At 44.3% G+C, this 144,179-nt stretch overlaps 2 protein-coding genes, 1 long non-coding RNA gene and 1 pseudogene across 29 annotated transcripts; 3 read left to right on the top strand and 1 right to left on the bottom strand.

Moving 5' to 3' along the window:
- The first annotated feature begins 46,098 nt into the window (after nucleotides 1–46,098).
- Nucleotides 46,099–58,793, top strand: LOC124971457 (uncharacterized). Its single transcript, XM_047535225.1, has 6 exons — nucleotides 46,099–46,106; nucleotides 47,631–48,164; nucleotides 48,555–48,722; nucleotides 50,921–51,005; nucleotides 51,252–51,391; nucleotides 58,711–58,793. Exons 1-4 carry the CDS (start codon nucleotides 46,099–46,101, stop codon nucleotides 50,922–50,924), a joined length of 714 nt encoding a protein of 237 aa, XP_047391181.1. The 3' UTR covers nucleotides 50,925–51,005; nucleotides 51,252–51,391; nucleotides 58,711–58,793.
- Nucleotides 58,794–58,795: 2 nt separating this feature from the next.
- On the top strand, nucleotides 58,796–59,503 carry LOC124971756 (protein FAM156A/FAM156B-like; annotated as a pseudogene).
- Nucleotides 59,504–77,094: 17,591 nt separating this feature from the next.
- Nucleotides 77,095–99,956, bottom strand: LOC124971757 (protein FAM156A/FAM156B-like). 14 transcript variants are annotated; one of them, XM_047535457.1, is made up of 6 exons: nucleotides 99,493–99,956; nucleotides 98,936–99,034; nucleotides 97,788–97,879; nucleotides 96,652–96,736; nucleotides 96,266–96,405; nucleotides 87,322–88,951 (listed from the first exon to the last, which is right to left on the bottom strand). In XM_047535457.1, the coding sequence occupies exon 6, from the start codon at nucleotides 88,829–88,831 to the stop codon at nucleotides 88,187–88,189; it is 645 nt and encodes a 214-aa protein (XP_047391413.1). In that variant the 5' UTR covers nucleotides 88,832–88,951; nucleotides 96,266–96,405; nucleotides 96,652–96,736; nucleotides 97,788–97,879; nucleotides 98,936–99,034; nucleotides 99,493–99,956; the 3' UTR covers nucleotides 87,322–88,186. The 14 variants fall into 14 exon arrangements, 13 of the variants coding, with proteins under 13 accessions (XP_047391413.1, XP_047391416.1, XP_047391412.1 ...); XM_047535460.1 differs by having other exon boundaries at nucleotides 99,710–99,956; XM_047535456.1 differs by lacking the exon at nucleotides 99,493–99,956 and adding exons at nucleotides 89,063–89,118; nucleotides 91,528–91,620 and having other exon boundaries at nucleotides 97,788–99,182.
- LOC124971758 (uncharacterized) lies at nucleotides 99,211–115,733 on the top strand. Of its 14 annotated transcripts, none has more exons than XR_007106359.1 (9): nucleotides 99,211–99,778; nucleotides 101,462–101,511; nucleotides 102,712–102,932; nucleotides 103,043–103,135; nucleotides 103,342–103,551; nucleotides 108,048–108,132; nucleotides 108,898–109,300; nucleotides 111,657–111,720; nucleotides 113,768–115,733. It is a non-coding gene; the product is annotated as an uncharacterized LOC124971758 (long non-coding RNA). The 14 variants fall into 14 exon arrangements; XR_007106356.1 differs by having other exon boundaries at nucleotides 113,395–115,733; XR_007106355.1 differs by having other exon boundaries at nucleotides 108,898–110,757.
- The last annotated feature ends 28,446 nt before the right edge of the window (nucleotides 115,734–144,179 follow it).

Here is a 144,179-nt window from a genome sequence, read left to right as displayed (position 1 = left end):
CAGTTGGAAAGCTGTTACCTCAAGGTAGAAATTCTCTGAGCTGGTTTGGGAGGGGGGACTGTGTCCTCAGGTGTGGGATCTTTGAGTTGTTTGGTGGTTGGTGTCTAGGGTGAGAAGTCTCTGAACTGTTGGGGGACTATCTTTTTAAAAATGTTTTTATTAGTGCATTGTTATACATAATAGTGGGGTTCATTTTGACATTATTCATAGATGCATGTAACATAATTTACTCCGTTTCAGTCCCCAGTGCTGATGGGGAAGATCTTTATCCAGAAAGTTAGGTCTCTGAGCTGTTCATTTATCTGAATCCCAGGATGTTTTCTTTTTCTATTTATTTATTTAGTAGGGCTGGGGATTGAACCCAGGGTCTTGCACCCAGGATATTTACTTGAGGAAGGCAAGATGGACCTTTCTTTTATAGGGCTTAGAACAAGGCCTGTGATGTCACACTTGATGTGATTTTATCTCATCCCTGCCCTTGTACTATGGAGATGAAAACACAAGCTCCTCATCCTCAGGAAGAGCAAGTCATCAGTCATATGCAGCATGTGAGAACCTCTAGTAATACTACTACTAATAACAATATCTGCTAACATCAGCCCTATCTATGCTCAGAACCAAGCCTGTGAAAAACCCATGTACACATATTAACTCAGTTTATCTGCCAAACACAGTATAAGGGGGTCACTATTTGCAAATTAAGAGGCTGAAGCCAAGTGAGGATTGGTGATATGCTCCAATCCTAGGTTCACTAGGCAGGGAAGAACTGGATATAAACTTGTACTCACTGGAGGTTCAAGCACAGCTGAGGTCACGTGAGAAATGACAATGAAAAGGGACAGGTAAATGTTTTCCTAGGACCCCAAGAACTCTGAAACTGAATCATTATCAGGATGTCTGTTTCTTGCCTCTCTCTCTCTCTCACACATATACCCTGGTTAGTACCTGATATGCAGGTTGCAATTCTCACAGTACCTGTGGAGGTAATAGTAGAGATACAGTATCTACACAGGTAGGGAAATGCCCAGATTCATCAGTTTTCACAAAGCCCCAGGACAAATGTAGAGATTCCTGCCTCCTCTTCCCATTTTAAAGAATTTTTGGCACCAAGAGTCATCAGGAGGTCAAAGTTTAAGAGGGTGCGTGACCCTTCCCTTAACTGGGACATGTTCTTGTCCTGCTGGATAAAGGGATCTGATATATGTCAAGGCAGTGGGAGAGTTTTCCCTCCTGACTGAGACCCAAGCTAATTTCAGTCCCTAGAAACAGTCATCCCTAGAAACAGTCACTGGGGAAGGGCTTTCTTTCCCCTGTAGAGACAGACTTAGCCTTCAATAGTATGTATGGGAGTGGTCAGAACTCTCCAGTTGCTAATTCAGTGGGGACAATGGGCTTCTAGAAATAGTTTCTCTGTCCTTGTCTGTCTCACACTCTTTTGCTCTGCCTTCTCTGTGTTACTTTGTCTCTCTAACATATGGGATGGGTGTGACCTCACACATTCCATGAGGTCCTTTGCTCAGTTTTTTTTCTGAGAGTATCATCCTTTGACAGCCATTTTCAAGGGAATCAGTTCTGGGGGGATCACCCTGAGTCTATTGTCCAGGGAAGGCATGGTCAGTTGAGAAGGGGTGGGGAAGGGGTCCTTTCTTGGGGAAAACCAGGACCTCCTCCCTGTGCATTGGTTAACCTGGGCCTCTGACTGTTGAAAGAGATATAGGGGCCTCTCTGCTAAAAATGAAAACAAAACAACAAAAAATTCACTCATGGCTCACTCAGGGTAAGTCAGAGTCCTCAGCATGGCTTAGAAGCCCCTATGTAATCTGACCCTCATTACATCTCTGACCTCATCTCCTGCCTCTATCTCCTTTGATCACATGCTGTTAGCCACACTGACCTCCTCATTGTTCCTCACACATGCTAGGTGGAGTTCCACCTTAGCACTTTTGCACTGGTTTTTACCTCTTAATTTTCCTTCCAGATATTCATTTCCCATAGGTTTCTGCTCCAATGTCACATTCTCTGAAAGATCTTCTTTGGCCACTCTCTCTAGAAATGCTCCTCCCATCTCTATTTCATTACACTGACTTAATTTTCAGTACAGCAGTTACTACCATGTGGAAAAGTACATGCTTACATTTTTGGGGTTGTATGATCCCATGAGTGCAAGTGTTTTTATCTGTTTTGTTGTTGTTGTTGTTTTTTTTCAGTCTCTTTCCATGTGGTTGTATTCCTATGACCCATAATAGTGTACAGCACATAATTTGGACAAAATGAATGAAGGAGTGAATAAACAAATGCAAAGTTATGGTGAGAAACATAACTAGACAAGTTGAAGATTTTGCCAAGGAACATCATCAGGTGTGATAGGATGATGACAGGATTTATTTGACCTGTTTACTGTCTTTGGGGACACAGGGAGGTGGTCTTTTCCTGAACAGAATTTGAAGGTCCTCCTGTCTCTCTCACCCATTAAAGACAGAGAAGGCCCACACCAGACCTTCTGACCCATCAAGAACTCCATCTCTCCTGCCTCTTGGGGTCTATGACTGGGTTCTCAGGCTGTTAGCTCCCCGCCCTCGTCTCCATTAGGCCTATTTTTGCATTACCCAGGGAGGCACAAATGACCACGATGTGCAGCACCCAGTAAGCATTTGATAACGCTCCGTATTATCACAGTGGACACTGCAAGGAGGTAAATATCAGCTTAGGAAGACTTTCTTCCATGTTCAAGACTGCAGCTAACCTGCAGTCAGGGTTTTTGTCTTGACTTTGACCTCTTACTCTTTTGGTAACCTGAAATGGTTCGTGGGCATTTACATCAACCAGCTATTCCTTGTTTGCACCACCAAGGGGCGCGCGGGACGTTACAGTTCTGGTACGTACCACTGAGGGGAGCAGAGGTAGGACTGTCGACTCTGGAAGGTACCACCGGGGAGGGGGCCTCCATTTGGGAATAATCCCTGTTGTGTGTGTGTGACAGCACTAAGGATCTCCTCAAACCCACGTGGGCATCAATCATCGTTCTCAACAGAGGCACTACTGATCCCATCCGGCCTGGCCCTACTCCGTCCTCGAGGCCCATTGGCGTCTGCAGCATTTTCACTTCTCTAACTTCACCCCTTCATTTCAAATTAGTTAAACCCAGCTGGGAACAGCAAAGTAGCACGCGATTGGCTTTGGGATGTGAAGGGTGGGGTCAAAGGCCATCCTGGGATATGATTGGTTACCGCTAGAGCGCCGAGTAAGCACTTCCGGGGTACAGAATGACTCCGGATGGACTCCCTGTCCCTGCCTCCCTTTTCACATACCTTGTTCCCATTGGCCATCTTTTAGGGGCTGGCCAGATAATTGCAGAACTGGAGTTCAGGCAGCTGGATGAGAGGTGTGTGTTGCTTTTCAATCTATAAAATTCTTTGAACTACCCATCAATTGTCCCAGCGGGGCTGAAGATGCTACCCCGGCAAGGTTCGCCCTAGTCACTTGCTTGTAACTAGTCTGGTGCTGGATGCATGGCGTGATGGGTGCTTTCTTCACGTGAGCTCTTTCAATCATGTTTATCCATAACTCAGTCACAAACGTGGTCTGGAGCTTTTAACACCGTATCATCAGTCCTACAGAGAATTCAGTTAATGTTCAGGGAGAGGTCTCTGACCTTGTTTGATGTCTCTGCCCAGTAAGTAAAGTAAGTAAGGTAGTTTGGGGAATGCGTATTGCTAGGTATGACATTTGAGATGCTGTTTGGGTATATTCTGAGTCGTTTTGAGTGGGATATTTTATGTGAATGGATTTTGTGTGCCTGTATATCTGGCTGTGAATTTTCTGTGCTTTTTGGGCATTCGTGTCCCTGAATGTGTGATCTCTCTGTAGGTGTCTGTACCCCAATGTGTGAAGTCTGAGCTATGTGTGATTCTGGGTCCCTAATTATGTTTCTGAGTTGCTGGTGGCACTTTATCTTAAGGGGTAAAGTGGCTGAGCGGTTTGGGGGGTCTTTGTCCAGGGTATAGATTTTCTGACTTGCCACAGACTTTAAATTCATGTGGTGTTTCTGAGCCATTTGAACTTATGCATTTCTGTTTTGGGGGCTTTATATTAGGTTGGGAAGTGTCTGAGTGGTGTGGGAGGTCTAAGGTATGTGTCTGAACAGTTTTGTTTCCCAGGGTTGAGAACTTTGGTCTGGTGTGAGGGGGGTATGGGGGGATGTCTTTGTTGCAGCGTGTATGGTCTGTGTTCTGTTTGGGGCTTTTTTGTCTCAAGTTGTGAGCTCTTTCTGCAGGGATTTTGGAGTCTGTATTAAATTGTGAGTTCAGTGGGCTGCTTTTGGGTATCTGAACTGTTTGGAGGTCTGTGTCTCAGGATTGAAATCTCTTCAGTTTTTGGTTGTGAGATCTCTATCCTGGAACTGTGGGTTTTGGAGCCTGGAAGATATGACTTTAAAGCCTGGAGCTCCCAAGTCCTGTTTGTATGATGTTGGGCAAGTTATTTGGTTCCTCAAGTCTCATTATGTGTGTATCATAATCAGTAAAATGGGACCAGTGCTTCTCTTGAAGATAAACTGTACATCTCAGCAATGTGTGTGATGGTCTCTCTTTCAGCTATCCTTCAACAATTTTCTGAGAACCTGTTGTGTGCCTGAGTAATGTCTAGGTTCTGGGTATATGAGAATAAAACTGACAACGTTCCTGATTTTATAGAGTTGGCTAGTAAATATGTAGCACATCCCAGGGTAGCAAGTGCTATATAAAATGTTAAGGTGGGCTGTATGTCATGGTGCATGCCTCTAATCCCAGCAACTCAGAAGGCTGAGGCAGAAGGATCACAAGTTCAAGGCCAACGTTGGCAACTTTGTGAGATCCTGTCTCAGAATAAAAATCAAGAAGGGGTTGGGAGTGGCAGAGCTCAGTGGCAGAGCACCCCTGTGTTCAATCTCCAGTGCTGCGCACAAAAAAAATGTTTTAGATGGGATCAGGAGAAAAGGGTAAGTGGGTAGGATGTTGTTTATTATTTAGGGTGTACAAGGAAGGTCTCCCTGAAAAGGAGCTAACAGAATAGAGACTTGGAGGAAGGGAAGAAGGAGGCCATGTGATTATGTTCAGGAAGAGCATTCCAGGCAGAAGGAACAGCATATCCAACAGACCTGAGGAAGGAAGCTTTTTGGTGGGTTCTTGGATATCAAGGAGTCCTGTGATACTGGTCAAGCTTCATCCCAGGTTTTGACATGTAGTACTCAGTGAAGGTGTCTGGTGTACTTTTCTTTATTTCTCCCACAACCTGTGAGGGCTTTGTGTTATTCCTCATGTTGCAGATGAAGAACTGGAGGCTCAAAGTGCCCTGAGCCTGGTCTTTTGTTCACACTTGGAATTCCTAAAGGTGGGGAGGGTGACCTTCTATTGCACCAGGAGATAAGATAGCCTTAGAGCTAGAGGTAGTATGCCATGCACACTGAAAATCAGCCAGTGTATCAGTATCATTATAATATGGTGACCATGACAACATGTCTTTTTTCCTTTTTATTGGTGCATTATAATTATACAAAACAGTGGTATTTGTTGTTTATATTTGTATATGCACATAATACAACAGTATAATTTGGTCAGTTTCATTCCTCAGTACCTCCCCTTTCTCTCTCTTCCTCTCTCCCTCAGTCCCCTTGTACTCTACAGTTCTCCCTTCTATTTTCATGAGATTCCTCACCTTTTTCTCTCTAGCTTCCACATATGAGAAAAAAAATGTATGACCCTTGACTTTCTGAGTTTGTCTTATTTCACTTAGGGTGATGCTCTCCAGTTCCATCCTTTTACCAGTAAATGAGGTAATTACATTCTTCTTTATGACTAAATAAAAACTCCATGGTGTATACATACATTTTTCTATCATAACATTTCTACTTTTGGGGCGGGAGTTACTGGGGATTGACCCCAAAGGTACTTTACCACTGAGCTATATCTCCAGTCCTTTTGATTTTTTATTTTGAGACAGGGTCTCACTAAATTGCTGAGGCTGGCCTTGAACTTATGATCCTTCTGCCTCAGCCCCCTGAGGCATGTACCACCACACGTGGCTAGGTTTCTACTTTTGATGGAGGGCGGGATTCCAGGTATGAGGAAGGAACTGGGATTTGGGAGAGAGGCAGAAAGGGGGAGATGAGGAACAGTGAGGTAAAACACACTGGTTTTATAATGTTGTCTAGATTTGGCCAATTTACCTTAATAAATCAATCATTTTAAAATATGCTCTTTCTTTCCCTTCCCCTCCATTTTGCACCTGAGCCGAATTGTCCTAAAGACATTCTCTGAGGTAGAGCAAGCAAATGTACATATGTAGGGGCATCCCAACTTGGGGAGTTACAGCTCAGGCACGGTGAAGACAACCTGGAGTGTGTGCCAGAGATTAAGGTTGTAAGGAGGATGTCCAGGGGATTAGGTGGGAAAAGGATGACTGGCTAAGGGTTGCAAACCTAAGTGGGGTGTGGAGGTCAATGGTGGGGAAGAGTTCAGCACAACAGTACAGAAAGACCGCTGTGTGGGAAACGAATGACTTACAGACATTGGATTTCATCAATGAAGTAAATGTATTAAGGATAACAGGAGCCAGGTCCCTCACTTTTGCCAAAGGGAGTTACAAATATGGAAAGCAAGAAAACTAGAACAAACTCTGAGATGATGTACTGGAATTGGAGGTCTGCACATGAACTCATGGTTTTCAATATAAATATGTATATGTGTGGATAGATTGATAGATTTGGATTTGTGTATGTACATGTGTGTCATGCATACATATATTTCAAAGTTCCTGGCAAAACAATACCCCAATAGTACTAAGCATATTTAACCCTCCGATCTTGGTTTCTAACTGCCATTTTCCACTGAAGGGAGCCAGGCCTTCTTGGAGAAATGATTGGTTCCATAGCTGGGAGAGGTAAAGGATAAGAAGAGTTTGGCTTCAATTGTGATGCCACTAATAAGAGAGTGTTCAAGGAATTATGAGAACTAAGACATGGAAACTGCCTGAAAGAACTCCTGATGATGAAACTGGGGACAATTTTAGCATCAAAATAAATAATGATAGTAATAGATTGTATCCCACTGAATAAAAAAGGGAACACTGAGTCCATACCAATACAAATAAATGAACAATTGAATTGCAAGTTTGATGCAAAATGGAATATTTAAATAATTTCAAAGGACTTTGTTATAAAATCTGAGTTAATCACAAATGGGAAAAGTGTAACTCTATAGACAGATACCACCTTCAAGAAGTGATGAAAGTGAGCATCATCAGAAATGGGACAAATTGGGCTGGGGATATAGCTCAGTTGGTAGAGTGCTTGCCTCTCAAGCATAAGGCCCTAGGTTCAATCCCCAGCACTACCAAAAAAAAAAAAAAAAGGGACAAATTGAAATCATGTGCAACATGATAGGAAACAATGTAAAGAAAAAGCAAATACATGAGATTTCTGCCAAAGATACATAACCAGAACTTAATAATGAGGAAGTAGGGGACAAACCCACCTGAGGGGCATTGTACAAAATAACTGGCCTATAGTTTCCCAAAGCACCAAAGCCTGAAAAGATAACAGAACTATTCCAGATCAAAGGACCCTAAAGAGATAGGATAAATAATTGCAACATGTGATTTTGAATTGGATTCTAGTACTATATATAAACTGCATTCTTGGAAAACCTGGCACAGTTTAATGAGTCTGTGTCCGTTAGCCCTCCATTACCATAACTAAATACCTAAAATAATAAGAAGGAAGAAAGGTTATTTTGGTTCACAGTTTGGAGGTTTCAACTCATTGTTTTTAGGTCAGTGGGCAAGGCAGTAAGTACATTATAGCAGAAGTACACGGCTTAGAAAAGCTGCTTACACTATGGCCTGATCAAGAAAGAAAGAAGGGCTGGGGGCCCACCATTCCCTTTAAGGGCATATCCCCAGTGGCTGGAAGACCTCTCACTAGGCCTCACCTCCTAAAATTTCTACCACTTCTCAATAGCTCCAAGCTGGGGACAAAGCTTTTAATACAAGAGCCCTTTGGTGACATTCCAGATCCAAAACAACAGAATCTGAGAATCAGATGACAGTACTGTGTCAATGCTAATTAATTTCCTTGTTTTGATGGTAGTATTGTGGTTATTTAGGAGAATGTCCTTGACTGTAGGAGTAACAGAATATCATATCTTGTTCCTGCCATTGGTTCAAGGGAGAGGAAAAGATTTTTGTAACTTTTTTTGTAAAAATTTCAAAATAAAAAATTATGGAAAAATGATGCATTGGATGATGTCTTATATGCTTTATAGTTGAATTTCTTTTAAAAAGGCAATAACTCAGGATGGGTATGGTGGCATATTGCCTATAATCCCAGTGACTCAAGAGGCTGAGGCAGGAGGATCACAAGTTTGAGGCTAACCTCAGCAACTTATCGAGGCCCTAAGCAACTTAGTGAGACCCTGTCTCAAAAATAAAAAGAGCTGAGTATATAGATCACTGGTAAAGCACTCCTGAGTTCAATCCCCAGTACCAAAAAAACAAAAAACAAAAAACAGAAGAGTTAGCTCCATAAAAATTTATTATCACTGAAATGTACTTTAAAACAGTAAAATATAAAACAAAATTACCCTCTTTTTCCTTAACATTCCCTCCCTGGGTTTTAGGGGGTTTTGTTTGTTTGTTTCGCAATTCTGGGGATTGTATCCAGGGTCTGATGCATGCTAGAGAAGTACTTCACAACTGAGCCACATACCACCAGCCCTTAGCACTCTCTCTAGGTGTTACTTGGACATTTTTGTTTTGTTTTGTGGTGGTAGGGATGGAACCCAGAGTTTTGTGCATGCTAGGAAAGCGCTCCACCACTGAGCTATGCCCCTACCCCCAGGTGTATCAACCTGGTCTACTAATCCCAGCTGAAAGAAGATAAGCTCCTGTCTGGGTCACTGCCCCATGTTTCCCCACAAGTACCAGCATTTCCTCTGCTCTGTGTCAGACATTTAGATTCCTTGTTTCCTTCAAACATTTGGCATTCATTCTCACTTTTTACATGGTATCTTAAGTAATGGTGTCACTGCGCACCATTTAATCCCCTGCGAGTCTGTGAGATGAAGTGGAGAAGGGAAATATGATTTGGAGATAGGCCCACCTTGTCTGAACTGTCAACTCTGCCTTTTTTCCAACTGTGTGACTTGGGTGGGTCACTTGTCCTTGCTGAGCCTCTGATCTTCATTCATAAGTGGGGGCTGATGCTCATCAGGCTGGGTAATTATGGGCATTTGGGAGAATATGTGTAAAAATCCCTTATGTGGGCTCACATTTAGCTGATCTGGTAGTTGATGCAGCATAGCAGGGCAGGCAAGAGCAGGGGCTAGAGTGACATAGTCCAAGACTGAAATGTCCCCATGTCAAGCAGTGGGCAAGTTACTTAGGCTATCTGTGCTTCCCTTGGCTCATCTGTTGTCAGAGTAGTACCTCTCCCTCTTTATAGAGTTATGTGAGGGTGAAATGAGGTGATTTGTCAGTCACTGATAGCAGCACCTAGCACAGAGCAAGAATGAGTGCATGCCTGCCATTGTTACCCCTTGCCAGTGTGGATTACTATAACAGTGGGTGATGTGCAGGGTGGGGGCTTCCCTGTGCTCCACATGCCTTCCTGGCCTGCTCCACTCATGAAGCACTGGGTCCTTCACACCCTTACCAGAGGACCTGAACATTCTTCAGTCTCCTCTGTCACTGAAGTTGGTAAGAGGACAGGGCCACCAACTCAGCATCCCAGTAACACCATCTGTAGGCTGCAGGGCTGGGTGTCTTTGACACAAATGGCCTGGGAGAGAGAGAGAGAGGAAGGAAGGGAAGGAGGGAGGAGAATGTATGTCTCACCTGAATTGTTTCTTGTTGCTGATGGAACAAATTCACAAACTTACTGACTCAAAACAACACAAATATATTCTCTTACAATTCTGGAGGTCAGAAGTCTCACAGGTTAGCAGACTGCATTCCTTCAGGAGATTCTGGGGGAGAATTCATGTCCTTGCTCTTCTACCTTTAGAGGCTGCCCACAGTTCTTAGCTGGTGTCCCTCCCCTCCATTTTCGGAGCCAGCAATGGTCGGTTGGGCAGGGTGCCCAGCATGTGGGAGATAAGAGCATGTCAATGTCAATTGCTGTAGAGTGATTTTAGTAATAATAATATTATCAGAATTTTCCTCACACTTAATCTGCGCTGGGCACCAGCTGACCACTTTACAAGAATCATGCTTTTCTTACACTAAGTCTGAGAGTGTGAATTCTATTTTTATCACCAGCTAACAGATGAGGAAACAAGCCTTGAATTTTTTTGTGTTCTTATCATCCCTGAGCTCAGTCCTTTTCAGGGGCCTTCTTCTTCCCTCTTCTTCCTTGTTAGTAGGCCCAGCATCTGAATTTCACAGTGGACTATGCTCTCTCTGGCCTCAGCCCCCAGTCAGCTGCACACATCCTACAGTCCCTTCCTGGGTGTCTGTTATACAGCATTGAAGTGATTCCAAACACTTACATAATTTGCTATAAAGATATTTTGGTTTCGAAGCTTATGTTTTGTCCTGTTTTGATGTTTAAGAGTGGATATCTTATTGGATACCATATGTGAGAATTTGGAATGAATTCCCCACCTCCTTTTAAGAGTGTAATCAAATTCACCCCTTCTCCTTAGGATCCGCTATATGTGAGTTACTGACCTCAACTATTGGACTTTGAAACATGTATAAACTCAAGAGTTTATATACCTTGAGAGCAGGGCTATACTTTGTTTGCTTTTTGGAAGAGAGTCACAGTGTCGCATCACTGTGACAGACCATACACTGTCAGCCACTTCTCTGCACAATGAGAGCTAAGGTTGCAACAGGCAAACACTGGAACCATGTTCTGACATCAAGGGATTTTCTGACATTGTGATCTCCACTGTAGTAGTCAAGCCAGCTTTTCCTAAGAATCACTTGCATAAAGATGTACATCTAACTTGGGTTAAACCTTACTTTTCACAGAGTAAAACTTTTCAATCCTGAATTCACATACTATGTAACTAATGTTCTTCATATATCAAGTATATTCCCGGTGAGTTTTGTTCATGTTGTTTTTTTCCATTTAAACATTGTGAAACCTGGGCTGGGGAGATAGCTCAGTTGGTAGAGTGCTTGCCTCGCAAGTACGAGGCCCTGGGTTCAATCCCCAGTACCGCAAAAAAAAAAAAAAACATTGTGAAACCTAAGAAAAATGTTTTTATGTCAGTGGATGGTGGGTGATTCATGAAATCATAGTATGATCATTTCCTCATTTCCATCATATGATACAGTACCTGTGGCTCAGGGTGAGCCCAGGTGTAAGCCTAAGCTCTCCTGTTAAGTTAAAATGACTTTTATTTTCATTCAGGGAAGCCTGACAGAAGCCTGTGGCCCTATGTTGACTGGTCACACATTGAAGTCTTGGTGTCACCTAGCACAACTCAGCCATGGATAGTCTTTGTTTCAGCAATATCCATCTTTGCCAGCAGAGGGCGTCACAGTTCCAAGACAGTGAAGGCCTCAAAGAAGACAAAGGAGTGAGTTTTAAACATTAACTCCTAGTGGGGTGACAGTCCCCTAAGTGCATAAGCCTCAGGTCAGGGTGTCCCTTAGAGCTGCCACCTCTGAATATAGACATGTGGAGGCAGCCCGGGGGGAGGGGGCACTGCCCCTTCTTGATGGTCCCAGGTTTTAGCGAGTGCTATTCTTGGTTTTCTGCATATGCCCTCCTCTTCCTCATTTTCTTCTTCTTCTACCAGGAGTTCATTTCCAAGGCTCTCATATTTTTAATCTTTTTCTCATCTAAAGTTTGCATTATAGACTTTTTTTCCCCATAAGATGTACTGGCTCTGAAACTGGAACCATGGGCAGCCGGTCAGGCTATAACTTGACCAGTCCTAAGGGCACAGGTTTAGATCCTAAAGACACTGGGGACAGTTCCAACAACCTGGGATTTAGAAGGCTACCAAACTCCCAGATACATCCTATGCAGCTGCCAGATCAGCCTCTGCCCAGTCCCCTCCCAGTGGCTGAATGTTGAGTCTAGAACCCCTCATTGGGACAGTTAGATGCCCCAGGTCTAGTGATCTGGGGGAGACACATGCCAGGAGGGCCCCTAAGGGGAGCAAGCAGCAGAAAACTCCACATGACTTGAAGAGATATACAACTGTGGGTTAAGGGACTGCCCACCCACTGCCTACTGTGCCCACCCACTGACCTGCTGTGCAGCTGCAGACCCAGTTCCTGCCCTCTATGGCTTCAGTCTCCTTACCTGCTCAGTGGGCATAATTATACTCTCAACATACAGGGGATGCTCGTGAGTGGAGGGAAGATGAAGCCATCAGAAAGCAGATTTGACCCAAGAAAAGTAGGAGAAAGTCAGACTCAGTGGGAAAGGACTGACATGGGCCACCTCACCCCCAGGGACTGCCTTCCTAGAAGTACTCAGGGTGATCAGGTAGGGGGATGCTCTAAGGCTGTGACCAGAGCCATGGGTCAGAGACCAAGCAAAGTTGGCTCCATAGTGATTTGTGGTAGGAAGCTACCTCTGTCACTGGCTCCTTCCTGTTTATCCTCATCTCTGCTCACCAAAGCCCTGAGATGAGCTCAGAGAGCTCACTGCCTCATTTGGTTACTGTGACCCACATGCTGTCATTAGAGCTGTAAGCCATCATCACAACAGCCACCAGGGGAACACTTGTGTAATTTATCCAGCTCACATAGTCTAAAATGATTCTTATGATATGACATTATTTATTATCATCATTGTTTATTCAGTCTTTCTATGGGAAGGTAAATAGTATTTGATTTACTTTTTTGCCATCACATAGTCTCTGGTGAATAATCTTACCCATATGTGTAAATCTAGGAAAGATACAGAGATGATTATGAGGTAATAATCTTATTTATAGTAGCACTAAACAATAAAACAATAACAACAACAAAGACCTGGAAACCACCCAATTATCCATTGATAGGAAGTGTACAAATAAATTGCACTATAGTGGAATACTATACCCTGAAGTACTATATAACTATGAGATGGAATGAACCAAGGAGTACACAGAGATAATGTTAAGTGAAAAAATCCAGATACAAAAGAGGACATACTATATGAGTCTCCTTATATATGGCTTAAAACCAAACAGAATTAGCGTTAATACCTACATATACCTGCATTAAAACATTTTATAGAGCATAATGATTCTCACTGCCTGGTTGGCAAGTTTTTAATTTTTAAATTTTCTTTCAGACTTTGCTTTGACTCATGGATTATTTAGAAGTGTATGACTTAATTCATACACAGTTGGAAACATTCCTGTTAAATTATTCTTATTTGTAGTTTTTTTTCTATTTTTGTTAGAGAAAATTCTCTAACAAAATTTCAACTATTTTAACTTGGTAAGATTCTAGGATATGATCTCTCTTGGTGAAACTTCCACATGCACTTGAAAAGAATATATAGTCTACTATTATGTGGAATATTCTGTACATGTCAATTAGATCCACTTGGTTCATGGTGTCATTAATTTCGTCTATGTATTGTTGATTTTTTTTCTATTCTGTCTGATTTGTTTATGTATTTTGAATCTTTGTGTTCATTTTTGTGCAGAAAAAAGTTAATATAGAAAGCCTGAGACTACTGTTCTTTGAAAGTTCGGTTTACAAGATTGGCCTTTGCCTGGCATCTGAGAACATGGATTTGGGGAGGTTTCCCATCATTATCTGCTTGATAAGAGTGATTAATTCCTAAACTCTTTGTTCAAGCAATATGATTTATGTTAAACCCAAGCTTTTCTCCTGGAAATCTGAAATCTTGGTACATGTTAGGCAGAGGGTGCCTATATTAGCAGCCACTAATAAAAACTTGGGCACCCAGGTTCTGATGTGTTTCCCTGGTAGAGAACACTTCACACATGTTGTCATAATTCATTAATAGAGGGAAAAATTGTGTGACTCTGCTGGGAAAGGACTCTTGGAAGTTTTACTAGTTTCTTCTAGACGTTGCCCGCTGCTGATTTTGCTTTGCATCCTTTGGCTATGACAAGTCTTAGCCATGAGGACAACTATATGTTGAGTTCTGTGAGTCCTCCCAGAGAATCATTGAAAGTAAGGATAGTCTTGGAGATCCCTGGCACAGTGGCAGCAGCCATAGGATTCCTTGGCAAGACCCTGACTCACTATAATTTGGTGAAAGCTTTGTCAAATAAAGGAGAGATGAAGGGGTATGGGTGATAACCCCTTGGTGTCTGAGGGACTGTGGATTTTTCCATACTATGAAACAGCAGTTGAGCTGTTGTCTATTTTGAGAAGTAAATGCTAATTATAGAATTTAAAAAATTATATATTCAACTGCAGGAGAGTTGGCTTATAGAATCCCTTGACTGCTTTTGCCTTTCTGGATGATATAAGGGGAAATAGGTGCAGTCAGGTACTGACTATGGTTTTTGTTCTCTCTCTAGGCAGGAGGAAAAAGGACCTAAATGTTACCAAAAGTGAGCTTTGGGTAGGACAAAAATGATAAATGTTTTGAGTTGCTCTCTCCTTCAAATGGGAAAGGAAAAATTAATCAATTCCCTAGGCTGGAGCAAAGGTTTAGATAAAGCAGAGGGGAAAACACTCTTCAGCTTGTCTTTCAGATTGGCTGCCGCAGGCCCCCTTCCAATGCTCCAGACAAGATCTCCCTTAGCTGCTATAATGGCAACCCTGTAAATACTAAATATACTGCTACAGGTTGGAAAAAAATTCAGCAAGATGAAAAAAGGGAGAATTTTTTAAATGACCTTGCATTTTGTGGCTATTACATCTGGATGTATGATAAAACCTATGTAACATATCAGACAGTTTGACTATTCAGTGCAGCTGTCCCCAGCAAGAGATTGCTGTTTTCCAGTGTTCTCACTGGATAAATGGTAGAGACAAAAGGGATGGGAGGCTATGGAAACATGTTTAATTTTTTAATTCAGGATTTCATCCTGACAGTTCCCAGATGTGATGTGTCTTTGTAGTTAAATTATATAAAATTACTTTCCTATGACAGTGTTTTTCATCATCTCGCATATAGTCCTTCCAGACAAAAGGACTGGAAGAGAGTATGGGATAATTAAAGAAATGTGAAGTTTAGATGACAGAATAGAACACACTGATTTCCTAACAATGGAGAAACCTCAAAACCTGCCACCTGGGGAGACACAGGGGAGGGAGAGGACATTAATGGTCTGTTTCTTTCAATGGTTCCAGAAAATTTCCCCTTTTCTTGAACAAATACTCCTCATGCTGCCTTTCTATCCAATGTGAGCACTTTGAAATCACACTGACTACTTTCCATAGGCACAACTGATAAGAAGAAAAGATTAAGAGGAAAAATGAAATCACCCTGCCTGCTGAGTCTCCAGTCACACCTGACAGAGACAGCAGGGGTGACCCCAGCGTGTGAACTTCTTGTGTAGAACACTCATCAATGTCATTCGCACTTGGAAAGGGGATGAACTATTGTCATGGACTAACAAAACTGAAACTGACTGCTTTCTGACAGTTCCTGTGAAACCAAAGACACAAGGACCAGGAATTGGATAGTGAAAGGTCCCACAGTGGGGTGGCCACAATGGGGATCCTGGTCAGCTGCCCTGTCTGACTGACATATGTCCTGCCTGAACAATTGTAAATGATTGGTTTCCAAGATTGTACTTGCTTGTGTACCTGCCTATCCTGAGCCTGCCTCAGCCCCTGGCAGGCATTCAGATCAGGTCAGAACTGGACTGAGCTTGAGTTGGTTACTTGGGCCAAGAAGAGAGATTAATACAAAAACTTAAGTAGTCGCCAGCCTTTCTAATATAGACCTTCCTGGTTAAGGGGATTTGTATTAGCTGGCCTATGATGGTTAGTTTTATGTGTTCACCTAGCTAGGCCGTGTACACATGTATTTTTTCAAACACCAGGCTTGAAGTCTCTGGAGGTACTTTTTAGATGAGACTAATATTTACTTTAGTAGACCTTACATAAAGTAGATGACCCTCCATAGTATAGTTGGGCCTAATCCATTCAGTTAAAGGCTTTGAGAGAAAAGAGACAGGGGTCCCTTCAGAAAAAAAATATTTTGTCTGCAAACAGGAATACCGTAACTGGCTAAAGGATATAAAAGATCAGTACTGCAGAATAATCACAAGTCTGCATGGTCCTAATACGGAGACCCATGGTTTTCTTTTAGCCTCCCACCCTCTGCACAATGACAGCCATATAGCTCATCATTAGGACACTGGGATTGGTCATCCAATCATTTAGCATGTAGGCCCTCTGTTCTCTCCTGAGGACTCAGGGATATACTGACTGTTTCCTGCCTGCCAGGAGGGAACAAGGAGACTGGTGAGGGGATGGTGGTGGAGAGAGGGAACCTTAGTGCAGTAAGAGCAAAAAGCATAGCTGGTTTTGTCAACCAAGTCATCAAAGATCAAAATATAAATATTTCCCATTTAATTTTCCCCATCTGTTCACAGGTTATCCTGGAAAAGATCCTTCTGGTCAGTAAGTTGCATTACCCTCATTCTGTTTCCCATGGGCATGCACAACTGCAAGGTAAACTGATACTGGTATGTTGAATCATATCAGAATGCAAGAATAGAATTGCCGGGCTGGGATCATGGCTCAGTGGTAGAGCACTTGCCTTGCACATGTGAGGCATTGGGTTTGATCCAATAAAGGTATTGTGTCCATCTACAACTAAAAAGTTTAAAAAAAAGAATAGAATTGCCTTCAGTGATGTGATTTTTGAAAGTGGTCAATAAGTCTTTGTGAGATTCCAGATGTAGCAAAATATGTTTCCCTAAATGTACAAAAAATTGCATGTGTGGAAAGTCCAGTATATTTATATCTCTGCAACATAGATTTGCACCCTGTAACCTTAAGCCTCCAAATAGCAGTAGTACCTTACAATCTTTCCAACACCAACTTGCCCCAAACTGAGTAATATACTGGTTATAAATCACAACTTTAGGATTTAAACAGTATACTCAAACTCTTATTCACATCAAAGGATAGCAATGTTTGTGTCAGTACCAGGATTTGGTTTACAGGAAATAACATGGCAGTGTGGAGGAGGACACAATAATTGCCAGGAAGGATTGTTGCTGCCTTCCTCTCTCTTGCTTCCTATGGTAAGAAAGTGGTTCAGGGATAGCTGTGGTGAGAAGTGAAGCTTCATTTCAAAAGTCAATGACTTTGCATGTTGATTTTGTATCCTGCTAATTTGCTTAATTTGTTTATTAGTTTTAAAAACTTTTTGTGTGGAGTCTTTAGGACCTTCTAAGTATAGGATTATGTCATCTTCAAACTGGGATAGTTTGACTTCTTCCTTTCCTATTTGTATCCCTTTTATTTTTTGACTGATTTATACACCAATAATTAACTTGTTGAGAAAAAAATATGGAAAGCAATCCCATTCACTACAGTCTCAAAAAAGAAAATACTAAGAATAGATCTAAAGAGGTGAATGGCCTCTACGATGAAAATTATAAAATATTGAATAAAGAAATCAAAGATATTAGAAGATGAAAAAGTCTTCCATGTTCATGGGTAGGCAGAATTAATATTGTTAAAATGGCAATATTGCCAAAAGGAATCTACAGGTTCAATGCAATCTCCATCAAAATATCCATGACATTGTTCACAAAACTAGAAAAAAATTCTAAAAGTTGTATGGAAGAACAAAAGACTATGAATAGTCAAGAAATCCTCAGTGAAAAGAGAGTTCTGGAGTCATCACAATACCTGAATTTGAAATATACTGCAGAGCCATAGTAACAAAAACAGCTTGGCGTTCACATAAAAACAAGCACATAGACCAATTGAAGAATAGAGGACTCAGAAATAAACCCTCAACCTCACATCTACAGCCAACTCATCCTTGACAACAGCTTATGTTGGAGAAAGGCAGCCTCTTCAACAAATGTACATCCACATATAGAAAATTTAAACTAAACATCCAATTTAAGATATCAGAAAAAGAACCACAGGATAATCATAAACGTATGATCAGAATTTAATAAAATAGAAAAAAAGTAATAGATTATTTTAATCATCTCAAAAACTGGTTCTTTGGAAAGACTAATAATAAATTTCTGGAAAAAAAGTGAATGACTGCCATGGGACGTTGATGTTCAGGATGGTTCTATAGTATCCATGACTCCTGGCTTCTGGAACTGGTGTCCTTCTCAACGGGTACCATACTCTCCAGGCTAGGACACCAGAGTAAGGGGTTGTGCTAGATCTCTAAGAAAGCAGGGGATGCTCTCTATTGTGTGATTGCAGAGGAAATTGGGGTAATTACAGATGAAAGGAGAAGAGGAGAGATGATCTCTGCACATGGGGAGCTGGTGTCTGTTAGGTGAAGGGAAAACATTTTCTCTAAATCCTGATACTGCTCCAGGCTTTTGTGGAATGTGTACAAGAAAGTATAGAGGGTGATGGGAGGTGGATACAATGATTGCCTCAAGTCACATCACATGTGTTAAATGGTCCCTGAGAAAATCTACATCCTTTGAGAATCTAAAAGTTCATTTCTTATTTGATCAATTTAGAATTTACTTTAGTGTAAGAGCACTCATCTTGATTTTTTTCCAATCTTTTCACTATTGATGCACAATTTCATTTTTCTCATATTCTAAGTTTTCTCGTTATTTGAATTATCTTTGGACTTTCTTTTTCATTGATGTATATCTCTCCTTGTAACCATGGTTGTAATTATTATATCTATTATCATTAACTATATTAAACAATATAATTATTAAAAAATAAAAAAGTTCATTTCTGTTGGCTGTGGTGGTGCACACCTGTAATCCCAACTATGTGGAAGACTGAGACAGGAGGGTGGTGAGTTCACAGCTGGCCTTGACAACTTAGTGAGACACTGTCTCAACATAAAAATGGGCTGAGGGTTCAGTGGTAGAGCACTCTTGGGATAAATCCCAAGAACCACAAAACAAACAAATAAAAGTCACTTAGTACTTGCTGTGATTTGGTCGTGGTCTGTTCCCACCAAAACTCATGTTGAAATTGAATTACCACTGTAATATACTGAGAGGTGGGAGAGCCTTTAAGAGGTGTTTGGGTCATGGTGGCCCCACTGCAGAAAAGGTTAAGGTAGTTGCTATGAGAGCAGGTTAGTTACTTTAGATTATAAGTCAACTTGCCCTTCCACTTTTCCTACCATGAGATAAAGTAGCACATGGCTCTCAGCAAAAGGAAGCCAAGCAGACACTGCTGCCATGCTCTTGGATTTCCCAGTCCTTGGAACCATGAGCTAAAATAAAACTCTTTTCTTTATAGGCTACCCAGTCTTAGTATTCTATTACAGCAACAGAAAATGGACTAAGATGGTACTCATTGCAATGCTATGAGGTGAGTATTAATGTAATCATCCCTTTTTACAGATGAGGAAACAAATTATGAGGTTAAGCAACTTGCCCCAAACTATTTAGTCAGCAAGGCTATTTACCCAGGCTTGAGAAACACAAAGAGACATATAATCCAATCCCAAAAGTTTACAATGCACTACAATGTCAGATGTCCTCTGGTTCAAAAGGCAGGTGAAAATGTCCATCAGCATTAATTGGATTATGTGTATCTGTGTATGGATTGAACATGATGTCTGTTGAGTGCATTAAATAATATAGAAGTAATGAGTCAATACATGGAAAGCACAAGGAATGTTTTCTGGTCCAAACAGAAAGTTTGATTGCAATCATCAAGGTCAGCAGCAATATCCTTGTTATTGTCATTATATAAAATAGGTTTGATATGATATTAAAGGAAAACCAACATATAGAACATTGTGAAGATGTTATCTTCCTTCCCAATGTCATAATTTTTAAAAATGTATGGAAAAATCCTGGGAGGGAATAAAAGCATGTATTAAGTGCTTTTGTCAAAGTGTGAAACTAGAAAATTTTCAAATATAACTTCTTTTCACTGTTTTGTTTATCCTTGTTGGTATTGCTCAGCCAGTGTTTCTACAATTCTAACATTTTTTTTTCTGGAGACTTGTTCTCTTAGGTATCTTGATGTTTCAGAATAAAACATTTGTTTTGATATCCTTTCAGGTGAAAAGCCAATCACTAAACAAAGGTAGCATTTAAAACAGGATGATTTGAGGCAGTAGAGAGGAGCAGTGGGGGAAGTAGAGTGGCCCAAATGGAAGTTTAGCTGAAGTCTAGAGGTGTTCTGAAAAATGTCACAGTCAATACAAGGAAAAACACAAAACACCCTGTATGTCCAAAAGAAGAGACAGTTGTATTGAGATAAATTAAGTCTCAGATCTTTTCTCTCTAACTCCAGTGACACCATCAGGTAGCACATGGTATCAACAAGACAGCACTGCTTGTGAGCTATTTTGAGGTTGAGTCCCAGCCTTACCTGCAGCCTCAATTCCTCTGTGAGTGATCTGGGGCGGGAAGCTATGGATTTAGAAAGGGAAAACATAAAACACATGGCAGAAAGTGAGATGCAGATACAGGTTGTTGTAGTAATAAATTCAGAATCGGCAGGACTGGGTTGGGTCACTCAAATAAGAAATGTGCAACTGTGATAAAATACATTAATAGTGGATGCACAGCTGAAGTTTAGTTTTCTGGGCCTGTTTTTCTTCTAAGAGGATAGAGTGCTCCATTATTGTGAGAACCTCCCTCGTGTGAGTGAGGGAATTAATTACACTTAGCAATGCACATTTTTAGGATTTGCCATGAGCTGTGACAAGTAGGCATTGAATGTCTGAAGGTATGAAACTTGCTGGCCCTCACCGGTGACAGACACAGAAAGCTTTTTAGCCTGATTGGTAATACTGTGGCACTTTTGTGGGAACTTCAAAGCCACCCTCTTGCAAAACTACCAGTGCTCCTTAACCTAATGCAGATCAGGGTCGCTGCCCAGAAATGGCTCATTGAGCTGAATAATATGATGATAGCTTGTGTGTGTTTGAACAAAGATGGAGGGGGAGAGATTTTATTCATCTAACAGTGATTTACCAAGCTCTGAATATGTTCTAGGCACTCTAGTTGCTTGGGGGGAGCAATAAAAAAAATCACACATCCCTACTCTCATGGAGTTTATTTGACAACAGCTTATCTAGAAATCCCACTCATAAATGTAAAAATTACTTCTGTGATTGGTAACTTCAGGATTTGGGGGAAAATCACTTTAGCAGAACCTTTAGAGAATTCTTCCCCAGAGGCAATGCTCGAGTTGAAATGTGAAGGATGCATAGAAGTTTTTAACTAATCAGGATCCTTTCAGGAAGAGGAACCAGTGTCAGTGGAGAAGTTTAAGAACTTGGAGAATGTGAAAGAAGCCCAACAAGTGGAAGCTCTTCTTTCCATATTACTGTAGAGGTAAGCAGGGCTACCCCACGCCTTGAAGACCTTGGCTAGGAATGTGATCTTTATATAAAAAGCAACAAACATCCCTGTTGTAGTTTCAAATAAAGTGTGTGTTGTGTTGTATGTAACTTCCATAGCTTAGTCATGCTAGGGCAGTGGGAGAGTTTGCCAAGAGACCAGAGAAGATGGGCTATGAGACATTTATTGAAAAATGCTTATGGGGAAGATTCATTGGCAACAGGCTGGACGGATAGCACTCTTGTCTCTCACAGTGCTGAGGCAAGTGTTGCTTCTGTCTCTCATGATGTTACTCCAGAAAATTGTCTTCATCTTTCTCAATGTTTTGTCCAGTGGTGGCTGGATGGATGAGTGGCACTTGTCATCTTCAAAGTGCCTTCAGTTTTGTGTCAGGAAGAGAGACCTTCCTTCCTTCCATCCTCCCTTCCTCCCTCATTCCTTCCTTTCCTTCCATACTGGGGATGGAACCCAAGGTCTCACCCATGCTAGGCAAGGGATCTACCACTGAACTACACCTCCAACCCTTTTTATTTTTTGGGACAGGGTCTCAATAAGTTGGATGGCTTCCTACTTTGATCCTCCTGCCTGAGCCTCCCCAATAACTGGGATTACAGGCATGTATCACCACACCTAACTAGGGAAAGGGACTTTATAAGTTAGTCTGTAGAAGTGGTGACATCATTAGCTTGGCATAGATAGAATAAAATGTGAATATTTATTTTCCTTTTCCTTAAAAAGTCAGGTTTGGAGATGTAATTTATATAATAAATAATTGTCCATCTTTTAAGGTATACAGGTTGTTGAATTTTGAGAGTATACAGTTGTTTAACTACAATAAAATACAGAAAATTTCCATCACTCTAAAATGTTCCCTTGTGTCCATTTGCAGTCAGATTCCTTCTTCCACTCCCACACTCTGGCAACCATGGATATTATTTCTGTTCCTATGGTTTTGCCTTTTCTAGAATGCCATTTAGTTGAAACCATATAATATGTAGTGTTTTATGTCTGCCCTCTTTAACATATTTTAGATAAATCCATTTTGCTACATCCATCAGTATTTTGTTTTTATTAAAGAGTACTATTCCTTTGTATGGATATACCTCAGGTTTTCTCTTTTAATCCATATATATGTGTTGTTGGATATTTGTGTTATTTTCTAGTTTGGTTATTATGAATAAAGGCATATAAATATGTGAATACAGGTCTTTACGTGGACATGTCATTTCATTTCTCTTGATTAGAATTCTCTAGTAGTACAACTGCTGGGTCAAATGGTAAATGCATGCATAACATTAAAAGAAAGTGCCCAATGTTAGGCTATCCACTGCAACTTTCTTATAGCTGTTTTTGTGATGTACCTTTTCCCTCCCTCCTTTAACTTGTATCAATCTACTTGTATCATTGATTCTAATTTGTCTCCTGTAGACCATATAGTTGGGTCTTGTTTTCCTATCCAATCTAATAATCTCTGCCTTTTAATCAGATCGTTTAATCCATTCACATTTGATGTTATTACAAGATAGTATGTTTGCCATTTTACTCTTTGTTTCATGTCATTTTTGTTCCTAAATTTCTCCTTTGCTGCTTTCTTTTGCATGAAATGAATATTGTCTAATGTTGCATTTTAATTTCCCTAATGATTTTTTTCACTACCTTTTTGAGTTATTTCCTGTGTTTGCTCTAGGTCATACTATATACAACTTATCAAAATTTTCTTCAGATTTATACTAATTTTAACACCAGGAGACTGCAGGAAAATCCCTTGGCAAGATCCTTCATCTAGAGTGGTGATGGGTGGCAGTGGCAGTGGCAGAAGCAGCAGTAACATTGGCTCCCACTGCACATGCAGGTGTAGGTGACTGCTGCAACTGTTGCCAGACAGAAAAGTGATACTGGTCATAGTCAAAGCCCTGCTTCTGGTCTGGTGAAGGACCTTCCCACACCCTGTGACAGCACCAGGCCCTGGATTGGGGCTCATGATCAACCTGCTGCATCTCCACGAGCCTATTTTGAGCCTACAAGGTGCTTACCCACACAGCCCACCTGCTTGGCCCAGCCTGGCAATCCCCACCCCACCTCCACCCCATCCCATGGCTGCTTGACTGCACTCTGGGATAGCAGCAGTTATCTGTAAATATAACCCATGTCTAAGCAAGCCTAGAAAAACAGCAAAAGATCCTTTGGGGAGGGTTTGGCCCCTCCTGTGCTACTTCATCTCCACCAGTCTCCTACCAGTTACCTTTCCCCACAACCTCCACTGTTTTGGAAAGTGCCATTAAGTTTGATCTTCTCAATACCTCATTGCAAATTCAGTGAGTTCCTTTGGAAGGAAATTCAGAGCTATCTGCTTCAAAATCTGAGTCACAGCTTTGTAGTTGGGGAGTGGGGACAAAATTGGCACACTTTTCTGGGTTTGGTGGTGGACACCTGTAATCCAAGTGACTCTGGAGGCTGAGACAGGAGGATCGAAAGTTCAAAGCCAGCCTCAGCAACTTAGCAAGGCCCTAAGCAACTCAGTGAAGCCCTGTCTCTAAATAAAATACCAAAAGGACTGGGGATGTGGCTCAGTGGTTAAGTGACCCTTGGTTCAATCCCCTGTACCAAATAAATAGTAATAAAAATGGCACATTTTTCTTTGAGTGATATACCCACTCGAGGAGCTGAGGTTTTGATGCAAGGGGAGGCAGTAGCCTCATGTTTTCTTGATTTGCCTTTCCCAGTTTGAAAACACTACTTTGTGATCTAGGACAAAACTTATGGGAGTCCTACTATTTTAAGCAGTGTTGCGCCCAGGGTAGAGCCTCTGTCCCACCACTGGAGGATTAGCTAAAGGAGAGAGCCTCTACCTCTTACCATCACTTGCCTGGAACTTAGAATAAATGAAGAAACATTTTCTCACAGAAATCTACTAAAGCTTGATAAGAACGTTAGAGTCTTGGTGTTTGAAGAATATCTTGGTGTTGATAAGACTATCTGACTTCCCCATCCCATTTGGCAAGAGAGGTAAGCTCTGCTACAGACTGGTGTATCCAAGAGCACCTTCCTTGAATAATTTCATTTGCTGTATGCTCACAGGACCATTTTTCAGAGATTTTAAGTAGTTGTTCTTTTATAACTTTTACAAGGGAGTGGGTATGTGGAGCTCCTCATGTTGGCATGCTGGAAGTAGAATTCCTTTATTATTGTAGCCTTAAAATAAATCTTAAAATAGGTAGTGTGCATCCCCCAACATTCTTTTTCCTTCACAAAATTATTAGGCCATTCAAGTTCCTTTACTTCCCCATATACATTTTTATGTTAACCAGCTGGTCAATTTCTAGCCCCTAACCCCACACCAAAAAAGGCAATCAGGCATGTTGGTGCATGCCTGTGATCCCAGACTCTGAGGAGACTGGGGCAGGAGAAGCACAAGCTTGAGGACATCCTGGGCAATTTAGGGAGACCCTATCTTAAAATAAAAAATTTAAAAGGGCTGGGAATAAATCTTTGTGATAGAATGCCTGCCTAGCATGTATTAGGCTATGGGTTCTAACACCAGTACTATAAAAAGTAAAATAAAATGGCTACAGCAATTTTGATTTGGATTGCATTGAATCTGGGGGACAATTAACATATCTACAATCCTGAGTTTTCCAAACCATTAATGTGGTATAACTTTCTATTTAAGACTGCTTCAGTTTCTTTCAACAGGGATTTGTAGGTTTCTGTGTACAAGTCTTGTATATATTTTGTTAAATTTACCACTAAATATTTTATGCTATAGTAAATGACATTTTTTTAAAATTTCATGTTTGTCTGTAGCTAGTATAAAAAATTTCAATTGACTTTTTTCATTGTGATCATGTATCATGTTACTTATTTAATTGGCTTTTTGTGGGTTCTTTTATATAGATTCACATGTTGTCTGTAAATAAAAACTGTTTTGCTTTTTTCTTGCCTTATTTTATTGGCCAGAACAGCCAGTGAAATATTGAACATAAGTGACAAATGTATGCAAATCCTTACATTATGCATTATTTTCTATCTTTTTTTGGTACTGAGGAACCTAGGGGTGCTCTACTACTCAACTACATTCCCTATCCTTTTTTGAAAAAATTTTTTAGTTGTTGTTTAATTATTTTTATGTGGTGCTGAGGATTGAACCCAGTGCCTCACAAATGCTAGGCAAGTGCTGTACCACTGAGCTACAACCCCAGCCCTTCCCCACCCTTTTATTTTAACACAGGATCTCACTAAATTGCAGAGGCTGACCTCAAACTTGTCACCCTCCTGCCTTATCCTCCCAAGTTGCTGGGATCACAGGTATGGTTTGCTATGCCCCACTAGCATTATTCCCACTCTTAAGAGGGAAAGCATTTCATTGTTTCACAATTAAGGCTTATGTTAACTTTTGATATTTTTGTAGACGCCAATCATCAGTGTAAGGCTATTCCTCTCCATTCCTAGTTTGCTGAGAATTTACACTATGTTGAATTTTATCAAATTTTATACATCTATTAAGATGCTTATATTTCTTTTAGTTTGTCATTATGGTGAATTATAAATTGATTTCCAAATGTTCAGCCAAACTTGGAGCTGTGAAGTAAACCCCATTTGGCTATAGCATTTTATCTTTTAATATATTGCTGGTTTCCGACTGCTAACATTTTATTTTGAACGGCTGCATCCATGTGCATGAGTTATATTGGTCTATAATTTTCTTAAAATGTTTTTGTCTGGGTTTAATATCAGGGTAATAATGCTTTGGGATATCTCACTTCTTAAGTTTATATATAACTGACATTGTTTCTTCCATAAACATTAGGTGATGCTGGGGATTGAACCCAGGGCCTTATGCTGTTAGGTGAGTTTTTAAAACTTGAATTCAATCTCTTTATAGTAGAGATGGAGCTATTCACCTTATCTATTTCTTCTTGAATGAGACTTGCTAGTATCTTTCAAGAAATTTTCCCATTTCATCTAAGTATGATTTTGGATATCATTTTAAATAATAGTCCCCTTATAATCCATTTAATACCTGAAGGATCTATATTGATGTGCTTTTTGGCATTACTTATAACGATCATTTGTGTTACATCCCTGCCTCAGTTTTTTTTTTTATTTTATTTTATCAGACTGGCTAACTCTATTAAATTCACTGATCTTTTCAAAGTCAAATTTTGGTTCCATCAATTTCTTCTGTTTTTGTGATTTCTATTTAATTGATTTCTGCTCAGATCTCCTAAGTTTTTTCCATGTGCTTACATTGTGTTTAATTTGATTATTTCCCCCTAGATTATTTTTTAAAATTTTATATGGACACAATATCTTTATTTTATGTGGTGCTTAGGATTGAACCCAGTACCTCACACATGCTAGGCAAATGCTCTACTACTGAGCCACAACCCCAGTCCCTTCCCCTAAATTAAGGTGGAAGCTTAGCTAATGGAGTCCATTCTTCTTCTCCATCACTTTTTGTGTTTAATAGTGGGGATTGAACCCAGGGATGCTCTACTATTGAACTACACCACAGTCCCCTGCTTTATTGAGACAGGGTCTCACTGAGTTGCCCTGGCTGGTACTGAACTTGTGATCTTCCTGCCTCAGCCTACTGAGTAGCTGAGATTATATTCCCGTGCTACCTTATCCAGCTACCATTCTTCTTTTCTAATATAAGCATTTAATGATATAAATTTTCCTCTATGCACTTCTTTTACTTCACTTGAGAAATGTCAATATGCAGTTTTTTCTAATTCTCCTTGATTTCATTATGTAGAAATGTCATTTAATATCAAACTATTTTGTGATTTTTCAGATATCTTGCTGTAATTTTTTTGGTGGTGCTGGGGATTGATTCCAGGGACTTGCACATGCTAGGCAAGCACTCTACTAACTGAGCAATATTCCCAGCCCTCTTACTCTAATTTCTATTTTAATTATTTGTGGTCAGAGACAATACTTGTATGATTTCAGTTCTTTTGAAACTGTTGAGATTTACTTTTTGGCCCAGCACATGGTCTACTGGTGAATATCATTTATGCATATCAGAAGTTTGTTTATTCTGTTGTTGTTCTATAAATATCAATTAGGTCAAATTTGTCAGTAAAGTATTTTATGTATTTCTTGACTTTTTTGGTCCACTTCTACTATTGATTGCTGATATAGGAATGCTGATGTCTTCAAATATAACTGTAGAGTTATTTCTCCTTACCATTTTATCAGTTTTTACTTCTTGCATTTTTTTTTCTGGTACTGGGGATTAAACTACTGAGCTACATACCGAACCCTTTTATTTTGAGACAGGTTCTAAGTTGCTAAGTTGCCTAGGCTGGCCTTGAACATGCAATCTTCCAGCCTCCAGCTCCTGAATACCTAAGATTTCAGGCATGTGCCATCACATCTGGATTCAGCTCTTACATTTTGACCATGCATACCTATTCATCATAGATGCCTATCACTATGTAACATTCCCCTTTACCCTTTGTAATAGTCATTCTGAAGTATATTTTGGTATTAATTTTACCTTCTAGCTTTCAGTTGATTCATATTTGCTAGGTATATGATTTCCAACAATTTAAACTTCTTAATATTTAAAGGATTCTTTTTGACAGTATATATTTCAGTCTTACTATTTTTATCCCAACTGCCATTCTAGGCATTTTAACTGACATGTAGAAGAAATGCACATTTCTTGTGTAAAGGGTTTACATTTAAATCTAACATCTGGCTATATTTTTGTTGATTACATGTCTTTTATTCAGACTTTCCTATATTTTATTGGATCAACTGAACATTTTTTTACTATTATTGCATCTGGATATTAGCTTCCAAGTTATAAATCTTCTAAAATTTTGTCCTAGTGATTGCTATATGGTTTGCAATATATGTAGGCGAGCACTCTACCGACTGAACTATCTCCCCAGCCCCAAAATATATATTATTCCTTATCACAGTATGACTTCAAGTTAAATTCTCCTTCATGTATACTGTAAGAATCTTAAGACTATATATTTTCATTTCCTTTCCCCCTTCCCTTGTGGTATTGTTGTCTTGAACTATATTTCCGCCAAGTCAAAACCGCACAGTACACTGTTACTTTTTGACAATTTTCTTTTAAAGAGATTATCTATAACAAAAAGAAATTGACTGGGTGCAGTGGTGCATACCTGTGATCCCAGTGACTTGAAAGGCCAAGGCAGGAGGATCACAAGTTCAAATCCAGTTTCAGTAACTTAGCGAAGCCCTGTCTCAAAATAAAAAAATATGTATAATAAGAAAAGGGCTGGGGATGTGGTTAAGTGGTTAAGTGGCCCTGGGTTCAATCCCCGGTACAAAAAACCAAAAATTTTATCTTTTCATGATTTTGCTGTTTCTACCACTATTCAGTTCTTTGTGTGGATCCAAATTTCCTTCTGATCAAAGATCTTTCACCTTGTAGGGCACAGGTGCTGGCAATTACTTTTTAAAAACTTTTTGTTTACTTGTTTAAAATTTTTTTAACCTTCATTTAAAAAATTACAGGACTGGGGGATACAGCTCAGTGGTAGAGCACTTGCCTAGCACACATTAGACCCTAGGTTCAATCCATGGCAAGGCATTAAAATAAAATAAAAAATTAAAAAATAAAAAATAAGTATTTGTTGCTGACTAGAAAATTCTGGGTTGCATAGATTCTGATGAGAAATCTGATGACCTAAAATTTGTTCCTCTGTTTGTAGCATGCCTTCTTTATTTTATTTTTCTGTCAGGGTGTCAGTGTTGGTGTCTGAATCTATATTTTCGCTAGTTGAGCTGGACTTCAGTTGTGTTATTCCTATATTTTATTTTCAGTATAACACAGGACTTGGGATTCAGGTCACAATATGTAAGACCAATACACAAAAATCAGTTGTATCTATATTAGCAATGTAAACAAGTAATGAAGAAAAATTTCAGCTATAACAGAATCATAAGAATAAAATAGAGGAATTAATCAAGGAGGTGTAAGAGTTGTACACTGAAAATTATGAAAGCACTGTTGAAAGACATTAAAGAGGACTTAAATAAATGGAAAGACATCTGAGTTCATGGATTGGAAAATTTAATATTAATATGACAGTAGTTCCAAAATTGATGTACATATTCAGTGTAATCTCTACCAAAATTCCAACTGCAGTTTTTGCAGAAATTGACAGGCTGATTCTAAAATGTATATAGAAATTCCAGCAACCCAAAATAGCTTAAGTAATCTTGAAAAAGAAGACCAGGTTGGAGGACTTATACTTTTAGCTGTAGGTGGACACAATACCTTTATTTTATTTTTATGTGGTGCTGAGGCTCGAACCCAGGGCCTCATGTATGCTAGGCGAGGACGCTACCACTGAACCACAACCCTGGCACAGGACTTATACTTTTGAGTTCCAGAACTTATTACAAAGCTATAGTAATCAAGACAGTGTAGCACCAGCATAAAGACAGATATATTGATTAATGGAACAGAATTGAGAATCCTGAGATAAACCCACACATATATGATGACTTAATTTTTGACAAGGATGCCAAGACAACTGAATGGGAAGAGTATTATCAGGAAATGTTGCTTGCTAGGACACCTGGATATCCATGTGTAAAAGAATGAATTTCAACTCCTACATCATACTGTGGACAAAAATTAGCAAAAATGAATCAAAATCCTGGGGTAAGAGCTAAACTATAAAACACCTATAAGAGAGCATAGGAATAAATTATTGTCACTTTGGATTAGACAATACATTCTCCAATATATTAAAACCATGAGAAATACATTTTGAAATTAAAAGTGACTTCAAATTTTTAAAAATGTGCTTAAAGGACACTATAGGAATGCAAAAATAAATGACCCACACAATGGGAGAAAATATTTGTGCACTGTGTCTGATAATGGTCTGGTATCTAGAATGTATTAAGAACTCTCACAACCTAAGTATAAGGAGACAAATGATCCCATTAAAAATGGTCCAAGCCTTTGATAGATGTTTCTACAAAGAATGTATACAAATGGCCAAAAAACACATGAAAACATGCTAAACATATTAGTCCTTGGGAAGATGATAAAAATTGAAAACACAATGAATTTACATCTACTAGTATGGCTATATTTTTAAAAAATGACGTGAAATATATGTGGAGAAACTGGTGGGAATGCAAAATGATACAGCTGCTACACAAAAGTTTGGCATTTCCTCAAAAATTTAAACACAGTTACCAAGTGATTCCACTCCTGGGTACATATCAAAGAGAAATGAAAATATATGTTCATAAAAACTTGTGCATACATGTACACAGCAGTATTCATAATTGCCAAAGACTACATACAAGCAACCCCAAATGTCAATCAACTAATGAATATATAAATCAAATGCAGTAGTAGTATATCCACATGATGGAATATTTTTCAGCCATAAAAAAATGAAGTGCTGATATATGCTTCAAGATGGATGAAAACTGAAAATCATTATACTACCTGAAAAAAAGCCAGAAACAAAAGGAACCAGTATATGATTCTATTTACATAAAATATCTAGAATCCACAAATTCATAAAGAAAGGAAGGAGGTAATTACATGAATGACAAGGAAAGAGAGAAGGGGGAAGTACTGTTAACAGTGTGGGGTATGTCCTATGTTTTAATACAATTCTTTTTTTTTACATTCTTTACTGCAAAATATCTAAGACTAATTTATTACAAAAAAGGTTGAATTTGGTTCAGGGATCGGAGGTCCAATAGCATGGTGCCAGCATCTTCTTGATTTCTGGTGAAGGCCTCATGGCAGAGATGCAAGCACACAAATCCTTTTATAGCAAACCCATTCCTACAATTAAAAAAAAAACATGAGTCTGTTCATGACAGTGTTGCCCCATCACCCAAACAACTCTGAAAGGCCCCACCACACCTAATACTGCCACATTTGAGAACATGCTTCAACATGAATTTTGGCAGGGACAATCACATTGAGAATATAGCATTCTGGAACTAGTTACTGTGATGGCTTACACCTTCTGAATATTATAGTACTTGAGTTATAACTCTATAACATGAAATGCTAAAACAGGGGAACCACATACAAACTTGTATATTTCGATTTTTTGCAAATACAATCTACTACATCAGAAAATGTAATAAGCAGTCCATATCTTGCCTCTATCTGTATGATCATCAGAGGTAACTGCTGCAATCACTTTAGGTATTTTGTTGCCCTTGTTTTTAGCATTTGTAAAAATCCCATGTGTGTGCTCACGCACACACAGACACATACATCCTGGGTGGGAATAAGTATCTCCTACTCACTGATCCCCATTAACAGCATGTCATGGAAACAAAAGCACTATGGTCAGTCCTATGGTCAGTCCTTTTATCTGGTTCAAGTCCAGAGGATGCTCCACAATATGAACATTTCATCTCTCACTTGACTACAATAATTAACTATTAATAGGTATTTAGTCTTATTGTCCCCACAAGTAATCTCCTCATGCTACTATACAGATTTTCACATGCTTCCCTAGGATACATTTTTGGTCACAGAATTGCCAGGTCAAAGGATTTTTTTATAACAACATCAATGGAGGGCCTATGTGTGCTTCACACTGTTCTAGATGCTAGGGAAAGAGCAGAGAATACAGGCAACCAATATGCCATTCAACTGAGGGGGAGGTGGTATAATTTAATACTGAGAAATGTAGACAGAAACCTGCAATTTTATTCCCAATACACATTCATACACAAGCTTTAGTGTGGACAAAAGTTTTCATTTTTTGGAATATGTATCTAGTAGAGGAATTCTAGGCTATAGATACTCTATATTAAACTTTTGAGGAACTGCCAGGTATTTCCAAAGTAACTACATCATTTTATATTGCAACCAGCAGTGTGTGAATGAGGATTTCAATTTCTCTGCACACTTCACCAACACTTGTTTTACTTTTTTACTGAAGCCATCCTAGTGGAAGTGAAGGGGTACCTCAATGTGACTCATGTATGCATTTCCCTGAAGGTAATGAATGATATAGAGCTTCTTTTCATGTGCTTATCAGCCATTTGGATATCTTCTCTGGACAAATTTGGATTTAGATTCTTTGCCCATCTTTTAATTGGTTTTTCTTTTCTCTTGAGAGGTGGTCAGATGTGTCTTATAGATACAGGTTCCTCATCACATACATAATTTGCAATATTTTTTTCTTATACTTTGGGTTGTCTTTTCACTTTCTTTATTAAATATATTTTTTAGTTGTACGTGGACACAAGATCTTTTATTTTTTACTTTTATAGTACTGAGGCTCGAACCCAGGGCCTCACGCATGCTAGGCAAGTACTGTACTGCTGAGCCACAACCCCAGCCCATTTTCACTTTCTTTTTCAAAATATTTTTAGTTGTCAATGGACATTTATTTATATCTGGTGCTGAGAATCAAACCCAGTGCCTCACGCATGCCAGGCAAGCACTCTACAACTGGGCTACAACTCCACCACCCTTTTCACTTTCTTGATGGTGTCCTCTGAAGCATAAAAGTTCAAAGTTTGGTGATTTCACATTATCTGTATTATCTTTTGCTGTTTGTGCATTCATGTCACATCTAGTAAATTGTTGCCTACATCAAGGTTTTGAAGATTTACGTCTGTTTCCTTCTGATAATTTTAGTTTTAAGTCTTACATTTAAATCTGTAATTTTTTTGTTGTTGCAGTGCTGGAGATTGAACCCAGGGCCTTGTGCTTGCAAGGCAAACACTCTACCAACTGAGCTATATCCCAGCCCCATAATTCAGTTTAATTGTAGACAGTGTGATACACCGGTCTAAATTCATCCCTTTGCATATGGACATCCGGTTATCCCAGCACAATCAGCTGAAAAGACTATTATTTGCTAGGTAACAGCCTTGGCACCTTTGAGAACAATCAATCCACCATAGAAATATGGCGTTTGGAACACTCCGTTTTGTGCTACTATCTATATTTATTGGTCAATACCACACTACCTTAACTACAGTAAACTTATAGTAGGTTTTCAAATCTGGGAGTGTGAGTCTTGCAACTTTGTTCTTTTTCAAGATTGTTTTGGGGCTGGGGATATAGCTCAGTTGGTAGAGTGCTTGCCTTGTAAGCACAAGGCCCTGGGTTCAATCCCCAGCACCACAAAAAAAAAAAAAAAAAAAAAAAAAAAAAAAAAAAAAAAAAAAGGTTGTTTTGGCTATTGTGGGAGCCTTTTACCCACCTTTTTATTAGTCCTCATAATGATGAGATTTCATGTTACATATTTGTACATGCACACAACAATGTAATTTAGCTAATGTCACTCTCAGCACTACTTACCTCCATCCCCATCTCCCACTCCTTGGTCACTTTCCTCTACAGACCTCCCTTGAGTTCCATCTTTCTTTTCCTTTTTCCTCTCTACCTTCAGTATATAGGAGAAAACATAGCTCCTTTGATGGTTGCACCTTGCCTTATCTTGCTTAACATAATGGTCTCTAGTTCCATCCGTTTTCCTGCAAATGACATACTGTCATTCTTTTTTAAGGCTTAATAAAACTCCATCATGTATACATACCACATTTTCTTTATCCATTCATCCAGTGCACAAATAGGCTGGTTCCGTAGTTTGGCTACCGTGAATTGTGCTGCTATGAAGATGGGTATGCATGTATCACTATAGCATGACTTTAGTTCTTCAGGATAAATACTGAGGAGCGGTATAGCTGGGTCATATGGGGGTTCCATGCCTAGTCTTTTCAGGAGACTCCATTCTGATTTCCATAGTGGTTGTACTCATTTATAATCCCACCAATGGCTTAAGAGTGTTCCTTCTGCTCCACATCCTCTTTACAGGAGCCTTTCACTTCATTAGAATTATACCATTGCCTTGTTAATTTTGGGAGAGAAGTAATTAGAATTTTGATGGGGACTGCAATGAGTCATAAGATCTCTTTGGCGAGTATAATCGACACTAATAGTAAGTCTTCTAGCCCATGCATGTGAGATATGTTTACATACGCACGTGCACACACACATGCTCACAAGTACACACATACACGTTAGCAAACACACACACACACACGTTCGCATGTGCACGAAAACATACACACTGGGTAGGTATGAGCATCTCCTTCTTGCTACTCCCCATTAAAACCATGTCGTGGAGAAAGGCACTGTGACCAGGACAAACTGCATTCCAAGGACATATTCTTGGCCATGGGATTGCCAGGTCAAAGGCTTCTTTCCTTACCAACTTCAAAGGAGGGCCTACTGTGTGCCTGACACTGTTCTAGGTGCTGGGCAGAGAGCACAGAACAGAGTGGACAAATGGCCCCTTCTACTGAGGGGGAGGTGGTAGAATTTAATGACAGATGCAGCCACAGAGACCTGCAGTTGTCTTGTCAATTCACACTTCTGTCGGTGGGGAGGGGAAGGAATACCCCTTTACTGGCATCCTGAGCAACACTCCTGGGGCAGGGGCTCCAGCAAGGAAGCTGAACTCTACACTGGGCACTCTATAGGAACAGGAATAAGCAACTTGCAGTGACACATCAGGCAATATTAGGGGAAGTGAGATGGGAATGGAACAGTCCACTGAGCTCTGTCGGGGTCACAAAAGCAATACCCACTGGAAGTACTGTGAGGGAGGTAAATAACAGATGAAATGAACCATTAGAAATAGCCTAAAATTGGCACCACGGACTGAAATGGAGTAATTTATGTTCAATGCACGTATGTCCAGGTCAAAAGAACACCCCGTATTATGTATAACAATAATGCACTGACAAAAACATTTTGAAAAAGAAAGAAAAGGCCTGAAACTGCCCCTTCTGGCAGAATCAGCAAGACTGGGGACCCTGAGAAGGAACAGGCTGGATGAGAAGGGTGGGAGAAACCCCCTGTACTGGAATGTACCCTAAAAGGCCCAGATGAAGCAGTACACTTTGGGAGGGACAAATGGGGAAGGGAGCCTTGTATTTCAAAACAAACCACCGTGTGCCAGGTGCAATGGGCTGCACACCGCGCAGGGACCTCCACACATCCATTCATGGTGAAGCCTCTGCGGCCTCTGAGGTCACCATCATCCCATTTATGGCACAGCCAGCCGGCTCTACAGATGCAATTCTTGTGCAGCCAGGAATAAAGGCAAAGAAGTAAGTGAATGGTTCCACGATGGAGGAGCAGAGCAGAAAATAAGGATGACACTAAAATCTGTTTGGTTTAGATGGGATTGCCCACTTGGGACCTCCCAGGTTAGAGAGCATGCATGGTCTGGGCTTGGAGTGGGGGAGGGTATTGTCCTAGTTGGGAAGCTTATATCCCCAAAGGTGGGGCTTCAAATAGCAGAGGTGGAGATGGTTGTGGACAGTTCGGGATCCTGCCCAGGAACCTCAGCCCACTCACCAGTACAAAAGACTGAAGGTGCTACCAGGTCAGCAAGATCACTGGCTTGTTTAAAAACGCTCACTGGATCCTGTTCTATTGATTTGAAAGCCCACTATCAGTTTACGGACACACCAAGAAAACCATTCACCGTCAGAAATCTGTTCCCCAGAATACCTGTGGGTCCTAGATGTGCAGAGACAGTTCAAAGGGGGTTTGGTTCCTCCATGGGGATGGAAACCTGCTCAATAAAAAGAAGTAAATGCTTAAATGACATGCTTTTTAGGCATCAGGCAGTTAGAGATGTTGAGAGCATCTTGGTAATTAGCGGACAGGTGGATTAAGGGAATGAACTTGTCACCAGGCATCAGTTAAGTCCCGACTTTGTTCACAGCTCTCCAGCAGGAAGGTTACAGGTATGAGACTGAGACCTCAGAGAGTGCAGATCCACCAGGGAATCAGAGATGGGCCAGTGTATGTGTCGCCCAGGAAGACAAGGCCCACCAGCAAGGCTCCATCAGCCTCAGTCCCCAAACAGCACAGCCTCCCAGCTGTGACTGCCCACGAACAGACAGCCCAACCCCAGGGTTGCTCTCATGGTGTGAGTGTGTAGGAAGATGTCTGCACTATGTCAACTTACACCAAGCCATATGTAAGTAGAGAGACCCTCACACCCCAACCTCTTTATACTTACCTGATTTACAAATTGGGAGGAGGGAACAAGCATACTCTGAGCATGTCCTGAGAAGGACAGAAAGGAAAGGGAGTGAGGGGATGCTGAGGGGGAAGGGTGGGAGGGACAGTGGTGCCCTTCTGTATCGGGTGTGTGGTCTGTGCCATACAGCCCTGATACACCACTGCAAACACTTCCACCATCTCCCCCTTTCACCTTGGGCCATTCATTCTCAAAGGATTCTTAGGGGGCCTTCTGTTCAGGGCTGAGGAGGGCAGAGGAAGTCAGGGGCCGAAGGCCACCTGGATCTGCATGCTCAAGAGTCAGAATGACACCATTCAGGGTGAACAGGATGCTGGCCAGGCAGTCCACTGTTGAGCAGGAGGTGGGTTCCCAGGAGCATCGGCTCTGCTCTGAGCACCACAGGGCCATCCTGGTTCACAGGCACACACTCAGCCTCTCCTTACCCAGACAGTGACTCTGTGGCACAAGGGCACCTCAGGCCTGAGGGCAGTGGTGGTTCCCCTCCAGGATGGCACAATACACCTGACCTAGGACACATCCCCACGTTGACAGGCACAGGGATCCAGGGTGCGTCAGGACCAGGCATAGCTGAATCACTGCCCAGAAACAGCCTCTGATGGCAGAACCTGGGTTTTCATTCCCCTGAAAAAGGAGATTACTCAGGGGCCTGGACCAGGGTCCAGAGGTAGGCGTTCATTCGGTGGAGACAGATTTACAGAAAAGTCTGCCTTGTTCTCATTCTCCCCTATTTCTACCTTTCACTCATTCCATCCATGTCTCACTCATGAGACTGGGTGAAACCTCGCTGTGGCACTCACTATCTGGCATGGATCATGTAAGATGTGACCCTGTGGGCGTTGCTAAGGCCATACATCACATCTCTGAGTTGCTTCAAACTCTGTCCAGGTTGTGAGGTCCCTGGCCCATTACAGGTTGTCAGGTGTCTGAGTTGTTTCAGGATGTCCGTCCAGGATGTGGGGGTTGTGTCCAGGGTGAGGGATCTCTGGGCTCTTTATGAATGTGTGTGCTGGTGTGTGAGGTCTGATCTCTTCTGGGGGCCATGTCTACCATATACATTCTTTGTAGTTCTCATTCTGTATTTCCAGAATTAGGGTTTGAGTTCTGCAGAGCATTGATGTGCAAGATGTGATGCACCCTGGCATCCCTCACCCTATGCTCGTGAGATCACAGATGCTATCCCTTCTGGGTTCTGCATTTTGAGTGTGACCTCTGTGACCCGATTATAAGTCTGCATCCCAGGGACTGAGGTTGCTGGAAATCTGAGGGGCTGACCATGTCCTCGTTTGCAAACTTTGGGGTTTGTGGGAATTTGTGCACCACGCTCTCACTTTTCTGAGATGTCTGTTGCACATAACCCCATGTACGAGGTCTGTGTGTCCTCAGTACCAGTCCTCTCAGATGTGCATGTGCCCGCATACCAGGGTGTGGGCGCCATGATTTTGTCAGCCTATATGTCCAGGGTGGGAGGTCTGGGAGCTATGTGGGGTTTTAAGTCATGGGCTCTGCCATTGCTGACATGCATATGGGTCTGTATTTCAGAACTGGACTTCTCTGGGCTCCTCGGGGTCCCTGGTCTCATTCGCCGAGTTCACTCCATTGTGTGATATTGTGTGTCCAAAAATTTGAGGTCTCTGAGTTGTGCGTTCCTGGGTTTCTTTCTGGGTTCTGCATGGCACTGGAGTATTTGGTGTCTGGTGACCTACAGGGTGAGGTCCCTGACGTGTCTGAAAGTCCACGTCCGGGGTGTGATGGTTCTGAGCTGAGGGCAGATCTGTGTCACAGAAAGAGGCACGGTCTGCCTTTGGTTCTGTATTCCAAGGTTTGAAACATCTGGGCTATGTGCAGGTTCCACTCCAGGAAGAGAGACATTGTCACATACCCAAGTTCAGACAGGTGTCTGTGACCTCCTCCTGATGTTTCATTTCCACGACTGTCCAGAAACAGTGAGAGATTATCCTGAGTCCTTGTCCACTTCAGCTCCTAACAGCCCACAGTCCTTATCGAGACTTTCAGTTTAGTCAGCTTCCTTTGGACCCTGCCCTGGGGTCATATTCCTGCCAATGTTTAGAAACATGTGGCATCTCCCTCAGCTACAATTGTCGAAATCTCAGTGACAAGGGAAACGGGGCGTCCCACCCAGGCACAAACAGGACATACCCATCTTGTCCTGAGATGTTATGGTCTACCTCCTCCTAGGCGTCTCCGGCACCCAGAAAGTAACCACAGCAGGTGCACCTCTGCGGCTCTTCACCCACACAATTGAGGGCCTGGATCCCAGGACCCTGGCGGGAAAGAGCGGACTCTAGATCTTGGGACCACCTCCCGAACCTCAACAGGAGCATGGGTGGCACTGTATCCAGACCCTTTTGGACTCACATGAACACTCAAATGAACACATCTGAAATCAGAATTTGGGGCTGGGGGAAAGAAAGTGATGCCGTGAAAGGCATCACTCTGCCCAGGGGAAGGGGATGGGTCATACTGTCTAGGAGAAAATGCGGGATGAGTGTCCACAGATCATTTACCAAAAACGTGGGTTGGGCCAATGACAGTGAACTATCCCGTGAGATCATCTCCATCGCTAAGACAACCATGGTTTCATCCTATTAACTTCTGACTACCTGCACATTACACACTGCAATGTGAGAGAGGGGTTCGGAGATAAAACTCTTGGTTCCTTATCTGGTAACTTAGAACCTGGTGACATGACAGACAGGTTCCTAATAACGACCCATGCTATTTCCACGTTGCACACGATGGGATAACAAGGCAAGTGGAGTCTGAGTTTCTCTTCAACTGACGGGACTAGTGTTTCAGGTCAATTATGCCAGAGCAGGAAGCTCTGGCTTCCCTACTAATGGCCATTTTCCAACACACCCTCTGTCAGAGGACAAGCAACCCCTTGCTTCACGTGTTCTATTTCATGTGTTCCCAAACCTGCAGAGTATCGAGGACAGTGCCGCCAGGCTGACAGACAAGAGCACCTTGTCGACCGCACGCTGGGAAAACTTCCTTCTTAACGACAAGTGAGCTTTGTGGAAACTCACCTTGCTCCTTGGCCTCAGAGCACTATTTGCTGTGCAGCCCCGCTGCCAGTCTCTGGAGGTGTGAAGTCTGGGGAAGTCTTCTCACCTGCAGGGGCAGGGGAAAGGAGTTACACCACACGGGGAAAGCGTCACGACGTTTCTAACCTTTCTTGTTCTCCAACTCCATAAGGCCAATGGGAACACTGGGGATGTGTGTTGAGCCTCCACTCTGTAACAGGCTTGGGAATCCCACTAGTAAGTGTCAGGTAATAGGAAAATAGACCCTGTGGGGACAAGCCAGCTGAGCACTGGGGGGAGGTAGAAATCTTCTGCTTACTTTTGAAACACAAAGAAAAAGTTGAAAAATGGATGAGGGAAAGGAAGTTTACACACAGAGCTCAAAGCGTCTCACAGTCATCCAACCACATTAATCACACTGCTCTCCTGAGTGTTTCCTAAAGTGCCACAGTTTGTTTTCAAATTAATGTGTCAAGGAATGACTCGAGGCTCCAATGTAGAACAAAAACACTTGGTTAAAATTTCTTGAAAGTCAGCGTGTGGGGTGTGAGATGAAACCAGGCAGCCTTGAGACTCAGACGACAGAACTGCCCGGCAGTAATCGTGTCTCAGGTTGCCGCACCTACTGCCACACAGGGACCCAGCCTGAGCACACTGAGGACCCTATCAAGTGGGGGAAATCAGGAACCACCAGGGTCCCATAGTTGTGACCCTTCCAGCGACACATCCCGTGGATGATCTTCTCTGAGCCAGGGCAGCTCATGGAGCTAGTGTCCATCAGTGACAGAACTGACAGAAATCCCTGGCCAAGGGTCGGGGGGTGGCTCAGAGGTAGAGTGCCTGCTTACCATTTGTCTCCAATGACAGGGGCATCTGGGCATCTACATCGGCTGCATCAAAGAGAAAGGGGCTGTGGCCCTGGATGGGCGGCTCCAGGAGTACAATAATGTCTTCTCCATAAAAGTCGAAGACCTAAAGGACCTGCTGCACCAGGACACTGTAGACCTCTTTCATAATGCAGGCTATGCTGTGTCACTGCAAGTGCAGCGCAGGTTACAGGTACAGAATGGACTGATAGGCCTTCCAGGTCAAGGGGAACCAAGTGGTATTCCCATAGCTATGGTGCTGCTGCCAGGGTCTGCCCTCACCACGGTCACAGCCTGGGCCTTCATGAGACACCGGCAACACCTCTGAAAGACTTGTGCTTGTGTTCACTAGTGCTCCCAGCGAACGTCACGTTTCTCTTAACCCTCCTTCCCTGCTGCTGTCCCGTATCATTCCCTCTCTCTGAACAGCCAACACCTGATTTAGAGAGACTGATTCCCACCCAGAACCTTGCTGTTCAAAATCTCCAAGTCGTCATCTTCTAATGGAAGAGTAAAAGAGATCGCTAGAAGGAAAACTGAAGAAAACACTTGCTTAAAACAAATGAGGAGTTACATATTTTACTAGGACTATCGATAGAAATTCAGCTACTACCCAAATGGGAAAACATCCAGGCTTCCTGCCACCATGGGTGACAAGCTTTTTATCTTAGTTGGCATGCCTTGAAGCCCAGCTACAGGACATGAGAGAAGAAAGATATGATACATATACGTATGCATTGGCGACAGTATAATACTGATGCCTTGTGGAAAACTGAAAAGGTGAGAAAGCTACTATGCAGTTTTTAGGATTACGATTTGAAGCATGAGCTTAACGGAAGAACGTAAAGAGTGTTTGCGAAGAATATATAGTGGGAGGGGCTGGGGTTGCGGCTCAGTGGTAGACTGCTTGCCTAGCACCTGTGAGGCACTGGGTTCAATCCTCAGCACCACATAAGTAAATAAATAAGATTAAGGTACTGCGTTCATCTACAACTAATACGAAAAGAAAAGAATACGTAGTGGGATAGAGGAAGTGCGCTCTCAAAGGGGAAGCCCCATTAGAGTCATCTAAAATAACAACTGAAAATCATAGAAGAATGGTATTTCTTTTCATAAAAGCTATGGTGAAGGAGACGGAAATTTGTTGCAAGGTAGCTCTGCTCAGGTCAGTCAGTACAAAAACCCTTGAAGTATAAAGATAAGTCTCATCAATCTCTGCCTACCCTAGTGGCTTCTTTGGTACCTCACAGGGCTGTTAAAGGATTGGTTGGGATGACTCTGATCAGGATTGTGGCAAAGGGACTAAACCAACCCATCAAGAAAACTCTGGAAGGACAAAAAATAGTGCCTCCAAGGTGGCACCTAAATCCTCCCAGGTTACCCACTCACTAGTCCTTTAGGTTTCTATTAACAGGCAAACCCGAGAAGAGAAACTGCCTTCTGGGCAGGATGGGCATGAAATCAGCTCTGTTTCTGATTTAGTTAAGATAAGAAGGCCGGGATTGTTACTTTTTGTTGTTACTGTTTTGAAAGGCTCCAAACATAGGGTGTGGCTTTAAATATGTTAACAAACCATTTTTCAGAGACAGGACAGGGAGAATCACAGCCTCAGGGTCAGGAGCTCCCTGTGTTTCTCCCTTGCTAGCAAAGCAATAAAACTTTGTTTTCCTTTTTCCCAAAACCATGTCCTCATGATTAAATTGGCATGAATTGGCAATGGGGACAAGGACCGAGCTTTCAGTTACAAAACTGGCACCTCACATGGGACCTGAGAGCAGCCCCCACTCGGGCTTTCTGGGACAGGCCTGCCACTCCAAGCAACCGCACTTCCAAGCTGAGGATGTAAGGGACACTCTTTTTGAGAGCTGAGGGCCAGAAAGTCAGGACACAGGGGAGTGTGCCTCGGGTCCAACCAGAGGAGCTATTCCTGTGAGCAAAGGGAGTGACTGAGGGACTCCCAGCAGCTGCCCAAGCTCCTTTTGCTTTGGGGAACTTCCGCCCTCCTTCCCTGAACTATATGGATTGCTCTGCCGTCTTGATCTATTTTGAAAAAAAGGGAAACCGAATGCGGTAAAGTCATGACACCCTGGCCATTTGGTAAGCTCCCCTGGGGTGCACACTGAGACCTTTGATTCTACACATCTGGATCCCCTTTGTGGGGACATCTGTGGTGCCATTGTTGTAGAAATCACAGTTAAGCGGGAGTTAGGAACTTGGGGGATGTTCCCCCTATCTGGACTGTTTTAAAGGTTCCCATCTGTGGGCCATGATTTGGGGATCCTCTCTTGTCTGTCTGTCTCTATGTTTTATTGTTTATATCTGTTTCTGGCCCTTTAAGACATAGGCAATACTGTGTTGATTCTACAGATTGTTTTCTTGGGAAAGATCCTGGCAGAATGGGCCACCTACGGATAAAAACCTAAGAAAAAGATGATGTTTTACTGTAACGATCTGGTCTTTCAATCGTTTTCTGAATTACTGTACAATCTTGCAGGTGGAGTTGATCTGTCAGAGATAAAACTAGTGAAAGATTCTGTATGTGTACGCATGTGTGCAATGACAGAGAAGTGGTACAGAGAGGAAGAAAAGGTATTGGATCAGAAATACAGGAATGGACCGGGTGAGCTGCAGGTGGGAGTATTAAACAGAGTAATCAGAGTCCCCATGGAGAAGGAGACATTTTGACATAGATGAGAAGGGCAAGCCGACTCAGGCAAGCAGACACCTGGGGTCATGGCTTTCTGCACAGAGGGAACAGCTGGGAAAAGTGTCTGAGGCAGAACTTGCCAGACAGAGTGCAGACACTGCAAGGACACCAGGGCAGCTTGGAATGGAGGACAGCTGAGCAGAAGGCTGGAAGTGTGGGGGCCAGAGGGCCAGGCTGCTGTTCGACGGGGAAGCTTCTTCTCCATCGGCTAGACAGAAAAGGACAACAGAGGGTCACAGATGCCCAGACAATTCTGTAAGGGGAGGCAGGGTGTGGACGAAGGAGGGAGGTGGGGCAGGGGAAATCGGCAAACAGGAGGGTTTGGGCAAAGAGCTAGGACCACGACCAGGTAAGGCTGAGAGAGCCCACAGGGACCTGACTGGCATCTTCATCCCTGTTCCCAACCACATCTCAAGCGACATCTGCTCCAGCCACAGAACCACATACTCAAATACCAGGCCCAAGTTCAGTCAACAGTCCTCCTGCTGAATAGATGTGGTAGGTGCATACTATGTGCACTGGACACTCGGGAAACTCTGGTGATGGACGAGAGCAGTTCTACCGGAAGGCCAGAACTCAGGCTGGTGGACCAAGAGACTGCCCAACATACACCCACAAAATTTGGAGCCTCTTTCATTCGGAGGTCCAGAATTAGACATGGGATGAAACCATGATCTTCCTCTTCCACTCTGACTACAGCGAAGAGCTTTGTTCATTGCATTCTCAGTATCATTTCTGCTGCAGAAATAACTACAACTCTAACAGCTACCCACTACTGTTCAAGTAACTTTGCTCAAAGTCCTTCGACCACCAAATAAGCAAGTTCTAAGCACTTGCTGGGCACGGGGTCAGGGAGTCGGGAGGGAGAGCATGCAGGGATGACTTAGGCTGTACCCTTGCAGGCTGAGGACCGTCCCCAACTCTGGTGTGGTGGGAGAAGTACTACACACAGAAGGACACATCACACTCACCTGCAGGTGGTCTGTGAGGGTTTGCTCGGGTCACACTCACCAGGGAGGGGTAGGCGTAGCAGATGGGCACTCTGATTATCCACACTGTAGAGTGGGGAAAGCTGAAGAACAGAGATCTGCACAGGAAGAACTAGGCTTCCATCCTCAGTCTGGTGGGCCCCACATCACGATGCTTCCATATCTGGTCGACTCCAAAGCTGTGCTGAAGCCATCGCAAACACTTCTTTGGGCACTGTTTGTCTCTAAATTCCTATTATCCGGCCGGGAACCAAATTAAACAGAGCGAGACATAATTTGAGGGTGGAACTGAACTGCACGGGTGCCTTTCCCGCTAGAAGAGAAACCTCTGTGTCACTGTAAGCTGAGGCCACCCAACAGACTTCAGGACTGTCGGGTCACGATGGCTCTTGGGAGGGCAGACACTAAGTGTCCTAGAACCCTTCAGGGTGGCTTTACCTGACGGAGGCCCGTGTTTCACAGATGGACGTGGTGTTGGAACAATGAGGACCATCCAGTCACAGTACGGTATCTGCGGGTCAGCAGATAGCTCTGAAACATAAGCAAACGGTTTTGCAGTGACTGGAAAGAGGCCTGGCTGTGGAGTCAGAGAGAAAGGGATGTGAGTCCCAGACTCACGCTCTTCTGCATCGGCAACCCACCTTCTTTCGGTTCATCTCCTGGCAGGGAGACACGTGGGTGTGGAGAGCTGCATGCCAGGGCTCCTGGGATTCTAGCTTACACTCCAGGCAGGCTTAGGGGTTGGGAATGGTGGTGGTGGGACTGGTGACATTTTCATTTTTTCTCATTTATTGTTGCCCTGTCCACAGCACACGCTTCACTGCATACTTAGGCACGTTGCACTCAGAGGAATTAAAGAGGGCTGTGGTAAACAGAATTCATGCTCAGTTTACTACATCGAAGACAGAATCAGCTGTGGATCTGACCTCTCTACTGGATGTTGTCGGAACTGACACAGAACCTCGTGCGGGAGGAGGGTGGCATCCTTAGTGAAGGATGAAAGAGGAGTTGCATGAAAGCACTGCAGAGTCCCTTGGAGGGTCCCCCGAGTCAAGACTGGTGACCCTGGCATCCCTGCTGACCCACAGGGACTGATACACCAGCACCCTGGCAAAGGGAGGACACCTTGGTTAGGACACTGTTCTTTGTTGCTGCTGTTGTTGTTCTTTTTTGTTATACACGGCAGTAGAATCTATTCTGATGTGTTCATATAATCACGGACTATATCTTATTCTAACTGGGATCCCAGTCTTGTGGATGTACACCATGTTGAGATTCACTGTGGTGTATTCATATATGTACGCAGGAAAGTATGCCAGATTCATTCCACTGCCTCAGTTAGGATACTCTGTCATTACAGCAAGCTCAGATTATATCTAAGACCGAACTTGCAGTGAACCATTATTACACCAAAACAGTCGGTATCTAGGGCAGGTTAAGTCTTGTTTAATTAATTTCCTTGGTCCAAGAGGCCATTAAGTGACAGATTCTTTCCTCATTTCTGCTACTTAACTCTACACTGCAAGGGAAACCCCCAGCCTGCATCCCATCATGGTACAAAAACTACAGTCCCAAGTGCAAACTCCAAAGGCAAACGCAACACTGGGTCCACATAAATGAAGGGGAGAACTATGCCATGTGTATGCCATTCTTCTCCTTGAAATCTTGTACTCATATGCCTTTATTACTATTTATGTAGGTGTCGCTATTCTTTCTTTTTATCATATACTGCGATTCCCTGTCTCTAAATAAAATATTTTTAAAAAGGTGGTATCTTGGAGAAAAAGGTGTGCAGAGGGTGGGGGGTGGACAGCTTCAGTTTGGGACATGCTGACCATTAACTGTTGTGGGACTCAACCACTTGAGTGACTCCGGGGAGCTGACCTAACCTCTCAGTGCCTAGCATGCCATTTCTGTAATCGGAGAATGACAAAAGAATTAGAAAACGTGACTAATCGGTTTCTTTTATTTAGCATCGGGGAATGCCCTCTTTTCAAACAGGAGAATGGTGGTGGTTATGGTCAGGTACTCTCCATGCAAAAATGAGAATCTCTCTACTTACCCATATATAGCCTTTGGGTGTGTTCACCACAGAGCATGGGATTGCGAATGCTGAAAGACAGGGAGGGAGGGAGGGAGGGAGGGAGGAGACAAAAGGAAAAGTAAATAAATCAAACATAATCCATGCTGATCGTCAGCTGTGTGGAATATAATAGCCCACTGTCCTGTCTCCTAAGGAAAACATATCCTGTCCTCCTCTCATCCTTCAATTTCCTATTAATAGGCCCTCTCTCTCCCCAGCGGGTAGGGCAGAGACTTTGGGATCCACTCTCCCTACCACTCTTTTCTCTTGGAAGTCACATCCACTCTGCCCGAGAGTTCAGCGAGTGCAAAATGTGACCGGTGGGTTGTTAGTTGCCTCAAGAGGTCTACAGTTTAGGAGGGAGGACCCATCCAGATATCCAGATATGGAAAGGGGTAATGAAGCCAGGGACCCTTGGATTTGCACCAGCGCTCTCCCGCTTATTCCCTGTGTAACTCTGGGGTGGTTATGTAACCTCTCTGTGACTGTTACCTCATTTTAAACATTTTTGTTCTCCAAGGTCGCCAACCTGCTGGGCAAAGCCTCTGCCACTGAACTCCAGCCCACATTTGGGGCTGAGGATGGAGTTCAGTGGCAGAGGGCATTCCAAGGTGGTGCGAGGCTCGGGGTTCCAGTTCCAGGACTGGACACAAAAAGTCACCTCATCTACACAATGAGGACGAGGATCACATTCTGGGACAATTACTGATTTCCTCCTTCACTTAGACCGTGCAGATGCTACCTTTTGCAAAGTATAGAACCTTGTTCATGGACTGGTAACCTCCAGGGCAAAATGATCATCTCTTTCCATACACGTGGATCTGCTTGGAAAGGCGTAAAAGATGACCTGCTTAGTTTGACCTTGTCGACAATGTTAAGCATCTCCTGACTCCTGATTCAAGCCACAGCAAAGAAATTCCAGCATGATTTCCCGCTCTGGAAAACGCTGACCACAAAGGACCACCCTTCCCCATGCGACTTAGATAAGTGAGGCTTGCAGTCTGTCCACCCTGCCACGACTCCCACAGCACTAAGTATGACAGGCCCTTCTGACTCCTGGTCCACCGCCTGTCTCCAGGATGATGTGCTTACACGTGGACGTTTCTTCTCCACTAGCTGGTCACCGATAAACACTCCCAGTTCAGCTTACCGAGAGCACCTCTGATCATATCAATAACCTCCATCCCCGTAAGTCTCCCCCACCATAGCTTGTCTACTCCTTGCGAAACGCAAGGGCAAAAGCCACCCTGCCGAGACACTGGGGTCCACATCCAGGGCGCTCTGACTACTGCAGCAGCCCGGAGAGATTCCATAACTTTGAGCGTGTGTGCCTGCGCACGCGCGTTCCTTCTCGGTGGGCTCCTCCCGCCTGTGCAAAAGCAACTCATCCCCTCCACCCGCCCCCCCCCCAAAAAAAAAAAAAAAAACCAAATCACAGAGCCGGTATCGGTTCTCGCGCGCTCCAGACCAGAACTAGCCAGCCCGTCCCGGAACAGGTGGCCTCCTGTGACCCCTCGCCGGTTCCCACGAGCCCCGCCTGTGACGTCACCTCCGCTGCCCAGAGTCTCTTCCCACGGCCTCGGCAAGCATCGCCGCGTCCCGGACCCACGCTCCAGAGGTCGCGAGGGCCCGCGGCGGTGCGCTGCCCGGACGGCGGTGTCGACGCCGCCGCTCCGCGGGGCCGAGAAGGGACGCGCGGGTCGCGACCCCCTACCTGGCCGCCCCGCGGAGAAATCCTGCTGCCCCTTCCCGACTCGCACTGCAGCAGCCGCAGCGAACCCAGGTCCCCGTTCTTCTCCCAGGCGTCCCTGCCCTCTGACGCACGCCAGGCCCGCAGACTCCGCCTTCCCACACGCGGCCACTCTAGCCTCCGGAGGGCGGCTCTTCTCGGTGGTCTTAACCCTTTCCTTCCAAGCGCCGCGCTGCGTTCCCAGGGCTGAGGCGAGCAGGCGGCGCACCGGCGAGCGGACGGTGGGACCCGCTCCGGAGAAAGAACGCGCGTGAGACAGCCCGAGTGACACTGAGACAGAACGAGCCCGAGCGACAGAGATAGAGAGAAGGGGGTGGGAGAGAGATTCGGAGAGACAGAGAGCGTGGGAGCCGCAGAAAGACACGGGGAGACACAGAGACTGGGAGACCAGGGGGCTGGGAGAGAGAGACGCAGAGGGAGCCAGAGACCCAGAGACCCAGAGACCCAGAGGGAAAGGGAGGCCCGGGGAAAGAGACAGTCTCCCTGGCACCGGCTGGGTGAGAGAAGGAGAAGAGGGTGGGAGAGAGGCTCGGAGAGAACCTCCTGGGCCAGGCCAGGTGTGCCTGTGGGTCCTGGGACCGGAGTCCTCCTTTGGCCAGCCGTGAAGGGCGCTTTCTGAGGGGACCGTTGTTTTTCTCAGACGCCCCATCTCGTCCGTATCAGAATGGCGGGTGGACAGTCTGCGTGTGGCGTATTTCTCTTTCTCTAGCCGGGGCCCGGCGTTTGGAAGCGGAGAAATAGGACTGAAACTTCCTGTGGGCATCATTAAGCAGCGGGGTGTGATCGGGCTCGAATCAGTGTTCAACAGGTTCGGAAATAACCTGTTTCCTCGGCATCGCCTCCCCCTCCGCCTCATCTCCCACCCCACAATATGAGACAAAATCACTGAAGTGATTTCAAGGAAGGCGACATTTCCCAAATGGAAACGTCAGAGAAAGTCTTCCCAGGATGCGTGAGAGCCAGAGGGATCGGGATGTGACTTAGGAGCAGGCAGGCTCTTAGTAGGCTCTGTGATTCCTGCATTCGCATGCAAGTATTTGGACCATTTCCACCAAATCACTATGCGAGCTGCAGTGTGTGGTGTTCAGAGAAGGAGGGCATCCTTGGTCGTCCAGTTGGCTGCAGTGCAGCCGATCCTGGGGAGTAGACCTCGGCGGGATCAGGAATTTGGTGTCATGATAGGCTGACAGATTTCCACTGGCATTTCCCTTGCGGTTTCCCTAGATTCACACAGCCCTAAGGGGTGTGTTGCATTTGTGTGTTGACCTGTGTGTGTCAGGGTTGTGTTAGTTTTGTCCAAGAAGGGCGAGTGAGTGGCCTTGCTTGACTGAGCCTCTTGGGATACCAGCAACAGAGAGAAAGGCCAGAGAGCAAGCAGTTCTCTATTTTCAGGAGCAGAATCTCAACAGCTCCCCGTCAAAGGGGGCAGTGTCTCTTAGCCTGGACCATCTTGGCATCTGAGAAAATGTTTTGTGAATTATTTTTGTAGAGAGGCGCTGGTCATGCTCTTTGCAGTCGGATGTCCATTACTTTGGAAATCAGACTTGGGATTAGGTGAATAGCTGAGTTAAAACTAAGTCCCGGACCCCTTTTGTTGACCTGGCGTGTGGGTGGAAGATAAACTAAAGATAAATGTTCTGTTCTGGGCCGGGCAACCGTGGGTTGCAAGGAAAATGTATGTTCTTAAAGTAATGATCCCGTGCTAACACCCATCTATATTCGATATTTATCAGATTATGAGAATTTAAAGGTAAGGAGAGCCACGGGTAAGTATAAGATGGCGGATGGGAACTAAAACAGGCGACAAGAGTGAGAGGAGGGATTGGTGTGATGGAAGGTACAGAGATATTTGTATTTTAACAGACCTAGCGGAGAAATGGTCAGCATCACAACCTAGCTGCGTGACCTTGAGTGACTGGCTGAACCTTTCTGATCCTCAGTTACCTCATCTGCAAGTAAGGGCGATAATACAGATTGAACCTCCCTCATCTGACACTCCACAATCCAAACTGCTCCCAAACCCCAAACTTTCTGTGAGTGGCTGGGGGGTAACTCAGTGACAGAGGGTGTACTTAGCATGCCTGAAGGCCTGGGTTCACTCCCCAGTGGGCATGCACACATACACACAGTCGCCTTAAAGATAGTGTATGAAACTACCTATAGGCTACATGCATGCGTACAAGGTGTGTGTGACACACAAATGAATTCAGTGTGTTAGACATGGGTCCCCCTCCCCGACGCATCTCATTATGTACATGCAAATATTCCAAAATCTGAAACACTCTGAAATACTTCTGGCCCTGAGTATATCGGGTAAGGGATAGGTGACCCGCGTTATTCCTAGGGCACTACGCCCGTGGAGAAGCCCTTCCTGACCACCTGGGCCTCTGGACCTCCTCGGTGTTCTCAGCTCCCCTGGCTCAGGTCCTCTTCCTCATCTTCAGTCTGGCTCCCCGCCCCCACAGACTGGGTGCCCTCTGATGACTCTTACCCTGCAGGAGGATATAGTGTGCGCGAGTGGATGCAGAAAAGCACTTGACTTCATTTTCCGTCCATCCAGAATGTTTGTGTCTTTCATCCCCACACTGTTGAGAGTCCAGAACCGTATGCTGTGAGCACAATAGCCATGCATTCCCCCTTCGAGGGGGATAGGAATTGTCAGACCAGCTGTTTCTCAGCTGGAAAAAATACATTGTGAATGAGTGGGCATGGCAGGTCCTGAGCCTGAATTTTTGCTTTTTCCGGGGAGGTGGAGAGAGAAGAATTGTGTCTTCTATCCCCACTCTCTTCCCAGGTATCTAGTAACAATGTCCACCCCAGTTTTTGTTTTTGTTTTTTTTTTCTGCTTTATACTATACCTTGGACAGACTGTTACTCGCTCAGGCTGTGCTGTCCTCGGGGTGGGGCTGCTTTGGACACCTCACTGAGGGGACCGCTGAACAGAGTGCACCGTCAGTAAAGACACGTTAGGTGACTATGCCTCACCATTCAGGTTTTGTTTTGTAGGTGAGAGGTGTAGATCTCACTCAGGACACCATCGGCAGCTTTGACGATGTGAACCTAGCGATCAGTGAGTGACCCGGGTGACCAGGTGAGCTCTTCACTTGCAAGAGGAGACTCTTCCCTTGTCTTCCTTCTGCTGCTTCAGCCTCTCTTCCTCTTCCCCCTTCCCCTGCCACTACCCCTTTGAACTCCCACCGTGGTTCCCTGTCTGTGCCACCTATAGGAAGGTCCCAAATGCCATGCCGGGACCACGTTTCATTGGTCTTCATTTTCTTCTTTCATGCTGGAAAGCGGGCATCACTGAGTGTTTGCTAACTTCAATGTTCTTTTGCAGCAGAGCCTCTGAGAAGACTGTCCCCGCCCTTCCTGATAGAGGAGAATAGAACTGATCTGTGCAGGTGACAAAGATACAGAACAGCAGCGTGGCACTGCATGTCTGGAACTCAGGCTCCTTTTTCCCTGGCGTTGTATAAGGTGGGCACACGCTTTTCAGCAGAAAGTGACCTTGCACAGATCTCAGTCATTTATGGTGGAGTATTGCCATTTCTGGAAAACCATCACAGTACTGTGTAGTTGATAGTATTATGTGAACTGAGTTCCTCTGAACTGACATGGACTCATTTTGTAAGGATACTTGTCATCATATCAGGCAGAGTTGGGAAAAGTATCGTGTGTCCTTGTCTCGATTGTCAAAATCAGCACAGCTCTCTTCCTAGGGCTCATCACCCCCACACGGTATGCATTTACTTGTTCGGCTCTCTACCTTCTGCTCACCTATGCTAGAATGCAACCTGATGAGGGCAGGAGGTTTGAGCAGGCTTTGTTGAGCACAGCATTCCAGGCACCAAGAACAGAGCCTGGCACTGGTAAGGGAAGGTAAACGTTGGCTGCAACGGTTGTCTGATCCCTGGACCAGCCTCCAGGACTTTCCTGGCTGACCTCTCCCCGGCAGGATTACTTTGTAACATGGGACTCCATGCAGGCTGATAAGTCACAGAGGCAGGTGCCCAAGGGAAACAGGCACCTGGAGTCAGACAGGTGCCTGGCATGGAATTCCGCCCCTTTCTTAGGGTTGTTATCCAACTTCTCGGCGCAGGAATTTCCTTCCGTGCAACGTGGGACAGTTGGGATGGTACAGGGTTTGACTTCTGAAGTGAGACATATGTGAAGGGCCCCAAATTCTTCTTAATTCATTTGTTGGCTGTTTATGAATGTCCACTGGGGTTGTGGCTCTGTGATGGGCAAATCCTGCCAACTCGCTGGCCCCTGTTGGCTCCTGGCCTAGTGAGTGAGACAGGCAGAACCGTCTGATGCCAGCTGAGTGGGACTGGGGCCGGGAGAGGGCAAATTCAGGGTGCTGTGGGAGCTCAGAAGAAGGTCCCTCATCTAGGGCTTGCGGAAGAGGCCAGAGAAGGCCTCCTGGAGGAAGTTCTTTCTAAGCTGGTTCCCCAAGGGTGGATAAGAGGTGAAAGTCTTCCAAGATGCCATCCCCACCTCCAAAATCTCTCATCCAAGACTGCCGTGGTCATCCACTCCACTGTCCCCCGCACTGGCTGAGGAATGGGGAAATAACCCAGCACTGGCCAGTGTGGAAGAGAGAGAATGTGTGTAGGGGCTTCTGGTCTGCTTCCTTGCTACAGCAGAGATACAGAGAGTAGAAAGTGCCTTCCTGCCCTTGGACATGGGCATGCCTGGATGTCATTCCTTGAACCGATCTGGCCGAAAGGGAGAGATCTGACAGGTGGTCCTGGATGGTGTTGGTGGATCACCGATTGCACCTGACCTGGGCCCACCCTTCCTCTTCACTCTGTTTTCTTTGGGTTGGCACATTTCCTCTCTGCTTAGGTCTGATTTCCCTTTACTCCTTGTCTCATGCTGACTGCCTGAGACAGTGATCGTTGTGGATTTTATCTGAGGGAGCAATATAGTGTAGCGGTCAGGTTTCAGATGATGACACCTGCCAGTGCCTGTGTGGGACACATTGGAGGAAGGGAGGGGCCCCAGGCTATGCTGGGAACCCTAGGGAAGAGAATACAACAATCGCATTAGAATTCTCTGGCCAGCCCAAGAGCCTTTCTTTCTCTGCCCCATTCCTCTTGACCTCACCAGAATGCTGACCGTTCTACGGTGGGTTCCCCATCTGGGAGCCGTAAACACACCTCACCTTCTGTTGCGTGGATCCATCCAGTTCAGCTCCAGCTCGTCCTCAGGTCGGTTGGGGCTGCTTCTGCTTTGGTGGATGCCCCGGGACAGGGCATAGAGCACCGGTGTGACTTTTTGTTGCTCCCTCGTGGCTTGGCAGTTTTCCGTGAATTGGTCCCATCTGCTCTGTTCAAACTCATCTCCCCATTCTCCAGACTACTCCCCGGCTCTCTCTCACACACCAGATTCCAATGGGGGCCCCACCACCGACATCTTTCTCTCCTTAGGCCTCCGATTCCCCATTTGTAAAATGAGACCCAAATGAGATAATCGATGTGGAACTCCCAGCTCACGTTTCCTGGCATGTGGAAGACGCTAAATCAACAGAGGCTGTTTTCTATCAAACTTCTTGTCATCCACCTGGCGCTTGATAGTATGGCAGCTCGGTAAATGTTTCTTGGATTGGACTGCAGAAAGATGTGGTATGCTGTGGGTGCATAAGTCAAGGTTCTCCAGAGAAACCAAACCGATAGGACGTCCACATGCCTCTGGCATCTGTGCATATCTGTATCCATCTGTGGATGGATCGATGGGTTTTCAGGAGTTGGCTCTGTGGGATCTTGGGTACTGGCAAGTCCGAAATCCAGAGGGATGACACGATGGACTTTCATATGACAGTTGCAGTCTTGAGGCTGAAATCTGTAGGCGGGCCAGCCAGCCGAGGACTCAGGCAGAGTGTCTGTGTTGCGGTCTTCAGGTTGAGTTGCTTCTGCCTTGGGAAGCCTCGGTCTCTGCTCTTGCGGCCTTCAGCTCGTTGGCTGAAGCTCACTCGCGTGATGGGGGCAGTGAACTTTAATTAAAGTCTAGTGACTGTGGAAGTTCAACACCTTCCACAAGTATCTTCACGACAACACCTAGATGAGTGTTTGAGCAACTGGGCACCGTAGCCTAGCCGAACTGACACATAAGATTCACCAGGGCGGTGGGCAAAGAGGTCGCTGAGGGACATCACCTGCCAAACGGAAGCTCAGACCAATAAACTTGGTGGGTTCATTCATGTCCAGTGGCCTTTTCCCTCTCTTCAGAGGGAAAAGATGTGTGAAGATGTGTGAAGATGAAGGAAACCCAGCGCCGTGGTGCTTGCAGCAGACATTCGATATGCGATCTTTATCCCACCGGAACGGGGGACTGTTGAAGGAAGGAAAAGGAGTAAGACAATGAAGGAAGGGAAGTCACAGTGATTGACTCGGCTGCTTTCCTTCCCACAAATAGGGGACTCCTCTAGGCCCCGGTGCCTTTGATGCCTCTGGAGAAGAGATCATGAGGACCTTCTTATGTGTGGTTTGAGAATCTTGTGCATGTGGAGATAGGACAGTGAGACAGTTCACAGGAATGGTCGGGGGAGAGAGGGAGGGCAAAGAGTGATTAAGACACACACAGGTCAGTTGTGAACTGATGTTTTCAAAGGCTAGGTCTTTCTTCATGAAAAAAAAGGCGTTTGTGCGAATGAATTTCTTTCCATGAGAATGGCCTTTCCATATGAGGAAATATGATTCTGGGAGAGTCCCTGTGACATGTGAAAATTGGTTGGGAGGTAATGGAGCTAAGATCAGTTTCCAGATGTTTCACACATAAGTGTTTATTATGTGGGATGGTGATGGCCCAGAGGATGTAACTGGACTAACTCCTAAGAAACATAGTTTTCAATTACTGACATGTTAAGGGAGACTCTCTCTGGGATGTTTGTCTGGGTTTCTAGGTCAAATGATTTGAAGTATTTATGATATTGTTCTGTGTTTCCCATCCCGATGTTTGGTTAATAAAAATTCCCAAGTGCCAGTATGCTCTGAAGAAAACCTGTGGATTCTTGGTTTCCAAGTTTGCTAGAAGGACAGAGCCTGGGTCGCTGGCCTAAAGCTTCAGTCTGGCATTGCACGTATAACGTTTTTAGACTCCTCGAGGGCATGTGTTGTGAGAAAATATAGAGAGACGCCCTTCTGGCAAAGTCTGCCCTTTGGGGTTTCTCAACTACCACAGTAAGACCCACATTTTTCTTTCTTTTGAGTACGGTTCTGCAAGCTTTATCACATGTGTAGGTAGATGCTCGTGGCCACCACCACAATCACGATAGTGTACTGGCCCATCACCCCCACGGCACTCCCTGTTGCTGCCCCATTGCAGGCACGCCTCCCCTCCCCTACTCCCCGGTGAAAACTGATCTGTTCCCCTGTCCTGCATTGGTGTGTTTTAGAGAGGGTCATGGATATGAAACCAGGCAGCCTGTGGCCTTCCAAGATGGGCCTCCTCCTTTTAGCATAATGCAACACTTGGTAAACCTCAGAGCCATACTCTATTCCTTTTGAATGCTGAGCAGTTTGTCATTGTGTGGATACCACAGTTTGTTTATCCTTTCATCCGAGGAAGGACATTTGTGTTGTCTCTGGTTCTGGAGGAGTGTGAGGAGAGCTGTTGCAAACATTCATATGTTGGCTTTTGTGAGAACCCACGGTTTCCTTGCTCCAGGGTAAAGGCAGGCCTGGATTCCTGGGTCCTCAGGTGGAACACGCGTTTAGCTTATGAGAAAGCGTCAGTCTAGATTCAGAGTGGTTGTACTCTTTTGCCTTCTCACCAGCAAAGTATGAGAGTTTCAGTTGCTCAGTCTGTACTCCAACCCTTAGTATTGCCAGGGCTTTTCACTTTACCCATTGTAGTACCTGTGAGGGGGTACGTCATCACGGTTTTAATGTTCAGGTCCCTGACGGTTAACGATGTTGAACATTGTTTCGTGTGCTCATATCCAAGTCTTTTGGGGTTGTCCGTTTTCTTAGCTGATACGTTTTGCAAATGCTTTCTTGCTATACTCTGGATATAAGACTTTATCACATCTGTGATCCTTACATGTAGCTCCGCTTTTCATTGTCTCGACACACTGTCTTTTCCCAAGCCAAAGTTTGAAATTTTTGTTCCTTCCTTTGTTTTAGAGACGGGGTCACCGTGTATTGCCCAGGCTGCTCTGGAACTGGTGAGCTCGAGTGATCCTCCCTCCTCGGCCTCCCCAGTAGCTGGAACTACAGGTGTGCACCACCTTTCCTGGCTTCCATTTTACATTTTGATGGAGTCTGGTTTTTCAGTTTTCTTTCTTTCATGGACCGTGCTTTTGCTGTCACATTCAAGACTTACCCTTGCCTATCCTCTGGCCCCTAAGATGTTCTCCTGTGTTGTCTTCTGAGAGTCTTACCTAACTTGGACCTTTGATGTTTAGATGTCTGAACCATTTTCAGTTAGTCGTGCATAAAAATGGTGAGGTTGAGATTCATATTTTGGCACATGGGTATGCAATGCTTTTGATGGAAAGATTCTCCCTTCTCTTGAGTCCACCTTTGCATCCCTGTCAGAACTCATATTGGTAAGGGTGTGTTTGTGGACTCTGTATTTTCTTCCATTAATCTACCTGTCTGCTCCTTTCCAAGACAGCAGCCTTGATTACTGAAACTCTGGCAAGTCTTAAGAGCAAATGATGTGACCTCCCCAAATTCATCCTTGTTTTTGGAAATTTAGAGGTTCCGGGTGAAGTGCAGAATCAGATGGTGTATGTACCCAGATCTCCCGCCAGGATCTTGATGGGCATTGCATCAGTTCTCCGGACCAACTTGGAGATAATTAACTTTTTTTTACTACATCAAATCTTCCATGTCATGAACACATTGTTTCTCTCCATCGAATTAGGTCTTCTTTGATTTCTTTCATTAGGATCTTACAGTGTTCTGCAGGCACTTCCTGTGTGTGTGTGTGTGTGTGTGTGTGTATTTTTTTTGTTGTTGTTGTTCTTGGTGGTGGTGGTGGTGGTGGTGGTAGTGGTTTTGTACATTCCTATTCCCTTGTGTTTGGAGCTACGGTAAATGCTATTGTTTTTCAGTTTCGTTTTGTGGTTTTCCACGTGTTGACCTCGTCTCTTGCATCATTGCTAAATGCACTTATTAGTTCTAGGAGTTTGGGTGGAGATACGCTGGGGCGTTCCATGTAGGCACGGTCACAGGATTGAAGCCAAGGGGCAGTTTGATTTCTTCCTTTCCCATTTGTGTGCTGCTCCCTTTCCTGACATCGTTGCACTGTCTGGGACTTCCAGCGTGACGTCGAACAGCCGTGGTGAAAGTCGCCACCCTTGCCTTGTTCTCAGCCATACAAGAGAAAGCATTCAATCCTTAACCTTGCAGGGTTGGGGGCGCATGCCCCTTTAGCAGGTTCAGGAAGTGGTCTTCTACTCCCTGTGTGTCAGAGGATTTCATATCATCTGTGGATTTTGCATCTTGTCAAATGGCTTTCCTTCATACCTTCGTTATCATGCTGTCATTTTTCTTCTTCGCCTGACCTCACCCTCTGTGGATGACGTTCATTTTTGGTTAGTGAAAGAGCCACCGTTGCATTCCTGGTTTGAAACCCACTGGATCGTGGTTTATGGTTCTTTTCATGTGCTGCTGGGTTGGAGCTCTTACGTTTTTCATTGAGGAGTTTTGGGCTTATGCTGAGGAAGCACCAGTCCTGAAGTTTTCCGGGTATCAGTGTAGTACTAGCCTCACAACATCGTTTGGAAGTGTTCCCTCTGCTCTGTTTTCTGGAAGAAATTGTGTACAGTTGGTGTGGTATCTTCATTTAATGTTCAGTAGAATTGGCCTGGAAGACTCTCTGGGCCTGGAGATCGTTTTGCAAAGGTTTTTTAACTACCAGTTCAATTCCCGTAATTTCTACACTATTTCATCCTGGGTGAATTCTGGTAGCTTACGATTTCCTGGCAACTGGTCCATTTCAGCTGAGCTGTAGCATTTATTTTCGTGGTGCTGATTGCAGTCTGACCATTAGTCCTTTTTGTTTTCTGAGTCTGTAGTGAAATCTCTTCTTTCATCCCTGCTATTCATACCTTCCTTCCTCCCTCTTTTCCCCCCAGCCATTCCTGCTACGATTTATCAATTGACCGGACTGATCATTACAAAGAACCAGTTTTCCATTGAATTGAGATTCCTTATTCTCTTTTCTCCCTCTTCGCCCCCTCCGCCGCCCCCCTACCCCTGCCCCCTCATGTGTGTTGTTTGCATTGTCCTGGTTTTATCTCCTGTTCTTTTTTTGGTAGAAGAAATTCTTATTTACACATATTGGGACTTTTGAGGTGATTTCCATCAGCATGAGCAGCCTTTTTAACTAGATGTAAAGCCACTGATCATGAAGGCAAAAATTCCAAAGGGCGTGCCACCATGCTACAAATACGTGCAATTTACTCAAAGTCTACTTGATGAAAGTATTCGAATGCTTATGAGAAGAGCACGTGTTAGTCAGGCATTGTTTGTTGTTCTTATCATCGTTCCTGAGACTGGGTTACAAAGAATCTGCAAGGAGTTAACCTCGTTCAATACGTTTCGCCATTTTACATCACATGCCTCATGGATGCAATCAATGGTGCCATTTCTCAAACCTTTATGATACGCCATTCAGCATTCTAAGCTCTGGACATGTGCTATCTCATGTCATCCTCGGAGGAAGCCTAGGAGGTGGGTCACATTATCAGCCCCATTTTACACCTAGGAAGCAGAGGGACAGAAAGGTTAAGTAAGATGAATAATCACGGGTTTTCTTTCTTCTCTTGTCACCCTTTGTTGCAGTCTGGTGTGTTCTGGCCACACGCTTTCCTCGCCACCTCTTAGCTATTCGAAAACCTCCAGCTTCACCTTCCCGGCTAGACCCCGGGCTGGGCAGAGCTTCTAGCTCTGACTCGACCCCCATGGATCCACTCCAGAAATGGAACCCAGCATTGGTTTCTGGATCTTCCCAGGTGACCACTGGGGAGAACTCGCAGGAGGGCGCGGCAGCCTCTCAGCCTTCTTCCTCAGAACAGCTAATTATGGGCCTCAGTGGCCTGAACCCCAGTCCTGGCTCTGGCCTCCCTGCCCCTCTGCCAGAGGGGCTGTTCCAACAGCAGTACAGGGAGGAGAAGACCCTGCGGGGAGCGGCGCTGGGAGCGGCTGGGCTTCCCTCAGAGGAAGAAAGCATTCCTGGGTCACCTGAGACGCAGGCACCGTGATCACATGGCACCTTACCCCGTGGAAAGGGAGACCCGAGTCTACCCCACAGGCGACAGAGCTCAGAATCGGTTCCGATGTGAATGTCGCTACTGCCAGGGCCACAGGCCGAGTATTTCTGGGATCTCTGGCGAGAGGAACGGGGCCCCCAACCTTCCTCCTGGGAAACGCTAGTGCAGGGCCTCAGCGGCTTGACCCTCAGCCTGGGCACCAACCGGTCTGGCCTTCTGCCAGAAGGGGCACAGCAGCAGCAGCAGGAGCAAGAGGAGAAGTGCCAACTGGAGAAGCAGCAGGAAAGCAAGAGAATGTTTCAGAGGCTGCTCAAGCAGTGGTTGGAAGAAAACTGAGAGCCCCCTGCCCCCTTTCATGGGGCGGAGACCTGAAGGATTCAGACAGTGCTATGTTGCTAGCTCCTGGGGGTGGGCTCCTTTTGGGGACCAAACAGTCAGCTGTTGTCGCAGGAGTCCAAGACTAGTTTTATGACTGGAATCCCGCTGGCATGAGATTTGACCCACTCCCAGGGAGGTCCTCATCTTCCTGCCTGTCATCTGTGAAGCGCTGTGAGGCATCTTGGGGGCAAGGGAGACTGCACGCCAGTGGACCTCACCTCATCCCAAATGGCTCCCATGCCGCATGTTGTCGCTTTCCCAGCCTGGATCTGCGTCTTTGCTCCCTTCCTTGTTGTCAGTAAGATATAAGATGTCTATGTAGTGTGAATGCCTTGTTCATGTCCTTGTGCTTTTGTGCCATTTTATCGACTGCCTCCCAGGAGCAGTGCTAGGGCTGTTTGAAATGGCGGTGCGCAACACTGAGATCCAGGTTCAAGAATCTCCAGCTAAACAAAGTGTGGGAAATGGGTGCGGAATTGGAACTTGGTGGTTAACCATTGTACTGTCTGTGTAAACTATTATGAATATGATAAGCTAACTGTAAGTAACTGTTTCCCTGCTTCTTAACAATTGAGTAGTATTCTCCTGCGCAGGACTTTCTGATGGGGTACCTCATCGTCAATACCAAATAAACACATGTATGAAAGGAAAGTAACTTTAGGATTCGGGTTTGTTGATCGATAGTGGTTTGTTTCTTGTCAGACCTTGACATCCCCGACCAGTGGACCAGAGCGCGTCAAGAGGAGCTCTGCCTGTGGAGATTCGGAACAGGGGAGAAGCGGGGCTCGAGAAAACCTGTCCGGTCATTGTTTGTTTGAGGTGCTGTGGTGGGACCAGCATTCAGACCACTCGGTCAGCGAGGCTGGAAGCAGGGTCCCCAGATCCCATAGGAGAGCCCCTGCTAGTTGCCGCTGGTGCCCTGGCTGAGGGGTCCAGGGGCCGTTCCTTGTTGCCCAGTGCGCTGGTTTGGTGAAAGTGAACAGCAGTTTCCCACCTGCTTCCTGAGAACCAGAGCATCACTGAGTTATTTCGAAATCGTATCTGGATTTAGACACGTGTCTTTTGATTTCAGGAAGCCTGAGTGATTAAATCTCCCTGTTTTCCCCTACAGAAGCCCGCTACGTGTACCCAGCCATGGACCGTGTGATTCCTCTGAGCCGAAAACAAATTCTGCTTTGTGTCAGTCTGTTTTTAGGGAGGCCCCAGGACTATATTGCTGCAGGAAATCTGCATGTCTCCTGCCAACACAAGTGGATTGAGAACAGGTAAGTTCCTTAGATTTTCAACTTGGGATCCTGTCAGAGAACTCAAGAGTTAAACTGACCTGATCAGGATCGTCTCCCAGCTCCAGGGGAGAAGGTAAATAAAGAAGGGCATTTCTTTCCCGAAACTCAAAGGCCTAAATTCTAGACCGGGGATTCCGCAGTGTTCAGAAGGGATGACAGGGTGATGCACGTTGGCTGCTTCTTTACTAGGTGTCAGACAATATCCTGTGTTTTCTATATGTTAGCTCCTTTATCCCCACCACAGACCCGTCACTTAGGACAGTGTCAGTTCCACAGTAGAGAGTTTGGCCAGGGTCACATGGGCAGCAAGAGGTGGAACTGGCATGCAAGCCTAGGCAGGGTGGATTCTAGCTGGCATCCGGAACCCGTTCCCCTCTGTGATGGCTATTGTGGCGTCGCCTTACTGTCGTCTCATGCCTTTGAGGACCAAGTCTTGATAAGATGCGTCGTTGAATCCTCACCACAGTGCAACGGGGTAGGAATTCTTATTTGTTGCCGAGAGTCCGTGGAGGTCGTAAAGTGGTGGCCAGAGATGCAAGCCTTTGTCTGACTCCCCACACACCAAATCACACTCCTCAGACCTCCCAGATCAGTTCATTGCCCACGCCAGCTCTGAGATGCCAACGGCGACCACGTGTTGAACCAATGCCCCGGGGTTTAAGTTCCACACTTGACCTCCCCCTATGCTATGCCATGCTGACTGTTGTGGTGGGAAAATGAGGAGGAATGGTGGCATTGGTCCCTGCCTCAGGCATGGAGCATTTAATCAGGGAGGGAGATCGGGCACTGTCTCGGTCTCTTTTATAACAAGACACTACAGATCGGGCAGTTGATACAGAAGAGAAAGTTATTTCTCATAGTTCTGGGTGCCTGGAAGTCCAAGATCAAAGTACCTGCATCGGGTTTCTGGTGAGGACCTTCTTCTCACATGCAGAAGGTGGAAGGGCAAGTGGAGATGAATGTCGTTCCTTACATGGCAGTGGAGCCAAACCCGTTCACACAAGCCCCCCTTTAACAGAATTAATCCGTTCATGAGGCGGATCCCTGGGGACCTAAGTACTCCGCGGAAGGCCCCACCCCACAACACTACCACATTGGGGTTTAAGTGCACATCAGTTTCAGAGGGGACAAAAGTGTTCAAACCATAGCACGCACCCACGGATGGGCTAGAGAGCAGGCGATCAATCCCCTGTTGGGGGACAGTTGGTCCACGATGAGAGCAGTGGGAAGGAGCCCCGCTGGGTGAGGCAGACGGGGAGGGCATGCAGAGGAATTCATTACTACAGAGCAAACCAAAGTATGCAGGAGATCCTGTGGAGAATGGCACCATATCACCGCCTCCAAGCCTTTCTCCATATACCCATGGATGGGTTGTAGGAGGGGTTCTGGGAGTGATGTCTCAGACATCAGACTATCCAAAGCTACAGGCTAGGAGCTGGAATCTCTTGATGTCCACAGACATCCAGCATGTCAAATTCTAAACCAGACACTGAATGAAAGGTACCAGCAGGCAAGAAAACATTGGAATGGAGTAGGGTTGCAATGGAATGCACAATCATAAAAACCTGGACAGACTTAGAGCATTCCTATGAAATGGAGGGAGGAAATGAAAAATCTTTCCACAAGTGAGAAGCCAGGCCCAGCTGACTTTGGGGGTGAATTCTATCTGACATTTAAAGAAGAAATAGTACCAATCCTTTGAAGACTCTTCCAGAATGTGTGGGGGTCGAGGGGCATTTCCCAGCTCATTCTGTGAGACCAGTGTTTATTTCTGCTACTAAAGCCAGAGAGAGACATCACGAGACTATGACAGACCAATAGCCATCGTAAATATCGACACAAAAGGCTGAAGAAAATATTGAGTCAGGTGTGGAGGTGCAAACGTGTAATCCCAGCTATTTGGGAGACTGAGGCAGAAGGATCAAAAGTTTCAAGCACCTTAACGAGGCCCTGCCGCAAATTGGAAAAGAAAATTATTTGTACAGGGCTGGGAGTGTACTTCAGCGGTAGAGTACAAGTCTAGCATGCAAGGGAGGGGGGCTGGGTTTCATCCTCAGTAACACCAAAAATAAAGAAAACATTCACGAATCCATTCAAATTTCAATTAAGGTCATCCACCATGTTAACATAGTAAAGGACATAAGCCGCATCATCATCTTGATAGAAAAAGAAAAGGCATTTGACAAAGTCCAAAACACATTCGTGGAAAAAGAATTCTCAACCAACCCTACATGGTTAGAAGGAAAGTTTCTCAACCTATAAAGAGCACCTACCATAAACCTACAGCTGACATTACATATCGTAGTGAAATAACAAGCACTTTTCCCATAAGACTGAGAACAAGGCAAGGATGCTTGCTCCTACCATTCTCTCCAGCGTGGCACCACAGGTTCTATCTGGCACAGTCACATAAGAAAAAGAAGTGGAAACGTGGATACATCAGAAAGGAAAATACATGTCCACACAGAGACGGGCTGTGGTCCGTCCCCTCCAAAATTCATGTTGAAATTGAATCCCCGTTTTGAGATCTTGAGAGTTGGGACCCGGAGGGGCCTGTGAGAGGTGGTTAGTGCTCTGCCCTCACCAATGGATCAGTCGGTTCGTGCGATTAATAGATGAATCGGCTAAGTAGTTAATGGGTCAATATGGAGAGTGGGTCTGCTGTGAAAGCCAGTTTGGATGGTACTCTCTCATGCTCCATGTCTCCTTGCCACAAGATGCCCTACTCCACCTGGGGACCCTGCCAGGGAGAAGGCCATCGCCAGATGGGGAACCTCGACTCAGAACCATGAGCCAAATAAACTCTTTCCTTTATACCTCCCCAAGTTGAGGATATTGGCAACAGCAAACAGACTAAGACAACGTGTACTCCATGTTCATTGCAGCACTATTCATGATGGCCCGGAGTGAAACAATTAAATGTCTGCCAGTTGTTGAAGGTCTAAATAAAAGGTGGAAAAAAATAAAATGAAAAATGAAGAAGTGGAATTCGGATATCCATACAGTAGAATATTATGAGCAAATACAGCGACAAACCACTAATATGTGCTATGGCTTGTTTAAAACTTGAAAATATTTTGCTAATGGCCAGAACCTGGGGTCGGGGGGCGGTCGGGGTGGGGGGGGAGGACCACTTCTTGCATGAGTCAGTTTATAGGGAATGCCTGGGCTTGGTGGTAGTCATGGAGATTGACCGCTACATGGTAGGAGGGAATCTTTTGGGGGGAGGGGATAGAAGCATCCTGAAACAGGATTGTGCTGATGGTTGCACAACCGCACGAATGTACTCAAAGTCGCTGCATTGTACCTTTAGTCGCATGAATTTTATGGTATGCCTCAATAAAGCTGTTTTTAAAAATGTAATGCACACGTGCAAGTTAGTCAGCGGGGAAAGGTGTGCGGTCGTTTCTTTACAACAGTAAGGAATCTGCTGCTCTTTCCCTCTTCTGGGTCCTGCCTACATTGCTGCTTATTTCCCACATCCTCCATGTGCACTTGATGCTCCAGCCAGACAGTGGCACTTGTGCACAACTGGGTAGAAGGTGCGCTGGTGAGCGTGCAACGTGACTGTGTGTGTGCACAGACGCGTGCACACCCATATGCCTGCGCACGACTGTGAGCACAATTCCATAACCGCGGCCAGGCTCCCATAATCCATCCTGCGTCCTAAATTCCATGAACGTCATTTTTTACTCACGAATCTCAAGGATCCGGCTTCGGTCTCCCTGGCAACCAGCCTCACCTCTCAGCTGCAACCTCTGTTCCCAGGAAGACATCAGAGTGGGGAGGGCTGTTGTCTCATCCCCTGCCTGAGTAAGCGACCCTGTGGAGGTGAGCAGCAGCACGGTTTCCAAGACAATGGCATTCAGAGGCCTCATCACTTGTGAGGCCCTCCTCCTCCCCTCAGCCATCAAGTAGGAAAGGGGACTTTGTGGAATAAACACAATCCCGACTCCTTGAGATTTCTCTACATATGCCTACAAAATGAATGGCTCAAACCTAGCTCTCCACAGGGAAGATACCTAATCAACCTTTTGGGGAAAAAAATTCAGTGACAACGAAAGAGACTATCAAGCTCAAGATTGTATTTGAAAACAAAACAGGTGAGGAGGAGTGTGTGTTTATGAGTCTCAGCCTCAGCTGTGCATGAGATCTCCCGTGGAGTGATTTGAAGAACAGATGCAGGGCCACCATCCCCAGAGATGCTGATTTAGTCAGTCCTGAGATGCCCCCTGCCCCACCCCCGGGGCATGAGTGTCACCTTAAGCTCCACTGAGGAAGCCTAGGCTGCAGCTGTGAGAAAGGACCCGTCTTTATAGGAGGAAAACCAAAATCGGAAATGAGAGGCCCCTCCTTATAAAGGAAAGCAGGTTTTCATCATTCACTGCTGTGCTGTACAGATTTCTTAAGCTAAGGAATGGGAAAAAAAATGTTTCACAGGAAATGCATGTTTTCAAACTTACACTACCCTTGTGGATCTCTGTATTTCTGCAATTGCAGTTTTGATGTGGAAACCCTGCGTTTGCTAATGAAACGTGAGATTCTTTATTTCTTCTGATGATCCCTTGTGCTTGGGTTCTTTTCACAGTTAGTGAACTGTTGTACAGCACCTTCATGAGATACAGCACAGCAGTTATTTGAAAACGGAAGATGGCTCCAATTTGTGTCAGTTGATGTGTGTGAACCAGCTCTTAGGCATACTTGCTAAGTGTGTTGAGTTGCATTTGTGACACTTTACGACACTTTGTAATCCAATTAATTCCTGTGTTAGGTAACAGTCCAAATAGTGCCAGGAAAATTGATGGTGAACAATAAGACGCAGCGATGCCTTATTTCAAGCACAGATGTGGAGAGGTGTTTCCCTAATCATTCTTTTCTTTTTTATCTTACTTGCAGATTCCTTTTAAAAAATTCTTCTTTGTTCTTTTTAGTTATACATGACAGTAGAATCAATTTTGATATATTCAAACAAGCATGGACTATATCTTATTCTAATTAGGATCCGAGTCTTGTGGACACAGACAGTGGTGAGATTCGCTGTGGTGTATTCATAGGTGTACATAGGAAAGTTTTGTCAGATTCATTCCACTGTCTTTCCTATTCCCATCCCCACCTCCTGACCCTTCACTCCCCTTTGTCTAAACCACGGACCATCTGTTCTTCCCCTCCACCCACCCTTTGTTGCAGGTTAGCATCCACACATCAGAGAGAACATTTGACCTTTGTTTTTTGGGGGTTGCCTTATTTCACTTAGCATGATAGTCTCCAGATCCATCCATCTACCGGCGAATGTCATAAAGTCACTCTTCTTTATGACCGAGTAATATTCCATTGTGTATATGTACCACAATTTCCTCATCCATTCATCTGTTGATGGGCATCTAGGTTGGTTCCATAGCCTACCTGTTGTGAACTGTGCTGCTATGAACGTGGGTGTGGCTGCGTCAATGTAGTATACTGATTTTAAGTCCTTTGGATACATACCGAGCAGTGAGATAACTGAGTCAAATGGTGGTTCCATTCCTAGTTTCTGAGGAATCTCCATACTGCTTTCCAGAGTGGTTGCACTAATTTGCAGTCCCACCAACAATGTATGAGTGTACCCTTTCCCCCACATCCTCAACAATGTTTCTTGTTACTTGTATACTTCACAATTGCCATTCTGTTTGGAGTGAGGTGAAATCTCAGTGTAGTTTTTAAATTTGCATTTCTCTAATTGCTAGAGATGTTGAACATTTTTCATAGATTTATTGACTGTATGTTTTCTTTTTAGTTCCTTTGCCCAATTACTGATTGGGTTATTTGTGGGTTTTCTTCCTTCCTTTCTTTTTTTTTTTTTTTTTTTTTTTTGAGTTCTTTTTATATCCTGGAAATTAATGCCTTGTCTAAGGTGCGGGTGGCAAAGAGAGTCTCCCATTCTGTAGGCTTTCTCTTCACACTCTTGATTGTTTCCTTTACTGTGAAGAAGCTTTTTAGTTCGATGCCATCCCGTTTATATAATCATTCTTTTCCTAGCTGTTTCTTCTGCATAGTGCTTGGATGAAACCCAGGGCCTGGCGCATGCTAACCAAGCACTCTACCACTGACCTCCAGCACCAGCCCTGTCTGTTGAGTTCTTAGAGCAACTGAGGATTTCAACCACCCAGATACATTACAGGGCCCAGGCCTCTGCTTGGAGTTTGTGGCGGGGGCTATCCAAACCAGGGCATATGCCTGGGCTCAAGGTGTGTCCAGAGAGTCTCTGCAAAGAACGAAACCCTCGTAGGAGACTTTCCTGGCGTCTGTGCCAATGTGGGCTTCATGGTTGGCCTTTTTCAGAGAGTCCCAGGGAAGCAGTGAGGTGGTCGTGATCAAATGGAGCAGCATTCCCAGGCTTGCGGCTTAAGAGATCGTATGGGTGGCAGTGCCTACCACGAGACGTGGGACATGGTTGGGGTCACCTGATGATTGCAGGGTTTGAGGGATAATCTGAGTGGAGGTGCTCCAGAAGCTGTGTCCTCTAGAGGCTCTGGGGATCCGCTGAAGGTTCTTACATAGAGTTGGCCACGTGGAGCCATCAACATGCAGGGACACAAGAATTGTAACAAGTTGGATTTGATAAAAGGTCTGGGTGTAGATTTGGTCACCTGGAATCATATGTAGAGTGATAAGTGTCCCAGGCAAAGGTCAGAAACCAAGAAGAATCATGGTTTTTCAGGTGACCCAAGAAAAGGGACCAACGGGAAGGACTTACAAATAGTGGTCTGAGGGGTAGGAGAAAGCTAGGGTGCCGATGTCACAGATGTCACTCTGAGGAAGCAGAGTGTACTGAAAGGAGGAACGTTGTCTGCGGCCAGGACAGCATGGGGCAGGCTGGTTTGGCAATGTGTAACTGGCTGGAGAGCTTCAGCTGGGGGATGTGCCACAGATGTGAGGGCACACTGAGGAAGACAGAGAGAGGTGGCCAAAAAGTATTCCATTGTAGTCTACACTTACAGTAAGCTTGGCTTATAAAGAGGCAGGGGCACTGGATACTAGAAGCTGAGGGCCGTGGGCTTCTCAGGGTGTGGTCCTTTCTGTTCCCCCAAAGCACCTGTGAAAAATAACATACTGCAGGTGCCACCAATCTGTGATCATCATGAGGACTGGTGAATAGACAACAAAGATGTAGAGAGTTGGGACGAGCCCCAGGAGTGGTTCCTTATACACCAAGAATGGAGGCGCAGTCATAAGGTAGGTCATGAGGTAGGGGTGGGGGTGCAGGAAGGCTGCCATCATCCCTCCTGCCCCCATTCTTGCCTCTGTGACACATGGTGTTGAGGGCAGAGAGTACTACATCTTCTATGGGAAAGGTCTAATTGGGTGGTGTCATGGGAGAGTCCAAGATTGAGTTAACTCAGGAGAGTGGCATCAGGGGGAAGGTTTGGCCTATTTGGAAACAATGCAAGTAGGAGGAATCCAGCTGGGCAGTGGGGAGGGCACAAAGCAGTCTTTTAGAGGACCTTGGGTTTGGGATGAGAGGCGAGGCAGGGGCACTTGGCTGTTTGGAGATTCAGACCGAATGCCTGGGACAAAGATACTTCTTTGTCCAGGAGGGTGGCAGCATGGGCAGCTGGGAGCAGCTGGGAGAGGTTGCCTTGTCTGTGGCAAGCCTCTGCAAAACTCTGGCATGATCATGAGATTGGCCTCTGGGTCTCACAGCTGCCAGCTTGGAGGCTGTACTTTGGGGCCCTCCAGGGTGAGCAACTGACTGGCTCAGTCCAAACGGGACAGAACTGAACTCCCTTGTGATTCTGGCCTCTGCAGTGCTAGGGTGTCAGTCTGAGTTCTCAGCTCACTAGAAGGGGTTCAGGGCCCAGTACCGGTGTGGTAAAGAGAGAGGACCAAGTCTGGAGGTTCAGAGATCTTACCGGGGGCCACCTGTGTCAGCCCATCATCAAATTACTGAGGTGTGTGCTCTCCAGTAGAGGAGCAGGGTCCAATCCAAGAGAAGATTTTGGCACCATCAGGACCTGAAGGTCCAGGGAAACTCCATCTTTGCCCAGCTCCTCAAACTGTGTGCTTTGGTGGAGTTGCAGGGTTCCAGATCTGAAAGGGAGCTGCCACAGGCTCACCCTGATGGGAGGAGACCAGAAGAGGCTGGTCCATGACAAGGGGAGAACTGAGCCTTTCCTCCACACGACCCCATTAGAGGTACCCAGGATGATCCACAAGAGCCCTGGTCACCCCCTGGGGCCTGTGTCCTGGCTTGCCTTCGCCAGACTCTTGGGTCTCACAGTAAGATGTGAGGTAGGCTACTGTTGTTGTAGAACCAAGCGAGGCAAAAATTGGGTACACCAATGTTTTCTAAATCATACAGCTCCATATAAAGTAAGGATGTCCTCTCTGATTTCATGTAAGCTGTCTCCTGTTGCTTCTATTATAGAATGGGGATCCTGGAAAGAAAACACATCCAAGGAGCCAAAGAAAGCCCACTTGCTGGAGTCAAGAGTTGAGACATGCCCCTGAGTAGGAGAAATTCCTTGCTTCTCCCCTGGGACAAAGGGCAGCGCTGAACACATGGGCATGCGAGGTCCAGGAGAAATGAAGGATAGGTTATCTGACAAAATGATACGGTGGGCAAGAGATCCCGGGAGGTATTTCTGGGTCAGTCCAGAACGACTGAAATATCAACTGTTACCTCTCAACCCTTGGGCAAAGACTGGCATTACTGAACTTGAAAACAAACGGTAATAAGGAAAGAAGCACTTCTTTTAATAAGAAACACTGGCTTTCTGCAACTCCTCTGAAGGTCATTTCCTGGCTCAGAAGAATTTTCTGAGTCCAAGCTCTAGGGTACAGAGCCTGGGAAGTAGGGTCTGTGTTGCTAAAGACAGTGGAGCCTGGCACATCTTGGGGAGTGCAATGACAGGCCTCCAGGAGGCCGTGGGCTCACCTCAGGAAAGCTCATCAGATGCTCCCCTCTGTGTCTGTCTTCTGGTCCTCTCCACTTTCTTTGCTGTTCTCTGGGTCAGTCCATGGGGATAAAAAATTTCCTGGGTTAAAGGAGAAGAGGCCAGGAGGCCCCATTCCCCCATTCGGGTAGAGATGGGGAGCTGGTAGAGATGGTGTGCAGAGGCCACAGATTCACTGGTGCCCCCTCCGACTGATCTGATCTTCATCATGAGTGTCTACCCTCTGTCCTGGATAGTAAAGGGAGAGACCTCCAGACTGGTGTCTGATTGGGTAAGTGTCTCCCCATGCTGTCATGTGAATGGTCCATTGACTAAGTACTCAATCTGTTCTGTGAAAATGCTCAGTCTCTCAGATTTCCAACCCCACCTCCCTACTCCCTCTTTTCCATGATGACAAAAGAGCCTGTGTGGCTTTTGAGTGCCTGTGCTGATGCAGGAAGTGAGCCTATGACATTCTCATGCTGCTCACCAGTGTCCTGTCACTCCTGAGGCCTGGATGTCTCTTACGTCTCGGGTCCTGCTGGTGACACTGACCTGTTGGCTCATGTCTGTGTCCGGTGCAACTTGCATTTGTATCTTTCTCCTCTTCCTCGGGACCTGGTGCTCCCTGGCTGACTAAGCCTCTGCTGGTGTTGGTGGCATTTCTGGAATCTGCGGAACCTTCTGAATCTGGGTCTCATCCTCCATCCTGCCCCCCTCCAGGGTCGCCCACTTCACTGCCTCGACTGCGGGGTCACCTAGTCCCTAGGTGGGTTAGGCTTCCTTCATAGTAGCTCCCCTGGCTCTTCAGTCAGCCACTTTCCACATTCCCCTTCAGGGACTGCAGCCCCCCACCCCCATCCCCGGGGTCTCACTGGCAGCACAGAAGGAACCAAGACCAGCTCTATACATGGAAGTTCCTCAACTCCAGCCATCCCTGTGTCCATGGAGGCTACTGGGTCATTCTGCAAAGTGAACTCTCGCAGGTCCCAAATGCATGTGGGGTAAAACCCTCTTTTGCGTGGAGTCCCTATCCTCTTCTCAGACACGCTTCCTTGTCTGAGATGTCTGACTCTGCGTGCCACCGCCTCTGAGGACCTTCTACCCCATGGGACTGCAGTGGAGCACTTTCTTTGCCTTGTGTTCAATGTTGACCCAAGCCTTGCCCTGCCACATGTGGGCCAAAAAGGGCATCCTTGGGCATTACGGGAAAATGTCTGTCACCCCTCCGTCAAGTGTACATATATAATAAACAGAAAGATAAAGAACAGAATGGTCAAATGTGCCAAAGACGCCTAAGACCTCAGCTAAGATGTGCATAAAGAGGTGTCCCATGGGTTTGGCTACACAATCATTACTGGTGGCCTTGACAAGACCCATTTCGTTGAGCTGATAGGGACAGAAAAGCTCTGTTAACAGAGTTGAGGAGGGAATGGTCTCAGAAGCTGAGGCTGTTTTGCATTAGCAGATAAAGTGCCGGTAGCTGCTGAAGGACATGTGGGTAGGGCTGAGTTTTCTTTCCCCCTTTCTCTGTGGCATGTTCCAGGACAGAGGGAGCACTGGATGGTTCAGGAAAGAGGTGTGATCATTTCAGGAGCAAAGTCTCGAGAAGGCTGGAGGTCTGGCATCCTGAGCCGAGGCCAGGGGAATGGTCACGGTTAGGAGTGTTGTATGCAGAGAGGTGCAGAGAACGCCAGGCCAGGCGCGGACAGAGTTGGCTCTGAGGGAGGCCCTGAGAATTCCCACCCCAGTGCTTCTGCCATCTCAACGAGAATCTTTAGGGGGCAGCCATTCCAATGGAGGAGGGTTGCTAGCATTGTGGAGGAGTATTACGAGAGTACCGGTGGAACTGGCTCGAAAGCAAGAAGCAATCCTCTCATGGTCATGGACAGAAGTAAAGCAATACAGAAGGTATGCTAAGGTGCTCAGACATAGGCACGGTCAGGCGCGGCCTCCCCTGACGATGCCCAGGGCATGACCGCTGGCGGGAGACTTTGGAGAGGAAGAGGACAGAGAGGCTCTGGTGCCGGCCGGCTCTGCCTCGTGGGCGCTGAGGTCGCCAGGAAGGATCAGAGGAGCGAGGACTGAGGAAGACAGCGAGTGTTCCGCGTTAGCGTGAGAAGCGTGTTCAAAGCCTAGGGTGGGTGGGAGGAGAATGATCCGACTGGTGCAGGTCCCGACCGTTGGACGGCGGGGGCGGTCGGGCAGCAGGGCCTGGACCTCACCGGCCCCATCCCTTAGCCGACAGTTGACAACAACCTTGGGGAGGGAAGTCCACATAGACAACGGAAAGCTGACTGCCGCGGCCTCCACTAGGCTCCACGCGCAGGCCCACAACCCGCCAATCCTAGGCCAGCCTCAGCTGCGTCCTTCCGGCTTCACCGGAACGTCCTGCTGCTGTCGCTATGGTTCCGAGGGCGGGACTAGTGACGGCCTCCTCCCCCGGCTCGGTTCTCTAGGCCCGCATCGGCCCGCTCTAGCGCATTCTGTCAGCCGGGCATTTCTCCCTCTTGGCTTCCACAGCCTTTCCTTCTAGGGTTCTGGGCAGAAAATCCGCGGGAAAAGTGGATTTACTCCGGGCGGCGGCCGACCTCAGTTTCTGTGGCCTGTAGATGGCAGTCTTGTGCCGTCCGGTCTCCTCGCGCGTTTCTCTCCCCCGCCCTGCGTGCTTGAAAAAAAATGTCGCGAAGCCTTTTTCTAGAAAAGAGGCCTTTTCCTCGCCCCTGCAAAGTCTGCGCGGCCCTGGACGTGGAGATTGAAATGCCGCCTTCTGGGGCGGACCCCAGACAAAACTCACGGGCCTGTGGACAAAGCCCTCTCGCTTTTCAGATTGGCATTTCGCCTGCGGGGCTGCCTAGGCACCCTAGCAACATGTATTTCTGCTTCTCAGAAGGGGCGTTCTTTTCCAGACCCGTCCTGGCGTTTATGGAACTTTTATCAATATGTTCTTTCATTATAGACTTCATTTAACCTCGCACTCGAAAATTTCCGTAGTGATAAAGTACAATAAAGAAAACCTCATCCACAGTCCTCTCACCCAGCGCGAACCGTTCATTAGTCTTTGCACTCATTTCCTAGGAGGTTTTCTGATGCACAAAAATGCACTTTTAGCGTACTGAGATCCGCTTTTTGTGACGTCGACGTCTTTCTTGTTAAACAGTGTTACGTTTTTGAAAAAAAAAATTTTTCCTAATTTGGATTAGTTTTATTGGGAAAAAAACAATGCAAACCTTTTGTAAAACCTTTAATGTTTATGTAAAATTTAAGTGCAAGATACAAAATCTTGTGTTCCAAAGAACACCATCACAGCAGGAGCTGTGACCTTTCTTTCATTTTATGTTTAATCCTCAGCTGCTGCAAGACCAAATACCACTTTCTGCGTGCCTAATGAACATTGGGAAACAATATTTATTCGTTTTTCTTCATTTACAGTCAAATTTACATAGCAGTGCAATATTATATAGCAATAATTTCTACATTATTTTCTTTTCATTTTGCATGTTGTAGTTCACATTTCCCTGTGTTTTTCATTTTTCTGTGTAATTAGTGTTTGGGGTGGGGATGTAGTTTGTGGAAGAACACTTAGGAAGTATTACCTTGAGGTTCTGTGTTTGATCATCAGAGCTGGGAATACTTTTTTTTTTTAAATTCAGTTTTCGTGGCATCAGCCAGGTCAATTAATTTACTGAAGACCATTGACCTTGTTGATGACAGATTCAGTACAGTGCCCATCTATTTGTAGATTCAGCACTCTTTCATTCCATAAAATGTTGAGGCTCAAGCAATTGAGTGATGTAGCAGTTCCCTTGGTAGAGACAGATCTTTGATTGTTGCTGCATGTGTTGCTTAGCTGTCAATATACTGTCTGTTTTTCCAGAGGACTTTGCATTAGAACAACTCATTTCATTGAACAGATATTCTGGAAGGCATTGTTTTGTTCTGTGGTGATAAAATCCCAGCTATTTGCAGTAAGATATATATGTGAAGCAAGAACTGCAAAGTTCTTTCTTTCCCCAAGTCTAGCTGATACTGTGAAACTGCTTTGGGCATGCCTCATACAACTGAAGAAAAAAAAAAAAGTCATATATTTCTTTTCCCTATCCCCCAAAGACAAAAGGTTTCATTTTAAACAGTACAATAAGCAAATATTCTGAATTATATGCAAGTTTATACAGATGAATTCTTTGCCATAAAGCATTGTTTGACTTAAACACTAATTTTTACTTCTCACAGAATCTCATGTTGGGCCAGCCTTGGGCCAGGGTTCAGGACAAGTTCCCTTCCAGTCCCAGCTTAGCCAGCCCGTCCTATTATTACTGAGTCCCTTTCTTCTCTGGGCCAGCTGTTTCCTCAATTTTAAGAAGTAGAAACATTCATGGAGGAGCATCCAGAGAGTGGGGTAGTAAGGTATAGCACCTCTTTTTTTCTCTTATGCACTGAAATTATTTTTCCAAGAAACCTACTTTTACTTACAGAATTTGAAACTACTGGTCTACTCTAAGTTTTTCTCTGCATTCAGGCCCCCAGACAGGAAAGGAAGAATATAGAGAAAATTCTAAAAATGAATAAACATCCTTAAAAGTACCAGACCCTAAAAAGTAATCGCTACTCATAGGTCCAAACACCATCAAGATATTATAGCTACCTTTATCTTAAAAGATTATTTGAAGCCATATATTTATGTTTCTACATGCGAATGTATTTTCACTCATGTAATAAATCGACCTAGCCTGCCCTAAGTATGAACTGCACAATCACTGCAAACCAAATGCTATAGAAATTTAAGTCCTTTTTGACTGTAAATGCGAATATTATTGTATTTCCCAATGTTCATTAGGCAGGCAGAAAGTGGTATTTGGTCTTGCAGCAGCTGAGGATTAAACATAAAATGAAAGAAAGGTCACAGCTCCTGCTGTGATGGTGTTCTTTGGAACACAAGATTTTGTATCTTGCACTTAAATTTTACATAAACATTAAAGGTTTTACAAAAGGTTTGCATTGTTTTTTTCCCAATAAAACTAATCCAAATTAGGAAAAATTTTTTTTTTCAAAAACGTAACACTGTTTAACAAGAAAGACGTCGACGTCACAAAAAGCGGATCTCAGTACGCTAAAAGTGCATTTTTGTGCATCAGAAAACCTCCTAGGAAATGAGTGCAAAGACTAATGAACGGTTCGCGCTGGGTGAGAGGACTGTGGATGAGGTTTTCTTTATTGTACTTTATCACTACGGAAATTTTCGAGTGCGAGGTTAAATGAAGTCTATAATGAAAGAACATATTGATAAAAGTTCCATAAACGCCAGGACGGGTCTGGAAAAGAACGCCCCTTCTGAGAAGCAGAAATACATGTTGCTAGGGTGCCTAGGCAGCCCCGCAGGCGAAATGCCAATCTGAAAAGCGAGAGGGCTTTGTCCACAGGCCCGTGAGTTTTGTCTGGGGTCCGCCCCAGAAGGCGGCATTTCAATCCCCACGTCCAGGGCCGCGCAGACTTTGCAGGGGCGAGGAAAAGGCCTCTTTTCTAGAAAAAGGCTTCGCGACATTTTTTTTCAAGCACGCAGGGCGGGGGAGAGAAACGCGCGAGGAGACCGGACGGCACAAGACTGCCATCTACAGGCCACAGAAACTGAGGTCGGCCGCCGCCCGGAGTAAATCCACTTTTCCCGCGGATTTTCTGCCCAGAACCCTAGAAGGAAAGGCTGTGGAAGCCAAGAGGGAGAAATGCCCGGCTGACAGAATGCGCTAGAGCGGGCCGATGCGGGCCTAGAGAACCGAGCCGGGGGAGGAGGCCGTCACTAGTCCCGCCCTCGGAACCATAGCGACAGCAGCAGGACGTTCCGGTGAAGCCGGAAGGACGCAGCTGAGGCTGGCCTAGGATTGGCGGGTTGTGGGCCTGCGCGTGGGAGCCTAGTGGAGGCCGCGGCAGTCAGCTTTCCGTTGTCTATGTGGACTTCCCTCCCCAAGGTTGTTGTCAACTGTCGGCTAAGGGATGGGGCCGGTGAGGTCCAGGCCCTGCTGCCCGACCGCCCCCGCCGTCCAACGGTCGGGACCTGCACCAGTCGGATCATTCTCCTCCCACCCACCCTAGGCTTTGAACACGCTTCTCACGCTAACGCGGAACACTCGCTGTCTTCCTCAGTCCTCGCTCCTCTGATCCTTCCTGGCGACCTCAGCGCCCACGAGGCAGAGCCGGCCGGCACCAGAGCCTCTCTGTCCTCTTCCTCTCCAAAGTCTCCCCGCCAGCGGTCATGCCCTGGGCATCGTCAGGGGAGGCCGCGCCTGACCGTGCCTATGTCTGAGCACCTTAGCATACCTTCTGTATTGCTTTACTTCTGTCCATGACCATGAGAGGATTGCTTCTTGCTTTCGAGCCAGTTCCACCGGTACTCTCGTAATACTCCTCCACAATGCTAGCAACCCTCCTCCATTGGAATGGCTGCCCCCTAAAGATTCTCGTTGAGATGGCAGAAGCACTGGGGTGGGAATTCTCAGGGCCTCCCTCAGAGCCAACTCTGTCCGCGCCTGGCCTGGCGTTCTCTGCACCTCTCTGCATACAACACTCCTAACCGTGACCATTCCCCTGGCCTCGGCTCAGGATGCCAGACCTCCAGCCTTCTCGAGACTTTGCTCCTGAAATGATCACACCTCTTTCCTGAACCATCCAGTGCTCCCTCTGTCCTGGAACATGCCACAGAGAAAGGGGAAAGAAAACTCAGCCCTACCCACATGTCCTTCAGCAGCTACCGGCACTTTATCTGCTAATGCAAAACAGCCTCAGCTTCTGAGACCATTCCCTCCTCAACTCTGTTAACAGAGCTTTTCTGTCCCTATCAGCTCAACGAAATGGGTCTTGTCAAGGCCACCAGTAATGATTGTGTAGCCAAACCCATGGGACACCTCTTTATGCACATCTTAGCTGAGGTCTTAGGCGTCTTTGGCACATTTGACCATTCTGTTCTTTATCTTTCTGTTTATTATATATGTACACTTGACGGAGGGGTGACAGACATTTTCCCGTAATGCCCAAGGATGCCCTTTTTGGCCCACATGTGGCAGGGCAAGGCTTGGGTCAACATTGAACACAAGGCAAAGAAAGTGCTCCACTGCAGTCCCATGGGGTAGAAGGTCCTCAGAGGCGGTGGCACGCAGAGTCAGACATCTCAGACAAGGAAGCGTGTCTGAGAAGAGGATAGGGACTCCACGCAAAAGAGGGTTTTACCCCACATGCATTTGGGACCTGCGAGAGTTCACTTTGCAGAATGACCCAGTAGCCTCCATGGACACAGGGATGGCTGGAGTTGAGGAACTTCCATGTATAGAGCTGGTCTTGGTTCCTTCTGTGCTGCCAGTGAGACCCCGGGATGGGGGTGGGGGGCTGCAGTCCCTGAAGGGGAATGTGGAAAGTGGCTGACTGAAGAGCCAGGGGAGCTACTATGAAGGAAGCCTAACCCACCTAGGGACTAGGTGACCCCGCAGTCGAGGCAGTGAAGTGGGCGACCCTGGAGGGGGGCAGGATGGAGGATGAGACCCAGATTCAGAAGGTTCCGCAGATTCCAGAAATGCCACCAACACCAGCAGAGGCTTAGTCAGCCAGGGAGCACCAGGTCCCGAGGAAGAGGAGAAAGATACAAATGCAAGTTGCACCGGACACAGACATGAGCCAACAGGTCAGTGTCACCAGCAGGACCCGAGAGGTAAGAGACATCCAGGCCTCAGGAGTGACAGGACACTGGTGAGCAGCATGAGAATGTCATAGGCTCACTTCCTGCATCAGCACAGGCACTCAAAAGCCACACAGGCTCTTTTGTCATCATGGAAAAGAGGGAGTAGGGAGGTGGGGTTGGAAATCTGAGAGACTGAGCATTTTCACAGAACAGATTGAGTACTTAGTCAAATGGACCATTCACATGACAGCATGGGGAGACACTTACCCAATCAGACACCAGTCTGGAGGTCTCTCCCTTTACTATCCAGGACAGAGGGTAGACACTCATGATGAAGATCAGATCAGTCAGAGGGGGCACCAGTGAATCTGTGGCCTCTGCACACCATCTCTACCAGCTCCCCATCTCTACCCGAATGGGGGAATGGGGCCTCCTGGCCTCTTCTCCTTTAACCCAGGAAATTTTTTATCCCCATGGACTGACCCAGAGAACAGCAAAGAAAGTGGAGAGGACCAGAAGACAGACACAGAGGGGAGCATCTGATGAGCTTTCCTGAGGTGAGCCCACGGCCTCCTGGAGGCCTGTCATTGCACTCCCCAAGATGTGCCAGGCTCCACTGTCTTTAGCAACACAGACCCTACTTCCCAGGCTCTGTACCCTAGAGCTTGGACTCAGAAAATTCTTCTGAGCCAGGAAATGACCTTCAGAGGAGTTGCAGAAAGCCAGTGTTTCTTATTAAAAGAAGTGCTTCTTTCCTTATTACCGTTTGTTTTCAAGTTCAGTAATGCCAGTCTTTGCCCAAGGGTTGAGAGGTAACAGTTGATATTTCAGTCGTTCTGGACTGACCCAGAAATACCTCCCGGGATCTCTTGCCCACCGTATCATTTTGTCAGATAACCTATCCTTCATTTCTCCTGGACCTCGCATGCCCATGTGTTCAGCGCTGCCCTTTGTCCCAGGGGAGAAGCAAGGAATTTCTCCTACTCAGGGGCATGTCTCAACTCTTGACTCCAGCAAGTGGGCTTTCTTTGGCTCCTTTGGATGTGTTTTCTTTCCAGGATCCCCATTCTATAATAGAAGCAACAGGAGACAGCTTACATGAAATCAGAGAGGACATCCTTACTTTATATGGAGCTGTATGATTTAGAAAACATTGGTGTACCCAATTTTTGCCTCGCTTGGTTCTACAACAACAGTAGCCTACCTCACATCTTACTGTGAGACCCAAGAGTCTGGCGAAGGCAAGCCAGGACACAGGCCCCAGGGGGTGACCAGGGCTCTTGTGGATCATCCTGGGTACCTCTAATGGGGTCGTGTGGAGGAAAGGCTCAGTTCTCCCCTTGTCATGGACCAGCCTCTTCTGGTCTCCTCCCATCAGGGTGAGCCTGTGGCAGCTCCCTTTCAGATCTGGAACCCTGCAACTCCACCAAAGCACACAGTTTGAGGAGCTGGGCAAAGATGGAGTTTCCCTGGACCTTCAGGTCCTGATGGTGCCAAAATCTTCTCTTGGATTGGACCCTGCTCCTCTACTGGAGAGCACACACCTCAGTAATTTGATGATGGGCTGACACAGGTGGCCCCCGGTAAGATCTCTGAACCTCCAGACTTGGTCCTCTCTCTTTACCACACCGGTACTGGGCCCTGAACCCCTTCTAGTGAGCTGAGAACTCAGACTGACACCCTAGCACTGCAGAGGCCAGAATCACAAGGGAGTTCAGTTCTGTCCCGTTTGGACTGAGCCAGTCAGTTGCTCACCCTGGAGGGCCCCAAAGTACAGCCTCCAAGCTGGCAGCTGTGAGACCCAGAGGCCAATCTCATGATCATGCCAGAGTTTTGCAGAGGCTTGCCACAGACAAGGCAACCTCTCCCAGCTGCTCCCAGCTGCCCATGCTGCCACCCTCCTGGACAAAGAAGTATCTTTGTCCCAGGCATTCGGTCTGAATCTCCAAACCAGCCAAGTGCCCCTGCCTCGCCTCTCATCCCAAACCCAAGGTCCTCTAAAAGACTGCTTTGTGCCCTCCCCACTGCCCAGCTGGATTCCTCCTACTTGCATTGTTTCCAAATAGGCCAAACCTTCCCCCTGATGCCACTCTCCTGAGTTAACTCAATCTTGGACTCTCCCATGACACCACCCAATTAGACCTTTCCCATAGAAGATGTAGTACTCTCTGCCCTCAACACCATGTGTCACAGAGGCAAGAATGGGGGCAGGAGGGATGATGGCAGCCTTCCTGCACCCCCACCCCTACCTCATGACCTACCTTATGACTGCGCCTCCATTCTTGGTGTATAAGGAACCACTCCTGGGGCTCGTCCCAACTCTCTACATCTTTGTTGTCTATTCACCAGTCCTCATGATGATCACAGATTGGTGGCACCTGCAGTATGTTATTTTTCACAGGTGCTTTGGGGGAACAGAAAGGACCACACCCTGAGAAGCCCACGGCCCTCAGCTTCTAGTATCCAGTGCCCCTGCCTCTTTATAAGCCAAGCTTACTGTAAGTGTAGACTACAATGGAATACTTTTTGGCCACCTCTCTCTGTCTTCCTCAGTGTGCCCTCACATCTGTGGCACATCCCCCAGCTGAAGCTCTCCAGCCAGTTACACATTGCCAAACCAGCCTGCCCCATGCTGTCCTGGCCGCAGACAACGTTCCTCCTTTCAGTACACTCTGCTTCCTCAGAGTGACATCTGTGACATCGGCACCCTAGCTTTCTCCTACCCCTCAGACCACTATTTGTAAGTCTTCCCGTTGGTCCCTTTTCTTGGGTCACCTGAAAAACCATGATTCTTCTTGGTTTCTGACCTTTGCCTGGGACACTTATCACTCTACATATGATTCCAGGTGACCAAATCTACACCCAGACCTTTTATCAAATCCAACTTGTTACAATTCTTGTGTCCCTGCATGTTGATGGCTCCACGTGGCCAACTCTATGTAAGAACCTTCAGCGGATCCCCAGAGCCTCTAGAGGACACAGCTTCTGGAGCACCTCCACTCAGATTATCCCTCAAACCCTGCAATCATCAGGTGACCCCAAACCCATGTCCCACGTCTCGTGGTAGGCACTGCCACCCATACGATCTCTTAAGCCGCAAGCCTGGGAATGCTGCTCCATTTGATCACGACCACCTCACTGCTTCCCTGGGACTCTCTGAAAAAGGCCAACCATGAAGCCCACATTGGCACAGACGCCAGGAAAGTCTCCTACGAGGGTTTCGTTCTTTGCAGAGACTCTCTGGACACACCTTGAGCCCAGGCATATGCCCTGGTTTGGATAGCCCCCGCCACAAACTCCAAGCAGAGGCCTGGGCCCTGTAATGTATCTGGGTGGTTGAAATCCTCAGTTGCTCTAAGAACTCAACAGACAGGGCTGGTGCTGGAGGTCAGTGGTAGAGTGCTTGGTTAGCATGCGCCAGGCCCTGGGTTTCATCCAAGCACTATGCAGAAGAAACAGCTAGGAAAAGAATGATTATATAAACGGGATGGCATCGAACTAAAAAGCTTCTTCACAGTAAAGGAAACAATCAAGAGTGTGAAGAGAAAGCCTACAGAATGGGAGACTCTCTTTGCCACCCGCACCTTAGACAAGGCATTAATTTCCAGGATATAAAAAGAACTCAAAAAAAAAAAAAAAAAAAAAAGAAAGGAAGGAAGAAAACCCACAAATAACCCAATCAGTAATTGGGCAAAGGAACTAAAAAGAAAAACATACAGTCAATAAATCTATGAAAAAATGTTCAACATCTCTAGCAATTAGAGAAATGCAAATTTAAAACTACACTGAGATTTCACCTCACTCCAAACAGAATGGCAATTGTGAAGTATACAAGTAACAAGAAACATTGTTGAGGATGTGGGGGAAAGGGTACACTCATACATTGTTGGTGGGACTGCAAATTAGTGCAACCACTCTGGAAAGCAGTATGGAGATTCCTCAGAAAACTAGGAATGGAACCACCATTTGACTCAGTTATCTCACTGCTCGGTATGTATCCAAAGGACTTAAAATCAGTATACTACATTGACGCAGCCACACCCACGTTCATAGCAGCACAGTTCACAACAGGTAGGCTATGGAACCAACCTAGATGCCCATCAACAGATGAATGGATGAGGAAATTGTGGTACATATACACAATGGAATATTACTCGGTCATAAAGAAGAGTGACTTTATGACATTCGCCGGTAGATGGATGGATCTGGAGACTATCATGCTAAGTGAAATAAGGCAACCCCCAAAAAACAAAGGTCAAATGTTCTCTCTGATGTGTGGATGCTAACCTGCAACAAAGGGTGGGTGGAGGGGAAGAACAGATGGTCCGTGGTTTAGACAAAGGGGAGTGAAGGGTCAGGAGGTGGGGATGGGAATAGGAAAGACAGTGGAATGAATCTGACAAAACTTTCCTATGTACACCTATGAATACACCACAGCGAATCTCACCACTGTCTGTGTCCACAAGACTCGGATCCTAATTAGAATAAGATATAGTCCATGCTTGTTTGAATATATCAAAATTGATTCTACTGTCATGTATAACTAAAAAGAACAAAGAAGAATTTTTAAAAGGAATCTGCAAGTAAGATAAAAAAGAAAAGAATGATTAGGGAAACACCTCTCCACATCTGTGCTTGAAATAAGGCATCGCTGCGTCTTATTGTTCACCATCAATTTTCCTGGCACTATTTGGACTGTTACCTAACACAGGAATTAATTGGATTACAAAGTGTCGTAAAGTGTCACAAATGCAACTCAACACACTTAGCAAGTATGCCTAAGAGCTGGTTCACACACATCAACTGACACAAATTGGAGCCATCTTCCGTTTTCAAATAACTGCTGTGCTGTATCTCATGAAGGTGCTGTACAACAGTTCACTAACTGTGAAAAGAACCCAAGCACAAGGGATCATCAGAAGAAATAAAGAATCTCACGTTTCATTAGCAAACGCAGGGTTTCCACATCAAAACTGCAATTGCAGAAATACAGAGATCCACAAGGGTAGTGTAAGTTTGAAAACATGCATTTCCTGTGAAACATTTTTTTTCCCATTCCTTAGCTTAAGAAATCTGTACAGCACAGCAGTGAATGATGAAAACCTGCTTTCCTTTATAAGGAGGGGCCTCTCATTTCCGATTTTGGTTTTCCTCCTATAAAGACGGGTCCTTTCTCACAGCTGCAGCCTAGGCTTTCCTCAGTGGAGCTTAAGGTGACACTCATGCCCCGGGGGTGGGGCAGGGGGCATCTCAGGACTGACTAAATCAGCATCTCTGGGGATGGTGGCCCTGCATCTGTTCTTCAAATCACTCCACGGGAGATCTCATGCACAGCTGAGGCTGAGACTCATAAACACACACTCCTCCTCACCTGTTTTGTTTTCAAATACAATCTTGAGCTTGATAGTCTCTTTCGTTGTCACTGAATTTTTTTCCCCAAAAGGTTGATTAGGTATCTTCCCTGTGGAGAGCTAGGTTTGAGCCATTCATTTTGTAGGCATATGTAGAGAAATCTCAAGGAGTCGGGATTGTGTTTATTCCACAAAGTCCCCTTTCCTACTTGATGGCTGAGGGGAGGAGGAGGGCCTCACAAGTGATGAGGCCTCTGAATGCCATTGTCTTGGAAACCGTGCTGCTGCTCACCTCCACAGGGTCGCTTACTCAGGCAGGGGATGAGACAACAGCCCTCCCCACTCTGATGTCTTCCTGGGAACAGAGGTTGCAGCTGAGAGGTGAGGCTGGTTGCCAGGGAGACCGAAGCCGGATCCTTGAGATTCGTGAGTAAAAAATGACGTTCATGGAATTTAGGACGCAGGATGGATTATGGGAGCCTGGCCGCGGTTATGGAATTGTGCTCACAGTCGTGCGCAGGCATATGGGTGTGCACGCGTCTGTGCACACACACAGTCACGTTGCACGCTCACCAGCGCACCTTCTACCCAGTTGTGCACAAGTGCCACTGTCTGGCTGGAGCATCAAGTGCACATGGAGGATGTGGGAAATAAGCAGCAATGTAGGCAGGACCCAGAAGAGGGAAAGAGCAGCAGATTCCTTACTGTTGTAAAGAAACGACCGCACACCTTTCCCCGCTGACTAACTTGCACGTGTGCATTACATTTTTAAAAACAGCTTTATTGAGGCATACCATAAAATTCATGCGACTAAAGGTACAATGCAGCGACTTTGAGTACATTCGTGCGGTTGTGCAACCATCAGCACAATCCTGTTTCAGGATGCTTCTATCCCCTCCCCCCAAAAGATTCCCTCCTACCCATGTAGCGGTCAATCTCCATGACTACCACCAAGCCCAGGCATTCCCTATAAACTGACTCATGCAAGAAGTGGTCCTCCCCCCCACCCCGACCGCCCCCCGACCCCAGGTTCTGGCCATTAGCAAAATATTTTCAAGTTTTAAACAAGCCATAGCACATATTAGTGGTTTGTCGCTGTATTTGCTCATTAATATTCTACTGTATGGATATCCGAATTCCACTTCTTCATTTTTCATTTTATTTTTTTCCACCTTTATTTAGACCTTCAACAACTGGCAGACATTTAATTGTTTTCACTCCGGGGCCATCATGAATAGTGCTGCAATGAACATGGAGTACACGTTGTCTTAGTCTGTTTGCTGTTGCCAATATCCTCAACTTGGGGAGGTATAAAGGAAAGAGTTTATTTTGGCTCATGGTTCTGAGTCGAGGTTCCCCATCTGGCGATGGCCTTCTCCCTGGCAGGGTCCCCAGGTGGAGTAGGGCATCTTGTGGCAAGGAGACATGGAGCATGAGAGAGTACCATCCAAACTGGCTTTCACAGCAGACCCACTCTCCATATTGACCCATTAACTACTTAGCCGATTCATCTATTAATCGCACGAACCGACTGATCCATTGGTGAGGGCAGAGCACTAACCACCTCTCACAGGCCCCTCCGGGTCCCAACTCTCAAGATCTCAAAACGGGGATTCAATTTCAACATGAATTTTGGAGGGGACGGACCACAGCCCGTCTCTGTGTGGACATGTATTTTCCTTTCTGATGTATCCACGTTTCCACTTCTTTTTCTTATGTGACTGTGCCAGATAGAACCTGTGGTGCCACGCTGGAGAGAATGGTAGGAGCAAGCATCCTTGCCTTGTTCTCAGTCTTATGGGAAAAGTGCTTGTTATTTCACTACGATATGTAATGTCAGCTGTAGGTTTATGGTAGGTGCTCTTTATAGGTTGAGAAACTTTCCTTCTAACCATGTAGGGTTGGTTGAGAAATTCTTTTTCCACGAATGTGTTTTGGACTTTGTCAAATGCCTTTTCTTTTTCTATCAAGATGATGATGCGGCTTATGTCCTTTACTATGTTAACATGGTGGATGACCTTAATTGAAATTTGAATGGATTCGTGAATGTTTTCTTTATTTTTGGTGTTACTGAGGATGAAACCCAGCCCCCCTCCCTTGCATGCTAGACTTGTACTCTACCGCTGAAGTACACTCCCAGCCCTGTACAAATAATTTTCTTTTCCAATTTGCGGCAGGGCCTCGTTAAGGTGCTTGAAACTTTTGATCCTTCTGCCTCAGTCTCCCAAATAGCTGGGATTACACGTTTGCACCTCCACACCTGACTCAATATTTTCTTCAGCCTTTTGTGTCGATATTTACGATGGCTATTGGTCTGTCATAGTCTCGTGATGTCTCTCTCTGGCTTTAGTAGCAGAAATAAACACTGGTCTCACAGAATGAGCTGGGAAATGCCCCTCGACCCCCACACATTCTGGAAGAGTCTTCAAAGGATTGGTACTATTTCTTCTTTAAATGTCAGATAGAATTCACCCCCAAAGTCAGCTGGGCCTGGCTTCTCACTTGTGGAAAGATTTTTCATTTCCTCCCTCCATTTCATAGGAATGCTCTAAGTCTGTCCAGGTTTTATGATTGTGCATTCCATTGCAACCCTACTCCATTCCAATGTTTTCTTGCCTGCTGGTACCTTTCATTCAGTGTCTGGTTTAGAATTTGACATGCTGGATGTCTGTGGACATCAAGAGATTCCAGCTCCTAGCCTGTAGCTTTGGATAGTCTGATGTCTGAGACATCACTCCCAGAACCCCTCCTACAACCCATCCATGGGTATATGGAGAAAGGCTTGGAGGCGGTGATATGGTGCCATTCTCCACAGGATCTCCTGCATACTTTGGTTTGCTCTGTAGTAATGAATTCCTCTGCATGCCCTCCCCGTCTGCCTCACCCAGCGGGGCTCCTTCCCACTGCTCTCATCGTGGACCAACTGTCCCCCAACAGGGGATTGATCGCCTGCTCTCTAGCCCATCCGTGGGTGCGTGCTATGGTTTGAACACTTTTGTCCCCTCTGAAACTGATGTGCACTTAAACCCCAATGTGGTAGTGTTGTGGGGTGGGGCCTTCCGCGGAGTACTTAGGTCCCCAGGGATCCGCCTCATGAACGGATTAATTCTGTTAAAGGGGGGCTTGTGTGAACGGGTTTGGCTCCACTGCCATGTAAGGAACGACATTCATCTCCACTTGCCCTTCCACCTTCTGCCATGTGAGAAGAAGGTCCTCACCAGAAACCCGATGCAGGTACTTTGATCTTGGACTTCCAGGCACCCAGAACTATGAGAAATAACTTTCTCTTCTGTATCAACTGCCCGATCTGTAGTGTCTTGTTATAAAAGAGACCGAGACAGTGCCCGATCTCCCTCCCTGATTAAATGCTCCATGCCTGAGGCAGGGACCAATGCCACCATTCCTCCTCATTTTCCCACCACAACAGTCAGCATGGCATAGCATAGGGGGAGGTCAAGTGTGGAACTTAAACCCCGGGGCATTGGTTCAACACGTGGTCGCCGTTGGCATCTCAGAGCTGGCGTGGGCAATGAACTGATCTGGGAGGTCTGAGGAGTGTGATTTGGTGTGTGGGGAGTCAGACAAAGGCTTGCATCTCTGGCCACCACTTTACGACCTCCACGGACTCTCGGCAACAAATAAGAATTCCTACCCCGTTGCACTGTGGTGAGGATTCAACGACGCATCTTATCAAGACTTGGTCCTCAAAGGCATGAGACGACAGTAAGGCGACGCCACAATAGCCATCACAGAGGGGAACGGGTTCCGGATGCCAGCTAGAATCCACCCTGCCTAGGCTTGCATGCCAGTTCCACCTCTTGCTGCCCATGTGACCCTGGCCAAACTCTCTACTGTGGAACTGACACTGTTCCTAAGTGACGGGTCTGTGGTGGGGATAAAAGGAGCTAACATATAGAAACACACAGGATATTGTCTGACACCTAGTAAAGAAGCAGCCAACGTGCATCACCCTGTCATCCCTTCTGAACACTGCGGAATCCCCGGTCTAGAATTTAGGCCTTTGAGTTTCGGGAAAGAAATGCCCTTCTTTATTTACCTTCTCCCCTGGAGCTGGGAGACGATCCTGATCAGGTCAGTTTAACTCTTGAGTTCTCTGACAGGATCCCAAGTTGAAAATCTAAGGAACTTACCTGTTCTCAATCCACTTGTGTTGGCAGGAGACATGCAGATTTCTGCAGCAATATAGTCCTGGGGCCTCCCTAAAAACAGACTGACACAAAGCAGAATTTGTTTTCGGCTCAGAGGAATCACACGGTCCATGGCTGGGTACACGTAGCGGGCTTCTGTAGGGGAAAACAGGGAGATTTAATCACTCAGGCTTCCTGAAATCAAAAGACACGTGTCTAAATCCAGATACGATTTCGAAATAACTCAGTGATGCTCTGGTTCTCAGGAAGCAGGTGGGAAACTGCTGTTCACTTTCACCAAACCAGCGCACTGGGCAACAAGGAACGGCCCCTGGACCCCTCAGCCAGGGCACCAGCGGCAACTAGCAGGGGCTCTCCTATGGGGATCTGGGGACCCTGCTTCCAGCCTCGCTGACCGAGTGGTCTGAATGCTGGTCCCACCACAGCACCTCAAACAAACAATGACCGGACAGGTTTCTCGAGCCCCGCTTCTCCCCTGTTCCGAATCTCCACAGGCAGAGCTCCTCTTGACGCGCTCTGGTCCACTGGTCGGGGATGTCAAGGTCTGACAAGAAACAAACCACTATCGATCAACAAACCCGAATCCTAAAGTTACTTTCCTTTCATACATGTGTTTATTTGGTATTGACGATGAGGTACCCCATCAGAAAGTCCTGCGCAGGAGAATACTACTCAATTGTTAAGAAGCAGGGAAACAGTTACTTACAGTTAGCTTATCATATTCATAATAGTTTACACAGACAGTACAATGGTTAACCACCAAGTTCCAATTCCGCACCCATTTCCCACACTTTGTTTAGCTGGAGATTCTTGAACCTGGATCTCAGTGTTGCGCACCGCCATTTCAAACAGCCCTAGCACTGCTCCTGGGAGGCAGTCGATAAAATGGCACAAAAGCACAAGGACATGAACAAGGCATTCACACTACATAGACATCTTATATCTTACTGACAACAAGGAAGGGAGCAAAGACGCAGATCCAGGCTGGGAAAGCGACAACATGCGGCATGGGAGCCATTTGGGATGAGGTGAGGTCCACTGGCGTGCAGTCTCCCTTGCCCCAAGATGCCTCACAGCGCTTCACAGATGACAGGCAGGAAGATGAGGACCTCCCTGGGAGTGGGTCAAATCTCATGCCAGCGGGATTCCAGTCATAAAACTAGTCTTGGGACTCCTGCGACAACAGCTGACTGTTTGGTCCCCAAAAGGAGCCCACCCCCAGGAGCTAGCAACATAGCACTGTCTGAATCCCTTCAGGTCTCCGCCCCATGAAAGGGGGCAGGGGGCTCTCAGTTTTCTTCCAACCACTGCTTGAGCAGCCTCTGAAACATTCTCTTGCTTTCCTGCTGCTTCTCCAGTTGGCACTTCTCCTCTTGCTCCTGCTGCTGCTGCTGTGCCCCTTCTGGCAGAAGGCCAGACCGGTTGGTGCCCAGGCTGAGGGTCAAGCCGCTGAGGCCCTGCACTAGCGTTTCCCAGGAGGAAGGGTTGGGGGCCCCGTTCCTCTCGCCAGAGATCCCAGAAATACTCGGCCTGTGGCCCTGGCAGTAGCGACATTCACATCGGAACCGATTCTGAGCTCTGTCGCCTGTGGGGTAGACTCGGGTCTCCCTTTCCACGGGGTAAGGTGCCATGTGATCACGGTGCCTGCGTCTCAGGTGACCCAGGAATGCTTTCTTCCTCTGAGGGAAGCCCAGCCGCTCCCAGCGCCGCTCCCGCAGGGTCTTCTCCTCCCTGTACTGCTGTTGGAACAGCCCCTCTGGCAGAGGGGCAGGGAGGCCAGAGCCAGGACTGGGGTTCAGGCCACTGAGGCCCATAATTAGCTGTTCTGAGGAAGAAGGCTGAGAGGCTGCCGCGCCCTCCTGCGAGTTCTCCCCAGTGGTCACCTGGGAAGATCCAGAAACCAATGCTGGGTTCCATTTCTGGAGTGGATCCATGGGGGTCGAGTCAGAGCTAGAAGCTCTGCCCAGCCCGGGGGTCTAGCCGGGAAGGTGAAGCTGGAGGTTTTCGAATAGCTAAGAGGTGGCGAGGAAAGCGTGTGGCCAGAACACACCAGACTGCAACAAAGGGTGACAAGAGAAGAAAGAAAACCCGTGATTATTCATCTTACTTAACCTTTCTGTCCCTCTGCTTCCTAGGTGTAAAATGGGGCTGATAATGTGACCCACCTCCTAGGCTTCCTCCGAGGATGACATGAGATAGCACATGTCCAGAGCTTAGAATGCTGAATGGCGTATCATAAAGGTTTGAGAAATGGCACCATTGATTGCATCCATGAGGCATGTGATGTAAAATGGCGAAACGTATTGAACGAGGTTAACTCCTTGCAGATTCTTTGTAACCCAGTCTCAGGAACGATGATAAGAACAACAAACAATGCCTGACTAACACGTGCTCTTCTCATAAGCATTCGAATACTTTCATCAAGTAGACTTTGAGTAAATTGCACGTATTTGTAGCATGGTGGCACGCCCTTTGGAATTTTTGCCTTCATGATCAGTGGCTTTACATCTAGTTAAAAAGGCTGCTCATGCTGATGGAAATCACCTCAAAAGTCCCAATATGTGTAAATAGATTTCTTCTACCAAAAAAAGAACAGGAGATAAAACCAGGACAATGCAAACAACACACATGAGGGGGCAGGGGTAGGGGGGCGGCGGAGGGGGCGAAGAGGGAGAAAAGAGAATAAGGAATCTCAATTCAATGGAAAACTGGTTCTTTGTAATGATCAGTCCGGTCAATTGATAAATCGTAGCAGGAATGGCTGGGGGGAAAAGAGGGAGGAAGGAAGGTATGAATAGCAGGGATGAAAGAAGAGATTTCACTACAGACTCAGAAAACAAAAAGGACTAATGGTCAGACTGCAATCAGCACCACGAAAATAAATGCTACAGCTCAGCTGAAATGGACCAGTTGCCAGGAAATCGTAAGCTACCAGAATTCACCCAGGATGAAATAGTGTAGAAATTACGGGAATTGAACTGGTAGTTAAAAAACCTTTGCAAAACGATCTCCAGGCCCAGAGAGTCTTCCAGGCCAATTCTACTGAACATTAAATGAAGATACCACACCAACTGTACACAATTTCTTCCAGAAAACAGAGCAGAGGGAACACTTCCAAACGATGTTGTGAGGCTAGTACTACACTGATACCCGGAAAACTTCAGACTGGTGCTTCCTCAGCATAAGCCCAAAACTCCTCAATGAAAAACGTAAGAGCTCCAACCCAGCAGCACATGAAAAGAACCATAAACCACGATCCAGTGGGTTTCAAACCAGGAATGCAACGGTGGCTCTTTCACTAACCAAAAATGAACGTCATCCACAGAGGGTGAGGTCAGGCGAAGAAGAAAAATGACAGCATGATAACGAAGGTATGAAGGAAAGCCATTTGACAAGATGCAAAATCCACAGATGATATGAAATCCTCTGACACACAGGGAGTAGAAGACCACTTCCTGAACCTGCTAAAGGGGCATGCGCCCCCAACCCTGCAAGGTTAAGGATTGAATGCTTTCTCTTGTATGGCTGAGAACAAGGCAAGGGTGGCGACTTTCACCACGGCTGTTCGACGTCACGCTGGAAGTCCCAGACAGTGCAACGATGTCAGGAAAGGGAGCAGCACACAAATGGGAAAGGAAGAAATCAAACTGCCCTTGGCTTCAATCCTGTGACCGTGCCTACATGGAACGCCCCAGCGTATCTCCACCCAAACTCCTAGAACTAATAAGTGCATTTAGCAATGATGCAAGAGACGAGGTCAACACGTGGAAAACCACAAAACGAAACTGAAAAACAATAGCATTTACCGTAGCTCCAAACACAAGGGAATAGGAATGTACAAAACCACTACCACCACCACCACCACCACCACCAAGAACAACAACAACAAAAAAAATACACACACACACACACACACACACACACACAGGAAGTGCCTGCAGAACACTGTAAGATCCTAATGAAAGAAATCAAAGAAGACCTAATTCGATGGAGAGAAACAATGTGTTCATGACATGGAAGATTTGATGTAGTAAAAAAAAGTTAATTATCTCCAAGTTGGTCCAGAGAACTGATGCAATGCCCATCAAGATCCTGGCGGGAGATCTGGGTACATACACCATCTGATTCTGCACTTCACCCGGAACCTCTAAATTTCCAAAAACAAGGATGAATTTGGGGAGGTCACATCATTTGCTCTTAAGACTTGCCAGAGTTTCAGTAATCAAGGCTGCTGTCTTGGAAAGGAGCAGACAGGTAGATTAATGGAAGAAAATACAGAGTCCACAAACACACCCTTACCAATATGAGTTCTGACAGGGATGCAAAGGTGGACTCAAGAGAAGGGAGAATCTTTCCATCAAAAGCATTGCATACCCATGTGCCAAAATATGAATCTCAACCTCACCATTTTTATGTACGACTAACTGAAAATGGTTCAGACATCTAAACATCAAAGGTCCAAGTTAGGTAAGACTCTCAGAAGACAACACAGGAGAACATCTTAGGGGCCAGAGGATAGGCAAGGGTAAGTCTTGATGTGACAGCAAAAGCACGGTCCATGAAAGAAAGAAAACTGAAAAACCAGACTCCATCAAAATGTAAAATGGAAGCCAGGAAAGGTGGTGCACACCTGTAGTTCCAGCTACTGGGGAGGCCGAGGAGGGAGGATCACTCGAGCTCACCAGTTCCAGAGCAGCCTGGGCAATACACGGTGACCCCGTCTCTAAAACAAAGGAAGGAACAAAAATTTCAAACTTTGGCTTGGGAAAAGACAGTGTGTCGAGACAATGAAAAGCGGAGCTACATGTAAGGATCACAGATGTGATAAAGTCTTATATCCAGAGTATAGCAAGAAAGCATTTGCAAAACGTATCAGCTAAGAAAACGGACAACCCCAAAAGACTTGGATATGAGCACACGAAACAATGTTCAACATCGTTAACCGTCAGGGACCTGAACATTAAAACCGTGATGACGTACCCCCTCACAGGTACTACAATGGGTAAAGTGAAAAGCCCTGGCAATACTAAGGGTTGGAGTACAGACTGAGCAACTGAAACTCTCATACTTTGCTGGTGAGAAGGCAAAAGAGTACAACCACTCTGAATCTAGACTGACGCTTTCTCATAAGCTAAACGCGTGTTCCACCTGAGGACCCAGGAATCCCAGGCCTGCCTTTACCCTGGAGCAAGGAAACCGTGGGTTCTCACAAAAGCCAACATATGAATGTTTGCAACAGCTCTCCTCACACTCCTCCAGAACCAGAGACAACACAAATGTCCTTCCTCGGATGAAAGGATAAACAAACTGTGGTATCCACACAATGACAAACTGCTCAGCATTCAAAGGAATAGAGTATGGCTCTGAGGTTTACCAAGTGTTGCATTATGCTAAAAGGAGGAGGCCCATCTTGGAAGGCCACAGGCTGCCTGGTTTCATATCCATGACCCTCTCTAAAACACACCAATGCAGGACAGGGGAACAGATCAGTTTTCACCGGGGAGTAGGGGAGGGGAGGCGTGCCTGCAATGGGGCAGCAACAGGGAGTGCCGTGGGGGTGATGGGCCAGTACACTATCGTGATTGTGGTGGTGGCCACGAGCATCTACCTACACATGTGATAAAGCTTGCAGAACCGTACTCAAAAGAAAGAAAAATGTGGGTCTTACTGTGGTAGTTGAGAAACCCCAAAGGGCAGACTTTGCCAGAAGGGCGTCTCTCTATATTTTCTCACAACACATGCCCTCGAGGAGTCTAAAAACGTTATACGTGCAATGCCAGACTGAAGCTTTAGGCCAGCGACCCAGGCTCTGTCCTTCTAGCAAACTTGGAAACCAAGAATCCACAGGTTTTCTTCAGAGCATACTGGCACTTGGGAATTTTTATTAACCAAACATCGGGATGGGAAACACAGAACAATATCATAAATACTTCAAATCATTTGACCTAGAAACCCAGACAAACATCCCAGAGAGAGTCTCCCTTAACATGTCAGTAATTGAAAACTATGTTTCTTAGGAGTTAGTCCAGTTACATCCTCTGGGCCATCACCATCCCACATAATAAACACTTATGTGTGAAACATCTGGAAACTGATCTTAGCTCCATTACCTCCCAACCAATTTTCACATGTCACAGGGACTCTCCAGGATCATATTTCCTCATATGGAAAGGCCATTCTCATGGAAAGAAATTCATTCGCACAAACGCCTTTTTTTCATGAAGAAAGACCTAGCCTTTGAAACATCAGTTCACAACTGACCTGTGTGTGTCTTAATCACTCTTTGCCCTCCCTCTCTCCCCCGACCATTCCTGTGAACTGTCTCACTGTCCTATCTCCACATGCACAAGATTCTCAAACCACACATAAGAAGGTCCTCATGATCTCTTCTCCAGAGGCATCAAAGGCACCGGGGCCTAGAGGAGTCCCCTATTTGTGGGAAGGAAAGCAGCCGAGTCAATCACTGTGACTTCCCTTCCTTCATTGTCTTACTCCTTTTCCTTCCTTCAACAGTCCCCCGTTCCGGTGGGATAAAGATCGCATATCGAATGTCTGCTGCAAGCACCACGGCGCTGGGTTTCCTTCATCTTCACACATCTTCACACATCTTTTCCCTCTGAAGAGAGGGAAAAGGCCACTGGACATGAATGAACCCACCAAGTTTATTGGTCTGAGCTTCCGTTTGGCAGGTGATGTCCCTCAGCGACCTCTTTGCCCACCGCCCTGGTGAATCTTATGTGTCAGTTCGGCTAGGCTACGGTGCCCAGTTGCTCAAACACTCATCTAGGTGTTGTCGTGAAGATACTTGTGGAAGGTGTTGAACTTCCACAGTCACTAGACTTTAATTAAAGTTCACTGCCCCCATCACGCGAGTGAGCTTCAGCCAACGAGCTGAAGGCCGCAAGAGCAGAGACCGAGGCTTCCCAAGGCAGAAGCAACTCAACCTGAAGACCGCAACACAGACACTCTGCCTGAGTCCTCGGCTGGCTGGCCCGCCTACAGATTTCAGCCTCAAGACTGCAACTGTCATATGAAAGTCCATCGTGTCATCCCTCTGGATTTCGGACTTGCCAGTACCCAAGATCCCACAGAGCCAACTCCTGAAAACCCATCGATCCATCCACAGATGGATACAGATATGCACAGATGCCAGAGGCATGTGGACGTCCTATCGGTTTGGTTTCTCTGGAGAACCTTGACTTATGCACCCACAGCATACCACATCTTTCTGCAGTCCAATCCAAGAAACATTTACCGAGCTGCCATACTATCAAGCGCCAGGTGGATGACAAGAAGTTTGATAGAAAACAGCCTCTGTTGATTTAGCGTCTTCCACATGCCAGGAAACGTGAGCTGGGAGTTCCACATCGATTATCTCATTTGGGTCTCATTTTACAAATGGGGAATCGGAGGCCTAAGGAGAGAAAGATGTCGGTGGTGGGGCCCCCATTGGAATCTGGTGTGTGAGAGAGAGCCGGGGAGTAGTCTGGAGAATGGGGAGATGAGTTTGAACAGAGCAGATGGGACCAATTCACGGAAAACTGCCAAGCCACGAGGGAGCAACAAAAAGTCACACCGGTGCTCTATGCCCTGTCCCGGGGCATCCACCAAAGCAGAAGCAGCCCCAACCGACCTGAGGACAGAGCTGGAGCTGAACTGGATGGATCCACGCAACAGAAGGTGAGGTGTGTTTACGGCTCCCAGATGGGGAACCCACCGTAGAACGGTCAGCATTCTGGTGAGGTCAAGAGGAATGGGGCAGAGAAAGAAAGGCTCTTGGGCTGGCCAGAGAATTCTAATGCGATTGTTGTATTCTCTTCCCTAGGGTTCCCAGCATAGCCTGGGGCCCTCCCTTCCTCCAATGTGTCCCACACAGGCACTGGCAGGTGTCATCATCTGAAACCTGACCGCTACACTATATTGCTCCCTCAGATAAAATCCACAACGATCACTGTCTCAGGCAGTCAGCATGAGACAAGGAGTAAAGGGAAATCAGACCTAAGCAGAGAGGAAATGTGCCAACCCAAAGAAAACAGAGTGAAGAGGAAGGGTGGGCCCAGGTCAGGTGCAATCGGTGATCCACCAACACCATCCAGGACCACCTGTCAGATCTCTCCCTTTCGGCCAGATCGGTTCAAGGAATGACATCCAGGCATGCCCATGTCCAAGGGCAGGAAGGCACTTTCTACTCTCTGTATCTCTGCTGTAGCAAGGAAGCAGACCAGAAGCCCCTACACACATTCTCTCTCTTCCACACTGGCCAGTGCTGGGTTATTTCCCCATTCCTCAGCCAGTGCGGGGGACAGTGGAGTGGATGACCACGGCAGTCTTGGATGAGAGATTTTGGAGGTGGGGATGGCATCTTGGAAGACTTTCACCTCTTATCCACCCTTGGGGAACCAGCTTAGAAAGAACTTCCTCCAGGAGGCCTTCTCTGGCCTCTTCCGCAAGCCCTAGATGAGGGACCTTCTTCTGAGCTCCCACAGCACCCTGAATTTGCCCTCTCCCGGCCCCAGTCCCACTCAGCTGGCATCAGACGGTTCTGCCTGTCTCACTCACTAGGCCAGGAGCCAACAGGGGCCAGCGAGTTGGCAGGATTTGCCCATCACAGAGCCACAACCCCAGTGGACATTCACAAACAGCCAACAAATGAATTAAGAAGAATTTGGGGCCCTTCACATATGTCTCACTTCAGAAGTCAAACCCTGTACCATCCCAACTGTCCCACGTTGCACGGAAGGAAATTCCTGCGCCGAGAAGTTGGATAACAACCCTAAGAAAGGGGCGGAATTCCATGCCAGGCACCTGTCTGACTCCAGGTGCCTGTTTCCCTTGGGCACCTGCCTCTGTGACTTATCAGCCTGCATGGAGTCCCATGTTACAAAGTAATCCTGCCGGGGAGAGGTCAGCCAGGAAAGTCCTGGAGGCTGGTCCAGGGATCAGACAACCGTTGCAGCCAACGTTTACCTTCCCTTACCAGTGCCAGGCTCTGTTCTTGGTGCCTGGAATGCTGTGCTCAACAAAGCCTGCTCAAACCTCCTGCCCTCATCAGGTTGCATTCTAGCATAGGTGAGCAGAAGGTAGAGAGCCGAACAAGTAAATGCATACCGTGTGGGGGTGATGAGCCCTAGGAAGAGAGCTGTGCTGATTTTGACAATCGAGACAAGGACACACGATACTTTTCCCAACTCTGCTGATACGATGACAAGTATCCTTACAAAATGAGTCCATGTCAGTTCAGAGGAACTCAGTTCACATAATACTATCAACTACACAGTACTGTGATGGTTTTCCAGAAATGGCAATACTCCACCATAAATGACTGAGATCTGTGCAAGGTCACTTTCTGCTGAAAAGCGTGTGCCCACCTTATACAACGCCAGGGAAAAAGGAGCCTGAGTTCCAGACATGCAGTGCCACGCTGCTGTTCTGTATCTTTGTCACCTGCACAGATCAGTTCTATTCTCCTCTATCAGGAAGGGCGGGGACAGTCTTCTCAGAGGCTCTGCTGCAAAAGAACATTGAAGTTAGCAAACACTCAGTGATGCCCGCTTTCCAGCATGAAAGAAGAAAATGAAGACCAATGAAACGTGGTCCCGGCATGGCATTTGGGACCTTCCTATAGGTGGCACAGACAGGGAACCACGGTGGGAGTTCAAAGGGGTAGTGGCAGGGGAAGGGGGAAGAGGAAGAGAGGCTGAAGCAGCAGAAGGAAGACAAGGGAAGAGTCTCCTCTTGCAAGTGAAGAGCTCACCTGGTCACCCGGGTCACTCACTGATCGCTAGGTTCACATCGTCAAAGCTGCCGATGGTGTCCTGAGTGAGATCTACACCTCTCACCTACAAAACAAAACCTGAATGGTGAGGCATAGTCACCTAACGTGTCTTTACTGACGGTGCACTCTGTTCAGCGGTCCCCTCAGTGAGGTGTCCAAAGCAGCCCCACCCCGAGGACAGCACAGCCTGAGCGAGTAACAGTCTGTCCAAGGTATAGTATAAAGCAGAAAAAAAAAACAAAAACAAAAACTGGGGTGGACATTGTTACTAGATACCTGGGAAGAGAGTGGGGATAGAAGACACAATTCTTCTCTCTCCACCTCCCCGGAAAAAGCAAAAATTCAGGCTCAGGACCTGCCATGCCCACTCATTCACAATGTATTTTTTCCAGCTGAGAAACAGCTGGTCTGACAATTCCTATCCCCCTCGAAGGGGGAATGCATGGCTATTGTGCTCACAGCATACGGTTCTGGACTCTCAACAGTGTGGGGATGAAAGACACAAACATTCTGGATGGACGGAAAATGAAGTCAAGTGCTTTTCTGCATCCACTCGCGCACACTATATCCTCCTGCAGGGTAAGAGTCATCAGAGGGCACCCAGTCTGTGGGGGCGGGGAGCCAGACTGAAGATGAGGAAGAGGACCTGAGCCAGGGGAGCTGAGAACACCGAGGAGGTCCAGAGGCCCAGGTGGTCAGGAAGGGCTTCTCCACGGGCGTAGTGCCCTAGGAATAACGCGGGTCACCTATCCCTTACCCGATATACTCAGGGCCAGAAGTATTTCAGAGTGTTTCAGATTTTGGAATATTTGCATGTACATAATGAGATGCGTCGGGGAGGGGGACCCATGTCTAACACACTGAATTCATTTGTGTGTCACACACACCTTGTACGCATGCATGTAGCCTATAGGTAGTTTCATACACTATCTTTAAGGCGACTGTGTGTATGTGTGCATGCCCACTGGGGAGTGAACCCAGGCCTTCAGGCATGCTAAGTACACCCTCTGTCACTGAGTTACCCCCCAGCCACTCACAGAAAGTTTGGGGTTTGGGAGCAGTTTGGATTGTGGAGTGTCAGATGAGGGAGGTTCAATCTGTATTATCGCCCTTACTTGCAGATGAGGTAACTGAGGATCAGAAAGGTTCAGCCAGTCACTCAAGGTCACGCAGCTAGGTTGTGATGCTGACCATTTCTCCGCTAGGTCTGTTAAAATACAAATATCTCTGTACCTTCCATCACACCAATCCCTCCTCTCACTCTTGTCGCCTGTTTTAGTTCCCATCCGCCATCTTATACTTACCCGTGGCTCTCCTTACCTTTAAATTCTCATAATCTGATAAATATCGAATATAGATGGGGTGTTAGCACGGGATCATTACTTTAAGAACATACATTTTCCTTGCAACCCACGGTTGCCCGGCCCAGAACAGAACATTTATCTTTAGTTTATCTTCCACCCACACGCCAGGTCAACAAAAGGGGTCCGGGACTTAGTTTTAACTCAGCTATTCACCTAATCCCAAGTCTGATTTCCAAAGTAATGGACATCCGACTGCAAAGAGCATGACCAGCGCCTCTCTACAAAAATAATTCACAAAACATTTTCTCAGATGCCAAGATGGTCCAGGCTAAGAGACACTGCCCCCTTTGACGGGGAGCTGTTGAGATTCTGCTCCTGAAAATAGAGAACTGCTTGCTCTCTGGCCTTTCTCTCTGTTGCTGGTATCCCAAGAGGCTCAGTCAAGCAAGGCCACTCACTCGCCCTTCTTGGACAAAACTAACACAACCCTGACACACACAGGTCAACACACAAATGCAACACACCCCTTAGGGCTGTGTGAATCTAGGGAAACCGCAAGGGAAATGCCAGTGGAAATCTGTCAGCCTATCATGACACCAAATTCCTGATCCCGCCGAGGTCTACTCCCCAGGATCGGCTGCACTGCAGCCAACTGGACGACCAAGGATGCCCTCCTTCTCTGAACACCACACACTGCAGCTCGCATAGTGATTTGGTGGAAATGGTCCAAATACTTGCATGCGAATGCAGGAATCACAGAGCCTACTAAGAGCCTGCCTGCTCCTAAGTCACATCCCGATCCCTCTGGCTCTCACGCATCCTGGGAAGACTTTCTCTGACGTTTCCATTTGGGAAATGTCGCCTTCCTTGAAATCACTTCAGTGATTTTGTCTCATATTGTGGGGTGGGAGATGAGGCGGAGGGGGAGGCGATGCCGAGGAAACAGGTTATTTCCGAACCTGTTGAACACTGATTCGAGCCCGATCACACCCCGCTGCTTAATGATGCCCACAGGAAGTTTCAGTCCTATTTCTCCGCTTCCAAACGCCGGGCCCCGGCTAGAGAAAGAGAAATACGCCACACGCAGACTGTCCACCCGCCATTCTGATACGGACGAGATGGGGCGTCTGAGAAAAACAACGGTCCCCTCAGAAAGCGCCCTTCACGGCTGGCCAAAGGAGGACTCCGGTCCCAGGACCCACAGGCACACCTGGCCTGGCCAGGAGGTTCTCTCCGAGCCTCTCTCCCACCCTCTTCTCCTTCTCTCACCCAGCCGGTGCCAGGGAGACTGTCTCTTTCCCCGGGCCTCCCTTTCCCTCTGGGTCTCTGGGTCTCTGGGTCTCTGGCTCCCTCTGCGTCTCTCTCTCCCAGCCCCCTGGTCTCCCAGTCTCTGTGTCTCCCCGTGTCTTTCTGCGGCTCCCACGCTCTCTGTCTCTCCGAATCTCTCTCCCACCCCCTTCTCTCTATCTCTGTCGCTCGGGCTCGTTCTGTCTCAGTGTCACTCGGGCTGTCTCACGCGCGTTCTTTCTCCGGAGCGGGTCCCACCGTCCGCTCGCCGGTGCGCCGCCTGCTCGCCTCAGCCCTGGGAACGCAGCGCGGCGCTTGGAAGGAAAGGGTTAAGACCACCGAGAAGAGCCGCCCTCCGGAGGCTAGAGTGGCCGCGTGTGGGAAGGCGGAGTCTGCGGGCCTGGCGTGCGTCAGAGGGCAGGGACGCCTGGGAGAAGAACGGGGACCTGGGTTCGCTGCGGCTGCTGCAGTGCGAGTCGGGAAGGGGCAGCAGGATTTCTCCGCGGGGCGGCCAGGTAGGGGGTCGCGACCCGCGCGTCCCTTCTCGGCCCCGCGGAGCGGCGGCGTCGACACCGCCGTCCGGGCAGCGCACCGCCGCGGGCCCTCGCGACCTCTGGAGCGTGGGTCCGGGACGCGGCGATGCTTGCCGAGGCCGTGGGAAGAGACTCTGGGCAGCGGAGGTGACGTCACAGGCGGGGCTCGTGGGAACCGGCGAGGGGTCACAGGAGGCCACCTGTTCCGGGACGGGCTGGCTAGTTCTGGTCTGGAGCGCGCGAGAACCGATACCGGCTCTGTGATTTGGTTTTTTTTTTTTTTTTGGGGGGGGGCGGGTGGAGGGGATGAGTTGCTTTTGCACAGGCGGGAGGAGCCCACCGAGAAGGAACGCGCGTGCGCAGGCACACACGCTCAAAGTTATGGAATCTCTCCGGGCTGCTGCAGTAGTCAGAGCGCCCTGGATGTGGACCCCAGTGTCTCGGCAGGGTGGCTTTTGCCCTTGCGTTTCGCAAGGAGTAGACAAGCTATGGTGGGGGAGACTTACGGGGATGGAGGTTATTGATATGATCAGAGGTGCTCTCGGTAAGCTGAACTGGGAGTGTTTATCGGTGACCAGCTAGTGGAGAAGAAACGTCCACGTGTAAGCACATCATCCTGGAGACAGGCGGTGGACCAGGAGTCAGAAGGGCCTGTCATACTTAGTGCTGTGGGAGTCGTGGCAGGGTGGACAGACTGCAAGCCTCACTTATCTAAGTCGCATGGGGAAGGGTGGTCCTTTGTGGTCAGCGTTTTCCAGAGCGGGAAATCATGCTGGAATTTCTTTGCTGTGGCTTGAATCAGGAGTCAGGAGATGCTTAACATTGTCGACAAGGTCAAACTAAGCAGGTCATCTTTTACGCCTTTCCAAGCAGATCCACGTGTATGGAAAGAGATGATCATTTTGCCCTGGAGGTTACCAGTCCATGAACAAGGTTCTATACTTTGCAAAAGGTAGCATCTGCACGGTCTAAGTGAAGGAGGAAATCAGTAATTGTCCCAGAATGTGATCCTCGTCCTCATTGTGTAGATGAGGTGACTTTTTGTGTCCAGTCCTGGAACTGGAACCCCGAGCCTCGCACCACCTTGGAATGCCCTCTGCCACTGAACTCCATCCTCAGCCCCAAATGTGGGCTGGAGTTCAGTGGCAGAGGCTTTGCCCAGCAGGTTGGCGACCTTGGAGAACAAAAATGTTTAAAATGAGGTAACAGTCACAGAGAGGTTACATAACCACCCCAGAGTTACACAGGGAATAAGCGGGAGAGCGCTGGTGCAAATCCAAGGGTCCCTGGCTTCATTACCCCTTTCCATATCTGGATATCTGGATGGGTCCTCCCTCCTAAACTGTAGACCTCTTGAGGCAACTAACAACCCACCGGTCACATTTTGCACTCGCTGAACTCTCGGGCAGAGTGGATGTGACTTCCAAGAGAAAAGAGTGGTAGGGAGAGTGGATCCCAAAGTCTCTGCCCTACCCGCTGGGGAGAGAGAGGGCCTATTAATAGGAAATTGAAGGATGAGAGGAGGACAGGATATGTTTTCCTTAGGAGACAGGACAGTGGGCTATTATATTCCACACAGCTGACGATCAGCATGGATTATGTTTGATTTATTTACTTTTCCTTTTGTCTCCTCCCTCCCTCCCTCCCTCCCTCCCTGTCTTTCAGCATTCGCAATCCCATGCTCTGTGGTGAACACACCCAAAGGCTATATATGGGTAAGTAGAGAGATTCTCATTTTTGCATGGAGAGTACCTGACCATAACCACCACCATTCTCCTGTTTGAAAAGAGGGCATTCCCCGATGCTAAATAAAAGAAACCGATTAGTCACGTTTTCTAATTCTTTTGTCATTCTCCGATTACAGAAATGGCATGCTAGGCACTGAGAGGTTAGGTCAGCTCCCCGGAGTCACTCAAGTGGTTGAGTCCCACAACAGTTAATGGTCAGCATGTCCCAAACTGAAGCTGTCCACCCCCCACCCTCTGCACACCTTTTTCTCCAAGATACCACCTTTTTAAAAATATTTTATTTAGAGACAGGGAATCGCAGTATATGATAAAAAGAAAGAATAGCGACACCTACATAAATAGTAATAAAGGCATATGAGTACAAGATTTCAAGGAGAAGAATGGCATACACATGGCATAGTTCTCCCCTTCATTTATGTGGACCCAGTGTTGCGTTTGCCTTTGGAGTTTGCACTTGGGACTGTAGTTTTTGTACCATGATGGGATGCAGGCTGGGGGTTTCCCTTGCAGTGTAGAGTTAAGTAGCAGAAATGAGGAAAGAATCTGTCACTTAATGGCCTCTTGGACCAAGGAAATTAATTAAACAAGACTTAACCTGCCCTAGATACCGACTGTTTTGGTGTAATAATGGTTCACTGCAAGTTCGGTCTTAGATATAATCTGAGCTTGCTGTAATGACAGAGTATCCTAACTGAGGCAGTGGAATGAATCTGGCATACTTTCCTGCGTACATATATGAATACACCACAGTGAATCTCAACATGGTGTACATCCACAAGACTGGGATCCCAGTTAGAATAAGATATAGTCCGTGATTATATGAACACATCAGAATAGATTCTACTGCCGTGTATAACAAAAAAGAACAACAACAGCAGCAACAAAGAACAGTGTCCTAACCAAGGTGTCCTCCCTTTGCCAGGGTGCTGGTGTATCAGTCCCTGTGGGTCAGCAGGGATGCCAGGGTCACCAGTCTTGACTCGGGGGACCCTCCAAGGGACTCTGCAGTGCTTTCATGCAACTCCTCTTTCATCCTTCACTAAGGATGCCACCCTCCTCCCGCACGAGGTTCTGTGTCAGTTCCGACAACATCCAGTAGAGAGGTCAGATCCACAGCTGATTCTGTCTTCGATGTAGTAAACTGAGCATGAATTCTGTTTACCACAGCCCTCTTTAATTCCTCTGAGTGCAACGTGCCTAAGTATGCAGTGAAGCGTGTGCTGTGGACAGGGCAACAATAAATGAGAAAAAATGAAAATGTCACCAGTCCCACCACCACCATTCCCAACCCCTAAGCCTGCCTGGAGTGTAAGCTAGAATCCCAGGAGCCCTGGCATGCAGCTCTCCACACCCACGTGTCTCCCTGCCAGGAGATGAACCGAAAGAAGGTGGGTTGCCGATGCAGAAGAGCGTGAGTCTGGGACTCACATCCCTTTCTCTCTGACTCCACAGCCAGGCCTCTTTCCAGTCACTGCAAAACCGTTTGCTTATGTTTCAGAGCTATCTGCTGACCCGCAGATACCGTACTGTGACTGGATGGTCCTCATTGTTCCAACACCACGTCCATCTGTGAAACACGGGCCTCCGTCAGGTAAAGCCACCCTGAAGGGTTCTAGGACACTTAGTGTCTGCCCTCCCAAGAGCCATCGTGACCCGACAGTCCTGAAGTCTGTTGGGTGGCCTCAGCTTACAGTGACACAGAGGTTTCTCTTCTAGCGGGAAAGGCACCCGTGCAGTTCAGTTCCACCCTCAAATTATGTCTCGCTCTGTTTAATTTGGTTCCCGGCCGGATAATAGGAATTTAGAGACAAACAGTGCCCAAAGAAGTGTTTGCGATGGCTTCAGCACAGCTTTGGAGTCGACCAGATATGGAAGCATCGTGATGTGGGGCCCACCAGACTGAGGATGGAAGCCTAGTTCTTCCTGTGCAGATCTCTGTTCTTCAGCTTTCCCCACTCTACAGTGTGGATAATCAGAGTGCCCATCTGCTACGCCTACCCCTCCCTGGTGAGTGTGACCCGAGCAAACCCTCACAGACCACCTGCAGGTGAGTGTGATGTGTCCTTCTGTGTGTAGTACTTCTCCCACCACACCAGAGTTGGGGACGGTCCTCAGCCTGCAAGGGTACAGCCTAAGTCATCCCTGCATGCTCTCCCTCCCGACTCCCTGACCCCGTGCCCAGCAAGTGCTTAGAACTTGCTTATTTGGTGGTCGAAGGACTTTGAGCAAAGTTACTTGAACAGTAGTGGGTAGCTGTTAGAGTTGTAGTTATTTCTGCAGCAGAAATGATACTGAGAATGCAATGAACAAAGCTCTTCGCTGTAGTCAGAGTGGAAGAGGAAGATCATGGTTTCATCCCATGTCTAATTCTGGACCTCCGAATGAAAGAGGCTCCAAATTTTGTGGGTGTATGTTGGGCAGTCTCTTGGTCCACCAGCCTGAGTTCTGGCCTTCCGGTAGAACTGCTCTCGTCCATCACCAGAGTTTCCCGAGTGTCCAGTGCACATAGTATGCACCTACCACATCTATTCAGCAGGAGGACTGTTGACTGAACTTGGGCCTGGTATTTGAGTATGTGGTTCTGTGGCTGGAGCAGATGTCGCTTGAGATGTGGTTGGGAACAGGGATGAAGATGCCAGTCAGGTCCCTGTGGGCTCTCTCAGCCTTACCTGGTCGTGGTCCTAGCTCTTTGCCCAAACCCTCCTGTTTGCCGATTTCCCCTGCCCCACCTCCCTCCTTCGTCCACACCCTGCCTCCCCTTACAGAATTGTCTGGGCATCTGTGACCCTCTGTTGTCCTTTTCTGTCTAGCCGATGGAGAAGAAGCTTCCCCGTCGAACAGCAGCCTGGCCCTCTGGCCCCCACACTTCCAGCCTTCTGCTCAGCTGTCCTCCATTCCAAGCTGCCCTGGTGTCCTTGCAGTGTCTGCACTCTGTCTGGCAAGTTCTGCCTCAGACACTTTTCCCAGCTGTTCCCTCTGTGCAGAAAGCCATGACCCCAGGTGTCTGCTTGCCTGAGTCGGCTTGCCCTTCTCATCTATGTCAAAATGTCTCCTTCTCCATGGGGACTCTGATTACTCTGTTTAATACTCCCACCTGCAGCTCACCCGGTCCATTCCTGTATTTCTGATCCAATACCTTTTCTTCCTCTCTGTACCACTTCTCTGTCATTGCACACATGCGTACACATACAGAATCTTTCACTAGTTTTATCTCTGACAGATCAACTCCACCTGCAAGATTGTACAGTAATTCAGAAAACGATTGAAAGACCAGATCGTTACAGTAAAACATCATCTTTTTCTTAGGTTTTTATCCGTAGGTGGCCCATTCTGCCAGGATCTTTCCCAAGAAAACAATCTGTAGAATCAACACAGTATTGCCTATGTCTTAAAGGGCCAGAAACAGATATAAACAATAAAACATAGAGACAGACAGACAAGAGAGGATCCCCAAATCATGGCCCACAGATGGGAACCTTTAAAACAGTCCAGATAGGGGGAACATCCCCCAAGTTCCTAACTCCCGCTTAACTGTGATTTCTACAACAATGGCACCACAGATGTCCCCACAAAGGGGATCCAGATGTGTAGAATCAAAGGTCTCAGTGTGCACCCCAGGGGAGCTTACCAAATGGCCAGGGTGTCATGACTTTACCGCATTCGGTTTCCCTTTTTTTCAAAATAGATCAAGACGGCAGAGCAATCCATATAGTTCAGGGAAGGAGGGCGGAAGTTCCCCAAAGCAAAAGGAGCTTGGGCAGCTGCTGGGAGTCCCTCAGTCACTCCCTTTGCTCACAGGAATAGCTCCTCTGGTTGGACCCGAGGCACACTCCCCTGTGTCCTGACTTTCTGGCCCTCAGCTCTCAAAAAGAGTGTCCCTTACATCCTCAGCTTGGAAGTGCGGTTGCTTGGAGTGGCAGGCCTGTCCCAGAAAGCCCGAGTGGGGGCTGCTCTCAGGTCCCATGTGAGGTGCCAGTTTTGTAACTGAAAGCTCGGTCCTTGTCCCCATTGCCAATTCATGCCAATTTAATCATGAGGACATGGTTTTGGGAAAAAGGAAAACAAAGTTTTATTGCTTTGCTAGCAAGGGAGAAACACAGGGAGCTCCTGACCCTGAGGCTGTGATTCTCCCTGTCCTGTCTCTGAAAAATGGTTTGTTAACATATTTAAAGCCACACCCTATGTTTGGAGCCTTTCAAAACAGTAACAACAAAAAGTAACAATCCCGGCCTTCTTATCTTAACTAAATCAGAAACAGAGCTGATTTCATGCCCATCCTGCCCAGAAGGCAGTTTCTCTTCTCGGGTTTGCCTGTTAATAGAAACCTAAAGGACTAGTGAGTGGGTAACCTGGGAGGATTTAGGTGCCACCTTGGAGGCACTATTTTTTGTCCTTCCAGAGTTTTCTTGATGGGTTGGTTTAGTCCCTTTGCCACAATCCTGATCAGAGTCATCCCAACCAATCCTTTAACAGCCCTGTGAGGTACCAAAGAAGCCACTAGGGTAGGCAGAGATTGATGAGACTTATCTTTATACTTCAAGGGTTTTTGTACTGACTGACCTGAGCAGAGCTACCTTGCAACAAATTTCCGTCTCCTTCACCATAGCTTTTATGAAAAGAAATACCATTCTTCTATGATTTTCAGTTGTTATTTTAGATGACTCTAATGGGGCTTCCCCTTTGAGAGCGCACTTCCTCTATCCCACTACGTATTCTTTTCTTTTCGTATTAGTTGTAGATGAACGCAGTACCTTAATCTTATTTATTTACTTATGTGGTGCTGAGGATTGAACCCAGTGCCTCACAGGTGCTAGGCAAGCAGTCTACCACTGAGCCGCAACCCCAGCCCCTCCCACTATATATTCTTCGCAAACACTCTTTACGTTCTTCCGTTAAGCTCATGCTTCAAATCGTAATCCTAAAAACTGCATAGTAGCTTTCTCACCTTTTCAGTTTTCCACAAGGCATCAGTATTATACTGTCGCCAATGCATACGTATATGTATCATATCTTTCTTCTCTCATGTCCTGTAGCTGGGCTTCAAGGCATGCCAACTAAGATAAAAAGCTTGTCACCCATGGTGGCAGGAAGCCTGGATGTTTTCCCATTTGGGTAGTAGCTGAATTTCTATCGATAGTCCTAGTAAAATATGTAACTCCTCATTTGTTTTAAGCAAGTGTTTTCTTCAGTTTTCCTTCTAGCGATCTCTTTTACTCTTCCATTAGAAGATGACGACTTGGAGATTTTGAACAGCAAGGTTCTGGGTGGGAATCAGTCTCTCTAAATCAGGTGTTGGCTGTTCAGAGAGAGGGAATGATACGGGACAGCAGCAGGGAAGGAGGGTTAAGAGAAACGTGACGTTCGCTGGGAGCACTAGTGAACACAAGCACAAGTCTTTCAGAGGTGTTGCCGGTGTCTCATGAAGGCCCAGGCTGTGACCGTGGTGAGGGCAGACCCTGGCAGCAGCACCATAGCTATGGGAATACCACTTGGTTCCCCTTGACCTGGAAGGCCTATCAGTCCATTCTGTACCTGTAACCTGCGCTGCACTTGCAGTGACACAGCATAGCCTGCATTATGAAAGAGGTCTACAGTGTCCTGGTGCAGCAGGTCCTTTAGGTCTTCGACTTTTATGGAGAAGACATTATTGTACTCCTGGAGCCGCCCATCCAGGGCCACAGCCCCTTTCTCTTTGATGCAGCCGATGTAGATGCCCAGATGCCCCTGTCATTGGAGACAAATGGTAAGCAGGCACTCTACCTCTGAGCCACCCCCCGACCCTTGGCCAGGGATTTCTGTCAGTTCTGTCACTGATGGACACTAGCTCCATGAGCTGCCCTGGCTCAGAGAAGATCATCCACGGGATGTGTCGCTGGAAGGGTCACAACTATGGGACCCTGGTGGTTCCTGATTTCCCCCACTTGATAGGGTCCTCAGTGTGCTCAGGCTGGGTCCCTGTGTGGCAGTAGGTGCGGCAACCTGAGACACGATTACTGCCGGGCAGTTCTGTCGTCTGAGTCTCAAGGCTGCCTGGTTTCATCTCACACCCCACACGCTGACTTTCAAGAAATTTTAACCAAGTGTTTTTGTTCTACATTGGAGCCTCGAGTCATTCCTTGACACATTAATTTGAAAACAAACTGTGGCACTTTAGGAAACACTCAGGAGAGCAGTGTGATTAATGTGGTTGGATGACTGTGAGACGCTTTGAGCTCTGTGTGTAAACTTCCTTTCCCTCATCCATTTTTCAACTTTTTCTTTGTGTTTCAAAAGTAAGCAGAAGATTTCTACCTCCCCCCAGTGCTCAGCTGGCTTGTCCCCACAGGGTCTATTTTCCTATTACCTGACACTTACTAGTGGGATTCCCAAGCCTGTTACAGAGTGGAGGCTCAACACACATCCCCAGTGTTCCCATTGGCCTTATGGAGTTGGAGAACAAGAAAGGTTAGAAACGTCGTGACGCTTTCCCCGTGTGGTGTAACTCCTTTCCCCTGCCCCTGCAGGTGAGAAGACTTCCCCAGACTTCACACCTCCAGAGACTGGCAGCGGGGCTGCACAGCAAATAGTGCTCTGAGGCCAAGGAGCAAGGTGAGTTTCCACAAAGCTCACTTGTCGTTAAGAAGGAAGTTTTCCCAGCGTGCGGTCGACAAGGTGCTCTTGTCTGTCAGCCTGGCGGCACTGTCCTCGATACTCTGCAGGTTTGGGAACACATGAAATAGAACACGTGAAGCAAGGGGTTGCTTGTCCTCTGACAGAGGGTGTGTTGGAAAATGGCCATTAGTAGGGAAGCCAGAGCTTCCTGCTCTGGCATAATTGACCTGAAACACTAGTCCCGTCAGTTGAAGAGAAACTCAGACTCCACTTGCCTTGTTATCCCATCGTGTGCAACGTGGAAATAGCATGGGTCGTTATTAGGAACCTGTCTGTCATGTCACCAGGTTCTAAGTTACCAGATAAGGAACCAAGAGTTTTATCTCCGAACCCCTCTCTCACATTGCAGTGTGTAATGTGCAGGTAGTCAGAAGTTAATAGGATGAAACCATGGTTGTCTTAGCGATGGAGATGATCTCACGGGATAGTTCACTGTCATTGGCCCAACCCACGTTTTTGGTAAATGATCTGTGGACACTCATCCCGCATTTTCTCCTAGACAGTATGACCCATCCCCTTCCCCTGGGCAGAGTGATGCCTTTCACGGCATCACTTTCTTTCCCCCAGCCCCAAATTCTGATTTCAGATGTGTTCATTTGAGTGTTCATGTGAGTCCAAAAGGGTCTGGATACAGTGCCACCCATGCTCCTGTTGAGGTTCGGGAGGTGGTCCCAAGATCTAGAGTCCGCTCTTTCCCGCCAGGGTCCTGGGATCCAGGCCCTCAATTGTGTGGGTGAAGAGCCGCAGAGGTGCACCTGCTGTGGTTACTTTCTGGGTGCCGGAGACGCCTAGGAGGAGGTAGACCATAACATCTCAGGACAAGATGGGTATGTCCTGTTTGTGCCTGGGTGGGACGCCCCGTTTCCCTTGTCACTGAGATTTCGACAATTGTAGCTGAGGGAGATGCCACATGTTTCTAAACATTGGCAGGAATATGACCCCAGGGCAGGGTCCAAAGGAAGCTGACTAAACTGAAAGTCTCGATAAGGACTGTGGGCTGTTAGGAGCTGAAGTGGACAAGGACTCAGGATAATCTCTCACTGTTTCTGGACAGTCGTGGAAATGAAACATCAGGAGGAGGTCACAGACACCTGTCTGAACTTGGGTATGTGACAATGTCTCTCTTCCTGGAGTGGAACCTGCACATAGCCCAGATGTTTCAAACCTTGGAATACAGAACCAAAGGCAGACCGTGCCTCTTTCTGTGACACAGATCTGCCCTCAGCTCAGAACCATCACACCCCGGACGTGGACTTTCAGACACGTCAGGGACCTCACCCTGTAGGTCACCAGACACCAAATACTCCAGTGCCATGCAGAACCCAGAAAGAAACCCAGGAACGCACAACTCAGAGACCTCAAATTTTTGGACACACAATATCACACAATGGAGTGAACTCGGCGAATGAGACCAGGGACCCCGAGGAGCCCAGAGAAGTCCAGTTCTGAAATACAGACCCATATGCATGTCAGCAATGGCAGAGCCCATGACTTAAAACCCCACATAGCTCCCAGACCTCCCACCCTGGACATATAGGCTGACAAAATCATGGCGCCCACACCCTGGTATGCGGGCACATGCACATCTGAGAGGACTGGTACTGAGGACACACAGACCTCGTACATGGGGTTATGTGCAACAGACATCTCAGAAAAGTGAGAGCGTGGTGCACAAATTCCCACAAACCCCAAAGTTTGCAAACGAGGACATGGTCAGCCCCTCAGATTTCCAGCAACCTCAGTCCCTGGGATGCAGACTTATAATCGGGTCACAGAGGTCACACTCAAAATGCAGAACCCAGAAGGGATAGCATCTGTGATCTCACGAGCATAGGGTGAGGGATGCCAGGGTGCATCACATCTTGCACATCAATGCTCTGCAGAACTCAAACCCTAATTCTGGAAATACAGAATGAGAACTACAAAGAATGTATATGGTAGACATGGCCCCCAGAAGAGATCAGACCTCACACACCAGCACACACATTCATAAAGAGCCCAGAGATCCCTCACCCTGGACACAACCCCCACATCCTGGACGGACATCCTGAAACAACTCAGACACCTGACAACCTGTAATGGGCCAGGGACCTCACAACCTGGACAGAGTTTGAAGCAACTCAGAGATGTGATGTATGGCCTTAGCAACGCCCACAGGGTCACATCTTACATGATCCATGCCAGATAGTGAGTGCCACAGCGAGGTTTCACCCAGTCTCATGAGTGAGACATGGATGGAATGAGTGAAAGGTAGAAATAGGGGAGAATGAGAACAAGGCAGACTTTTCTGTAAATCTGTCTCCACCGAATGAACGCCTACCTCTGGACCCTGGTCCAGGCCCCTGAGTAATCTCCTTTTTCAGGGGAATGAAAACCCAGGTTCTGCCATCAGAGGCTGTTTCTGGGCAGTGATTCAGCTATGCCTGGTCCTGACGCACCCTGGATCCCTGTGCCTGTCAACGTGGGGATGTGTCCTAGGTCAGGTGTATTGTGCCATCCTGGAGGGGAACCACCACTGCCCTCAGGCCTGAGGTGCCCTTGTGCCACAGAGTCACTGTCTGGGTAAGGAGAGGCTGAGTGTGTGCCTGTGAACCAGGATGGCCCTGTGGTGCTCAGAGCAGAGCCGATGCTCCTGGGAACCCACCTCCTGCTCAACAGTGGACTGCCTGGCCAGCATCCTGTTCACCCTGAATGGTGTCATTCTGACTCTTGAGCATGCAGATCCAGGTGGCCTTCGGCCCCTGACTTCCTCTGCCCTCCTCAGCCCTGAACAGAAGGCCCCCTAAGAATCCTTTGAGAATGAATGGCCCAAGGTGAAAGGGGGAGATGGTGGAAGTGTTTGCAGTGGTGTATCAGGGCTGTATGGCACAGACCACACACCCGATACAGAAGGGCACCACTGTCCCTCCCACCCTTCCCCCTCAGCATCCCCTCACTCCCTTTCCTTTCTGTCCTTCTCAGGACATGCTCAGAGTATGCTTGTTCCCTCCTCCCAATTTGTAAATCAGGTAAGTATAAAGAGGTTGGGGTGTGAGGGTCTCTCTACTTACATATGGCTTGGTGTAAGTTGACATAGTGCAGACATCTTCCTACACACTCACACCATGAGAGCAACCCTGGGGTTGGGCTGTCTGTTCGTGGGCAGTCACAGCTGGGAGGCTGTGCTGTTTGGGGACTGAGGCTGATGGAGCCTTGCTGGTGGGCCTTGTCTTCCTGGGCGACACATACACTGGCCCATCTCTGATTCCCTGGTGGATCTGCACTCTCTGAGGTCTCAGTCTCATACCTGTAACCTTCCTGCTGGAGAGCTGTGAACAAAGTCGGGACTTAACTGATGCCTGGTGACAAGTTCATTCCCTTAATCCACCTGTCCGCTAATTACCAAGATGCTCTCAACATCTCTAACTGCCTGATGCCTAAAAAGCATGTCATTTAAGCATTTACTTCTTTTTATTGAGCAGGTTTCCATCCCCATGGAGGAACCAAACCCCCTTTGAACTGTCTCTGCACATCTAGGACCCACAGGTATTCTGGGGAACAGATTTCTGACGGTGAATGGTTTTCTTGGTGTGTCCGTAAACTGATAGTGGGCTTTCAAATCAATAGAACAGGATCCAGTGAGCGTTTTTAAACAAGCCAGTGATCTTGCTGACCTGGTAGCACCTTCAGTCTTTTGTACTGGTGAGTGGGCTGAGGTTCCTGGGCAGGATCCCGAACTGTCCACAACCATCTCCACCTCTGCTATTTGAAGCCCCACCTTTGGGGATATAAGCTTCCCAACTAGGACAATACCCTCCCCCACTCCAAGCCCAGACCATGCATGCTCTCTAACCTGGGAGGTCCCAAGTGGGCAATCCCATCTAAACCAAACAGATTTTAGTGTCATCCTTATTTTCTGCTCTGCTCCTCCATTGTGGAACCATTCACTTACTTCTTTGCCTTTATTCCTGGCTGCACAAGAATTGCATCTGTAGAGCCGGCTGGCTGTGCCATAAATGGGATGATGGTGACCTCAGAGGCCGCAGAGGCTTCACCATGAATGGATGTGTGGAGGTCCCTGCGCGGTGTGCAGCCCATTGCACCTGGCACACGGTGGTTTGTTTTGAAATACAAGGCTCCCTTCCCCATTTGTCCCTCCCAAAGTGTACTGCTTCATCTGGGCCTTTCAGGGTACATTCCAGTACAGGGGGTTTCTCCCACCCTCCTCATCCAGCCTGTTCCTTCTCAGGGTCCCCAGTCTTGCTGATTCTGCCAGAAGGGGCAGTTTCAGGCCTTTTCTTTCTTTTTCAAAATGTTTTTGTCAGTGCATTATTGTTATACATAATACGGGGTGTTCTTTTGACCTGGTCATACGTGCATTGAACATAAATTGCTCCATTTTGGTCCCTGGTGCTAATTTTAGGCTATTTCTAATGGTTCATTTCATCTGTTATTTACCCCCCTCACAGTACTTCCAGTGGGTATTGCCTTTGTGACCCCAACAGAGCTCAGTGGACTGTTCCATTCCCATCTCACTTCCCCTAATATTGCCTGATGTGTCACTGCAAGTTGCTTATTCCTGTTCCTATAGAGTGCCCAGTGTAGAGTTCAGCTTCCTTGCTGGAGCCCCTGCCCCAGGAGTGTTGCTCAGGATGCCAGTAAAGGGGTATTCCTTCCCCTCCCCACCGACAGAAGTGTGAATTGACAAGACAACTGCAGGTCTCTGTGGCTGCATCTGTCATTAAATTCTACCACCTCCCCCTCAGTAGAAGGGGCCATTTGTCCACTCTATTCTGTGCTCTCTGCCCAGCACCTAGAACAGTGTCAGGCACACAGTAGGCCCTCCTTTGAAGTTGGTAAGGAAAGAAGCCTTTGACCTGGCAATCCCATGGCCAAGAATATGTCCTTGGAATGCAGTTTGTCCTGGTCACAGTGCCTTTCTCCACGACATGGTTTTAATGGGGAGTAGCAAGAAGGAGATGCTCATACCTACCCAGTGTGTATGTTTTCGTGCACATGCGAACGTGTGTGTGTGTGTGTTTGCTAACGTGTATGTGTGTACTTGTAAGCATGTGTGTGTGCACGTGCGTATGTAAACATATCTCACATGCATGGGCTAGAAGACTTACTATTAGTGTCGATTATACTCGCCAAAGAGATCTTATGACTCATTGCAGTCCCCATCAAAATTCTAATTACTTCTCTCCCAAAATTAACAAGGCAATGGTATAATTCTAATGAAGTGAAAGGCTCCTGTAAAGAGGATGTGGAGCAGAAGGAACACTCTTAAGCCAGTGGTGGGATTATAAATGAGTACAACCACTATGGAAATCAGAATGGAGTCTCCTGAAAAGACTAGGCATGGAACCCCCATATGACCCAGCTATACCGCTCCTCAGTATTTATCCTGAAGAACTAAAGTCATGGTACAGTGATACATGCATACCCATCTTCATAGCAGCACAATTCACAATAGCCAAACTACGGAACCAGCCTATTTGTGCACTGGATGAATGGATAAAGAAAATGTGGTATGTATACATGATGGAGTTTTATTAAGCCTTAAAAAAGAATGACAGTATGTCATTTGCAGGAAAACGGATGGAACTAGAGACCATTATGTTAAGCAAGATAAGGCAAGGTGCAACCATCAAAGGAGCTATGTTTTCTCCTATATACTGAAGGTAGAGAGGAAAAAGGAAAAGAAAGATGGAACTCAAGGGAGGTCTGTAGAGGAAAGTGACCAAGGAGTGGGAGATGGGGTTGGAGGTAAGTAAGTAGTGCTGAGAGTGACATTAGCTAAATTACATTGTTTTGTGTGCATGTACAAATATGTAACATGAAATCTCATCATTATGAGGACTAATAAAAATGTGGGCAAAATGTTCCCACAATAGCCAAAACAATCTTGAAAAAGAACAAAGTTGCAAGACTCACACTCCCAGATTTGAAAACGTACTATAAATTTAATGTAGTCAAGGCAGTGTGGTACTAACCAATAAGTATAGATAGTAGCACAAAATGAAGTGTTCCAAACGCCATATTTGTATGGTGGATTGATTGTTCTCAAGGGTGCCAAGGCTGTTACCTAGCAAATAATAGTCTTTTCAGCTGATTGTTCTGGGATAACTGGATGTCCATATGCAAAGGGATGAATTTAGACCGGTGTGTCACACTGTCTACAATTAAAATGAATTATAGGGCTGGGATATAGCTCAGTTGGTAGAGCATTTGCCTTGTAAGCACAAGGCCCTGGGTTCAATCTCCAGCACTGCAACAACAAAAAAATTACACTTAAATGTAAGACTTAAAACTAAAATTATCAGAAGAAAACATACGTAAATCTTCAAAACCTTGATGTAGGCAACAATTTACTAGATGTGACATGAATACACAAACAGCAAAAGATAATACAGATAATGTGAAATCACCAAAATTTGAACTTTTATGCTTCAGAGGACACCATCAAGAAAATGAAAAAAGGGCTGGGGTTGTAGCTCAGTTGTAGAGTGCTTGCCTGGCATGTGTGAGGCACTGGGTTCGATTCTCAGCACCAGATACATACAAATAAATAAATATCCATTGACAACTAAAAATATTTTGAAAAAGAAAGTGAAAATTGGCTGGGGTTGTCCCTGAGTTGTACAGTGCTCACCTAGCATGCATGAGGCTCTGGTTTGAGCCTCAGTACTATATAAAAGTAAAAAAATTAAAAAAAGGTATTGTGTCCACGTACAACTAAAAAATATATTTAAAAAAGTAAGTGAAAAGAGAACCCAAAGTATAAGAAAAAATATTGCAAATTATGTATTTGATAAGGAACCTGTATCTATAAGACACATCTGACCACCTCTCAAGAGAAAAGACAAACCAATTAAAAGATGGGTGAAAAATATAAATCCAAATTTGTCCAGAGAAGATATCCAAATGGGTGATAAGCACATGAAAATAAGCTCCATATCATTACCTTCAGGGAAATGCATACATGAGTCACATTGAGGTACCCTTGCCCTCCCAGTAGGATGGCTTCAGTAGAAAAATAAGTGTTGGTTAAGTGTGCAGAGAAATTGAAACCCTCATTCATACACTGGTGGTTGCAATATCAAATGATGTATTCACTTTGGAAATAGTCTGGCAATTCCTCAGATGTTAAATATAGAGTATCACGCAGCCCAGATTTCTACTTCTAGGAATATATCTGAAAGAAATGAAAACATTCACAGAAAACTTTGTCTATGGATGTTCATGCATTGTGTATAATTGCCAGAAGTGTAATCAATAGGAATGTCGGTGGAGTGACAGATTGAAAAATAAACGTGTATTTGTATGAAAGAACATTATTCATCAGTAAAAAGAAATTTACATTATGAAACTTGGAAACATTTTGGCAAGTTGAAGAAGCCATTCCGAAAGAAACCATCTGTTAGATGATTCCAATTGTGTGTAATGTTCAGAATAGGCAAATTTATTTAGTTACTTGAAATTGAACCCAGGGGTTCTTAACTATGGAGTCACATCCCCAGCCTTTTTTGTTTTAAACATTTTAAGATTTCTTTTAGTTATAGATGGATAAAACATTTGTTTTCATGTGGTACTGGGATTGAACCTAGTGCCTCACGTGCTTGGCAAGCATTCTACTACTGAGCTACAGCCCCCACCCCCTCTTTTTATTTTTTATTTTTTATTTTGAGATAGGGTCTAAATTGATGCGGTACTTGGTGTGTTGCTGAGGCTGCCTTTGAACTTTTGATCCTCCTGAGTCAGTCTCCTGCATATCTAGGATTATAGATGTGTGCCTCCAGGTCTGCCTTCCAGAATAGACAAATTTATACAAAGTATATTAGTTGTTCTCTACATATAGGAATTGTGAAAGAAAGGAGGAAATAGGAAATGGCTGCTAATTAGTATGGGATTTATTCCCAAATTGATTAGAATGTTCTTCAGTTTTGGTGATGGTTGTACAATTTTGTGAATACACTAAATATCTTCGAATTGTTAATGTTAAATGGGTCAGTTGTAGGCTGTGTGAATTTTATTCCAATAAAACTGTTATAAATAGTGATACAAGTGAATGATCCTTAAGATTATCTGGAAATGACTGAGTTCTGTAAATGTGGGCATATGTCATGCTATGGGATGACAAAGAAAATTGAACCAAAGTTCTCTCCCTGTAGTGATTCATGGCTCAGAACAAGTTTTTCCAATACTTAGTACATATTAGTTATATATTCAGTGGTGTCATAGATATCTTACCAGTACTTTCTTAAGAACTGAGAAGGTGTTTTTCAATCAGAGTCATTATAAAAAATTAATTAACTCAATATATATTCAGTGAGGCCCATCATGTTTGAAATACTATCTTGAAACAGCATGGTACACTCTATATTCCAGTCAGTCTGAGCCTCATTCTGTTCATTAGATGTCCACAGTGATTTACACTTCGTCACACATACTATTCACTTCCTCTGGGATGCTTTTCCTATCCCTTCCTCTGGTTAGTTGCCTCCTTACCTTCAGCTCTTGGGTTACATTTATCTTTCCCTAGGATCTTTGCCTGAAATTAGCTTATTTCCTGTTAGGTACAGATAGAGTCCATTCATCTACCTTCTTTGATAGAAAGCACTTGTCACAATCTTTACTAAGAGACTAGGAACTCCTTGAGGGAAGGGATCATATCTATCTTTTTCCTGCATGAGAACATGGACCTAACATAATGTACAGTTCTTGTCTACATGTCTAGGGTCATAATTAAATATAAATAGGGGAAGTAATAAAATATGAAACCATAAATAGAACTCCTGCTCATCCAACAAGGGTTAAATCTGGATGGAAGAAAATAGTTAATAAACTATAGTTTTACTGGACGGGACATGATGGTGATTTATTAAAAATCCCACATTCAGATCAATATTTTGAGGTTCAAATGAGCTATGGAAAACTGCAATCTAAAAGCTAGTTGTTAAGGAAAAGTTGCCTTGCTCACAATAGGATCCACACAGGAAGGGTCAGGCCCTTGTTTTCTATTGAATGTTGTGTCCATATGGTGCCTGGGCCTATGGCTACAGTTTTGGTAAAATGAGATCAAGAACAAGAAGCCTATTCATTAAGGTTAGAAGCCAGAATATGGAGTTTATGAGTTATTAAATTTGTCATGCCTTGAATCATTACTCCAGTGAACTTTTAGTCACATAATTTTTCTTCCTAGTTTGTCTAGAATATATCTTATCTGAGTTATCCTAACTCTGAAAAGGGTTTAATTTCTGCTCCCATGTCATCACCAGGGAGACAAGGATCAGTTTGTTACTGATTAGGGACCATCCCAGTAACTGATAAACCTCTCTATTCTGGCTCTTCAAGATATGGGTTAAACTCACTCAGGGCTGTGTCATTTCTTATAATATCCACTTAAAGGCTGGGGACTCTATTTTTGATAATGGGTTACTGCACCAACTATGGGGGCTAATTCATACATTTGCAGCATACTGTTTTTCCTCTTAGCACAAGTCACTTAAGGATGAAGTGAAGCATTTGCTTTGAATGTGTAAACCAAAAGAAGTGTACTGGATTAACCTCATTCCATCCTAGTACACTGGTGGTCTCATTCATATGTTGGCTCTGATAGGTGTGGGAGGATGGCTTTCATCTGTGTGACATTTGTCAGCTCATTTTGGGTATAAATACCTCTGCTGTTGCTGAATTCAAGCTGCTAACAGTTTCACAAATAGTTTACAAGATTCCTGGATATTTATGGATCCGCTTGTGTGATGTGATCTGGATCCAGCATACCACTGAATATTGCTAAACTACGGAGATCTTCAGGGGTCCTGGTAACTTTGTTCTCCTCACTGATACACCCCTTACATAGACCCATGGTTAATGGCAAGGTTATGACAGTCCATAGCCCTGAACTCACATTGTCCATACTGTGGAGAGAAGGGAGCAGTGGCTGGTTTCACAGCCCCATTCCAACAGAAGATGGAATTACAGGAACTATGTTTCAGTCTCTGCAGGGTTCAAAACTTATACTTCTTACACCTCCTACCCTTTAGGTATGTACTATGAAACGGATACAGGCAGAGATACAATAACTTTCCTAAAAGCACGTAGCAAGTGATGGAGCTGGAATTCTTCCTCAGACCTTCCTTTCTCCAAAGCCAGATCTCTTAGCATCTCTGCTATGAGGCCTTACCTACGAAATTGGTACAATAAATCAGAATATTTTACTGATGGATTCTGGGAACAGGACAAAGGCATGTTTGACTGAGTAATATCTCACAATCACGTCTGAAGAGAAAGCTTGTTACAGTGACTTACTTTAACAAAGGAAAATTATTCATAGAGCCAGATCATTGCACCAAGTTTGAGATCCTTTGAATCCTAATCCCTGGAAGATACTAAAATAGGTAAGCAAATAAAGTTGGAGGGCATGAGGCATAACAGTTAACTTCATGCACCCCTGGTGAGACTGGAAGGTAGGCTTGCTGTATGCATCATGATTTAAATGTAAGATCTGTTTGATCCACACACATTTCTAAAAGATCTAAGGAAATGGTTGGACAGATAAAGATTTCTAAGCAATGGTATTTAACCTACCTATTTTTAAAATTTTGAAGAAGTGGAATGAAACTTTAATACATACCTATAAAGTTTTGATTTTGAGAAATGTACTAATTCCATGCATGGGGTGTCCAGGTGTTTTTTGTGGCACAAGAATGCCACTTTTTGACACATGAACACAAAACATCCCTGAAAGCCAAAATATTGCATTGTCTTATCTCAACTTGGGGATACAACTCCTTCCTTAATAGCTTCCTTAATAGAAAGTACCTCATATTGCTAGAGACATATATCCAGTCCAAATTTAATAAAATATATTTTAAAATGTTACAAGTCTAACAATATAGAAACAAAAATCACACCATTAGTCAACAAACAAAAGCAGACATTTTCAGCCATTAGCATGAATATGTCAATAGCAAGGGATAAGAAGGTGGTTACTAAAAATATCTTTAATTTTACAAGGAAAAAATTCTTGGAATTGAAACAGTATTGATACAATGCCCTCAGCCTCCACTTTGTAAAAAACAAAAACAGAGCTGCTATCAGGGAAGAAAACCTTACCACAGATTCACAGAGGATTTGCTAGAGCAGCATGGAGAAGGTGAGCCTTGTTAAACAGTGGGTTATCTTTTCTCTAGAGGCAGGCAGCTGAACCAGATAGGTAAGTGCTGATATAGGCTAGGAACCAGATCCTAAAATACAGACCATTCAGAATGTTTGGGATTTCATTACATTCAGAAGCAGCAAGTGGAATTTATAGTAAGAATAAATGCACAAAGCTGACTGATTCACTTTATAAACCACTCAGTAATCAACAGCTATCAACAAAACATTACTGGTTCAATATTTGGGTCTTCATCACCACATCATTCACCCCCCCCTTTTTTTTTAATCATGGGGGATTGGACCCAGGGGTGCTTTACATACTTTTTATTTTTATTTTGAAGCAGGGTCTCAGTAAGTTTCCCAGACTGGCCTGGAACTTGCAATCCTGCCTCAGCCTCCCAAGTAGCTGGGATTATAGGTAGGCATCACCATGCCCAGCCTCACCACTCTCTTGATGCCCCATTCCTTATTCCCAAAGTGTTCATCTTTAGCTTTGCTATATTCAAATCTTTCACACCACAAAACAGTACTTAAACCGGCTGCATTTTTAAAAACTAAGCTGCTTACCACTACTTCTAGCCTCCTGTTGATTAACACATGATTCAGTGAGTCCCGAGTGGCTTACCTTGTCAAGTCAGATTAAATTAAATCTTACATTGAGACTTGCTTGCAGTAGTATTATTGCAACTGACTGTGTAGTGATCACCTCTCAGCAAGTTTTCTCCAATAATCGTACTCATTTCATATTTCTTTTCTTTTGTTCAAAACAACAGTATTGCACCTTTAATGGCACTGTTTTCCTATATAAGTAGGCCTCCTGGATTTTTCTCCACCATCACACTGATTGGCCTTAGCATACTAGGACTACCTAAGGTCTTACAAACTGTATAGTTGGAAGTCAAGTTTAGGACTGTTATGGATAACAGATTCCAGGCACTCGACCTTCCTACTTGCTTCATAGATGCCAGGAGATGGTGAGAGTTTGTGCATTATTAACTAGACCAAGGCACTCAAGTAAGTGCCAGTGTGGTGCCCACCAACATACCAAGAATTCTCGTCTTGTACTTAAAGTTCTTCTACTCCTAGTAAGCTCCAGTTTTTCCTCCTTTCTGTCTAGAAGCATACTTAAGCATGTTTTCTGTGCTTCTCCTGAACCACTGGGAATAAAAGTAACAACAACCCCTCACCAACATGTCCTGGTTTGTATTATCCAAGTAAGGGAAATCTTTAAAAATTAACATCTCTTTTCTCTCCATTCCTGCCTATGTTGTGCTTCAGTCACAGAACTTGCTTTCTTCCCACTATCTGCAGAGTAAGGATGTTTGCTCTTATTGTAATGAGGTATAGGACTTGGTAGACATTGTAAAACTCTTTCAGAGACCATTCTTGGCAAACACTGGTGGCGCCACTAAGCAACAGCACATGGGAGATGTAAATTTCAGTATATGTACAAACTCGTTAAAAAGACTGAGGAAAAACAGTGATTTAGATAGATGAGATTTTTTTTTTTTGTTACCAGGGATTGAACTCAGTGGCACTTGACCACTGAGCCACATCCTCAGCCCTATTTTTATTTTATTTAGAGACAGGGTCTCACTGAGTTGCTTAGCACCTTGCTGTTACTGAGGCTGGCTTTGAACTTGTAATCATCCTGCTTCAGCTTCCTGAGCCACTGGGATGTGTGCCACCATGCCCAGTTTATTGCTGAGATTTTTGAGAAGGCTAGTTTAAGAGATTAAGACAAACTCATGAGTTCAAACTCCCTTTACCATCTGATCCAGTGTTTCCATCAGCAGCTTCCAGACAGGTGACAAATTGAGTTTACTGCATTGTGTTTATCTCTCATTCCTGTGGTTCCAGGATAGAGAATAATAAGTCAGTAAAATGTGGGCTGGGAAACACTGGCTGGAACTAACAAGACTCTATGTAACTGTTTCCATTACAGTATATTATTTACACTAAATAAAGAATATATTTCTCCTTTCATTTTAACTGATTCTTATTTTAGATAACCCCCTTTGTTTGGGCAGAAAAGGAATACTGTCTCCCTTGAGTGGAACCCAAAATATATTACGAAAAACCAACCTTTTCTACACAGTTTTATTTTAATAGAATGAAGGAAAACCCGCCGTCTACATTTTAGATTGAAAGAGAAGCAAAAAAATTTACACTGCAAGTAATTGAGTAACCTTGGTTGCCAGGACAAAGATTTTGAAGTGTTGGGACTTTTTTTTTTTTTTTTTTTTTTTTTTTTTTTTTTGCAAGTGCAGCATCAATGTGCTTTGTGAACTAGCAAAACTTATCCAATAAGGAAGTGTCCTGGTTCTAACGTATTTTAAAACAAAGTGAAAGGACAGCAACTGTTGACTATAAAATAGAAATAATTCTTTTAAAAACACATGGAAATATGTCTTTCCTGACTGGTTTCAGAAATTGCCAGATTATGATATAAAAAATAGCTAATTAAATCATATCAAAATCTCCTCTAGAAAACGACATCATCAAGGGAGGAAAGATACATACTTGAAAAAATGCATATTGCCAAAGTTAAGTTTCTATGAGAAAAGATCATTTAGATCAATGAATTAGATTGAACAAACCATACAGCAACATAAAATGGGCACTTTTGAAAACTTGGAAAATTATAAAAGCTATTTTTTAAAATAGGGAAAAACTTGGATATTATGGCGCTATTATCTTTCAAGGTAACATGGATTACATGTGTTTATGCCACACATTCACAAAATAACAGAACTGTCCATGTGAATCTGCCACCAAATATAATGCAATTCCTTGGCAGCCTGGACTTGCACCAGCACAAGTCTGCAGAGATTGCTAAGATAAAATAGTAAAACCAATAAAACTCTGTAAAACTTTCAAAAATTAAGACCAGTTAAGGGCATTTACAGTGCCAAAGTCAGAAATCTCCACTACAAAGTCTGTGGGCACCCCAGTGCACATGTGGAGAAGTAGGAGCACACGGTGGCAGAGACAAAGAACTACTGTAAGAGGATAGAGCCTGCAGATACTCTTGTCCTTCAGAAAAACCTCAAAGTTCCTTCTGGTCAGAATGCAGATGTGCAGAAGGAAGACAACTGAACAAATTGCAAATGAACTATCTTGCACTTCCTTGTTACTGAATAAAAAGGAATTCCATTGATTCCTCCACCTCTTTCTTAGGCTTTCGTCCCTCCTTCTTGTTTTCTTTCTTTTATTTCCTCTAAAAGTTTTAATACATTCAAGGACGTTTAAAAACAATCATGATTGAATTGTTTTATTTCTCTTATTTTTGTGGTGGTGTTTATTTGAAGGAAAAGGAAGGTAGGTTTGTTTAGTTTCATAGTTAAACTGCGTAGTCCCCAAAATTTGGGTGTCAGATGACCTTTTTAAAAAAATAGCTGTTTTTAAAAATGTTCTGCTTTCACATTGAAAGGCAGAGCCCACAAATATTACTTAATTCTAATGAAAAAAAAGAAGTAGCAGCAACATCTTGTCGTCTAATTCATAGACAAGTTTAGTGTGTTTGTGGTACTTTGGATTTTTTTTAAATTTATTTTTATTGTAAACAAATGGGATACATGTTGTTTCTGTTTGTACATGAAGTAACAGCATATCATTTGCATAATCATACATTTACAAAGGGTAATGATGTTTGATTCATTCTGTTATTTTTCCTTCCCCCACCCCTCCCACCCCTCTTTTCCCTCTATACAGTCCTTTCTTCCTCAATTCTTACCCCCCCAACCCCCCCATTATGCGTCATCATCCGCTTATCAGCGAGATCATTCTTCCTTTGGTTTTTTGGAATTGGCTTATCTCACTTAGCATGATATTCTCCAATTTCATCCATTTGCCTGCAAATACCGTAATTTTATCATTCTTTATGGCTGAGTAATATTCCATTGTATATATATACCACAGTTTCTTTATCCATTCATCAATTGAAGGGCATCTAGGTTGGTTCCACAGTCTGGCTATTGTGAATTGAGCAGCTATGAACATTGATGTGGCTGTATCTCTGTAGTATGCTGATTTTAAGTCCTTTGGGTTTAGGCTGAGGCGTGGGACAGCTAGGTCAAATGGTGGGTCCATTCCAAGTTTTCTAAGGAATCTCCACACTGCTTTCCAGAGTGGCTGCAAATTTGCAGCCCCACCAGCAATGTATGAGTGTACCTTTTTCCCCACATTCTGTCCCACACCTGTTGTTGCTTGTGTTCTTGATAATCGCCATTCTAATTGGGGTGAGATGGAATCTTAGGGTAGTTTTGATTTGCATTTCTCTTATTATTAAAGATGTTGAATATTTTTTCATATGTTTGTTGATTGCTTGTAGATCTTCTTCTGTGAAGTTTCTGTTGATATCCTTAGCCCATTTGTTGATTGGGTTATTTGTATTCTTGGTGTAGAGTTTTTTGAGTTCTTTATATATTCTGGAAATTAGTGCTCTATCTGAAGTATGAGTGGCAAAGATATTCTCCCACTCTGTAGGCTCTCTCTTCGCATTGTTGATAGTTTCCTTTGCTGAGAGAAAGCTATTTAGTTTGAATCTGTCCCAGTTATTGATTCTTGCTTTTATTTCTTGTGCTATGGGAGTCCTGTTAAGGAAGTCTGATCCTAAGCCAACAAGGTGAATATTTGGACCTACTTTTTCTTCTATAAGATGCAGGTTCTCTGGTCTGATTTCAAGGTCCTTGATCCATTGTGAGTTGATTTTTATGCAGGGTGAGAGATAGGGGTTTAGTTTCATTCTGTTGCATATGGATTTCCAGTTTTCCCAGCACCATTTGTTGAAGAGGCTATCTTTTCTCCATTGCATATTTTTGGTCCCTTTGTCTAGTATGAGAAAATTGTATTTATTTGGGTTTGTGTCCATGTCCTCTATTCTGTACCATTGATCTACCTGTCTATTTTGGTGCCAATACTATGCCGTTTTTGTTACTATTGCTTTGTAGTATAGTTGAAGTCCTGGTATTGCGATACCCCCTGTTTCATTCTTCCTGCTAGGGATTGCTTTAGCTATTCTGGGTTTCTTATTCTTCCAGATGAATTTCATGATTGCTTCCTCTATTTCTGTAAGGTACATCATTGGAATTTTAATTGGAATTGAATTGAATCTGTATAGCACTTTTGGTAGTATGGCCATTTTGTCAATATTAATTCTGCCTATCCAAGAACATGGGAGATCTTTCCATCTTCTAAGGTCTTCCTCAATTTCTTCAATGTTTTGTAGTTTTCATTGTGGAGATCTTTTACCTCTTTGGTTAGATTGATTCCCAAGTATTTTATTTTTTTTGAGGCTATTGCAAATGGAGTTGTTTTCTTCACTTCCCTTTCAGCTGTTTTGTCGCTTGTGTATAAAAATGCTTTAGATTTATGCATGTTGATTTTATAGCCTGCTATTTTGCTGAATTCATTGATGAGGTCTAGAAGTTTTCTGGAGAAGTTTTTTGGATCCTCTAAATATAGAATCATGTCATCAGCAAATAGTGACAGCTTAAGTTCCTCTATTCCTATTCGTATCCCTTTAATTTCTTTAGTCTGTCTAATTGCTCTGGCTAGTATTTCAAGAATGATGTTGCATAGAAGTGGTGAAAGAGGACATCCCTGTTTTCTTCCCGTTTTTAAAGGGAATGCTTTCAGTTTTTCTCCATTAAGAATGATGTTGGCCATGGGCTTAGCATAAATAGCCTTTACAATGTTCAGGTATATTCCTACTATCACTATTTTTTTTTAGTGTTTTGAGCATGAAGGGGTGTTGTATTTTGTCGAATGCTTTTTCTGCATCAATTGATATAACCATATGATTTTTATCTTTAAGTCTATTGACATGATGGATTACGTTTATTGATTTACGAACGTTAAACCATCCTTGCATTCCAGGGATGAACCCCACTTGATCATGGTGCACGATTTTATTAATATATTTTTGGATATGGTTTGCCAATATTTTGTTAAGGATCTTTGCATGTATATTCATCAAGGATATTGGTCTAAAATTTTCTTTCCTTGATGTGTCTTTTCCTGGTTTGGGTATGAGGGTTATATTAACTTCACAGAATGAGTTTGGTAGGATACCCTCCTTTTGTATTTCCTGGAATACTTTGAGAAGTATTGGAATGAGTTCTTCCTTGAAGGTCTTGTAGAAGTCGGCTGAGAATCCGTCTGGTCCTGGGCTTTTCTTGGATGGTAGGTTTTTAATGGCTTCTTCTATTTCATTGCTTGATACTGATCTGTTTAAATCGTGTATGTCCTCCTGGTTCAGTTTGGGAGGAGCATATGTCTCTAGAAATTTGTCAATGTCTGGTAGTTTCTATTTTGTTGGACTACAGATTTTTGAAGTAGCTTCTCATTATGTTATGTATCTCAGTGATGTCTGTCATGATATTTCCTTTTTCATCATGAATTTTAGTAATTTGAGTTTTCTCTCTCCTCTTTGTTAGTGTGACTAAGGGTTTGTCTATTTTGTTTACTTTTTCAAAGAACCAACTTTTTGTTTTGTCAATTTTTTGAATTGTTTCTTTTGTTTCAATTGCATTGATTTCAGCTCTGATTTTAATTATTTCCTGTCTTCTACTACTTTTGCTATTATTCTGTTCTTCTTTTTCTAGGACTTTGAGCTGTAATGTTAGGTCATTTAGTTGTTGACTTTTCATTCTTCTCTGGAATGCACTCCATGCAATGAATTTTCCTCTTAGTACTGCTTTCATAGTGTCCCAGAGATTTTGATATGTTGTATTGTCGTTCTCATTGACCTCTAAGAATTTTTTATCTCCTCCCTGATGGTTTCTGTTATCCATGTTTCATTCAATAGCATACTATTTAGTCTCCATGTGTTGGAGTAATTTCTGTTTTTTATTTTGTCATTGATTTCTACTCTCAGTCCATTATGGTTTGATAGAACACAAGGCAGTATCTCTATTTTTTTGCATTTCCTAAGGGCTGCTTTGTGGCATAACATATGGTCTATTTTCGAGAAGGTTCCATGTGCTACTGAGAAGAAAGTGAATCTGCTTGTTGATGGATGGAATAGTCTATATATGTCTATTAAGTCTAGGTTATTGATTGTGTTATTGAGTTCTATGGTTTCTTTGGTTGGATTTTGTTTGGAAGATGTATCTATTGGTGACAGCGGTGCATTAAAGTCACCCAGAATTATTGTGTTGTGGTCTATGTGATTCCTGAAATTGGAAGGATTTGTTTGATGCACAGGGATGCACCATTGTTTGGGGCATAAATACGTATTATCATTATGTCTTCCTGACTTATGGTTCCCTTAAGCAGTATGAAATGTCCTTCTTTATCCCTTCTGACTAACTTTGGCTTGAAGTCCACTTTATCTGATATAAGGATGGAAACCCCTGCTTTTTTATTGAGTCCATGTGCATGGTAGGTTTTTTCCCATCCTTTCACCTTTAGTCTGTGGATGTCTTTTTCTATGAGATGAGTCTCTTGCAGGCAGTATATTGTTGGGTCTTTCTTTTTAATCCATTCTGCCAGTCTATATCTTTTGATTGATGAGTTTAGGCCATTAACGTTCAGGGTTATTTTTGAGATATGATTTGTATTCCCAGTCATTGGGCTTATTTTTGGTTTTTAACTTGGCTCAGTTTCTCCTTTGAGTGGTTTTTCTCTGAGGTAGTTCCTCCCTTTGCTGACCTACATTGTTGTTTTTCATTTCCTCCTCATGGAATATTTTGTTGAGAACATTCTGTAACGCAGGCTTTCTATTTGTAAATTCTTTTAACTTTTGTTTATCATGGAAGGATTTTATTTCATCTTCAAATCTGAAGGTTAGTTTTTCTGGGTATAGGATTCTTGGTTGGCAACCATGTTCTTTCAGAGCTTGAAATATGTTGTTTCAGGCCCTTCTAACTTTTAGAGTCTGGATTGAGAAGTCAGCTGCTATCTGTATTGATCTCCCCCTATATGTAATCTGATGCTTTTCTCTCGCAGACTTCAAAATCCTATCTTTATTTTGAATGTTAGGCATTTTCATTGTAATGTGCCTTGGTGTGGATCTGTTGTGATTTTGTGCATTTGGTGTTCTGTAAGCCTCTTGTATTTGATTGTCCATTTCATTCTTCAGGTTTGGGAAATTTTCTGATATTATTTCATTGAATAGGTTGTTCATTCCTTTGGTTTGTATCCCTGTGCTTCCTCAATCCCAATAATTCTTAAATTTGGTCTTTTCATGATGTCCCATAATTATTGGAGATTCTGTTCATGATTTCTTACCATTTTCTCTGTTTGGGCAACTTTATTTTCAAGATTAAATATTTTGTCTTCATTGTCTGAGGTTCTGTCTTCCAAGTGGTCTAGTCTTTTGGTGATGCTTTCCATTGAGTTTTTTATTTGGTTTATTGTTTCCTTCATTTTAAGGATTTCTTTTTTTTTTTTGAAAATCTCTATCTCTTTATTGAAATGATCTTTTGCTTCCTGCAATTGCTCTTTCAGCTTATTGGTATTATCATTCATTGCCTGCATTTGCTCTCTTATCTCATCCTTTGTGTCGTGAATCATCTTAATCATATATAATCTGAAGTCCTTTTCTGACATTTCTTCTCACACAGTGTCATTGGATTCTATTACTATAGAATCTAGATTTGTTTGGATCATTTTCTTCCCTTGTTTTTTCATGTTGTTCATGTATCTTCCCCTCTAGCAGTGCAGATCTGGGGTATTGCAGATTTCCCCCTATAGGCTTTTAGTGGCCCTATATGTTTTCCCTTTTCTTTAAGGGGAGATCAATATTAGCAGTGCCCAGTTCAGACACTGTGCAATCCTAGACTAGCCCCTATGAGGACAATAACAAAATTGTCATAATAAATACAATGAGTTCAAATATTATCTTCAGTAAAACAAACAGATTTGTGATAAGGTGTGCAGTTTCTAATGGAGGACAAAGAGGATGCAGAGGGATGTAGGATGTAGCTGTTAATGGGATAAGAAAAGAATATACAGAAGTTCTAGATAATAGAAAGGGTGAGAGTGTAATCAAAAGAAATTGGATGTTAGCATGCAAAACGGGAGAAAGAGACTCTGAGGGAACAGGTATACAAAAGGAAAAGAGAGCATGAAAAGTAAAGAAAAAAAACTTAAAATTGTTCAATAAGGAGAAAAAGGAAAATCTACAGTATAACATTCATATAGTAATAAAACCTCCCAGTGTTCTGTAGCCTGATGCATGAGAGGTACCTGACAATGAGCTTCAAGCCTCCAGCAGGCACCTCAGGATGGGATTTGCCCCACCTAAAGATCGGAGCTCTGGTTCCAGGATTATCCAAGATGGCTGCTCTGGCTTCCAAATGTGTTGGCAAATGGGGAGCTGCAGCTCAGGGTGTGGGTGGTCAGCTGTAGGTCCTGGAGGCGGGGTGCGGTTGGTCAGCCAGGAGTCCTGGAGTTTGGGTGTGTTTGGTGTTGTTGCGGGATCCTCGAGGCCGGGTGCAGTTGGTCTGGGGTCCTGGTGATTGGGCGCAGTCAGTTGTTCTGGGGGTCCTGGCGGCAGGGAGCAGTCAGTCGATGTGAAAGTCCCAGATGCAGGGAGTGATCGGTTGGGCTGAGGGATCCTGGAGATGGGGCTCAGTCAGTCCGGCCAGAGGTCCTATGGGGCCTGGCTCAAAATGGCGGCAGCCATGTGTAATCAAAGCTGCAGGTACTGTGACAGTGAAGTTCCAGGCAACAGCAGGCAGCTGGTGCTCCACTGGCAGTTGGCGATCAGTTTGCTGACTGTTGTCGGATGATCGGGGAGGTGAACCTCGTGCATTGGGTGATGGATAGTTGTAAGGCAGGCGATGGATAGGTGAGAGGTAGGCAAATGGCAGATGATAGGCGCCTGACAGTGAGCAATCTGCACTCAAAAAAGGCGTCGATATGCTGGCAGACTGCAGGTGGTCACAGCAGACAAATGGGGTAAACAGCAGGGGATCGATAAGCAGCAAAAACTGCCTCACCAAGAAACAGATATCCTCTGCTTGAAAGGGAGCCACGGTACTTTGGATTTTTAAAGACTATTTGTGGGATGCTAATCCCTAGATACTGCCTTCGCTCCACTTTGATCCAGAGCACACTCACAGGAGTTGGTCCATTGTTATCTCTGTAAAATCAATTGTTTTTTCTCTTCTTGTTGAAGGATGGGGCAGTTCAGGTAGGTAGTATTATACTTTGTTCTAAAAGTATTTGAGTTAAACTACTATTTTGCTAATGAGTAGGCTGGTTGTTAGCAGATTTGTTTCCCAGCTATTTATTATTATTAGAGGCATTAACTTTTAGAGTGTAGGCTGGTGAGATTAATTTTTAAAAAGTATTCCCGCTAGAGATGTCGTTTAACTGGACCTAAAGAAGGTTGTTGTGGTGGCACACACCTGCAATGCCAGGGACTTGGGAGGCAGAGGCAGGAGGATTGCAATTTTGAGGACATTCTCTGCAATTTAGCAAGGATCTAAGCAACTTAGTGAGACCCTGTCTTAAAATAAAAAAATAAAAAGTGGGGGTGTGTAGCTTGGTGGTAGAGTGCCCCTGGGTTCAATCCCCAGCATCAAAAAAGTTTTTTTTGTGATATATTTTTCTTTTGTCATTTTCCTTTGGTAAGCCCTATAATAGTCTAATCTTAAAAATAGATTCAATTTCCTTGTAAGTCAATACTCCTAAAGGAAACTAAAGCAGATGATTTCTCTTGGACATATTAAAATGCCTAAAATGAAGCTTTGATGAACTTGTGGCACAATAAATGCATTTACTGTCAACTAATGCAGTTTGTTAATTAAAAGTGTGGTCACTGAGCATTTGATTATATAGGAAATAATATCTAGACAGTATTTTTGAGAATAATATAGCTATGCTATTATTTAACTGTTGGAGAACATCCCAGATTTGATTATACACTGTGCCTACAGTGTTAAATTTAAGGATTTAGGATAAGAGGAATTGTTAATCAAATTGCTTCTGTTCTTGGAAGCACAGAAGCATAAAGTGTTAACAATGCAAATATTACTGTGATCTCCACTGACAAGACTGGGTTTTGTCAGATCATTTTTTGGCATGCAGAGAGTGACCTTAACAGATTGATAGCTTTTTATAAGAAGAGAGACATCTGAAATATATGTGCATTCCTCCTATTTTCCCATCTTTTTTATTTTTATTTTGATTCATTGTACACAAATGGAGTATAACTATCTTTTCTCTGGTTGTACACAAAGTAGAGTCATACCATTTGCATATTCATACATGTACATACAATAATGATGTCTATCTCATTCTATTATATTTCCTTCCCCCCACCCCTCATTTCCGTTTACACAATCCATTCTTCTTCCTTTCTTACCTTACCTCCTCCCTCCCCCATTATGTATCATCAACCACTTATCAGAGAAATCATTCGGCCTTTGTTTTTTTGGAATTGGCTTATTTACTTAGTATAATATTCTCCAACTCCATCCATGTACCTGCAAGTATCATAATTTTATTCTTTATGACTGAATAATATTCCATTGTGTATATATACCACAGTTTCTTTATCCATTCATCTATTGAAGGGCATCTGGGTTGGTTCTACAATCTAGTTATTGTGAATTGAGCTGCTATAAACATTGATCTGGCTGTGTCACTGTAGTATGCTGATTTTAAGTCCTTTGGGTATAGGCCAAGGAGTGGGATAGCAGGGTCAAATGGCAGGTCCATTCTAAGTTTTTAAAGGAATCTCCATACTGCTTTCCAGAGTGGATGTACCAATTTGCAACCCCACCAGCAAAGTAGGAGTGTACCTTTTTCCCCACATCCTCACCAACACCTCTTGTTGCTTGTATTCTTGATAATAGCCATTCTAATTGGGGTGAGATGAAATCTTAGGGTAGTTTTGATTTGCATTTCTCTTAGTACTAGAGATGTTGAACATTTTTTCATATATCTGTTGATTGCTTGTAGATCTTCTGTGATGTGTCTGCTCATTTCCTTAGCCCATTTATTGATTGGGTTATTTGTATTCTTGGTGTAAAGTTTTTAAATAAAGTTCTTAAGTAGATTTTTAAAAAATATTGTCAGTAGTGATGGCTCAAGAAATTTTCTCATTAGGCTTTAAAACAATGCACAGGACTTGAGTTTTCTATCATTTAACTTTAAAAGGAAGTTTGATTCTGTTATTAATCTATTATGATTCTACTTATTTCCTTATATAAAAGTCTGGTATAAATGTCTCATCTTCAAATAGATTAAATGACATTTTATGAAATGTTCATACACACTTTCTAACCTTAAGTTTTTATTTGAAAATGTGGAAGTAATGTAAAACAGACTTCTGCAGTCTTACCTGAATGCCAAGAAAAATATAAGAAAAGATGATGGTAGAATGAATTTATAGGGCTCTAATCTTAAGTTGTAAAAAATGTAGAAAGACCATGCTGGTATCTTCAGTATCAGTTCCTAAACAATCCAAATATAAGGCTAGTAGAAAGTTTAGTATTAAGTACCTTTACTTTTGTGGATAAGCTTTACTTTTCTCTTGTCAGGAGAAGAGCGCTTGAGTTATAGAAAGCATAATTAACATGAAGATATCAGATATCAAAATAGATTTTGATATATAACTGAGTTTTCTGAGATAACATTACGTCTATTTCTATAATCATTTCACCTGGACTATCTAAGTAATCCTGTTAATGTAGCCCTAAATGTGGTTATCAAAACCTGAATAGCTGGGCTGGGGTTGTAGCTCAGTGGTGGAGAGCTTGACTAGCACTTGTGAGGCACTGGGTTACATCCACAGTGCCACATAAAAAATAAATAAATAAAGGTATTGTGTCCATCTATAACTAAAAAAGTACTGAATAGCTGCCTCACAATTAAGTACACGTTACCTTCTTAACAGGGAAAAATATTAGAGTTTGAACTGAGTGTGTAGGCTTCCTATCATAATTTCTTTTTCCACACTAATCAATGACTTAACCCAGATTCTAATTGTTTGTAAAGGGTTAATTATCCTACACCAAACTTGTACTAAATAATTCCATCCTCTTAGAGAAAAAAGAAGAAGTGGAAGTGGTAGAAGCTGAGCATAGTTCACATGCCTCTGATTCAGTAAAGACTAAAATAATGTCCATGGTGAGTTGGTTATTTTGGTACGTGATGAAAAATAATCTTTGAGGTAAAATAATAAGTCTGGTAACTGGAAGATCATAGAATATTTCCATCATATTTTTCAGGATGGATAGCTTTTACTGTGAGTCAAATTGGTTAAAATGACACTACATGATCTTTGCACTTAGGTTCTAAATAAAATAATATGTAGAAAAATCTGTGCAATATATAATTTGTCCAGATTAGTTTTCATTTGGGGAAAGGAGTCCTGAAATATCTACAAAGCAGTTTACTGATCAATTGAAAGTCCTCCAAAAAGAGAACTATTGGGAATTTGTAGTGTGTGATGGTGGAAATGAAAAGCTCCCTTAATTTTTGGAGGGAATAACTTTACAATTACTTAAATGACTAAGTTTACTTGGCACAGTTAAGAATCAAACTTGTAAGTTTTAAGATCGATGTTACATATGAAATAAACATGTGATATCTGATAAAAATGTCTTTTCTTCCACCCAGTTGGTTGTACTGAATTGCAGTGGGTCATTCAGTTTTTCTCTCCCACTTTGCATACCTCCATTCAGTGAACAGAGAATAAAGGAATATGTTTATAAGACTAGAAGGATGCGATGGAAAACCATAGCTAGCAAAATATTACATAGAAACCTGTTGTGTAAATGCCTTTAGAAAGTTTAGGTTGATCATCCTCTGCATGTTGAGATACAAATTCTGTCCATTGTATTAGAAATGATTTTATGAGTATGTATTGCTTTAAAACTGACCAATTTTGTTGATGCATCAGACTGTGCTGCAAAGTGTAGATTCAGTGCAACTATTCTGAACTGATACTAGATTACCTTTGAAATCAGTTTGGCTCTTCTAGCAATGGTGGGCATTTGAAACATTTTGAGGCTGTGTGGGGTGCCAAATTGGTTATTTTCTGAGACTCAGGCAAAATACATTGAATGCTGCTTAGCATGGGGGCTCTGCACAGCCTTATCCAAGACCTGAGGATCCCAGGCTGTTTCTCTGTTCTTACACACAACTGCCTTCTGCACTGTCATGATATTTATAATCAGATGATACCTTTTCCTAAATGCTACAAGCTGGCATAATATTCAGGAACTGGAATAAAGACTGAGTGTCTGTTTCTTTGCCAACAGCATGAGCAATGTCAGTGTAGCAATATCTTTAATGTAGCAAAGAAAAATATTTATCATCCTGGAGTTATATATCTAAGTGAAAAAATATTTCAAAAACATTGGCAAAATGAAGACTTTTTCAGAAGTACAAAAGCAGAATTTAGCAGCAGACTGCATGACAAGAGACTTTATTTCATTTAATTTTTCCAGCATTACTGAGGTATAATTGATGAATTAAATTGTATATATTTAAGGTGTACAATGTGATGACATGATTGTGAAATTATTACCACAATCAAGTTAGCTAACATATCCATTACCATATAATTATGTTTTTGTGCTGTGGGAACATATAAGATCTACTCTCAACATTTTTCAAGTATACAGTATTGTATTAATGATAATCACTATGCTGTAAAATAGGTCCTCAGAACTTATTCACCTTATAACTAAAAGTTGGTACTTTTTGCAGTATTTCCCCATTTCCCTATAGCCCCACCTTGCCCTGCTCTAGCTCCTGGCAGCCACCATTCTACCCTTTGTACAGAGTTCTCTTTTTTTAGGTTCCATTACATTTTAAGGCTTGAGAATAATCCTCTTTGACTTGATGCTATATCCTTTGGGCCCAGTGGGGTGCCAGTTCTGTCCTCTGGGCCATAGGTAGTGGTCCTGCTCCCTTGCTTCTGGGCAGAAACTCCCTGAAATCCAGGAAGTTGGCAATATCCTCTGAAACTGAGGAGGAGGTAGCTCCATCCCCCTTAGTTCGCTATTTGGGCCTACAGTGGCAGTGACAGACTTGCCTACATCTACATCTGTGACTATTACCTCAGAGTCATTCTTCCTTTATTTTGTCCCATTTAAATACCTTTCATTCCAAGTTAGCTGTAGTTCAGGATTCTCAAGAACTTTGTTGCCCTCTGATACAATTCATGGGGTCCAGGTCAATGTAACATGAGTTCTACACAAATCTTTATTAGATAACTGCATCTCTATTCCTAGCTTCTGCTAAGATGGCTGGTTGAATATACAATTTGCATACCTAATCTCTTTAGCAAATAGTTGCAGCTACATCCTTGGCCTTGTTTCCATAGCATGCTACCTCAGTAGGCAGAGAAGCCTTCAAATCGGCACTGATCTCATTTTGCTTAGAATTTCCTTTTCATCTTACTTCTTCCCTCTTGCATTTTGTTACAGGCAGCACAGAGAAGCCAGATCAGATTATTGACACTTTGCTTAGAAATCTCCTTAGCTAAATATCCAAGTTCATCACTTAACAAGTTGTACTTTGCAACAAGGAGAATGCAATTTAGTCACAGTCTCTGTTCTCTTAAAAGGACTATCTGTCCTTCAGTTTCTAATAACATATTCATACTTACCATCTAATATCAAAAGCACCTTTAATATTCATATTCCTAGCAACATTATGTTCATGATGATACTTATATTCTCTAAGATGACAGAAACTTTCTCTACAAATCTCCTCTTTTCTTTTTGGTCCTCAACAGAATTCTTTTAATATCCAAATTTCTAACAACAGTCTCTTCAAAGAGTGTAGGCCTTTTCTATGAGGCATCTTAAAATTTCTTCTAGCATCTCACTATTAAACTACTTTCACATTTTTAGGTATTTGTTACAGCAGCACTCTGTTTCCTGGCACCAAAGTCTGTAAAAGCTTCCTAGGGTTGCTGCAGCAAATTATCACAAACTGGGTGAATTAAGCAAAATAAATTTATTGTCTTACACTCCTGGAGGCCAGAAGTCTGAAATCAGAGGATCAGTAAGATTGATTCATTCTGAGGGCTATGAGGAAGAATCTGTTCTAAACCTGTCTCTAATTTTCTATTGGTTTGCTGGTAACGTCAGACATTCTTTGGCTACTAGATACATCACCCATCTATCATCAAATTCACATAGTATTTTTCCCATGTGCATGTCTGTGTCCAAATTTTCTTCTTTTGTAACACCACCAGTCATATTATATTAGGGGCCTAGCCTAATGCATTATAACCTCATCTTAACTAATTACATCTATAAAACCCTTATTTCCATACCATGTCACATACTAAGGTAATTGGAGTTAGAAAATCAGCATACGAATTTTTCAAGAGATGTAATTCAATACATATGCACTTTACAACAATAAAAGATTTTTAAAAATGTCGCCCATGCATTACACAGTTTCAAGGAAACCCATGGAAACAACAAATGTACATGAATCTCATTATTTGGGAAACTTCCTTTACAAACATAGATCAGTAATTTCCTTACAGGTAAAATCTCCCCCAAGCATTTGAACAACTGCCATTGCCATGTTTTCCTCTGCTCTTCTATACTGCTAATGCTAGAATATTGATGACTAAATGTCCCAGGGTCACTTGCAGGCAGTGGTGATATGCCCTGATGTGAGAAGTAGAAATTATTTTTTATTTTTCCCCCAATGGTCCCAGATGCATGAGTTTGGGCAGGTGTGAATATTTGCAGTGGCCTTGGGATGCAAACTATTACAGTATTAAAATATACATTAATAGTCAATTCTTAGTGCAATTATAAAGAAGACAAGCCAAGAAAATAATCTCAAGGCATTTGAACAGACAAGAACATATGTGGATGTCAAATGAGCACATAAAAATATGGTTAGCATGTTGAAATGCACATTAAATACCAAGGAGATATTACTTAAAATCATTTTAGAATGGCTAAAATGAAAAAAAAGCTGATCAAAGTGTTGGTAAGAATGCAGAGCAATTGGAGCTCTTTTAGTCTGCTGGTGGAAACGCAGCATGGTGTGGTTCACCTTTGAAAAACTCTTTTGGCAGTTTGTCCATAAAGGTGTGAAAACAAAAACTCCAGGTAAAAATTTAAAAAGTACTTTATGGGGGTGATCAGAACAATGTAAATTATTTGTGGTGAATGTGATTAAAAATAGATTTTAATTTTGAAAGCAAAAATGGTGGCTGTAAAGAAGAGGGCATGTAGGTACCAAGAATCAGTTTGAAAACTGCTGATTGCACCAGAAATTAGTGTTTTGACCTTGAATAAGATACTTATTTTCTCAGATTGTCAGTTATCACATGTATAAAATGGGAATAACTAAATGTATTTATATGTTTTAGTGAAAATGAACTATTTTAATTATTTAAGTGTGAGTCCAGATTGGTTGAGACATACATGCCATTCAACTTTGTTTCTATAGAACCAAATATATAAACATAGTGATAATAGGAAATAGGAAATTGAGTTGTTCCAACTAGAAATGAGGTTCAGTTGGCTTATATATATTCTACAACCAAGGAGCTGGGAATGTAGCTCAGTGGTAGACTGTTTGCCAAAAATAGACTACAACCATAACTCTAGTAATCCCCATTGGCTTGTGGTTACACCTCTGTAGAGACTTTGAAGATAAATTTGGCACATATATTATCACTAGTTTTTAAACTCACCATACTTTTTAGTGGCATGAAGAAACCAAGACACTGAATGTGGAACAGATTAAATCAAAGGAACTTATGAAAAGGTAGTTTTAAGTAGAAAGCAAAAATTGTGCATACTTTTACTAACAATCTAATACATAATAAACCTAAGAAGCAAAAGAAATGGACAAACATGTATAATTGAAAATGTTTTCACTTGAAATCATAGATAGCTAAAGCAGTTAATGTTTGGAACTACATAAGCGATACAAAATTTCAGTATTGCATTTGCCTTTTCCTCTATGTAAAAGTGCAGAACTGTTTTTTGGGGGACTAGTTTACCTTTATGTGATTTTGTAAGAATGGTTACCATGTGTCCCTGGTTTCCATCTAATGTTCAGGTATAAATGCAAATAACACCTGTTTTTACACTTGAAAATATTCCCGTTTGTAAAATAAATTATATGATTATACTAGTTTCGGCCATTATTATAATTTTTAACATCAAAATGGAAAGAAATTATGTACTATGTTTCACAGCATGGAAAAGAAAAGAATGAAGGAACAAATGAAAGTAGATGGAGGCAAAGGGAAATCGAAAGGGAGAACAGGACACTTGGAAAAGTCAAACATTTGTTTCTAAAAGTTTGACAGATAAATGGCAATTTTCAGAAGTTCATCAACGATTTGTTTTGTTTTGTTTTAATTCATTTTTATTGTAAACAAATGGGATACATCTTGTTTCTCTGTACATGAAGTAGAGGCATACCATTTGTGTAATCATACATTTACCTAGGGTAATAGTTTTTGATTCATTCTGTTATTTTTTTCTTCCCCCCCACCCCTCCCACCCTTATCCCTCTATACAGTCCCTCCTTCCTCCATTCTTGCCCCCCTCCCACCCGCCATTATGTGTCATCATGTGCTTATCAGCGAGATCATTCGTCCTTTGGTTTTTTGAGATTGGCTTCTCTCACTTAGCATGATATTCAATGATATTTTTGATTTTGATTTGATTATTTTAGATTCTGGTACTACTGGGATATATATATATATATATTTAATAATGCATGCTTTAGGGCTGGGGATATAGCTCAGTTGGTAGAGTGCTTGCCTTGCAAGCACAAGGCCCTGGGTTCGATCCCCAGCACCACAAAAAAAAAAAAAAAAAAAAAAAAAAAAAAAAATAATGCATGCTTTACTAGCATATCAACAATTTCATCCATATTTGGAAAATATCAGAGCTCAAGAATGTATTTTAATTATAATTTCCTTTTAATGCAATAAAGTTAGAAGATAAATGTTAATTTGATTCATTGTAGTAATCATTTCTCTATGTCTATGTTTATCAAAACATGTTGTACACTTTAAATATGTACAATAAAAATAAAATAATACAAAAATTATCACTTTAGGCTGTAAAACATGAGATATGAATAAGGAAATTATAATATTCACTTTTTTAGTATAGGCTGGTGTGATAAATAAAAGTAATGTGTAAGAGTTCCATAACATCATTTCTGGAATCTGTTGTCAGAAAAAAAGAGAGCAAAATTTTTCAAATATTACCCTTTTCCTTTCCCAAGGCTTCCTTCAGACAACTTCATTGAACTTATCTTTTACTCAGCACATTAAATCAGTACTTTGGGGGCCTCTCTGACTAAATTGTGTGTCTAAGGCTGAAATTACATCTCAATTCAATATTCAGGTCCCTAGTACCTGGCAAGTTATATGGCATGAGAAGGCATCGACAAATCTTGAGTGAAACGTAAGTTTTAATGAACAACTGAATTGCTCTGTGCTCCTTTAAAACATCATTGTCCCATCAATGGATGAATGTACAAAGGAAATATTGTATTTAAACACCATAAAATATTATTAGGACATAGAAACAATAAAATCCTGTCATTTGCAGAAACATGGATGCAAGTGAAGGACATTATGTTAAGCGAAATAAACCATGTGGAAGTCGACAACAACAAAATAAGTTGACCTGAACATAGAGTAGTGATTACCAGAGGATGGGAAGTGGGGAGGCTGAACAAAGGGAGGCAAGATTTAGTCAGTGCATGCTGTATGCATGGATTGAAATATCATACTGAATACCATTAATGTGTATAATTAATGTTATTTAAAGATTGTTATTTAAAGATTAAAAAATTTATATGTCACCATCATTTCTTGACAAAGACTGAAGAACTTGTCCAGATTAAACAAAAGTAAATATACATGACATCAAAATACATTGGATGAGACTCTGGATAAGGAAAAAAATCTGTAAAAGAAATTACTGGAAAAATGGGGGAAATTTGAATGCAGACTACATTAAATGATTGCATTTCCTCATTGTTGAATTTCCTGAATTTAATAATCATATAATATCCAAAAGAACTACTTTTTCTTTGTTTTTAGGATACGTGTATACTTAGGGTAAGGTTCTTTCACACTACTAAATGATTTAGTATTAATAATAATGAACATAATATCAATAAACATAAATATAAGTATATGAGAAAGACTGAGGAAAGAATTAGATAGAAATCCGAGGTTGAAGAAGAGAGAAAGGAAGAAGGTGAATACTGATCCAATGTGGCAAAAGTATTAACAACTGGTAAATCTAGGTAAAAACTATGTGAGATTTAATTCTACTGTTTTTATAATTTTCCTGCAAACTTTATTTGTTTCAAAATATAAAAAAGAAAGAATACATAATAGGTAGATTATAGTTCAGGAAGATAGGAATTATTTTTGTAATATTGTCAGCGATTGGCAATAGACTTCACATTTTTCCCACTGTTATGAAACTTTATTTTAAATGACAATCTAAAAATAAACCACACTACATGCATACTTCTTATATTTTGCCATATTGTGCTAAGAGTGCTGAGGATCAGCTAAGAATTTCAAAGTTGATTCATTTGAACATAAATTACATTGAAAAGTAATTTTCTGAAGGCTAATCTGAGTGAATTTGTAGGTCTATGACAAATACAATAATAATACTCATCACCTGTTGGGTTAACCAGAATTTTTTGTCAAAACAATGTTATATTTAGATGTCAAATTCCTTTATGGAACATTCAATAAGTGAATCCCATATAGAACAAATTATCAAAAATATTGTGATTAACTGCAATATTACTGCAATATTACAGTGAGAAGAAATGAGGTAGAAAGAATTAATGGGCAATTTTGGTAGCCATATTCTGGGAATATCTTATTTTTATTTAATCTTTCACTTTATTATTGTTGTGAATATCTACAAACTTTATTCCATGGACATCCTTTGGAATTTTAAAAAATTTTGTAGTGATTTATTGTATTTTACAACATATCAGTCTTTCATTGATAGGAATAAAAGAACTAAACAGGGTACTAATAAGTAATTTGGAAAGTACTTGATAATGAAAAAACAAATACTACTAATGAAAACAAATACAAATGGGACAAAATCGGAGGCACTATAATTGCCAGGAGTATAGGATAAACAGAAATGAATGAAGAAAATTGATAAGAGAACACATGAGGGTCTCGCCTGTAATCCCAGCAGCTCAGGAAGCTGAGGCAGGAGAATCATGAATTCAAAGCCAACCTCAGCAGTTTAGCAAGACCCTGTCTCAAAATAAAAAATAAAGAAGGGCTGGTGAGGTGGCTCAGGGGTACACTGCCCCTGGGTTCAATCCCCATTGTCTCCTCCCAAATCAATTAACATGTGGGAATGTTTTAATATTCACCTGGGAAATAGATTAAAACTGCAGATAGGACACAAGCCTGCAGCTGAGTAACATTACAATCTCACAATACCAAGGGTCCTGAGGGCACCAGGGACAGCCCCTTAGAGAACTCATGGGCAGCATGATGGAAGGAAATGCACCCAGGAACACCCATTCCACTCCTAGACTGGAAACCAAGACACACTCCCATGTGACTCAAGTGACAGGTGGGGACAAAAATTAGGTGTGAAAGTACCCACAGTTAATGACCCACAGGACCTGAGTAATGTGGAAGGCTCAGAACCCACACATATTCAGTAATCTCCTGGACCTGATTTGTCCTTGTCCTCAAAGTCATCTTCCTCTGGGTAGGCAGATGTCAAGGGAGAGATGGAGAGTCTCTCGAAGGTATCTGGGGCTTCATGGACCTCAACCCCTGAGAGGTCAGAGGCACTGGGGTCCCCGAGGACAGGTTGCAGCTGCTGAGATGCCCTTCTGGGTGCTGCACCCGGGGTACCCAGCAGGCCTGGACGTGGCTGGAGAAGCCAGATTCATCCTCTGGGAAGAAATCCCAAGAACTGGCACTTAAGCTGCCCATGGCCTCTGGGTCTGCGCCCATAGAAGCCCACTGGCACTGGTGTATGCATTCCAGACATCTGTAGATGTAAAAGAGAATGCTAAGGTTGGTGCTGCTGACTCCATTCGGCCAGTTGGAGTGCGGTCTTGGATGGTGATTCTGGTGAGGGTGTGGGACCCGGCGAGGATATGAGGCCTGGCACTTCACAAACTGCATCTGTTGCTCCTTCAGGTTGAGCCTGGCGGCCAGGGCCACCTCACTGTGGGATGGATCAGCATCCTTCAGGAAATGTTTTTTCAGCTCCCACTCTTGCTGCTTGCTGTAGATCTTAGCAGGGGAACTTGGGGCCCCTGAGCCCAGTAAACCATGAAGTTCTTCCATTGCAGCTCCTGCTCTGTTCAGGTGAATGGGCTGGAATTTTTATTAAGTAATGTGAATTGACTATTTGTATTGAGATTTATGCAAAATGTCACATACATTTTCTAAATTCCAAAATATTATTTTGTGAATAATTTATATTTTATTTATGAAGAACTGGAGTTTGAAAATGATTATCATTTTCCCACTGTTCTTATAAGTGATAAGTAGATACCCTACTTCATCTCAATAGAATTCCTTTGCAAACTAATGTGTAGTGACAATTAAAGTTCAATTGCCATTGAGTAAAATAAAAGATCATAATCTAAATTCAGTGAGGCATAAACACATAATAATTTTTTTCAATCAGAAAAGATTTTAAAATTGGAAAATGATTTTACTTCCTTAACATTTTTTGTGAATTTTAATAAATAAAATACATACCGAAATAGCATCAAATCCTATGGCCAAGCCCAATGAATTTTCACAAACTGAACACATCCATTAAATAATATCAATAGCAACAGCAACAAATAGGACTTAATCAGTGACTTAGAAATTTTTTCCTATCTTCTTCAAGTCACAGTCTGTTCTATAAGTTCAGTATCTTGATCCTAATATCATAGATGGTCTTAATTTTTGAAATTTGAATAAATAAAATCATTCCATACTCACTCTTTTATTAGTTTATTTTATTAGTGCATTATAGTTATACATGATATTGGGGTTCATTTTGACATAATCATACAAGCATGGAATATAATTTGCTCAAATTCAGTCCCCAGTATTTACCCTTTCCCTCCCATCCACTACTGTACTGGTTTTCCTTCTATACATACACACACATGTACATATACATATACATAAATTAATTAATACTATGTCTTTCAAAATGGATTCTGTCATGTATAACTAAAAACCAATAAAAAACATCAGTGCTGCTGGACACAGTGGCACACGTCTCTAATCCCAGTGGCTGGGGAGGCTGAGGCAGGAGGATTGCAAGTTCAAAGCCAGCCTCAGCAACATAGTGAGGCCCTAAGGAACTCAGTGAGACCCTGTCTCTAAATAAAATACAAAAAAGGACTGGGGAAGTGGCTCAGTGGTTAAGTACCCCTGAGTTCAATCCTCATTACCAAAAAAAAAAAAAAAAAAATAGTGCTTTGTAGATATGCATTAAGGTAAAATTCATATATGTACATAGCATAGTTTGGTCAATTTCATTTGGCCATTACTACCTTCCTGGTTGGTCCTTTCTCCATTCTCCTCTATTGCCTTCCTCTACTACACTGATTTCTATTTTCATGGGATTTACCTCCCAACACACACTTTTTTTTTCATTATTTTGGGATGGTGCAAAATTAAAGTTTCTGCACAGTGAAGGAAATAATCAAGAGCCTGAAGAGAGAGCCCATAGGATGGAAGATCTTAGCCATCTGCTTCCCTGACAGGGGATCAATATCCAGAATATATGAGGAACCCCAAAAGCAATGCCAAAAAAGCAAATGACCCAATTAATAAATGGGTAAAAGAACTAAACAGACATTTCTCAAAAGAAGTGAGGCAAATGATCAATGAGTATTTAAAACAAATTTCAACATCTCTAGCAATCAAGAATATACAAATCAAAACTACATTGAGATTTTATCTCACTCTAGTCAAAATGGCATTTACTGAGAGCACAATAATAAACACTGGCAAGGATGTGGGGGAAAAGGTACACTCATGCATTGTTGGTGGGACTTCATATTAGAATAACCACTCTGGAAAGCAGTATAGGGGTTAATGAAAAAACTAAGAATGGGTTACTGTCATGTATAACTAAAAAGAACCAATAAAAATGTAGAAATGAAACCACCATATAACCCATCTATACACTCCTCTGTGTTTATCCAAAAGAACTAAAATCAGAATAACTATAATGACACAGCTACATCCATGTTTACAGCAACACAATTCACAATAGCTATGCTATGGAGCCAACCTAAGTGCCCTTCAGCAGATGAATAAAGAAAATGTGGTATATATACATAATGGAGTTTTACTCAGTCATAAAGAAGAATGAAATTAAGGTATTTGCTGCTAAATGGATGGAACTGGAGAACATCCTGCTAAATGAAATAAGCCAAACTCAGAAAGTCAAGTGTGAGTTGTTTTTTCTCATATGTAGGAGGTAGACTAATATCTGGAAAGAGTAATAGTGAATTGCTAAAATAATCTATGGCTTGAGGTTTAGCTTAAAAATACCCTTTAAGGGAATAATTTCTGTTTTATGAAATCTTACTTTTAATTTTTCTGATTTTGAAAATAGTTAAATACCTTTATAAAGCCACATAAATACATACTAATAGTGACAATATGTTAGTATCAGGAATTACCCAGCTTCTACAAAACATTGTAAAAAAATCAAAGAAACATTGGTTATTATTCATTGAACTCTTTCCTTGAGTCTGTATCCTACTCTGTTGAACTGCATTCTTTTCTCACCAATACTGAAAAATAAGAAAAAAAAACAAAAAAAACCTTTTGAGTATTAAGTATTTTTTAGCAAAATCACTCACTTTCTTTTACATAAACA

This window comes from Sciurus carolinensis, chromosome X (assembly GCF_902686445.1).
Source record: "Sciurus carolinensis chromosome X, mSciCar1.2, whole genome shotgun sequence".
Lineage (NCBI taxonomy): Eukaryota > Metazoa > Chordata > Mammalia > Rodentia > Sciuridae > Sciurus > Sciurus carolinensis.
The sequence above is the reverse complement of the archived record's forward strand: the minus strand, read 5'-3'. Positions and strand labels throughout refer to the sequence as shown.

Coding starts and splice junctions, on each gene's coding strand:
- LOC124971457 (XM_047535225.1), top strand. Junction 48,165..48,554: donor GCTCCGGAGAAAGAACGCGC/GTGAGACAGCCC, acceptor TGTTTTTCTCAG/ACGCCCCATCTCGTCCGTAT.
- LOC124971757 (XM_047535454.1), bottom strand. CDS start 88,831: ATGGATCCACTCCAGAAATGGAACCCAGCATTGGTTTCTGGATCTTCC.